Here is a 144,179-nt window from a genome sequence, read left to right as displayed (position 1 = left end):
TTTGATCCAAAACTTCATGTTTCGCCCCTTAAACTTGTACTAAACATGATCTGCAAAGATGGAAACACTAGGAACCACAAATAGGTTAATATCATCAAAACATATTAAACATGATTATGTAGCCACCAAGGCTAACAATCTCTCCATTTTTAATGATGTCTAATCTATTAAGAATTTACTTAATCTTTGCATTTGTTTTTGTACTTACCATAGCTTAAAATGCAAAGATTAGGTCACCTAGAACCACTAATGGGTTATTATCATGCAAACAAGATATATAAGCTCATGTACCCACCAAGGCTAACAGTGTTGTATACCCATCTTCTTGTAAAAGGTTCTTTGTGAACAAAGTTGTAAGGTTTTTTGTGAATCATTTGGTGAAAGTTCTTTGTGAACCGAAGTGCAAGGCTTTTTGGTGAACCTTGCGGCTCTTGGTGAGCGGTAGGGATTTGTTCCCGAGTTGTAAGGCTTCTCCGCCGGTGAAGGAGTTCCTTAGTGGATTGTGGAATCCTTGAGTTGGTCTCAAGGCATGGACGTAGGCTTGGTGCCGAATCACGTTAAAATACCGGTGTTAAGCTTTCTCTCCATTGTTTATATCTTGTGCATGATTTTATTTTATATATTGTGATATAATTGCTTGCATCTTGCCAAGATTATTATTTTGTAGAGAAAGTCGTAAATACGCGAAAAAGTCCATTTACCTCCCCCCCCCCCTATAGATTGTTCTCCTCCAATGGGCATGGAGGGGGAGAATTGTTGATAGAGTTTCAAAAGATTTGAAAATCAATTCCATGCCCACAAATCTTGTTTTTTCAAAGCAAATAAATTTCATCTTGATTTTCATGAAAGCTACTGATATGATGGAGATTTGGGATGCGAGAATTATTCCCCAATCTCCTCCGTTTCCCCTATAAAAGGAAGACATTCTCTTCCATTGTGACGATGTATGAAGACACAACAGCAAGTGTGTGAGTATGAGAATATCAGTGTGTAAGTACACTATGAGTGTGTATAAAATTGAGTGAGTTGAGTGTGTTGTAATCCTCCTCCTCCTCCACTATATTTTTCATCTTTATATATATAGTGAAGTTACTCCTCTCCTGTGGACGTAGGCTAAATTGGCCAACCCATGTAAATCTTGTGTGTTCTTTGTGTATTTGATGAAAATCACCAAAATATACTAAAATCTTGATGAAATCACTTGAAATCTTGAGATCTCGAATAGTCAGGCATGTTGGCTCAAATTTACCAATAGTCGAGCATCTTGAATAGTCACGCTTGGTCAATATTCTCTCTCTCTCTCTCTCTCTCAAGAGCAAAATAATTATTTGTTTGAAATGTTATGATGCTATTCAATTACTCGACGATAAATAGGTTATAAATGCTAAAAATAAATGACAAGCTTTGAGCTTTTTGAAATTTCTAAGTTTTGCTTTTTGTTTTTTGTTTTTGCCCCTCTTTTTTTTTTTTTTTTTGTAAAATTTTAGGAAAGTTCATTTTTTGGCTTTTAAAAATTTTAAGACTTCATATGAAGCAATCCATCAAATAAACTAATAACAAAACTTTAAAAAAAAAAAAAAGGTTCGCTTCTTATTATTGGTGATTTCAAAAGGCCCAGCTGACGTGATTTTCACCAAATCTTTTTATAGATCTTAAGTGGATGAATCTTCCAAAGTGTTACTTGTCCAAACATATACAATGATAACTATTCCCTCATAAACTAGTTGTTTAACCTATTTATATCTCAAGTTAATATGTCTAGATTTGTCATTATATACTTTACTAAATACTCTAAACATGGTTGCTTCACTATCATAGTGCCTACAAATGGTCAGGATTGGGTAACTTGATACGTAGTAATTTCTTAACCATTCTGCCTCATTGCTTGCAATAGCTAATGCTACAAATTTAGATTCCAAATGGATAATACACATTTTTCTTAGAAGCTCCTTAATTGCTCCTCCTTGTAGTGTAAACATCTAACCAAATTGGACTTGTTATCACCTATATTGTTTATCTAACTAGAGTCGATCTAACCTTCCATTTTTATAAGAAATTGATTACAAATAATCTTAGATTAATCATTCTTTTAAAGTAATCGAGGATCTTCCAATTCATGGCCTTTTCAATGATTAGAGCTGGGATTACTTGTACATCTAGAAAGTTTGTAAACTACTTGTATAAAGCTGTCAATTGCACTATAATAAAATTCAATTTAAGCAACTAATCTACCGAATCATTCAATAAATTTAAACGAAACATCATAAGATGCACCTGCCTCTTTAATTCCTAAATATCTATACTTAAGAAGCACTTTATGATTTAATGAGATTGACATATGTAAGGAATAAGCACCACTATGTTTCTTATTTTAATAACCAAGATAGTACCTACTTCATCTAAAACTTACATTTTAAATTATGAAAATAAAGACATCTCATATCATTCGCACCTTTCATATATTATCTAATAATCAACGTGCCATTCACATGAAGACATATAATAACACCATACTCTTCTGTAAATTTAGAGTTAATGCATCTATTAGCATTATTATGTCTAAATCCATGAGACAAAATCACGGTCAAAATTCTCATGCCTTTTTTTAGATTCTTGCAATAAGCCATGCAAAGATTCACTAATTTGCGAACCTCTTTTTTTTTTTTTTTTTCTATTTTCTAGTAGAATAAATCCTTCTAGTTGTTCATATGCACTTCCTCATCTGTGTCACTATTTTAGAATGCTATCTTGACATCCATTAGATGTAGATGTCAATTATAAATAGATGCTTAAGCCAATAGTACTCTAATGGATTGTTGAATCAGGTGTAATCCCAAGAGGGGGGTGAATTAGGTATTAAAAAAAAATTCTTTGACACTTATTTACCACTTAAACCCTTCTTATATATTTACCAATAAATTCTTATTACTCAATTACTTATGTGTAAGACTATCCAACCTATGCATGCAATATACACAATTTAAATGCAGTGCTAAAAATAAAGAGTAAAGGGAAGATAAAAGACAAACACAGTTTTACAAGATTTAGCCGACTTGACCTACGTCCTCACCTTGAGCAACCACTCAAGGATTTACTAAATCTCTGCTCCTTAAATTGGGACGGAGCTTCCCTTACAATCCGCTGCTTACAAGAGGCACAACTTCCTTCTACTCCGCTGCTTACAAGAGATACATCTCTTTCCTCACACACCGGTTCACACACCGAACCGTGTATACAATAGAATCTGAAAAATAACACTTAAAACAATGCTTCTAATAAAAACTTGTGAGTACAATTCAATTTCCTAACACATTAACATATGATTAAAACTTGAAGCTCATGAATGTATGAAAACGATACAATCGTTTTATGTATGATATGCTTCAACACACAAGTCCCTATTTAATCAAAACTCACAAGTAAAGATATATTTAAAATGTTTTGGAGTATACTAGGGTTTTTAGTTCACTTTGCAAAAATGCACAAATATGTTTGATGTAAACTTGTTAACAAAAACTTTGTCTTGAATATTAAATCAATCAAAATCACAAAGTTTTTCTTTCAAGTTTTCAATCACAAATTGAGTATATTGTTTTTCAGAAATTATCCCTCAATAGAATATATAGTTATAAGTACCAAGGATATTTAATCAAGCGTTAATATGTCTAAAATATAGATCCTTTATCCAACACACACTTGAATCAAAAACTTTCAATCAATCACACATCCTAAATCAAGTAAAGATCTTGTTTAGAATCACTATGTATATGTATAGGCACTTTCAAGATCAACCTTTTAATCAAAATTGGTTTTTCAATAATAAGCTCTATGAACAATATATAAGTATATTTATATACTCTTGAATCAAAAAACAATCAACCAAGCTAAACAAGCTTTCTCCAGTAATGATCTTTTCAAAAATCAATTTTTATACGAATATGCACATTCAAGATCAGAACTTTTCTAATGATAATCAAGAGCATGTAATGAGATGAGAAGTTCTTAAGAATAATAACTTGAAAGATCAAACCTTAATACTGGATTGAAGTACAGTTGAATGAATGAATGCTCTTTGATTTTCAGAATAGATTTGCCCAAAGACAATGAAAGTAGAATGAAGTGCAGACAATCAGCTCAAGTTTCTCTTGTTGTGTATCTTAGCCCTTGTTTTAGGGTTTAGATATTCAGTATATATAGTGTTTTACCCTTATGATTGATCTCAGTAGTTGGATCAATGAAATAGCTCGCGAGTTCTTTTAATAAAAAACAAGTTTTTAAGTTTCCCGCAAGTTTAGGCGCTTGAGGTCGAAAGCCCAGGCGACCGAAGTTCCTTAAGCCTTTGAAAAATTAAGTTGGAATACAGGGTCAGGCGGCTAAAGAGGGAAGTTCAGGCTCCTGAAGTGGGTTCAGGTGCCTGAGGTTCCAAGGTCAAACGACCGAAGAGCCACTGCCAACTTGCTGTGTTTCCCATTAATTATTCAGGCTACGAACTTAATCTTCAGGCTCCTGAAGAATTTCTTCAGGCGAACTGAGGTGAAGTTCAGGCTACCGAAGTCCCCTTTTTTCAATTTTTCTTCTCTAGTTTTAAATTCTATTTTGCTTCTTTTCTTGAGTCTTTTATAAAACAAAATTTCCATGATTTTAAAAAAATTTCTAAGTCCATGGAAGTTCCCTAATGATGTATATGAAATGAATGAATCCTAAAATCATTTTAAGTTATGTTGTGCCTCAAATTAAATCATATGACAATGTAAGTACATGAGTTTTAAATACCCATTCTCAAGATGTTCTTGAACTTTGCCGCTTGCATCTTCATTCTCGTACTCTTTGAGTTCCATGGATCTTGCCAAGATTTGTTAGCTTTACTTTGTGACTTGCATGACTCGTTATCCTTCTTTGCATGCTTAATATAGTTCATGTTCACAAACTCAATGCACAGATCAAATACCAAGTAATTTGTCATATCAAAACAGGATTGGACTCGTAGAGTCAACATGGATGTTATTATATCAATGGATGTATAGGTGTCAAAATAATATACCCTCCTTTTGCTTAAAACCTTAGGATTTAAATTTAGACTTAAAACTTTGAATGAATCCATCTATATTTTTATTTTCTCTTAAATACCACTTACATTCAATAGGCCTTGGTCTTGAAGGCAAGTATATTTGATAGTTCCAAGTTCATTTCATCATTTATAGTTTCCTTACAAAATATGCATTTCTAAGAGACATAGCTTCGCTAAATGTTTTAGGATGATCCTCTATATTCAATAAGATGGCCATTATATGGTAGGAGGAATCTGGTGAAAACTCAGTTGATAGGTGATTCTTTCATAAATTCCTATGCTTAGCTGCAATGAGAGGTAATTCTTTAATCAATTCTTATGCTTTTCTTTCATTTTTGTTTAAAGATTGATTAATGTTTTTTTCTTTTATTCATGTGGGTTATCTCTCCTTTCTTCAAATTTTGTTTGATAAGATCATCACCTTGAACATGATTTTTTTTTCATTAATATTTTTGAATTTCATCAATATTTTTGCCAAATCATGCTCATGCAAATTAAGTGAAATTCACATTACGTGAATTCTTTTATTGTTATTTTGTGTTTTTGTGGGATTGTAGTCAGGCTATGTAAGTGAAATTCCCACTTGTTTATATTTTCTTCATGTTTTATCTCACCGAATTAAATTTGTTGGTTTTGAACAAATATATTTAGATTACTACAAAAGATGGAGCATTCTGAAAAGATTACTACAAATATTTTGGTACTTTATGCCTAGTTTGAATAAAAAACATAACCATCTGTTTCTAATTTCAATACAGAGTTATGATAATTATATACTAAATTTTAGCAATAAACTATTGATAAGTAAATGCATTCTACTTGTATAACACAAATGTTATAAATCTCTATTCACATAGCCAGTCACAAGTCCGTTAGATGAGTAAGGTTACATTAGGTAGCTAACAGCCAACGTAAAATTGGTCAAATCTTTTTTTTATATAAATCCTTACAAAGTATTCACTGGGGTATGCCCTACAAGTGACACGTTGCACCTATATGCTAAAGTGTAGTGAAAAATGGACAAAGGTGGGCTAGGTTGGGTCATTCTAGATTGGAGAGGGTTAAGAAGTTAGTATAGGAAATTTGGGTCAGACTTGCAACTTGCAATACAGGGACACATGGGTAAAATCATAGAAATAGTTGACCCAATGATTAGAAGAAAATTTAACATAATCTATCGCTATATGACAAAATGATTGGGGAGAAAGTTAGAGAAATTGAAAAATTAATATTTCAACTTTGGTACAATTGAAAAGAAAAGCATAAAATGGGGTAAGAATCATTATAGACAAAGATCTAAAAGATAGTGTGGTAGATTCTAAAAGAGTAGAGTTTAGACTCATAAAAATCACGAGTCTTAAGACATGAGATAACAAATATCATTAATGTTTATGCTTCCCAACTAAGTATAGTAGAAAACCTTAAAAGATGATTTTGGAAAGATATGTATACTATCATACAGAGGATACTAGGGTCTGAGTAAATATTTATTGGAGCATATTTGAAAGGACACATTGGAAAAGAAAATAAAATTTATGAGAGGATATATGGAGGCCATGGATATGGAGATTAAAAATGGGTGAAAATGTAATCTTAGATTTCGCCATGTCGCATATGATCTTTTAAAATAAATACCTGCTTTAAAAAGGTAGATGAACCCTTTACAACCTTCAAGAGCAAACAAGATAAAAGTCAAATAGATTTTTTCTTAACTAGGATAGGAGATTGCTTATCTTGTAAGGATTGTAAAGTTATCCCAAATAAAATTTTGACTACACAACATAGAGTTTTAGTGTTAGATGTATATACTAGAAAATGGAAGATGTTGTCTTTTTGAATCCGATTCCTATTTTGATGCTAACAAAGTGTTTGTATCTCATGTGTGCATTTAGTGTGTGAACAGATCTATATCTTAACATACACATAAGGTAAAAAGAAAATGAAAACCAGCAGGAACTTAAAGCCCACATCAACTAGCGCATTCCATGGAGAAGGGAAGAGCAAAAGAAGAAGAAGACATTTATTTTTATTGTAAATGCATTTAGTATTTAAGTTTTGGTATGTAATAATGCATGTCATGCATGATGTGGATGATAAGCTCAAACAACCAAAGATTGACCGTAGGGAACCGATCAATGACCATAGACAGACCCTAGGGACCAACACACTTCGCAGAGAACCTTTTCCTAAAAGAATAAAATCATTCCAAAAGGTTTATAAATAAATTAGGGTCAAATTTGGGGCAAAAACAAACTTCGGTTGACCGACGTTGGATTTTTTCGGCAAAATATTAATTTTCTAATGCCCTCAGTCGACCAATAATTTTGTGCTTTAATCAATTCAGTCGACTGAAGCACTGTGCCCAAAGTCAAACTTTTGACTGGCTTGGTTGACCGACTGAGTTTGAACGAAGTTTCCTCAGTCGACCATCGCATGAATTTTTGACTTTCCAATGCTCTCGGTCGACCAACCACTATTGTGTTATAACCTAGTAGTCAACCAAACCACTGTTTGCCCACGGAGTCAAATCTTTGACCAAGCATCGGTCGACCGTTCTGTTTTGAATGTACCTTCGTCAGTCGACCAAATCATAAAGTGTTTGACTCCCTAACTACTTGGTTGACCAAACCTTGTAGTTCAAATTGGCCTTGGTCGACCGAACCTAAGCCATGGTCGACCGAACCTACGAAGGGTTCAGAATTGCCTTGAGACGGTCGACCAAATCCATAGTTCAAAATTGCCACAGTCGATCGAACTTCTTAATATGGTCAACTGAACCTTGTCTATGGTTGATCGAACCTTTTAGGTTAGCGAAATTTTTACCGCGGTTAAACAAGGTTATTTTTCATTAAACATTTTCAAAAATACCAAGTGAGTCCCCAACGATTATATTTTTGCCCAACTCTATACATACCCCCTCATTACTCATAATCAGGAACTTGATTAGCCCAAAAACTCTCTTAAAATATATCCTTAATTTTTCACTCTCTTATTATTCCTTTGATATATCTTACAAAAGAGCATTGGTTTAAACATTCTTTGGGCATTGGTTTTACAAATCAAATATCTTTCACTCTCATATAAAATTCATTTTCCATATCACAATTTGATAGTATTATTCAAGTTTCTCCCATATTATTCTTTGATAAACATTTTTTTTGGAGAAATATTTTCTTTGCTTGTGAATCTTGCACTTCCATTGCAAGATTCAAGGACTCCTTTGTGTTTATCTTCAAAAATATTTTTGAGCAATAAACCCTAAATTCTCTAGCACCTTATTTAGAAAAATATTTTTCGAGAAATCTCTTATTTGGGCATAAAATCTTTGAGCACTCATCATACACATTTTTATTCAAAGATTATTTTTGTGAAAATCACATTCTCACATTGAGCTTATTTGCATATCATACGTGAGTATATTTGTGCTTATTATTGTACACATATGCTTGTAGTAGAAGCATTTCCATGTACACAAAAATTATTGATTATCTGTTGTATTCCTGATAGGTTGTCAGAAGAGGGAGACTAGTCCTGTGAATAGTTCTGAATTGCTCAGACTCGATTAGGAGAGCACCAAACTGGTTCAATTTCGATTAGGAGAACTAGGTGCACCATCTTATTAAGGTGTTGTAAAGGTTGGGGTCAACCCTGTTAATTTGACCTGGGGTATTCCCTTACCCAATAAGGAGAGGGAGGTTGTAAATGGTGTCGCTCCACTCGCAAGTAAGCAACTAGTGGAATCCTTTTGCTTGTTAGCTTGAGGCGGGCACATAAGCAGTATTGGCCGAACCTCAATAACATTTCTTGTGCCTGCTTTTAATTTTCGCAATTTAAATTTCAACACTTGAATGTTTGTGTTTTATTATTGTGAATGATTGGGGTAACTAAGTCTGCTATACATGCTTTGATTATTTGCTCAGTTAAATTCTTGTTGAGTAATTAGTATTTTCTTAGAAAGACCCTAGGTTTTGTATTACTGAATGCTGGTTAAATTGAACCAAGGAGAAAATTTTTAAATACCCAATTCACCCCCCCCCCCACCTCTTGGGATTACACCAATTCCAACAGAAGAGAAAGAAAAATATGAATCAATGCAAGTGGTGGACTCTAAAGGGAGAAAAAATAGTAAAATTTAAAGATAAAATGATAAAGAAGAATATAAATCAATGCAAGTGGTGGACTCTAAAGGGGGAAAATATAATAAAATATAACGATAAAATGATAAAGAAGGATGATTGGACCATAGAGGATAAGATGGACAAAACACATAGAGGGCTAGGATATCTAGCTAATTAAAAAGATAGGAAAAAGATTTTAAGTGAACTTAGGGGAAGATTCTCATCCAATAAAGAAAGTTGTTAGTGGGATCAAGCTATCCAAAAAAACTACAAAGATGAAACGAGTTTGGTATTAAAGATGGAAAAAATTGTAGAAACATAGAAAATTTTGAAAATTATAGAGATGCAAGAAAAGATGCAAAAAAAAGAAAAGAAAAAAACATTAGTGAAGCTAAACAAAAAGTTCCTTTTTTTTTTCTTAAATGAAACCCCAATTTTATTGATAGCCCTCTCTTATGGCGGAGTAATACCATGGTTACAAGTAGGACATGTGAGATTTACAAATAAACTATAAAAACCATTCCAAACATCAACCAATAATAAAAAATTAGTACCATAATCGAACTAAAACAATCTAAACATGCCTATATGGAATCAAAACAAAAAAAAAAAAAAAAAAAACATAAACAAATTACTTAGCAAAATGATGTCAATTACCTGCAAACATAAACCAGAGGAAAACCAAATGATGTAATTTAAAGATGAAGGCTTGGAGTACTCAGCTTATCCGTACGAATGACAACTCTCATTTTACTCAGCAGCACATCACCTGCAAAATATCTCCTAGTGTTGCCTCCCTCGCCTTGACAAGCCAAGAAATCTATCACTTGATTACCTTCTCCAAATTGGTGCTTTATAGGGAAATGAAGATCTAGTAACTCCTCCTCTAATAATTCGTAAAAGTCCCATAAGTATCAGGAGGAACACCACTAGTAAGAGCCCATAACTCCGCTTCATTGTTAGTACCTAACTCATTTTTTTTTTGAGAAAGTGGCCTTAATATTACCATATGAGTCGCGGATGATACCACCACCAACACAAGAACCTGAATTTCCTCTACAAGAGCCATCAATATTTAGCTTCAACCAACCTAGTAGAGGCTTTTTACAGACTATTTTTCAAGGAGTTCTAAACTTTGGCGTTTTTGTTTTCACTGCAACTATTCCAATAAATTCTTAGCTAGACAAGGTAGAGAACCCTTCACACCTTCCGCAATTTTTGCGAGCCAAAACCTCACAGATAACCAAAATGCATTCCCTGACTCATACTTATCTTCCATGTGGGCTTTACAAGGTCTGAACCACAGTCTCTAAGAAATTATAGTAGGTACAAACTAATAATCATACCTTTTTGGGTTGATTTTTTGGCACATCTGAACCATCCACTAATTTTCACCCTCCATGGTTCAGTACCAAAATTTAGAATTCCCAAGACAGACACTGCTCTCTTCCATACCATACTTGTGATGGATCCCATACTCAGAATATGAATGAGAGATTCCTCTTTTTTATTCACACAGCAGTTGGAACATGAGACCATATCAAATCCCAATTTCCGCACTCTCTCATCTATAGGAAGACATTGGAACATGACTTTCCACATACACAGCGATACTTTCTTAGGAAGTAGTTTATGCCAAAGACGCATCATTGTAAATTACATAGCCATCACCTTAAGATGGAATCGTTAGTACTGGTGCAATGACGAGCCGCTATTTTAATTCCTAGAAGCTCTACTCGCATTTTTCATCCCATGCAAATTTGGTATTTTTCCTAGTCAGTCGCATCAGAGACCCTAATAGTCCTGAAAATCCCTCTACAAGCTAATGGTAATATCCCGCCAGTCCCAAGAAACTCCTAATCTCCTGAATATTCCTCAGCCTCTCCCAATTTACCACTGCCTCTATTTTGCTGGGATCCAATGAAATTCCACCCCCTGATATAACATGCCTCGGAAACGTAACTTTCTCTAACCAGAATTCACATTTTCTAAACTTGGCATACAATTTCTTTTCCCTGAATGTATGAAGTACTAGCCGTAAATGTGCCTTATGCTCCTCAAAACTCCTCAAGTAGACCATTGTATCATCAATTAAAATCACAACGAACTGGTCTAAATATTAATGAAACACTCGATTCATTAAATTCATAAATAGTGCTGGTGCATTAGTCAACCCTAACGGCATCACCAAAAACTCGTAGTGCCCATATCTGGTTCGAAATGCTGTCTTTGATATGTCCTCTGCCTTGACTTTCACCTGATGATAACCTGATTTAAGATCAATCTTGAAATAGACTCACGTACCCTGAAGCTGATCAAATAAACCATATATATATGGTAGAGGATATCTGTTCTTAATGGTTACCTTGTTTATTTCTCTGTAATCTATGCACATCCTCATAGACCCGTCTTTCTTCTTTACGAATAGCACTAGTGCTCCCAAAGACGATACGTTAGGTCTGATAAACCCTTTGTTCAATAGATCCTACAACTGGTCCTTTAGTTCTCCTAATTCAGCTGGAGTCATACGGTAAGGAGCCCAAGAAATCGACATTGTCCCTAGAGGTAAATCTATAGCAAGATCTACCTCACGAACGGCAGGCAACCCAGGTAGCTCTTATGGAAAAACATCTGGAAATTCCCTTACCACTGGTGTACTGTCAAGTTTCCATTCATTTTCTAGCATCTCCTTTACAAAGGCCATAAACCCCTAATATTTGTCCAAGAGCAGTTTGCTCGCCTGTATAGAAGACACTAACTGTGGTGAGGCACGCACACGTGAACCAAAAAATCTGTACTCTTACTCACCAGGGGGTCTAAAAATTATTTCCTTCTAATGGCAATCAATACTGGTGTGATTAACTGCTAGCCAATCCATACCCAGTATTACATCAAACCCTTGCATGTCTAATATCACAAGATCAGCTGGTAATACTTTCCCTTGAATAGCCACTGGAAAATTTCTAGGTACCTTCCTACATCTCACAATAGATCCATTTGGCATGGCTACACCCAACTCATCATTTAACAACCGTGGTTCAATCCCAGCTAACCTAGCATACCCTGATGAGACAAAAGAATGAGTGGCACCTGTGTCAAATAAAACAACAGACTGATACAAAAAAACAGTAAAGATACCTGTAACGACGTCTCCAACTGCCTTAACGTCTCCGACGAGTGCTGGAGTTTGAAATTGGAGATATGGTATTCTTAACGATTGCTCCGATGAAGGGAGTGATGAGGTTCAAAAAGAAAGACAAGTTGAGTCCTAGATACATTGGGTTGTTTGAAATCCTAGAAAGGATTGGTCTAGTGGCTTATCGAGTGACGTGACCCCCAGCATTGTCTAAAGTTCATAATGTTTTCCATGTATTAGTGCTAAGGAAGTATGTAGCAAATCCTGTGTAACGACCTGAAATTTCATGCCATTTTTTTCCCACATATATATATAAACTGTAAAATTTCACTGCTCTAATACTTTTTAATATAAATCTAACCATCATCACGGTCCTAATAGGAACCGTGGAATCTGAGACACAATAAACTACCTATGCAACGGAGAGAAAAATACGTATAATCACGTCAATATATACAATACCAGAGTGTCAGAATTCTTCCCAAAAATATGCATACATAACCATTCCCAAAATACCCTCATCTGAACCTAAGGACTACTAAAAAATGACTTCCCAAAATACTCACCCTACAGACAAAGTAGTACTATAGTCCCTTATATCTGTGAGTCTAATCTGCTCAACTAGTTAGATGACCTGAAAAATGTTAAATCACTGGGATGAGACAACGCTCAGTAAGACAAAATATGTTATTGCTAATGTGTGGCAGATGAGTTTACATAATTGCAAAATCTAATTTAGAAGTACTACAAATAACTGAGTTTGAGAAAAAACACGTATAAATAATGTATAGTATAGATCATACCAATGTTACTTAACATAAACTGTTTTTCTAAATTTTCTATTCATAATACTCCTAATACTCATAGGTTTTTGTAAATCTAAATATATATAATAATAACTGAGAAATTTCCCTAGATGGATAACTAAAAGTTATGATTTAACCCCCTCATAACTGGGTTGTGCAGCCTGTAGGCGGGACCTATCACTGGTTAGCCGACCAGGATAAGTCAATAGAACTCCGAGATTCAGATCGACCTCCTCAACCCTAATTGGTGGGAAGCCTATCCACAACATAAGCATGATCGACTGCTGAAAATCCATATACTATATAAGTTATGTGGTTGTACTCTGAATTGAAATAGCTACGGTACCATGCTCTATTGACTGAATATGATCCATTGGGGTCTGATACTATATATATATAACTGATAATTCTATATTACTGTTTTACCATGATTTTGAAATAGCCATAACACTACAAAACTGATTTGAATAATCTAAAAATCTGAATAACTAACTAAATATTTAATATCTGAGTAACGTCCCCCTTTCAGGCGTTGTCACCTTCCTTATGGACCTTGCGCCCGTGGCAACAACAGGTACCTATCAGAGCACTCACTGATATTGAGGCGTTACGTATCGCCGTCCCTCAATTCAGCAAGCCCTCGGGTGGAGAGTCTTACTTCGCCACAATCATTCATAAGCGAGAGTTCCAAAGGATTGGGAGTGACTACCCTTTTGCTCTGATACCACAATGTAATGCCCCGACCCCCTCTACGTGGGCCCAGAGTGCTACTAATCCATAATCCATTCATTTACTTAATAATCCATAAATCAATACGCTGTGGAAAATACAAATATAAACTTCACAAATATAATACCAAAGTTTACTATTCCTATCTATCAACCATAATAAATTAATCATCCACCTGTATTCAACATATATAAATATCCCCAAAAACATCCAGTATTCACAACACCAATATGTTTCACAACCATTCATAAATTCTAGAAGACTTAAAAATTAAAACATAAAATATCTACATTCCCAAAAACATCATTAAAATGTTTATACCATTTTTCTTATATTTCCCAAAAATGTTATAAAACCTCAAGCTCTCTAAACTCGCTTTCGAGGAAATCTTGAAAAAGATAAATTTATATTCGAGTGAGACACGTCTCAATAAGGGAGGAAATGAAATATTAAAATAGTGGGTGGCTAACATGAGTTTATATAACAACATAATATTTAACATCTGAAAATCGTTAACACAATTTCTAAAATCATTCTTTGATCCTAACCAAATACATGCATGATATTTTACCCACGAGATTACCTAAGGATAGGGGCGATTACCCGTCCATGCAAGTAGCACCCCTCTGCTCTGATACATCAGGCAACCCAAAGGTCACAGTTAAAGCATATCAGGGCACTCACCTTACTCAGTAAGCCCTCAAGTGTTATATTGATCTCATACTCACACAGTTTATACAAAAGTTTACCGGCAAAGGCTCCCAAGAATAGGAAAATCTACCCGCCCATACAAGTAGTTTCCCTCAGCCCTAATACATTATGCAGCCTACTGCTACACTTGATACAACCAAGGCACTCGCCTTTCTCAGCAAAGCCCTCGGGCGAAGAGTTCGCCTCTCCCAAATGTAACATGTTCTACTAACATAAATACTGCTAATACCATAATGCATTATTTTGTTTGCCATTATTCTGCATCCCTCAACTATTCATGTTTTCATATTTTACTCTTCATTTCATTTCACTTTACGTGGCTCTTCCTCATTTTCCCAAGTTCTCTTTAAATAAGCTGTTAAATTGACGATCGGGCACCACCACGTGGTTCTAGTCGCGATTATCATCATTTTGACATGGGGAAATTTTCAATCGGGGTTTTTAGGCCCTACTCTAAAGCGAAAGTGGGATTTGGGAAATTTGGTAATTTGGCTATATTTAAGGGTATAATTATTTATTTAGTATTTAAGGGCTCTGGGAAATATTTAAATAGTATTTTATTTAGGATTAATTTAATGAAATTAGGATTTTTTATTCAAGGTCCGGGTGAGCGCCGCAGGTATTTTTCGGGGTCCCTATTGGCGTAGTTCAAGAAACCAGGTAAGAGGAAAATATATATATTAAATCAGAATTTTTATGAATTTAAGGGAAAATGAATTGTGTTATATATACGTGTATATGTTTTGGTATGGGTTTAAAATGCCAATCATTTAAATTATGTTTTTTCGAGTTTAGGGTTGTTTATTAGATACGTATATGTGAAAATGAACTGATGAAAGTGGAAAATATTTTTAGGATAATTATGTAAGAAATGAAAGGTATTTTTGATATATAAACGTTAAATGTTGGTTGGCTCATTTTACAGTCAATATATGAATTTTACTACTAAATTGTGTGGCATGAGTAAATAGGAATGTTGTGTGAAAATATGTTAAATGTATGAGATGCATGATATACAGGGAATATATTGAGTATGAAAATGTTAAATGAAATATGCTGCATGTGAGTGTTAATGCAACCATGTAAACAGCTAAAAGATGTTGGGTATGAATGTGAACAATGAAAAATGCGAAAAAGCCACGTAAAGTGAAATGAAATGAAGAGAAAAAGATGAAAACATGAACAGTTGAGAGATGCAGAATAATGACAAACAAAATAATGTATTATGGTATTAGCAGTATTTATGCTAGTAGAACATGTTACATTTGGGCGAGGCGAACTCTTCGCCCGAGGGCTTGCTAAGAAAGGCGAGTACCCTGGTTGTATCAGGTGTAGTAGTAGGCTACATAACGTGTTAGGGTAGAGGGAAACTACTTGTATGAGTGGGTAGATTTCCCTATTCTTGGGAGCCTTTGCCGGTAAACTTTTGTATGAACTATGTGAGTAGGAGATCAATCTAACACTTGAGGGCTTACTGAATAAGGTGAGTGTCTTGATATGCTTTAACTATGACCTTCGGGTTGCCTAATGAATCAGAGCAGAGAGGTACTACTTGTATGGGCGGGTAATTACCCCTATCCTTAGGTAATCTCGTGGGTAAAATATCGTGCATGTGTTTGGTTAGGATCAGAGAATGATTTTAGAAATTGTGTTAACAATTTTCAGATGTTAAATATTATGTTGTTATATAAATTCATGTTAGTCACACACTATTTTAATATATCACTTCTTCCCTTACTGAGATGTGTCTCACTCGAATATGAATTTATATTTTTCAGGATTTCCTCGAAAGCGAGCTTAGAGAGCTTGAGGTTTTATAGCATTTTTGGGAGATATAAGAAAAATGGTATAAACATTTTAATGATGTTTTTGGGAATGTAGATAAGTTTTATATTTTAAGTCTTCTAGATTTTATGAATGGTTGTGAAACATATTGGTGTTGTGAATACTGGATTTTTTTAGGGATATTTATATATGTTGAATATAGGTGGATGATTAATTTATTATGGTTGGTAGATAGGAATAGTAAACTCTAGTATTATATTTGTGGAGTTTATATTTGTATTTTCCACAGCGTATTGATTTATGGATTATTAAGTAAATGAATGGATTATGGATTAGTAGCACTCTGGGCCCACGTAGAGGGGGTCGGGGCGTTACAATTTGTATATCTGAATATCTGAGTATCTGAGTGTTATGGTTCTGAAATCATGATATTCTGAAAATGCTAAAAATATAAGTTTTTGTACGTATACTGTAAATCATGATATCTTGGAAATACTATAAATCTTGGTTCTGAATATTCTATAAAAATTTCTATCTGTATGTATACTAAAAAATTATCGTTCTATAGAACATATATTTTCCCTGATATTTCCTGCTAATATACTGTAAAACATGATATATGTAAACTGTATAAATACTGTACTAATCTACTATGAGCTCATGCAACAAAATTTAACTAAATAGATTCACAGGCTTTAAAATATGTATTTTCTGTTGTACTAATATTTTATGATCTAAATAATAATCTGGTAAAATATATATATTTTTACTGATAACCGTACTAAAAATTCATAACATAACATATTTCCCTTACCTAATAATTTAGGCTCGCCTACTAACGTTCTAAATTAGACTTCTAGCATTTATAATTTCATAACCCTGAAAATATTATACATATATATCCTGTCAATCAACCAAATACCCAGAATATTCTTCATTTCTCTATCTTCTAAATTATAAACTATTCATTATTTACCTGGGCTTCTGAAAAGATAACCATTAGGGTCCTAAACTCATTCCTACAGGGTCTCCAAAACACCCTAACCTTGAGAATATAATACCCTAATTTTACTTCACAAAACTCTAGTATATTCTTATATAATATAAAATCTAGGCTCAAATAAACTTGGTAATACTAAAACAAATGCCGAAATAATCTACTTACCCTGATTTTGGGATGGTTCTCAAACTCCTCAAATCAACATTTCACTCCGATTATGTCGTAGAGAATCTCCCCAAGAACACCATGGTAGCTTCTAATCATCGAACCGGGGAGAGACAGAGCCGAAAACCTAGAGAGAAGGCAGAGGATGTGTTTTCTAGAGAGAGAGAGAGAGAAATGAGCCTGAAATTTCTAGAGAAAATATGATTTTGACCCTTATATAGAAAGCTAGTCCACGTGGAGTTAATGAAGGGATCTCATCGACGAACACTGTCTCCTCATCGACGAGTTTCAGACCCTAGAGCAGACCTCTCGGTAAGTTCTCATCGACAAGACGCACATCCCTGTCAACAAGCCCAATAGTCTGCTCGTTGACGAGCACTTCTACACTCGTCGACGAGGCCCTACTGAATCATCTTATAAAATTCCTTTCTCTCCTTTCTTTTATTATTTAATTATTATAATTCTTCAGGTCTCTACATCCTATGCACGTGATTAGTTATGAACCCTTAGAGTTAGGGGATGTTTTGACTTACAAGGAGGTATTAGTCTAGATTCTGGATCAGAAGGTAGGGAAGTTGCGTACAAAGGAAATACCGTTAGTGAGGGTACTGTGGCGTAATCATGCGGTCAAGAAGGCTTTGTGGGAACTAGAAATAGAAATAAGCCAGAAGTACCCATAGCTTTTCAGTGATGATCAGGTTTAGATAGACCGGTACGGTTGATTAGGTAAGAGTTAGTTATATGCATGTCAGGTAAGGTAAGTATGTTTAGCTATCAGTTGTGTACGAGTTTATGTATGGATGGTCTCATGGAGTTTTATGTATGGTATTGTTAACTCCCAAGATATTATGTTGTGACCACAGTAGTCCTCCGCCATAAGTGGGGGTAGGTAATAAACTTGGGACGGGGCTGCTATGTGGGTGGCCACATGCTCTTCCTAAAGTCGGCCTAGCAAATTAGTAGTAATCTAGCGGATGTGATGGGAGTCAATCAGCAAATTACCCGAACAAAATAAAATAAAAGAAATATAATAATAAATATCTTGGAGGAGATATTTTAAGTTACTTAAGAGATAAGTTATGTATTTTTGTATATATAACTCTCAACTCTCTCTCTCTCCCTCTCTTCCTCTCTCTCTAAAATTTGAGATTTGATTTTCTCTCACTCTCTAGCCGCAAGAACTCTCCGCTAGTGCTCCTTGGTTCTCTCTCCCTTCTCCCAACTCATAGGATCTTGTTGTTCGACTGGTTCAAAAAGTTAGGGTTTTGGGTTTTCATCCATTTCGAGGAGTTTTTTAGGAAATGGTTAAGGAGATTTGTTTACATCAGTTATTTTAGAAAACTAAATTAGTAGAACTATAGCTTATGTTTTTATGTACGTTATGACTATTCATTTGGAAAATTCTACCAGGTAAAATGGTGGTTTTCACAATTTTATAATTTTGGTAAAAACTACGGTTTTGGCGTATGATCTCCAAACTTCTCAAAACTCCTTTATTTACATTAATCTTAAAGTAGGAGATGCTTGAAACCCTTGTTTGTAGTTTAAATGATATTTTACGAACCATTTTACTATGTGTTGACTCTACAGGTCGTACCCAATTTTGATTATGACAAATAGTCGGGAATTTAATGTTTGCCAAGTCGATGTGTAGATTTATCTTGACAATATCATATGATGGCACTTGAAGACCCGAAGGAAAATGAAGACCCATAATGTTTTTTTAATTGTTGTAATCTATATTTCATTCTCCCGGGTCTGTAATAATGATCATCTAAGGTCTGTAATAATCTGCATATCATGCATATAGGACTATAAGCTCAAGACCTTAGAAAGAGCAAAGTATGCTCAGTCAACCGAAGAGCGATGCTCAGCCGACCATCCAAAAGCTACAACCGACCGAGTATCGAATGTTTGGAAATTGCCTTTACTCAATCGATCGAACCTCTTGGATATTTTAAAATTTCTAGCACTAAACATGTTTATTTTTTATTAAACAATATTTAAAATACCCAATAGGTCCCAAACAGTCATATTTTTTAGAGTGCCTATAAATACCCCCTCATAAGCAAATTTTTAATGTATGTTTAGATAGAAAATCCTCTAAAAATATTTTTGAGCATGTTTCCTTTTACACTTCCCTACGCTTTTTATTTGAAAATTTTCTTTTGGAGGGCACTCATTTTGGGCATTTATTTTCATATCAACAATTCATTTACTCTCATTCAGTCCCTTCATGTCAAAATCATCCTTGAGAGTAAGATTATAATTTCTCCCACATATTTTGTTTTGTTAAATATCTTTGGGAGAAAACTTTACATATTGCTTGTGAATCTTGCACATCTATTGCAAGATTTCGAAAGCTCACACAGTCATCATTTGCAAAAATATTCTTGAGCATAAACTCTAGCTTTCTTAAACAAAATTTTTGAATATCATTCTTGAAGAAAGCACTTGAGATTTTAAGATCTTTGAAAGTTTTTATGGTGTACTTATTTTTATCAAAGATCATACATACATTTGTGCAAATTTTGTTTGTTAAGAAAAATCCTAGGTTCTCCTATTATTCTTTGACAAATATTTTTGGTAGAAAAATTTTATTAGGGTTATATCTTTGAAGTGCTTATCATAAATATCTTACTCAAAGATTGCAAAATTATTTTTAGAAAAATATACAAACTCTACTGAACTTTTATTTCATATCATCCGAGAGTGCATTGTGCTTCATTGTTGTACACATCTGCTTAGTTTAGAAGCAATTTATTTGTACACAAAAATTTGATATCTTTTTATCCTCGGTGTGTGATCATTCGAAGAGGAGGCACCATCTCGTAAAGTGTGCATATTTTGGTTTAACCTGGAAATTGAGCTGAGGTGTCTCCACCTCGTAAGGAGAATTGGTTGTGGCTCAGCCCCGTAATTGAGCTGGTGAGTTTTCACCCCGTAAGGAGAGTGTAAACGGTGTCGCTCTGCCCATTAAGTGAGCACTTAGTGGAATTCTCTTGTTGGTGAGCTTGAAGTGGTGACATAGACTAGTTTAGCCAAACCTCGATAAAAATATTTTGTCTTTCTCTTCTCTTATCTCTTTAAATTTCCGCACTTGAATGCTTTATTTAATTTATTGTGCATGATTTAAGTATTCGTATAATCTTAAAATCTGTGGATTTTGTATTTGCTTAGACAGACTCTAGGTTGCGTAATACAAGCTGCGGTTTCAAATTAAACATACATTACCTAGGAAAAATTTTTAAATACCCAATTCACCCCCCACTTAAAAATACACCATTCCTCACAATTGGTATTAGAGCCTCATTACAAAAAGCTTAAAAGCATTTGTTAAAGATCGCGATGGCTCACATTGATGTATCTCCATTTGGTAAGGGACAATCATTTACCAGACCTCCATTGTTTTGTGGTGTTGATTACACCACCTGGAAAATTATAATGAGTGTTTTCATAAAATCAATGGATTGGAGGGTCTGGTTATCACATCCCACACCCGGTAATGGGACCCATGGGTGAATTAGTAATCCAACATGTCCCTGTATCATACAAAATACTAATGATACACTATAATGAATGAGGGTCCGACCCCATGGGGTTCCCGTACACCCTATACGCACTCACATATATGACAAACAGGAAGCGAAAATTGTTCTTTCTATACATACATTGTACCATACTAGAGTCTATACAACAGGAGTCTAAGCTCCATAATACAAAACATAACCAAGGTGTCAGCCAAAACCCAAAATGACAACCCGATAAAGTCCTAGTACTTACACAAGTACTTCCCGCAGTACACCAACCACAACACTCTCAACACAAAGATGTTAGTTCTGATTACTCGAAGAACCTAAAAGGCACGTATGTACGATAAAGGTGAGACACCTCTCAGGAAGGAAAATCCAGGTCATATCGGTGTGTGGCATATGAGTGTTATCATAACATAAAACATACACTGTTCAATATAGTTCTTGTATTTTCACAAACAAAACAATACGATCTGGTGTCGTCACACCCTTCGACCTAAGTCAGACTGTCTGGTGGTATTTCACACCCTTCAGCAAAAATCGGCTATTTGGTGGTATTTCACACCCTTCGGCAAAAGTCGGTGCCCCTGGTAACCTGGCATAGCATAAGCCCACAGCGTTGAATCGGTGCAAATCTAGTGTTTTCACACCCTTCAGTAAAAACTGGTTGATCTAGTGCTACTGCGCACTCTTCGACAAAAACCAGATATCAAAACCTAGAACAATTCGGAACCCCGTTCCTATTTCATTTCATCAAAACACAACTCATGCATGTTCATATAACAAATCAATCCACACTCATTGGGTAATCTCAACGATCATGATTTTCAAAATATGTTTTAAAATAAGTCAAGGCACGACCATCTCCATAACACAATATATATCACAATATATTCACGACTTTCCAACGAAACTAGAGATGCAACCCAATGCCCCTTTTTTCCCCAAAACTGTAACATGAAAAATCCACAATTTTGCCCGTTAGATTTCCCCAAATGAGTAACCAAAACACACGTGGGACCGTGAACCATAGTTCTACCGAGTCCTACTTTGAAAATAACCGACATAAACAGAATCCCCTTACCTTTCCCCAAAAAATCCAAACCCGAACTCTACGGCTCCTAAACAGCGAACCGAGTTCCTAAAACCTACAAATCGCCGTACTAAGCATACTCATAATTCCATTCGCTACAAAACTACCGAAACGGAAATGAAAATCTTGTTAGCTCTTGTAGACTTGGTTAGGCATAGTTATGTGTACATACCAAAGTATAGGAGGTAGGAAATGGGTAGAGTAGGTCGATGGTTGTTTTGTTGCTAGACAAGGACTCGTTGGCGGTGTTCTGTGTTTTTCCTAGAATGACGATTTCAGTAAAATCACGACAAACCATTGATGATTTTTGTGTCAGTGTGATAGGACAGACCTAGACCCGTGAGATGGTAGTTAACATGATTAGTTGTAAATAATTGTGTTAACTGTACGTGACGTATGAGTGCTAATAGATTCCTATTGTATTTTTAGAATGGAGCCCAAGGATAACAACTTGGAAAGTGGCTCCGAGGAGATTGCGAGTGATGAGTCTCCTTCTGTGCCTTGAGGGTTGACGAGGCAGGTTATGCGGGAGATCAGGCAGAATGTTAGGAGACACGAACGCTCTCCTACTCCTGCAGGGTGTACCATCGAGAGGTTCACACGTATGCACCCTCCAACATTTGTAGAAGGATCTGATCCGATGATATCAAAGGACTACATCGAGAAGACCGAGAGAATTCTAGAGGTCCTACACTGCACAGATAAGCAGAGAGTCCTCTACGCTACCTTCTAGCTGTCTGGGGAGGCGGGGCGTTGGTGGACTACAGTGAGTCTGCTGGAGAAGTAGAGAGTCGGTTCTACAGCGATGTCATGGAACTGTTTCAAGGAAGTGTTCTTTGAGAGATACTTCCAGGTCGCCATACGTGATGCAAAGGCAGATGAGTTCTCTGCTCTATCACAAGGAGATATTACGATGTAGGGGTATGCTGCTCTGTATATAGAGCCATCCCGTCTCGCGCCGTGCTTGATCTCGAGCGAGTATGAGAAGACTCGGAGGTTTGAGAAGGGCTTGAGGAAGGACATCCGCAGATTAGTGGGTATGCTTCAGATCCGTGAGTTTTCGATTTTAGTGGATAAGACCACTGTGATTGAGACTGACATCCGGGAGGATGAGGTGGATTAGGAACTGAAGAAGAGGCCAATACCTTCTGATTTTCAGTCTGGATCTCACCAGGGATTGTGGAAGAAGAGGAACAAGAGCTTGGGTTACCATCAGAATACTGAGAGCCAGAGTTCTCAAGTGAATCAGTCGAGTGATTATTTTATCAGATGTCACAAATGGCATGATGGTGAATGTCAGCTGTTTGGGGGTAACTGCTACAATTGTGGCCAGTCAGGTCACATGGCTCGAGATTGTCACGCACCAAAGAGGGGTATGCCCACTTCGAGTCAGATTGAGGAAGTAATCAAGTATCTCGGGGAACTTATCAGATGAACACAGCTCTGGCAAGCGTATACTCGCTTACTTCAACGAATGCTGAGCATGCGGGGAATGTGCTGACAGGTACTATGATGTTGCTTTTAAATAGAGTTATGGTTTTATTTGATTCAGGTGCGACCCATTCCTTTATATCTGTTAATTTTGTAAAACTGTGTGGGGTTGAGATTCAAGTTATGAATGAAGAATTGTCTGCAGCTACGCCATCTGGGAGTGTGTCGTTTTGTAGAAGGATATTAGAAGATTGCCCAGTGGTAATTCAGGGAAGACTGCTACCGGAGAATCTTGTGGTATACGACATGTCTGGGTTTGATGTCATACTGGGGATGGATTGTTTATCCTTCAGTTATGCTTTGATTGACTATCGTGGAAAGGTGGTAGTGTTCAGACCTCCTGGGGAGCAAGAGTACGAGTTTGTAGGATCGTGTGTGCGTTCGATGCCATAGGTTCTATCGGCATTACAAGCGAGAAGGTTACTCTTGGACGGATGTCAAGGGTACCTAGCTTGCGTGAAGGAATCGTCACAGGATGAGTTGAAGCTTGAGGATATTCGAGTGGTTAACAAGTTCCCGGATGTGTTTCCAGAAGACTTACTCGGTTTACCTCCTGATTGTGAGGTGGAGTTTGCGATAGAATTATTGCCTGGTAAGGCACCGATCTCTAAAGCTCCATACTAGATGGCTCCAGTAGAATTTTAGGAGTTGAAGGAGTAGTTGTAGGAGTTACTGGACAAGGGCTTTATCTGACCGAGTATTTCACCCTAGGGAGCTCCAGTTTTGTTTGTAAAGAAGAAGGACGGGTTGATACGTATGTGCATTGATTACCATGAGATCAACAAGGTGCACATTTCTTTTTGGGAGCATTCCCATAAGAACTCCACGGTTAAGCATACTAGGCTTGAAGTAATCTTGGGATGGGTGACCTTCTGAGAAGTTTTCTCAGGAAGTGTGTGAGTGAGGAAAAAACACACTGAAAAGGACACGTGTTGGTCTGTGGGGTTAGTCATTAGTCCGATAAGGCCCGCCCCCTATTGTCTGGTCCAGGTAGAGGAGGAAAGATGCAGTGCTCCCTAGCAAACTCAGGTTGAGGCGTTGCACTGACAGGTTATTGTATGTATGTAAATAAAAATGATACAAATTTAATACATGCAAATTCATATGCCATGGAACTATGCTTTAAATTTTGATATTTCTCATGAAATTATGGCATGTAAATGCTCGAGTGAAATCTAGGAAGAGCTTGAAAAGAAGTATGGAGAGACCTAGTAGAAAGAGACCGCCACCGTGGAAGCTCTAAGCTCAAATGATCGGGTAGTGGCAAATCATGGGCAAGTAGCTTTAGCAGATGAAGAGGTATATGATCCTCACTCTATATCTATTGATGATTCCTGTGTTGATTATTGTGTGATGAATGCCTCTTTTTAAAATTCTACTAAATCTTGTGATAATACTGTTAATGATACACATACAATGATTCTAGTGGTAAATATTACAATAAATTTGATAGTGAATCATGTAGTATATCTGATAGTAAAATTATGTCATCTTATAAGAATCCTCGAAAGAAATTTATTAATGCTCATAAGATTACATTTATGATGTCTAAGTAAAAAATCTTTTTGAAAAACGAAAGTAAAAGGTTGGTTGTACAGTTAGAAAATCTAAAAGATTATTATGCCACACTAGAAAAGAGAAAGTTTAAGAAGATTTTGGAAATTATTTGCTTGGAGGCAAATATAGACAACTATTCTAGAACAACACTCAAAAATGAGAAGAACAATCATGATAAACCCATTAGGATTTAAAAGAAATAAATCTCTCAAAAGGGTTCATTTTCAAAATGCTATTGTTATAAAAATTTTTATACCTCATCAAGCAAAAATAGAACAAATAAGCATGATACTTCACAAATTTACAAAACATGCTTATTATGTAAAAAGAAATGACACATTCCGTTTACTTGTCTATTTAAAAGTGCTAGAGGATTAGATAAAGAAATGACATGGGTTGTGATGAAGGCAAACCCCATAGGACCAAAGAAAGAATGGGATCCAGTAGGAAGTACATAATCATTTAATTCTTCCTTAGATCTTAGGATTAGGTATAGGGGGTAGTGATGACTGTAGGCTTAGGAAGTGGTTGTCACCTAAAATGTTAAAACTTAGTATATGCATTCACTATACACTATCTTTTATACTAAGAACATCAGAGAATCAAGCCAATATGCAAATTCAAGTAATTTTTTCATCCTAAACTTAATACATAAATATCATAATAATTGGTTAAAATATGAAAACATTGGCTGATGTAAGCATGATAAATCCACTTCCAAATGGACAAACATCTTTGCTTAGTAAATAACTCTTAATGCTTAACTCACGCTTAAATATAAATATCTAAAGTTAAGCACCTTTTGTCCATTGCACAGAATCGAGTTTTGGGGATTTGTCCCATTCTATACATCATTTTACGCTAAACTCATTTTTGAATATAAAAGCCTTGATCAAAAGTTAGTCATCACTCAGGCTTAAGCACTAATGATCATAAAGTTCCTATTATATAAATGCTTATTTAAAATTCATCCTTCATAACCAAATTAGGGGATGCCCTTTAAGGGATTTAGCTGTTTCAATTGAAAAAATCAAAATATTCCCTCTATGCACAAAATATAAAAATCCTCTAAGGTTGGTTCACTCTCTCCTCCATAGGAAATCTTTACCAATCCACGATCATATCTGGTAAATATTTGTTTGTTCATTGGTTTGTTTCCTTACTCTAAAATGCGATAATACTTATAGGGTACCCTCCAATAATGGAATGTTAGTAATTACCAAAGAGCATTGCTCAAAATATTCATATACTCTTAACTGCTCTTTGCCTAAAAACTTTAAGGACAGATTCACCAGCACGAAGATATATTGAATATTGTCCTACTCCATAATACTCTTTTGAACTTAAAATTAATTGTTAAGAGTATTTATCCAAACTCACTTCATAAGCTCTCAAACTTTAAATCAAATCCATTAAAGCTTTTGAATGTGTTTACTGGCTAAGTTATTTGCTTTAGGTTTCGATTTAGAAGAGAACATAAAGTTTAAAGAAACATATGCACGAGAAGTTAAATTGAAAGCCATTTAAACATGTGCCTCTCGTGCACTGAAAATCATAAAGAGGCTGAAATGGGCTTATGACCTAGAAAGAAATGTTGTTTATGACTTTTTGGTCCTCTAAGCCAAAGCATTAAAAGTCAAGTCTGAATCATTGAAAACCTTAAGAGCACTTGGCTAAGAACTTGAAAAATAAATAAAGACATAAAGCGATAATAATGAATAACTAAGGGGGAGCATTTCTCTTTCATGTCTATATAAATTAAATGCTCTCATAAGCATATCATGTGCTCATATGCCTTTATGGAAAACAACACTGTACAGAACTCATAACTATCCACAGTTATTTATTGTGCTATCCTTAATGGATGGTTTTATATAAACTGATATTCTTAATTTAGAACGCCAACTGCATAGCTGATGTAGTATATTCTATATTGCATCCTGGTAGTGGATATAGGTTCTCGCATGCTTGAACTAAATGGTATCTGCATGATGCAGATTGTTATTAATTGCTTGCTTGAATCTATCAGGTATAGGTTTTATGGGAAAATGTCCATTTTACAGATGACATGCTACCAAAATTTTGTTAAATTTTTTCCAAAATAAAATTATGTACAAAGATGATTATAATAAAATGAATGTTAAAATATTTTTGAAAGGATGAGTAAAAATAAATTGAATATTAAAATATATCCTTACATAATCATCGGATATTTAGGGGAGTTGAGCCTCATTCTTAGATAAAGAGCATAAAGGACTCACATGCATCACTCTTGCTTTTTGAATAGTGAGGCTCTTCTAAGAACTCTGAACATCATATTCAACTCTTAAAACTTTATGATTATATATGGATTGTTCTTGGTTATGAGCACAAAATCATGTCTTAATATTTATATTTCTGATGCATCTATAGCCTATAGGGGAGACTATACTAATTAGGTGGTATATATAGTTAATAAAATATTCCGTATTGTAACGCCCCAACCTGGGTCTGTCAGGGAGCACTGCGTCTCTCCTTCTCCACCAAGACCAAATAATAGGGGGGCGGGCCTTGTCAGACTAATGACTAACCACACATACCAACACATGTCATTTTCAGTGTGTTTTTTCCTCACTCACACACTTCTTGAGAAAACTTCCCAAAAGGTCACCCATCCCAAGATTATTTCAGGTCAAGCACGCTTAATCGTGAAGTTCTTATAGGAAGGCTCTCGAAAAGAAAGGTTCGCCTTGTTGATATGAGTAGTAACATTTAATCCTTTTTAAGCCTTTCTTCCATGGGGTATCACATTCTCCCCCACTTATAAAACACAACGTTCTCGTTGCGAACCCACATTTTCAAACCCAAACGATGTGAATCTCATCACACTTCCAACTGGGTAATTGCTCTGATATCAAATTGTAACGCCCAACCTGAGTCTGCGAGGGAGCACTGTGTCTCTCCTCCTCCACCTGGACCAAACAATAGGGGGGCGGGCCTTATCGTACTGATGACTGGTCCCACACACCAACATGTGTCCTTTTCAGTGTGTTTTGCCCTCACTCACACACTTCCTAAGAAAACTTCCTAGAAGGTCACCCATTCCAAGATTATTCCAGGTTAAGCACGCTTAACCGTGGAGTTTTTATAAGAAGGCTCTCGAAAAGAAAGGTGCGTCTTGTTGATTTGGGTAGTAACATCTAATCATTTTTAAACCTTTCTTTCATGTGGTATCACAAGTATAGTTGGTTTTAAGGAATTCAAAATGATTGCTTATGCTGATTAACATGCTTAGTGACATTAATCTTTGATAAGTATAAGCAGATCATTTCATCTAAATTGGTATTCCAATTTAAAGGGGGAGATGTTATAAAATCCCATTTCTTATGCTAGCCCTACTTTCAACTTAGATCTATATTTTACTGTGGCTCTTACATTTAGAGTAATGAATATTTATCCACAGTAAATCTCTAACTCATAGCATCTAGGCTCCTATTAAAATTCATAGGGGTAGCTCTTGAAATGTAAATTTCTATCTCGTTGTGCTCACCTATCTTTAGGCGTAGATGTGCATTGAGTTGTATTGTGGCATGTGCTTAAATGTGATGAACTTCTTGAAAATCTTGAATTAAAATACAATACTTTGCCATATATATATTGCCATATGATCCTGCATTTGAATTGTTTGATCATTAGGATCCATATAGTCGTTCTTTCTAGTTATTTTATGGAATGCTCTTACATGCTAAATCAGAAAAATGTTTGCTTGTTTGAGCATTTTGTTAAAGTTTCTTTTTCAACAAACATTGTCCCCAATATTTATTGTAAATCATAAGGGGATATATATATATATATTGATTTATTTTATTTTTGGCAAGAAATGATTATAAATTAAAATTCTTTATTTCTTGCGTTAGTGTTTGATACACTTTTTATTGCATAACTGGTTCCGTGATTACATATGAAAATGCATGCGAACTAGTTAGATTAAAATCATACTCAAACCTATTCCTTGTTATCATATGTCGTGTGCTTTGAACTAAAATCTTTCACCGATCTTATGAAATATTTAAAATGCAATGGTTTGTGTATATTTTTGGTTTAACTATGCTTATCATGTCATTTTAATCTTTTAATGACTAGTTATACGGTTTGTGTGCTTAATTGTTATAATTTTCAAATAGTTATAAAATGTCTTTATATGCCCGAATTTTATATAAAAAAGGGGGAGTATTTTTTTTTTAAGAAAATTTTTATACATATGTTTTATGCCCAATTGTTGAGTTAAAAAGGGGGAAATTCTCTTAAGCTAATTTTTTTTTGCTCAAAATGTTTTATCCTAAGCTTAGCCCTTTTGTTGATGCCAAAAGAGGGAGAGACTTATGAGCAAAATGTTAAATGTTTTATATGAAGGGCAAATATCTTAGCTTAATTATGCTTTAATGCTAAATCTAAATACATGATTATATTAAATGTCTTATTTCTTGAATATGCTTGAGCTTCACTGGTTATTTTCTAAGTTATGCATTTTGTAGGGGAGAGACTTTTCAGACTGCACCCATTTTGCTCTCATGTGTTTGTCATCATAAAAAAGAGGAAGATTGTTAACTTTTTGAGTCTGATCCCTATTCTGATGCTGACAAAACACAAGTATCTTATGTATGTATTCAGTTGGTGAATAGGTTTATATTTCAACACACACATAAGGCAAGGAAGTGGAAGCCAGAAAGGACTTAAAGTGCACATTCCTTGGCTTATTCCATGAAGCCTGAAGAGCAAAAGGATGAAAACAGATTTTATTCATTTTTAATGCATTTAGGTTTTTGATCTATAATAGTACATTTCATGCATGATGTGTATGAAAGCTCATGATGACCGTAGACTGACTGTAGAAAATCAAATAATAACCATAGAAAGCCCTTAAGGACCAAAATTTTTCATAAAATCCTTTCATATAAATTGCCAAAACTTTTACATAAGGATAAATCATTTTTGGGTCAAATTTTGGGCTTAACCTTAAATTTCCAAGGCGCTCGGTCGACCAACCTCTTAACGCCTTACATGGCTCAGTTGACCAACCATTATTTGGTTAGAAAAAGTCAACATTTTACAAAGTTTAGTCAACCAACCAGTTTTTTCAATTGAGTTCCCTTAATCAACCGAACCTCATAAAATGTGAGTTTCACTTTAAGGCTAACCGACCGGCACATTGGCCAGTAAACCAAATTTCTTTGTTTGGCCTTATATTAAGCTCAATCGACCAATGAACGAGGAGCAAAGTATGCTCAGTCGAGTGTCCAAAAGCGACAATCGACCGACTATCGAACATTTGGAAATCGCCTTTGCTCAGTAGACCGAACTTATCGGGTATTTTAAAATTTGCAGCACTAAACCCGTTTATTTTTTATTAAACAATATTAAAAATACCAAATAGGTCCTAAATAGTCATATTTTTTAGAGTGCCTATGAATACCCCCTCATAACCAAATTTTTAATGTATGATTAGATAGGAAATCTTCTGAAAATATTTTTTAGCCTTTTTTATTTTACACTCTCTTACGTTTATTATTTGAAAAATTTCTGTAGCTTTGGTGCAATCCCAAGAGGGGAGAGAATTGGAGATTTAAAAATTTATCCCTAAGTCAATCGATCTAGCAGTAGTATTACGCAACTTAGGGTTTGTCTATGTAATCATAAATAAAACATACACGTACGATAAATAAATTTGCGAAAATGTAAATTGCACGCGCGAAATGTTATCGAGATTTGGTCAAAGTGCCTACGTCCCCGCCTTGGCTCACTAGCGCAAGGATTCCACTATAAGGCTCACTTCACGGGTGGAGCGACACCGATTACAACCAGATCAATTAACGGGGCTGTCCTCAACCTATAACCGCACCTTACCAAGATAGTGCACCTAACTTTCCTAACCGGGTCTAAGCCAATCCGAGACTATTCAACAAGGCTAGTCTCCATCTTTAGGCCCACGCCTAGAATACAATAGATGTAAAATTTTGCGTACATGGAAATATGCTTCTACACAAGTAGATATGTGCTACAATACGCACAGTATAATCAATGCACATCATTCATGTAAGAACAATAAGTTCAATGGTGTATATGTGCAAACAACACTCAGTACAATGTATAATCTCAAATATGCACAAGAGTGTTCAAACAAGCTATTCTTTGAAACAAGATATACTAAATCTTAATATCAGATTAGGGTTTCAGAGATGCTAGCAATAATATTTAAACAAACTCAAAAATATTTTCTCAATGTAGCAAACACAAGAGTTGTTTGAAATCAAGCTTGTAAAAATATTTTGCACACAAAAATATTGCTTAAGGAATCTTGCAATATCAATGCAAAGATCCAAAAACCAATGAGTTTTCCCACACAAGATTTATTTATTTAAATGAGTGGGAAATACTCTAGCCTAACTCTCAAGATAAAAATCAATCAACACAAATTTCAAATGAGAGTTAAAGGCTATTTAAAATGGAGCACAAATAATTTAAACACTCTCTCTAGTCTTGAATAATTAAGGAATATGAAGTAGGGGAGTATTTGGGAGTAGTATGAGCAAAATAGGATTAGAAAAATTTAAAGAGTTTTTGCTTAATAATTTTTGCTAATCCTTTACAAATCCAAGCAAATGAGCCACTGTATATAGAGAAGGGCTAAATTTTAACCGTTGGGGACATAAGGGTAATTATTAAAATTGTTTTAAAACTGTTTAAGAAAATTAAACCCATTTAACCCCTCTTAACCTCAGTGAAAAATTGTACAACCCGAGAGTTTTGGGTGCCTGACTTGAAGTTTGGTCGCTCAAACAGACACAACAGAAAAAGTCATTTTTGAACTTTCGGGTGCCTGAAAAAATGGTTCGATTTGCTGAACCGAAGGCAATTTCAAAAGACCGCGGTTTGGTCGGCAGGTCCTGAGTTCAGTCTGCCAAATTCATGTGTTTGGTAGCCCGAGGCAAATTTGAACGTGAAGTTCGGGCTGCCGAGTTGGTGGAAAAAGTCATAATCAAGGTTTAGTCGCCCATGGACGCTACAATCATTTAAGTTCGGTCGCCCGAAGCCTAAGTCAACTTTCTGACTAGTTAAGGGTTCGGTCGCTTGAGGTGTTTTGAACACCAGGGGTTTGGTCGCCCAAATCCTCACAATTTTGGCCCTTTATGTCATATTTCAATTCAATTATTTCCCCTGATAATATATGTGATAATGAGGACAAACTTAAGTGAAAATGCAAGAACCTAGGGTCTTTTCTAAGGTTTTAGGATTTTAACTTAGCCTAAAAAACCTGGCGTTGGTTGACCTTCGGTTGACCGAAGTCTTGTCTGAGGTCTTTCGATTTCCAAATTATGTGTAGGGACCTAGGGTCGTTCTAAGGCCTTTGAGCTTGTAGTTCCTACATGTATGATATGCAGATTATTACAAACTTTTCCTATTTAACTATTATAGACCCGAAATGAACCATAATATAGATTACAATAAAAAAGAAATCTTTTGGGTCTTTAGACTTTGAGTCTTCATATGTCATCAAGTGATTTGCTTATATGGACCTGCACACAAACTTGATAGACATTAAATAGCTGAGTATTTGTCATAATCAAAACAAGGTATGACCCATACAGTCAACAATTTCTTTTGGAGAGCATTCATTTTGGGCATTTATTTTCATATCAACAATTCATTTACTCTCATTCACTCTTTTCTTTTCAAAATCATCCTTGAGAGTAAGATTATAATTTATCCCACAAATTTTGTTTTGATAAATATCCTTGGGAGAAAATTTTACATATAGATTGTGAATCTTGAGCATCTATTACAAGATTTCGAAAGCTCACACATTCATCATTTGAAAAAATATTCTTTAACATAAACTCTAACTTTCTTAAACAAATTTTTTGAATTTCATTCTTCAAGAAAGCACTTGAGATTTTAAGATCTTTGAAAAATTTTGTTTGTTAAGAAAAACCCTAGGTTCTCCTATTATTCTTTGAAAAATATTTTTAGGAGAAAAATTTTATTAGGGTTATATCTTTGAAGTGCTTATTATAAATATCTTACTCAAATATTGCAAAATTATTTTGGTAAAAATATACAGACTCTACTGAGCTTTTATCTCATATCATCCGAGAGTGCATTGTGCTTCATTGTTGTACACATCTGCTTAGTTTAGAAGCAATTTATTGGTACACAAAAAATTGATATCCTTGTATTCCTGGCGTGTGATCGTTGGAACGGGAGGCACCATCTTGTAAGGTGTGGGATTTGCACCATCCCGCAAAGTGTTCATAGTTTGGCTCAGCCTGGTAATTGAGTTGATTTGTCTCCGCCTCGTAAGGAGAATTGGTTGTGGCTCAACCCCGCAATTGAGTTGGGGAGTCCCTACTCGGTAAGGAGAGTGCAAACGGCATTGCTCCGCTCATTAAGTGAGCACTTAGTAGAATCCTCTTACTGGTGAGCTTGAGGCAAGGACGTAGGCTAATTTGGCCGAACCTTGATAAAAATACAATGTCTTTCTCTTCTCTTATCTCTTTAAATTTCCGCACTTGAATGCTTTATTTAATTTTTCATGCATGATTTAAATATTCCTATAATCTTAATGTCTATGAAATTGGTATTTGCGTAGACAAACCCTAGGTTACGTAATACTGGCTACGGTTTCAAATTGAACACACATTACTGGGAAAGAATTTTTAAATACCCAATTCACCCCCCTCTTGGGAATACACCATTCCTCACACACCACCAATGCGTTACACTCTCTTTACACCTCAAGTTGTACTATATTGCCTATCTCAATTTCCTAAGAATTATTGCCAAACCCACTCGCATACAATGCCTCATCAATGAGGACCAGGTGAGGACTAACCTCCTCTACAACCTGTTTTCCTTTATATACGACTAACATTACCTTCTTTCCAATCTCCTTATTATCAAACATGATAATAGGATCCATCTTTGCATTTTCACTTGCACCTTCATTTAAATTATTATCCTTCCTTCCCACCTCTTTCCAAGCTTTGACCTCCCCTTTCTTCCCTTCAATCTGCAATCCGTTTCTATTAACTAGTTTTTCCTTGACACACTCACTCAACCTACAAACAACCTCCATATGACCCTGATGGGAAAACTTTTTTGCAATAAAAACCCTGCTTCTTATACGCCACTTCCTTCCAAACATGGTGCTTTTTACCTACCACCAATGGGAAGCCACGAACTGGCTCCTCCTGCAAATCCACTTCCACACACATTCTCGCCCCTGTAGTGCGAGTTCTATATAGTGTGATGACCCAAAAATATATATATTTGATTAAAGTACAATAATAATAAAATAATAAAAATAGTCATTAAGTTAATATCAATACAGAAGTGTTTTACTGTAGGATCCTTGATTCCATGTTTGATGCCTAAGAAAGACTTTGTCTTAGCGAGTGCTCAGAGACCATTACGGCTCAGTCGCTCCGTGGAGGTCGGCCTGGTCAAAATGGAATTTCATAGGATAAACAGGATAGACACTATTTGTACACGTAAATAAGTATATATACATAAAATAGTGTTTTGACAGACATAATTTGTCGAAATACATAATAAGATAATAATAATATAGGTATCATATGTGAGGCCCACAAGACTATGTGGGGTCCACATGAGTCCCGGAGCCATAAGACACTGTTTATATACGTAAATAAATACATAAAATAATGTTTTAACTGATATAATTTGTAGAAATATATGATAAAATAATAATAATATAGGTATCCTATGCGGGGCCCATAAGACTGTGTGGGGCCCACATGAGTCCCGAAGCCATATGGAGGTTTTCACAAGTCTCAAAGTTATATAGGATGGATAAAATCGTATAAGAGTTATTCGAGTTACGTAGGATCCATTCGGGTCTCGAAGTTGTGTGGGGCCCACATGAGTTTTTAAAATTTAAATTTAATTTTTGTTCAAAAATAAATAATAAATAAATAAATACTAAAAGTAGTTTAAAATTAATAACAATGATAATAATAATGATAATAATGATTAGAAAAAAAAATAATAAAATAATAGAATAATTAATTAAGTTATTGATTAATTAATTAGGTAAGTAATTAATTAAAAAAAAATTATTTAATGGGAATGGTGGCAAGCACTCCCACATGGCTTCCATCCCTATCCCATACTCAACCCATACCTTGCCCATCCCTTGCCCATTCTTTAATTTTTAAAAATTATAATTTCACCCATCTCCCCACACTTTTATAAATTCCATTTCTTCCCCAAAATTTTCCTATAAATAGGGAGCTCTCAACCTTCATTTTTCACAACAATTTTCTAAGGAAGAGAAGGATTAGTGAGTGAAAAAATTTGTGGTGGAGTGAGAATTTTGAGTAAGTTCTCACTCACCCACTCTTTCCGATCTTATATCTTAAAGATAGTTATTGTGTTCGTAGCACACGGTAAAAGAAGAAGGTAAGTAAATTTTGATTATGTTAGTTTCTTTTTATTTTAAATTCATACCAGAGCTTATTTTGTACGTAAATTTTAATTATGTTAATTAGTTCCACAAAATTTCCACGAGTTTATTTTTACGCATATTTAATTATACCAGTTCTATCTTTAATATACTTGCATCTATTTTTTGGTTAATAAATGTTCCAATCCCTTCGGGTAAATTTTCAACATTTCTTTCTATTCAAAAATAAAATTATATATATTTTTAACACAAAAATTGTGTGGCATGAGTTTATTTCTACGTTACATTTTTTATGTAAATATGAGTAAAGATGAGATTTTCACGATATTATTTTAAATTGCATAAATTATAATAAGATGATTTTCAAACTCCTTATGGCAACGAAAGTTCAAAGTTACAGATGCTCAGTACCGCAGCTTAAAGTTTATACGGATCAGAGTGCACCCACACTGTTTACATAGTGGTTATTTATGTTAGTGGATTTCTCCTGAGTGCACACCTGGTTCCGGACCAGGACTTAATAAGGAAAATCTCACTTAAAGTTTACGTACATTGATTTAGTTTGGTCGGCCAGCCAGCTAAGTCCAGTCTTCGGACCGCACAACCCAGTCATGGGGGTAAACATGACTTACGACAAACAGGCCTAAGGGTGGTTTTTACAATATATGTTTATACATATTTAATTACGTGTACAAAGTTACTGATGATTTGAAGGAAAAGTGTAAGTTTACATGAAAATGATCATTTTGGTGCTTAAATGACGATCTAAGGAAAACGTACAAGGAAAAGTATATGTATGTTTATCATCAAATATTTTTACAGTTTTAAAGTTAAAAGTTTAATTTAACAGTTATAGTATATGATTATAAAAATTTACTGTTAAAATTGATGAAAAAGTTTTATGCAAGAATTTTTAAATTTATGTTTATTCTAAAAGCAGTTTTGAAGTTATAGTATTAAATATTGTTTTACGAAATTCTTTAAAAGCTCATTTTGGCCACACACTAATAATAATCTTATTTACTTACTGAGCGTCGTCTCACCCCAATCATATTTTATTTTAGATAACTCTGAAGGACATGTCGGAAATCAGGCTTAGCAAGCATGCGGGTGGGGATTAGAAAAATAAAGATTAATTAGAAACATTAGTATGATTTCAGATATTTACGTTTGTGTAATTTTCTTCTTTTGAAATAAGTGATTGTAACATGAATAATTAGCGCTCTGGTTTAATAAAAATTGAGTTTATTTTGCTTCCGCTGTAAATCAGTAGTAAAAAGTTAATATCCAGGCCCCTCGGGGTCGGGGTGTTACATATAGTGTGACATTATCTGTTCCAAGAAACTTTTCAAACCTTGTAACAAGAATTTGAAGACAATTCAACTGGTACAAGAGCAACGACAATCCCGGTAGGAAGATCCATTGAGAAACAATGGGTGATTCTTTTTTGATATCAAAATCAATCATTCAGTTAAACAAGCAAGATTGACAACTAGCCACAACCCATGCGTGCAAATAATCTTTCTCATTAGCCAGATGCAGCAACACATGTGAAATTTAAGATGTACTCCCAGATACAAATTATTTTGAATATAACACTTATTATGAATACTTATTAAAATTCATCACTTCTTCTGAAAAACACTTCTATATAAGTGGTTCAAAACGGTCCCAATTCTATGATTGGAGAGCCCTGATATTCAAATTTATATTGAATTTGAATAAAATATATTAAGACTTATTTGGTGTTCTTGCTATTTTTTTTTCTATTTATGTTTCTGCATAGTGAAGAAATAAATTATAAAAACATATTTTTTTTATGTTGTTAGTTTTCTATTTTTTATTGTTAGTTTTTAACTATTTGTGAAAAAATAAAAATATATTTTATGATTTTCAATTATTTTGACAACCTATTGCCAGAATTTTTAATATACAAAGTTTTTTTTTGCATTAAATTATTTATTTTATATATATTTTAATTAAAATAAAAATAAAATGATCACATGAATTTAAATATAGCTAAAAATAAAAAATATATAAAGTTTAAAAAATAATTAAAAAATCAGTTATAAGATATTTTTATTATTTTTCAACTTTTATGTTCAATAAAATTTTTATTGTAAAGTAAAGTTTGAAAGTATAACAATTAAGTAAAATAAATTTAATAATTTATATTTCTACTAGCAAAGGGCTTGCATGATGCATGTGTTCCATGGCTTTTGAGAGATAATTATAATAAAATAGTTGATTAAAAATAAAAAATAAAAATATTTTAAAATATTATTTTAGAAAAATTATGGGTGATTAAGGTTATTTTTTGGAATGTGTATGGATAGTTATAGGATAATTTCAAAATACACATGAATAGTTAAAACATTATATGAATTTTTTTTTTTTGAAATTTTTAAAGGTAATTGTAAGGACATTTTAGAAATGTTAAAAATCAAACCAAGAGGAAAGAATCTCCTTTCTAATAACAGAGATTATAGTATTTTTAATATATATTATTCAAAATTTTATTATTTTGAAATTTTTTTATAGTATTATTTAAATTAAGGATAAAAAAAAAATTTTTAATTTGTTGATAACTTGTTGACTCTAATTTTAATATTTAAAATAGTTTTAAAATTAAACTATATATTTTATATTAATTTTTTAATTTATATTAATTTATAAATGCTAATTTGGGTTTTTATTTTAATTTTAATTTTTATTTGAAATATCTAAAAAATCATTTTTTACATTAAATTTTTCATTTTACACACTTTTTAAAATAAAATGATCATATGAATTTAGATATAACTAAAAATTAAAGTATACATAAATTAAAAAATAATAATAATAAAATTAATGGTAAAATATTTTTATTATTTTTAATTTTCATGGTCAATAAAATTTTTATTGTAAAGTAAAATTTAGAAAATATAACAATTAAATAAAATAATTATAATAATTTATATTTTTACTAGCCAAGGGCACACACATTGCATGACTTTCGATTGATAATTATAATAAATTAATTTTTAAAAATAATAAATAAATAAACCTATTATTTTAGAAAGTTATGGATATGTAATGGTATTTTTTGGAATATGTAGGGATATAGGAATATTTTTAAAATATATATGGATAATTATAGCGACCTTTTTTAAATTTTTTGTGAGTTGTTATAAGGATTTTTTAGAAATGTTAAAAATTAAAAAAAGAGGGACAGCGAACAAAATTTTTTTTTATGTAAAAGAAAAAGAAAACTTTCCTTTTATCCTATATTTACGTTCCCCCCTTGCTAGCTGATATATTCTCAGTTTTTTTCTGTTTTTGTTTTTGTTTTTTTTTTTAAATTTATAAATATCAATTAAACCTTTGGTTTTTTATTTTTATTTTAAGTTTTTAATTTTTTAGTGGCAATTTTGTAATTTCATAAAAATTATACTCCCTTCCCTCGCCCTCTGCGCGCGGCTCCCCTCCCTCTCCCTCTCTCTGCGCAAGCGCTCTTCCCGAACCCTCTCCACTTCTTCCTCCCTCCCTCTCCTGCCGTACCCACCGCCACCTTCTCCTCCTACTCTCCCTCGCCTGCTTTTCCTCACTCAAAGTTTTCTACTTGCGTCCTCATCTTCCTCACCTTCCGTGCAGATCTGAAAAGCTCCTCCTTTTTCGCCAGCTTCCTCCTCCTCCACCCTCCGGCCGATTCCTCCGCTCCCATCCACCTCCGGAGGAGGCCGTAGGGTTTTGGAGAGCTCCGTTTGTTTTTAGTTCGTTTCTCTTGCGACTTGCAGTGTTTCCTCCAGAGGTCGCCATGCCTACCGTTAGCGTTGGAAGGGATCGTCTTTTCGAAGCACTGGGAAGAGAATACAGTAAGCCATCTCCATCCCATTCCCTCTCTCATTTTTTTTGGTTTTTTAATTCATTTCCAGTACAAAATTTCTGGCATCCTGTGCTCTTTGTATTTCAGCACAAGAGGAGTTCGAAGATCTGTGCTTTCAGTTCGGAATTGAGCTGGATGATGTGGTAAGCAGTTCACGTTCTACACCTTGTTTAACCGAATCATTATACAATGTTTGGTTGCCTAGAAAACATAGGAAAATAAAGGATAAAACAAAAAAGTACCATTATACGTTTTATCTTTAGCTTGGTGGAGAAATGGAAATTCCAACAGAAAACATGGGGGAACTTTGCGTATTATTTTTGTTTTCTTGTTTTGTTGCAATACAATGAAGCAAGACAACATTTTTGTCCGTGTTGCATTTTTTTGTTGTTATTTTTCAGCTGTTGTCAGTAGCTGAAAATCAAATTTTATAATTTTTAGTTGTTGGGGCAGCAACCTGTTGCAAGTACTTGAATATCCCAACTTTATTTCTCAAAATTGTATGATTATTGATTTACTAGCCTAACTTTTGAATCTAGTTGGTGAATTGAAATGAGCAAGAATTGACCATGAATCTTATAATTCTCAATTTGAATCTTATGATTCATGATTCAAACTGCGAGATTCCTGATTTGGTAGGCGTGCACATCCAAATTGGATCCAATAGTTCCAATTGGTTTTCAATCAAACCCAGCTATTTAAAGATCCAAAAATTGACCCTTTTCTTTAGTGCAAAAAGCCTTAAAATATTTTCAAAGGGCTTCTAGAATTGATAAAAATAAATCCATATACTTTGATCTCCTGAAAATTTTTTTCAGAACTTTCCCGAAACATTTTATAAAGAGTTCGACAATTCCATAAGGTGTTCATTTGTTTGACTATTCTCAATAATAGTTTGTTTTAAAGCTAGAAGTCCTTGGATATGGAGAGAGATTAGCATTATGACATTTCAAAGTTGAGCCAAATTTACTTTTCGACTTTCTGAAGTAGCATACTATTTGTTCATACATAAATGTGTATGCATAACAGGACACTTGATTTCAATATTTCATCAATATATTTCATTTTTATTGTATTTTGTTTTAGGCATATACATGTACTGTAAAACAGAATTTTAGAATTTGTGCTGAATCTATGGTGTGGTTCTCTATTGAGTCACAAAGTTAAGATTTTGGCTCACAACTTGAATCTGATATGATAAGTATAGATCATAATATTTTTTTTAATAATTAAATCATTGTATACATGTTTTTTAATTAGAAAATTAAAAATAAAAGTTCTAGATGAATTCAAACAAAAATTAAAATTAAAAATCATCCAAAAATATTTTACCACTTTTCAACCCTGATATGACTTTTCTTGATAGTCTAAAAAGAGAGTTTAAAAATATAATTATTAGGAAAAATATTTAAAATTAATTTGTATATATTATTTTTTTATACAGTGAACAAAAGAGGACAAATTTTTATATTATTTTTACATTTCATATTATGGCATCTTTTAATTTGTATTTTTTATTTCATTATTTTAATCATATATTAATTGTATTCAATCCAAGGACAAAAAATGCGCTTGTATTTAATTAGAATTTTAATTTGGTTCATTTTTGGGGATATTAAGCAAACAGGGTGCTAGCTTCTAGTTTTTGGTTTTTGTTTTCATAATTTTTGATAGCAATACCAAATGACCCCCATAAAGTTCCATTTTTCATCTCATTCTGCTTCGATTTCTCAACAATCATTAAACAATTTTATTGGTGCTATTATCATATTTCATTAAACTTAAAAAATAAATTTCGGATATCTTATAAATATTAATTCATGTTTGACTCAGACAACAGAAAAAGCAATTATGAGAAAAGAAAAGCACTTGGAAGAAGAAGCAAGTGAAGATGAAGAAATCATTTACAGAATCGAAGTCCCTGCAAATAGGTAAGTCTTGATTAGTGCGTCTATCTAGGTTTCCCTCTTTCTTTTGTTTGTTTGTTTGTTTGCTTTTTGGGGGTTTGTTCTGTTTTATACAGAATTGAATTTTCTTTACAAGGTTAATTTACTGTTTTGGCATAAACATGTTTGTAATAATTATTAGGGTTAATTCTAGCTTCTCAAGGTTTTAAAAATATGCATTGTACTCCCTTGAGGTTTGATATCCTTTGCAATCATATGGTTGATATTAGAGTGGCTTAATAAAAAAAAAAGAAAAAAGGGCAGCCCGGTGCACAAAGCTCCCGTGTATGCAGGGTCCGGGAAAGGGGCGGACCACTCGGCTTAATATAATACTAAATTCCAAAAATGTCAACTCTGCCTCTAGAAAGTAATGCCACTAGCTATTAAGAAATAGACTTGAGCATTGGACAGGCTGGGTGGACAAGGTTACTAGATCTGACCATGTTTGGGCTAAATTTGCCCATTTATATTTTAAAGAAGTATGTAAGATATTTTAAAATGTAGAAATATGTAAAAATACACGCATAATACTCTAATAGAAGATATATAATTTATATGCTTAATTATTCTACTCAGTTAGGGCTAGGGGCTAGGGCAGCATAGAATCCTATACCTTGCCTCGGCCTTACCATTTTCATGCAGTTTGATTCATGTATTGTAAGAAACAAATCCTTTCCGCAATTGAATATAATATATATATATATATATATGTATATATATATATATATTTTAAAGTACGTGTTTTAATTTATATGGAGCAGGAATGAAAATAGAGAAGTATTTTATGTATCCAACAGGAATATTCTAAAACATCAATGTGTCGTGGTTTATGGTCATTTCAAGAGAAAACAAATATATTTGCCCGTGCATGTGTATACTATATACATGCCTATATTTGGAGTTAAACCCTTGAGGAAGTGTAAATGTAATATTAGAAACCTTTGAGGTTTACCCAAATTATAAAGAAGCAAGAGAAGTGATGTACCTCTATAGTACAAAATATAGGGGAAATATATTCAATTTATAGTGACTGTTGCAAAAGAAGAGAATTTAGTCTTATTTGCACTTTGCAAATGTGTGTTAGGATTTCACCTTTGTTTTTTTGGCTGTGCATTAGGATTTCACCATTAAAAAATGTTTGTAAGGCTTTTACCAATAAGAAAATTTTTGTGAAGCTTTTACCAATATATCAAAAAAATGTTGTCACACTTTTGTTATGTAAATACGGCAATACTAGGCATAATTTTTTACCTAGAAAAAAACTGAAAATTATGTATTCAATTTAAATGCAGATATGATTTGCTTTGCCTTGAGGGTCTTGCTCAAGCTCTCCGAATTTTTACTGGGGTTCAAAAGATACCTGTGTATATGGTGACCAAGGTTAGCAAGGAATCAATGATCAAAATGCACATAAAACCAGAGGTATTAATAGTTGAAATAACAAATCTATCATTGGCTCTTTTTAGTTCAATTTCAGGGTTATGAAAAATTCTAATTTCCCCTTGCAGACGTCTTTGATTCGCCCATTTATAGTTTGTGCTGTTTTAAGAGGTATAACATTTGATGGAGCAAGCTATAACAGTTTTATCGATCTTCAAGATAGGCTTCATCAAAACATTTGCCGGTAAGACATGAGTTTCTTCTGAAGTTTGCACTTTACTATGCTTTTATTTTTTAAATGGGTTTATTCACATGATATAAAATAGAAGCAGAAAGAGTTGAAAATTGTGGGAGCTGTTTGTTTGCTTTCTTTTAGTAGCCTTTTAGTAAGACGAGTCTCTTAATTTTGCACCCATTAAGTGAACTGGACTTATTAGATAAACTTCTTCAGTTTCTTACCACCCGTGATTTGCTCAAACACAAATTTGGAACTGAGTATTTAGAGGCTATATGGAACAGAGCTGCCCTTGATGGGCTTGATTTGCTCCTTGTGGCACTAACTGCAGCACACAAGCTTAACTAGTTAGCTGAAAGCAAACCATGGACTCATTGCATGAACAATTTCATGACCAATAGATACAAATTATGCGGGAGTAGTTAGCAACCAAGAAAGTAAACATGAGTCTAGCTGTAAACGGTAAAGCAACACAATTCGTTTCATTACACCTCAACAATGTGTGTTTAGTGAGGGAGGCATCAGAAAAGTATGCTAAATGCGTTTACAATTGCTAGTGAATTATACAAGATTGATGGACACTCACCCTCCCCTAAAGAGCTTTCTACGCAATTCCTACTCTAGCATGAGGAAGCATAAATATAAGCGAGGAGTCATACCCTCCTTTTTCAAAAAGGCATTACCCTACTTAAGGAATAAAACCTACACTCGTATTGACATGATGGCTATCCACCCAATGTGCATAACACAAGTGGGCATGGGCAAGTATACAACCTTGAACAAGCTTTGCTTGTGACTAGTAGGTATGTGCTAGACCTATGCAGAATTGGTTTTTTTTTGTTTTCCTTAATAATCTTGGGTTTCTATTTCCATTTTCCTTTATTGTGAGCTCTTATTTATGTTTTCTCAATAATTGGTTTATTTGGACTTGCTCTATTTGTGAAATATTTTTATGCCTTGTTTGTATTAGACTACCTATAATGCCTTTTAACACTATCTCTATGTTATGAATTTTTTTGGTGGTTGTTTGTTATGTGAAATCAATAACATTTATAAGTGTTTTAAAAATTTCCATATTCTAAATTTTCAAGATTTTTTGTATTTATGTATTTGTTCTCTTTCTTTATTCCTTGTTCCTCATCTTCCCTCTTTCTTGCTCTACTACATCAAACTGGTATTAGTGCTACTTCTTGATTTCGCTATTTGTTTGGTTCTGGTTTAGATTATAGCATTGTCCTTACTACTCCATTTCAAAACCCAGGGTCGAATTTTCTTTCACTATGAGAGTTTGATGGAGAACAGCACAACAGAGTACTTTAGGGACTCATATTCTAGCCATTGATTTATGAAAAAATTAGAGTGCCTTAAAGAAGAGTTGAAATTTGGAATATTGAAGTTTCTGAGGATTTTGGTGTGAAGAAAGACAACATTTTAGATGAGATTAATTTGTTGGATAGAAAAGAAGAAGAGTGTTTTAGAATGTGATAAGGTGAAGAGGTTAAAGTTGATTGATGTGATTATAGAATTGGAATTGAAGGGAGGAGAGGAGTTGGATGCAAAATACAAAGTTTAACTGGGTTAGGGAAGGTGGTTGTAATTCTAAATTTTTTCATAGTTTGGCTACTAGTAGGAAGAGGAGGAATATGATTGTAGAATTTGAACTAAAGGGAGGAGAGGTTACTGCTAATTCTTCTTCGATTACTAGGGAGATACATATTTTTTTTGCTAATTCGTTTACTGAAGAGGAGGATTGTAGGCCTATGTGTGGAGGACTAGAGGGCCTTTTAAGGAAAGTGAGGTTAATGCAGCTGTGTTTAAGATGGAGAGGGATAAGGCTCCTAGTCCAGGTGGGTTTAGTATGGCTTTCTTCCAAGATTATTGGGATATTGTTGGAGGGGATTTAATGAAGCTCTTTAATGAGTTATTATTTAATGTGATTTTGGGTAAAAACATTAATTCTACTGGTGGGGGTAGATGATAAGAAGATAATGAGGGATTTCTTGTTGTCGAGGGTAGGGCGTATTGGGGATCATTTGGTAAGGTGGGGAGTGGTGGGTAGGTCTAAATAGGAGTGTGGTTTGGTTATTGGAAACTTGGTGTCTAAAAACACAGTTCTTTTGGCTAAATGACTTTGGCGGTTTCTGCTAGAGAATTCCTCCCTGTGGCATTTGGTTGTTAAAAGCAAGTATGAATTAGACAAGAATGGGTGGGATACTAATTTGAGATTTAGATGTTTTTCGAAGAGTCCTTGGAAAGCTATCTCTCACGGTTATCCCCTCTTCATTCCCCGTATTAAATTCTTGGTGGGAAGAGGTGGTAATATCTGTTTGCAGAAAGATCCTTAGTTGGGGAATGTAATTTTGTCCACCTCTTTTCCACACATTTTTTGCCTGAGCTCAGGGTAGGATGGGTCCATTTCTTCTTTTGTTGTTGATCCAGGTGGTCCTTTACCTTCTTGGGATTTCCACTTTTGTAGATCGTTAAATGATAGGGAGATGGTAGAGCTATCCTCTCTGCTAGTCTTGTTGAATAACTATCATTTTTCTTTGGGGGTTTATTTGGGCAAATTTTTTTGTGATTTTTTGAATAGGTCTAATTTATCTTTTTCTCCCTATAGTCCTATTTGGAAGGTCAAATTTCCCTTAAAATTAAGGCTTTTATTTGGTTGGTTGTTGCTTGATAGAATGAATACCAATAACTTGCTGCAGGTTAGGAGACTTTTGAAGGCTATATCTCCAGACATATGTGTTCCCTGCTTTAATTGTTCAGATCATCATCGCATTTGTTTATTCATTGTGACTATGCTTGGAGTGTTTGGAATAAATTATTTAGTATTTTATGCGAATGTTGGGTGAGTTCTAAGATAGTGGAGGATTTTTAGGCAGTGACTTTTGCTGGATTTGGCAAGAAAAAGGAAGGCCAGCGCTTTGGAAATGTGCTTTTTTTTGCAGTCTTTTAAGGGTTGTGGATGGAGTGTAATGCACACATTTTTCTAGGGAAGAAGTCGTCCCAGTTGCTGGTTTGGGAAAAGATACATTATTTGGCTTCTCTTTGGCGTGTGGGACAAGGGAATTTTAAAGGGGTGAGCTTTTCTGATATTCAGTGCGATTGGCATTATGTGTTGGAGTGTTACTTCATGCTGGTTTTTCTCTCTTTTGTTTTTAGTCTATAGGGTGTTTCGTTGTGTTTTTTTATCTAGATTTCCTAGACTTTGTTAAGGCGGTGTCTTATTCTCCTAGCTGTATTGTCTTATTCTATTAATGAATTCCTCTTTTATTATAAAAAAAGACATTAATTCTACTTTCTTCACTTTGGTTCATGAGAAGAGTAGGTTTGTTAAAGTTGCTGTTTTTTGGCCTGCAGTTTAATGTGTAGCATATGTAAGATCATTGCTAAAGGTTTTAGCTAAGAGGTTGAGCTTTGTGTTTGGGGATACTCTTTTGGAGGCTCAAAGTGCTTTTGTGGGAATAGGCAGATCTTAGATGCTATTTTAATAGCAAATGGGGTTGTTGAGGATGTTTGTAGGAGTAATAAAAAGGTGGCTTTTAAGGTAGATTTTGAAAATGCTTATGATTGAGTTAGTTGGAACTTTCTTAATAATTTTTTTTTAAGAAAGGGATTTGGTAAAAAATGGCTATCTTGGATGAGGGTGTGTTTATCTAATGCTTATTTCCTTGTCATTATTAATGGAGAGTCTAAATCTTGGTTCAGGGCGTCGAAGGGGGGGGGGGGGGTTAGGCAAGAAGATCCTCTCTCTCCTTTTCTGTTTGTTCTTGAGGTAAATGTTTTGAATAAGTTAGTTTTCAGAGGTGTAGATAGAGGTTTCATGAGAGGGATTGGGGTGGGAAGTGAGCAGGTTGTGATTTCTCATCTTCAATTTTCCGATGATACTATTTTTGTTTAAGAAGATCATAGGGGGTCTCTTGTTAATGTGCTTTCTATTTTGCAATTGTTTGAGAGGGTCTCTAGTTTGAAAATAAATTTAGGAAAGAGTGGGTTAGCTTGTATTAATTTGGATATTTCTTGATCTTTGGAATTGTACTTTTTGGTTGGGTGTGGTATTCATGATTGGTCTCTGAGGTATCCAGGTGTGCCTCTCGGTGGTAATCCTAGATTTCTTGGGTTTTGGGATCCTGTGGTGGAGAAGGTGCCTAAGAGGTTGAATGGGTGGAAGGGTGCTTTATTTTCTCTAGGTGGAAGTTTTACACTTATTCAGGCATGCCTTGATAATATTTCTCTTTATTTCTTGTCTATCTATAGAATACCTATGAGGGTAGCCAGTAGTATTGAGAAGATCATGATATACTTTCTTTTGTCTGGGGTGGGGGAGAATAAAGATTATTTGGGTATTTTCTATAGGTCTAAAAAGGAGGGGGGGTTGTTGGTTAGTGTCAAAGAACATTGCTTCAATGGGTATGGTTTTGGCGATTTCCCTTGGAGGAGTCTTCCCTTTGGCACAAAGTTATTAAGTGTTAATTTGGTTTGCAGGATAATGGGTGGGATGCTAATGTGGGTTTGAGTTATTCATGTGATAGTCCTCGGAAGGGTGTTTGACAGTTATATATTTTTATTCTTTATACAAATTTTATTGTGGGAAATGGGTATCGTGTTTGGTTTTGGGAAGACATTTGGGCGGGGGTTTCTTAGCTTTGTTCATCTTTTCCCCGTTTGTTTAGACTGTCCTCTTCGCAAAGTGAACCAATATCTTCATTCTTTATTTCTAATGGGGTTGGTTTTTATTGGGATTTCCATATTTGTAAGGGCTTTTAATGATAGGGAGGTTTGGGAGCTTTCCTCCTTATTTTGTTGGAAAGTAGGCCTCTTTTACCAAAGGAGAGATTATTATTCTTGGATTCTTGATTCTTATGGGGAGTCTTCTTGTAAATCTTTTTTCGAGCATTTAACCAATAAAATCTGATCTTTCCCATTTCATAGATCCATTTGGAAGGCTAAGTCTTCTCTAAGATTAAGGCTTTTATTTGGTTCATTGTTCTTAATGGAGTGTAAGAGGCCTTTTAAGGCTTAATCATCGGATGCTTGTTCTCTTTGTTTTAAAAATTCAGAATCTGCTTCTCACCTTTTCCTGCATTGCTCCTTTTATTGGTGGGTCTGGAGGAACCTTTTTGGTTCATTTGGAGAGAATTGGGCTTTTTTGGTTAACTGTCCATTTTTCAGGTTTTAGAAGAGTTAATGATGCTTCGGCCTTGTGGAGGTGTGCATTTGCAGTTTTGTGGGGGATTTGGTTGGAACAGAATGTTCATTTTTTTGTGGGGAAGAAGATGTCTTTGATTGTGCTTTGGGATAGGATTTAGTATTTGGCCTCCTTGTGGGTTTTTGCAGCTGGATCTTTCAAATGGTTTTCGTTTTTTAATTCAAAATGTGATTGGTCGGCTGTGCTGAATTGATTTATCCTGTATCTTTTAAGGAGGATTATTTATGCTTCTTGCATACTTCTTCTTCTTCTTCTTCTTCTTCTTCTTCTTAGTACAATTTCTTTTTCTCGATAAAAAAATATTCTAGCCATTAATTTGGAAATGAAAGTGATTATTTTAATTCCTGAAAACCCTGTATATTTTAATACTTTTTGTTATTTTATATTTCAATTATTTATGGATTTATTGGTTATGGTGTTATTTTATAAGTTTTGGTCATTTAACTTTTAATGTTTCTTATTTGACTATAAATATTTTCAAATTAAAAAGGAAATACTATCAAAAGAAGAAAGCAATTGCAAGAATTAGAGGACAAGTGATCCCTTTCAAAATACACAACAACAACAACAACGACAACAACAACAACAACAAAAAATCAAGCCTTAAGTCTCACTGGGTGGGGTTGGCTACATGAGTCCTTTTCTACCAATTTTCGTATCTTATTCCAAGTTATTTTAGGTCTATCTCTGCCCCTTTTATTGCTCCATATGGAAACTAGCTAACTCCTCCTCACTACTGTACTATTTGGCCTACGTTGAAGATGTCCAGACCATTTGAGCAGCCCCTTCCTTATGTTATTGTCGACAAGAGCTATGCCTAACTTATTGCGAATATGTTCAGTTCTTAATTTATCTTTTAACATTATACTACTCACCTTAGCATCCTTATTTCGACAACTTTTTCTTTTCAAATATGTTGTTTCTTAAGTTGCCTAGCATTTTGATCCGTATAGCATTACTAGTCTTACAGCCGTCCTATAGAACTATCCTTTTAATTTTCAGGGTATTTACGATCTCACAACACGTCCGAAGAACTTTGTTTTACCCATTTTGATAACTCTATGTATAACATCTTCAATTTCTCCTTTAGCTTGCATGATAGATCTAATGTATCGAAATCTACTAGCGCGATTAATTTCTTGATCATCAAGCTTAATATTCCTTCTACTGCTATGACTAGAATTATATTTCATATATTTTGTCTTATTTCTATATATCATATATTTCAATATTCCTCCTACTATGACTGGAATTTATATTTCATATATTTTTTCTTATTTCTATGTATCATATAACCTCTAGTTTTTAAGATTTTCTCCATTTTATTACTTAGATTCTACTCCATCCTTAGTTCCATCAATCAAGACAATATCATCGGCAAACAACATACATCGATAAACCTCATTTTGGATACTCCTAGTAAGTCCATTTATCGCTCGTGCAAAAAGATAAGGGCTCAAAGTAGATTCTTGATGTACACCTGTTTTGATTAAAAATTCTCCAACTCTCCATATGTGGTCATAACGCTAGTCATTACTCCATCATACATATCCTTAATGACATCAGTATAACTACCATATGTGTTTTTTTTTTTTTTTGTTTTTTGTTTTTTCTAAAATCCACCATAGAACTTCCCCTAGGTGTCCTATCATATGCTTTTCTAAGCTTATAAAAACCATGTGCTAGTCCTTATTCTTTTTCCTAAACTTTTCCATTGATTTTCTTGAAAGATATATAGCTTTTGTAGTAGATCTCCTTGGCATAAAACCAAATTGATTTTTTGAGAACCTTGTTTCTAATCTTAATCTTTGTTCAATTACCCTTTCCCACATTTTCATTGTATGACTCATAAGTTTAATTCCACGATAGTTATCATAATTTTAAATATCTCCTTCATTTCTGTATATAAGAATTGAAGTGTTTTTTCTCCATTTGTTTGCATTTTCTTAGTTTTTATAATTTGCTAAATAAATTAGTTGACCACATAATTTTGTTATCATCGAGGCATTTCCAAACTTTAGTTGGGATGCCATCTAGTCCTATAGCTTTTCTATTTTTTTATATTTTTTTAATGCATACTATACTTTATTAATGTTAATTTTGCACATAAATCTCACATTTTTAGCCTTTACTCATTTTTCAATTCTAAGTTTAAGCCTTCTACTTTGGTTTCATTAAATAGTTTACTAAAGTAATTTCACCATCTTTCTTTTATGCTTCTTCCTTAACCAAGGCAATATCATCCTCAGTTATTATACATTTTACATCACCTAAGTCCTTGCTCTTTCTTTCTCCAGCACTAGCTAGATAAATAACACACAAAAAACAAACTAAAAACCAAAGCCCTCCAGGCTCGCTGCACATTGACCAGTCAAATCCCAAGAAATGAGCCAAAAGTTGTGCAGCACAAAGAAGCCAAAAGCTAAAGGACCCTACTCCACACCAATGTAGGTGAATCCATTCCTCTAAAGATTCTAGAATAATATTCCAAGCAAATACACTGCACAGCAACAAATGTAGCCTAACTTTAAGTAATTTTCCTTCTTGTTGACCCCAACAACCCTTGAATCTCGGAAGGAAAAGGCTCTTCAAAGAAGAAGGGAACGCCAATTCTTCCCCAAAATACAAGCTTGCTTCAATTGGCCCATGAAAAGGTACAACAACAACAAACCAAGCCTTAAATCCCATTAGGTGGGGCCAGCTACATGAATCCTTTTTTGCTTGTTTATAGTTGGCAATTTCCTCTGATAATTCCAGGACTATTAAATCCTTATTATCTTATTCAAAGTTATTTTAAGTCTACTCTTGTCCCTTCTACTGCCCCTGATAGTAACTAGCTCACTCCTCATCCATGCACTATTTGGCCTACATTGCAGATGAGCCGCCCATCCTTCATCTTATTTTCTACAGGAGTTATGCCCAACTTACTGGGAAAATGTTCCTTTAATGTTACATCACTCATTCACCTTAGCATTCTCATTTAGGCTACTTTTACTTTTTGGATATGTTGTTTCACATTTTGCTCTATATAGCATAGCTGGTTTTATAGCCATCCTATAAAACTTACCTTATAATTTTAAGAGCTACAATCATATAGCATGCCCAGAGCACTTCTCCATTTTACCCAACCTACTTAACTCTCTGAGTCGTTATCTTTTTGCACTATTGAGGATGACCTTATTAGGAGTATCCATGAAATTCACAATTTGAGTAAACTAGCATTCATATAACAGCTTTGGTTCCAAAGAGTGCAAGCATCTAGATTTAAAGCTTTAGAAGGTTGTCTATAGTGAAGCAAATCATTAATATTAATCCTATAATGAGCAGCATGAATCTGTGATATTAATCCTATAATGAAAAGCACAGAATTCCCTTGAACCATCCAAAACGTAGAATTCTATGATCACCAATTCACCATGAGCAGGACTAAAAGAATCAAGCGCCCGAATAGCTGGGCAAGATTAGCCGCCTCCCTCTCATTCAAATTCCTTTAGAATTAAATTACAAGAAACAATATCCTACTCATAAGCAAGAAAAGTACATATAGGAGCATTATGGCAATTTAAAGGATGATAAAGACATAAGCAATGCCAAAAGGATCCCTCCCTATTGAGAAATCTCTTAAAAATGAACTCCTCATTACAAATGTGAAATATAACCAAGGGAAAAAGAGATGAAAAAGATGGGAGATAAACTTTCAAGGACTTACTAGGGGGCACTAATGCTGATTTTGGCATATCACCCCCTTTTGTTGGATCATTTCTTTGTTGTCAATGACCTTATGTTATGGGGTTTCAGGGAAAATGTTGTAGCCATTTGTCCTCAAAAGCAATGTCATTGAAAATTAGGGTCCCAGTCCTAAGTCACCCTCACACTTTGATTTACAAACCCTATCCCAACTAACCAAATGATCCCTTTTACCCTTACCTACCCCCAACAACAAAATATCTTCTGTCAACTTCTCTAACATTTGAGCAACACTCAGCTGACCGTAAAGAAGGATAGGAAATAAAGGGTAATAGAAGACAAGGACACTTGGATCAGTATAATATGCCCTCCTAATGAGAAAAAAGTTCCCCTCAGGGTTAGCACCTAAAAGTTACACCCCAAATAAGAAAAGGGATAGCTATGGAAAACCCCTGCCAGGTCTGCAAATGTGTATAAAATCCACTGTTCTAAATTTATATCCACTTAACTACTCTTGAAAAGATAAATTTAACCCTGACACTTACTCAAAGACATGTAGGCATTTAGTATATCAGCTTAAATTGTCAGAAAGGAAAAAAAAAAAAAAACAGTGCCATTAGCAACGTAAAATGGCGAGACAGCTAGCATACCTTGCTCATGATTTCAAGTAGTGTTCTTTCACACAATTTTATTCTTTGTATGCCCCATTAAGTGAATGGTTTCCGCAATTTTTGTTTTTTTCAATAGTTTTATTTAAAGCTGATTTAATTTGTATTGTGCTGTTACATATTGTTGATTGCTTACCTTGGGCTGCTCACTTGTTTCTGTTAGCTATTGCTATTGTGTCTGTTAACTTGTTTTCTCTTGGTATATTTCCAAAGATTTGATGTAATCCTTAGTTGAATTGCTTACATTTACTTCTTGTTATAGGCGAAGAACTCTAGTTGCTATTGGGACTCATGACTTGGATACATTACAAGGCCCTTTCACTTATGAGGTAAGGTTTTCATCTTTATATTTTTGTGGAAATGATATTTGAAACATGCGATGTGATCTTTGCACATTATTCTTAGATATAATCTATGAAAATAATGCTTATTTTCTTTGTATTGTGGACATATGGCATTTGATCAAGAGTGAAATGTGGAGAGTATTCTATTTAATGGAACATGATATCGAATATTTTCTTGGTGAAAAAAAGTTGTAGCTTGCTTGTGTTAATAGAAGGCATACTTGTGTTGTTATTTGTGCTTTGTAAGTAGAAACTTCTTACCACAATATTAATTTTAAATGGTTGGACACGACCATCATCTGTCTAAAATGGCTCTTTTGCATTCCCATCCCTTTTAGGGAGACACTATCATTAACAGGTTTGTTGTTTTGGTGAATTGGGTAGAACATTTCCCTTAGGTTGTGCAAAAGCTTCTTAGAGTGATTTCAAGCCATCATCCTATTCTTCTTGATGTTGGAGTAAAATAGTGCCTCAACCCACTTGAGGTTTGAGAATATTTGGCTCACGATAGAAAGCTCTGGGAAGTAATGATTGATGGAATAGTATTTGAGTGGAGATTCATGTAAAGCTGTGTGGTGAAATAGATTGAAATAAGAAGTTAATAGATGGCATCTGTTTTGTGGAAGTGCTCTTAGTAGGACAATTCCCACATCTTTCTTCATTCTGAAGTTGCTAGATGCTGCGGTGTAATCTTTTGGGGTAGCAAGCAAACTGGAGAAAGTTATGAGGAATTTTCTTTGGTTAGGGATAAGGGAGAAAAGGGATTATTTTAGTGGCAGATCTTGAGCTTGCAATCAGTGGGGACCGAGGCTCATGCATAATGCTTATTTATTTAATTTTTTAGTAAGGTTTAAGTTTCTATCAACCTCTAGTCCTCAAGGCCCTAAGTACATCACAACTAGACATAGCAAGCTTTGGCAAAGTAGTTCTTTTGCCATCCTTTGAACAAAGATACGAAATAGCCTCAACGATGAAGCTTTTCTACTCTTCTTAGTTGAATGTCACAAGATCAACAAGAGGAGACTGTCAAAAATGGGGGAACAAACGGGAGTTGAGTAAAAAACTATGGTGGAGTTGGAGTTCGCTTGGGAGGCCACTCAAATGTCAAGGTGGACCGCAAAACCCTATGCCAAATCACCTTTACCCCTCAACCATTCGGATATGGGAGTTTTCTAGGGAAACCTTTTAGGATGTGCTTTATTTTGTTCCTGGATTTTGCTCCCCTGAGTTGATCGTTGTGGATGACTTCAATGCGGTGAGGTTTCCTTGGGAAAAGAAAAAAAAAAAAGGGGGGGGGGGGAGGAGGCAGGGGGACTCCAACAATGCAGAAATTTGATTTATTTAGCAGGGAGGGTGGCTTGAGGGATATTCCTTTGAGTAATGTGAAATTTTCATGGTTGGTGGGCGAGGCTTGGGTTGTCGTCAACAAACTTGATAGGTTCCTATTCTCTAGTGAGCAGGAGGATGAGTTTCCTAATCTTTCTCAAGCCACTCTTCCTATAGCCACCTTTGACCACTTTCCTATTCTGTTGGAATCTAGGAAGGTGTCTTGGGGTCCTACACCTTTTAGGTTTGAAAATATGTGTCTGGAACATGAAACTTTTTAGTCTTTGGTGAGGGAGTCTTGGAGTGAGGACGTGGATAAGGGTTGGGAAGGTTTTAGATTAATGAAGAAATTGAAGAGGGTGAAATAAAAATTGAAAGAGTGGAATAGGGAGGTGTTCAGAGACATTAGACTAAAAAAACCTGTATTTTAGGTGAGTTGGCTGAATTAGATAGTAGGAAAGAAGGACTATTCTCATATGAGGAGGAGCTGAAAAGAATATCATTAAAGAATGAATTGGAAGAGGTGATTTTTAAGGAAATGGGAAGCTGGAGGCAGAAGATGAAGTTTAAATGGGTTAGAGAAGGTGATTGTATTTCTAGACTTTTTCATAGGATAGTAAGTGGGAAAATGAGGAAAATTTTGATTAGGGAGCTGGAGTTCGATAGGGGGGATTTTATCTTGAATAATGGTAGGGTAGTCTCGGGGTTCACATATTTTTTTACTATAATTTGCTTTTTGAGGAAGACAAATATGAACTGATGGTGGAAGGTTTAGAGTGGGATCATTTGCCTGATGATAAGATAGCTTGGCTAGAGAGACCCTTTGAGGAAGAGGAAGAGGAAGTGAGATCTACCATCTTTCTAATGGAGAGGGCGAAAGCTCTAGGGCGGGATGGTTTTAATTTGTTTATTTTTTTTATTTTTTTCAACAATGTTGGGTGGTGGTTAAGGATGCTTTGATGAAGGTTTTAACGAATTTTGTTGGAATGGTATTTTATGTAAGAGTGTTAATTCTGCCTTCATAACCTCGGTGCCTAAGAAAAGCAGGTCTATCAAGATCTCTGATTATATAGACCTATTAGTCTAGTATCTAGCGTTTATAAAATAATCACAAAAGTACTAGCTAGAAAGATGAGTGTAGTACTTGAACAAACTATTTCAAGGCCTAAAGTGCTTTCACTTGGGGGAAGGGGGGGGGGGGTTGTGACAGATCGTGGATGCGATTTTGATTGTGAATGAAGTCTTTAAGGATACAAGGAGAAGGAAGGAAGGAGGGGCTTATTTTTAAGTGGGATTTTGAGAAAGCCTATGAAAGGGTGAGTTGGAACTTCTTGGATAAGATTTTTATGAAGAAGGGTTTTGGAGAGAGATTGCAAAGTTGGATGAAAGGTTGTATGCCTAATGTGTTTTATTCGGTGTTAGTGAACAGGGCCTAAATCTTGGTTTAGGGCTACGAGGGGGATTAGATAAGGGGATGCTATTTTCCCAATTTTTTTTGTTCATTTTAGTGGTGGACACGTTGAGTAGGATGGTTGATGGATTTGTGGTTAGAGGTTTAGTGAAAGGCTTGTGAGTGGGAGGAGGGGGGGGGGGGGGGACGTAATCGTTTTGCATCTTCAGTTTGCTGACGATACTATCTTCTTCTTAGAGGATCATAGGTCTTTTCTGAATATTGTGGGGCTTTTCCATATATTCGAAACGGTTTCGAGGCTTAAGATCAATTTGGGGAAGAGCAGTATCGCGCAATTAATATGCCGGCAGAGCATATTAGGGAGTTGTCCTTGGAGGTAGGGTGCATTGCTCTGGATCAGCGTTATCTTATTTAGGAGTTCCTTTTGGGGGTAATCCCAGATTCGCTAGTTTTTTGGGACCCGGTTGTCAAAATAATGTCTAAGCAAATAGATGGTTGGTAAGGGTGCTCTCATTCAAGCTTGTTTTTCTAGTATCTTACTGTATTTTCTTTTTTTATTTTCAAAATTCTTGCAGTGGGTGGCTAGTAGGATTGAGAGAATCATGAGAGATTTCCTTTGGTCAGGGGTGGGTGTTAGGGATCATTTGGTGAGACGGGAGGTGGTTTGTAGGTCTAAATGGGAGGGTGGCTTGGGTTTTGGTAGTTTTGTGTGTGGAAACACCACTCTTTTGGCCAAATGGCTCTGGCACTTCCCTTTAGAGGTTTCTTCCCTATGGCATAAAGTTATAAAAAGCAATTTTGGATTTGATGGGAATGGGTGGGATACTAATTACGGTCTTAGATGTTCTTGGGAAAGTCCGTGGAAAGCAATCTTTTAGATTTATTCCCTCTTTATTCCCCTTACTAAATTTCTATTGGGTAGGGGTTGCAATATTTGCTTTTGGAAAGACCTTTGGTTAGGGAATGTCATTTTGTCCACCTCTTTTCCTCGCCTATTTCGTTTGAGCTCAAGACAAGATGGATCTATTTCTTCTTTTATTGTGGAGCAAGGTGGTCTTTTGCCCTCTTGGGATTTTCACTTTAGGAGACCCTTGAATGATAGGGAGATGGAGGAGTTACCCTCCTTGTTAGTCTTGTTGAATGATTGTCAAGTCTCTTTGGAAGCTGATAGCTGCTCTTGGCCTTTGGTTCCCTTGGGGTTTTATTCCTATAGATATTTTTGTGAGTTCTTGACTAGCCCTGGGTTTTTTTTTTTTTGCTCTATCTCTAAATCTATTAAGAAGGCCAAAGTCCTCCCTAAAATCAAAGCTTTTCTTTGGCTGGTTGTGCTTAATAGGATCAACACCAATAACACAAATTAGAAGATCATTAGGGGCTCTCCTTCCAAATGTATGTGTGCTTTGTTTTAATTGCTTTGAAACAGCTCCACATCTTTTCTTGCATTGTGACTTTGCGTAGAGGATTTTGCACAGAGTATTTAGGAATCATGCGGAACCACTTATGCATGAGTATTTTTTTTGAGAAAGTGCTGAATTTAGTAGGTGTTGAACTAAAAAAGTGTTGAAAGTTGTAAGTGGTGTTTGGTTGTATTTAAAATAAGTGGTATTTGGATACTTACTTTTATTATAGGATGCTATATGATTATTTTTTAATATATTTTAAATTAAAAAAATTCATATTTTCTAATTAACAATTTCATTAATAATTATTTTAATTAAAATTTAAATATTTTCTATTAATAAAATAATATAAAACTATTATTTTTAATTAACAGTACTCTTGTTATTAATGTATATTTATAACATATGACTACCATATTAATTTATGTTAAAAATAATATTATTAATTAAATTAAAATTTTTAATTTATTTAATGTTAAGTTAAATTAATAGATGCGTTTTCTTTGTGGGATTATTTTTAATATATTTTAAATAAAAATATTAATATTTTAAATAAAAATATTAATATTTTATAATTAAAAATTTAATTAATTATTATATTAATTTTTCCAATTAAAATTAAAAAAAATTATTAATTATGTACTATTATTTTTAAATTAACAATAATCTTGAATATTATTTTTAAATTAACAATAATCTTGTTCTTAGTATATATTTATAACATATGATTATCATATTAATTTATGTTAAAATACTATTGTTAATTAAATTATTATTTTTAATTTTTAATTATTAATTTAAATTAATAAATGATTCTTATTCATTCTAGAATTGAATTATATCTCATCAATAGTTAATATGTTATAATACACAATAAAATAATACCTGATTATCTTCTAATATATATATATATATATATATATTTTAAATTACAAAATAGCCACTGAATTTCTTATATTTATGAAACTGACCCCACTTATGAAAGTGCCACTTATAAGTGGCCAAAAGACTCTTTCATTGCTTCTCAAAATTTATTTAGAAAGTTCTAAAAAAATAGTTTTGGAAAAGCACTTTTTGCAATAAGTACTTGTTACAGTACAAGCCAAACACCATTGTAAAAGTACTTATTTTAAGTGATAAGTGCTATAAGAACTTTTTAAAAGTGCTCTGAAACAGAGGCTTAATTACTTTGGCGAATGTTGGGCTTGTCCACGGACAATGGAGGAGTTTTTGACGATTCATTTTGTTGGCTTTGGCTGCAAAAGGAAGGTAAAGAGTTATGGAATTGTGCCCTATTTGCTATATTTGGTTGTTTGTTTGGGAGAGATTCACTATTTGGCTTCTCTTTGGTGTGTGGATAATGGGAACTTTGGGGGCACGTGCCTTTCGGTTATTCAGCGTGATTGGCTTTCCTTGTTGAATTGATAGTGCATGTTGATTATTTTGGGTTGTTTCTAGTGTCTTTTTTTGGTCTTCCCTTTTTACTATTTTTGGGGTAACCCAGAGTTTTGAAAGGAGATATCTTATTCTCCCGTTTGTACATTCCTATTCTATCCATGAATTTCTTTTGTTATAAAAAAAAAGTTTCTACAATTATTGTTCTTCTAAAAAAAGGATTTTACAATTATTCATTCATAATCACAAAGTAATATATTTTTATCACTTTGAAAGAAATGTCACGTGTTCAATATGGCAAGAATAGTAATTTAGGATTCACCTCAAATTAGGGCTTGTAATACAATAAAAGTTTTACAAAATTTTTTGGGAAATATTGAGAAGAACCCAAGAATTTAGTTCCAAATAAGGAGTAGAACAAATATGAAATCAAAATGGCAAGAATAACAATTTAGGGTTCACCTTAATTTAGGGATCATAACAAAATAACTCAAATTGAAGCAGTGCGAATAATCTTGTTTATTCGGACTTAGACCCCATGCTGAGTGGGTGAAATCCCAAAAAAGCTTGCTGGTCTAAGCCTATTACATAATTGTAATATATGGATATGGGGATTTTTTTTTCAATGCAAAAACCTACTAAGGATAAGTACTTAATTAAATCCATGTTCTAAATTTTCAAAACATGAATTTTAAAAATTCAACACTTAAATAATTCAATTAACCAAAATAATTATGGGATGCATACAACAATAAAAAAACTGAGGTAGGTGTCGTCTGCAGCGATGTCTGTGCCGCCATTGACACCTACCTCAGCTCCACCTCCACGGCTCCACCCCTCCCAGGTCAAGGTGGAGCTACGGTGATCCATCCCCACCAGAAAAACAAGCCATCTTACTCATGATATATTGTGAAAGCCATTTGCAAAAGGGTGTATACAATTCCAATTACAATTGCTGTCACCGCATACCTGCATGCATCCAGAAATTCTCACACACACTAAAATGTAGCTGATTAATTACCAGAAAATTCATTAATAAAACAAGAATGTATATGCATAGACTGATGACTGAGGTAGCTGCGTTGGTGGTGAGGAACTGAGGATAATCCTCGATATTAAAAGGAAAAATGAATGTCAGGATCCTCAGGACAAGCAGGATCTAGCTTAATTAACTTGCCTACCTCAGCTCTGATTCGGTGGGGATGAACAAGAACATCAAGTTGTCTTATTGCGGGTTTGAGGCGTTCAAGGTGTTGGCCAGCAACTACTGTTAACAGCCCTTGAAACAGACTGCACTATAAGCCAAAGTGAGGCCAAATATCATATCCTGTTCCAAAGAAGCCCCTTTGATAATCTTTTCTCAGAAAAACTCCTGATAGCACAGCATATGTAGCACACTTCCACAGCCTCTTAAAACATCTCTACCCTTCCCAAAACCAGTATAAGCCTCCACAATTTTGGTAAACCTCATCTTTGTCAAGAATTCCAACAAAATTTATTCCAAAAGCCTCAAGCAAATAAATAGTTAAAGAGACAAAAGGAGACACACTCAGAGCTATTCCCACACATAAACACCAACAACAACAAAATGTTTTCCTCAAGCCCCAAGCAAATAAATATTGAAGAGACAAAGGAGACACATCCTCAGAACTATTTCCATGCATAATACATATATCAGCAGACAATGATGTAGAAGGCCAACTACTCTGCAGCAGATTGTTGGTGTTGACTCTTTTAAGCCACCAGCCAAATGCATGCCTTTATGTTAAAAGGTGCTGTAGTCTCTCATACACCCCAATCGAGAGGAAGTACCACATCAGCCTGAATCAGGTAAGAAAAATAAGGATTTACAAAAATAATCCTTGATGAATCCGAAGACCAGAACTTACCATCATTCCTACTGGAAGAGAAATGTATAACAATTATCATGATATTGTTATTAAAAAATAAATAATAATCATGGTGTTAATAATTATTGCATGGTCCAATTTTTGAGAGTCTAAAACTTCTTTTCATAATTAAAAATATTTTTAAATAATGTTCCATAATTAAATTAACTGGATGCTAACTATATGGGAAATAACATTACCTCTAGGCCCTAGGATGTCTAATTAGATGGCTTCATTTAAAGTCACATTTTCAATCATGTAAAACACTAATTCATGGCATAGAAAAATTATCATAACAAATACGTTAAATTATAGATTGTGTAATATGGTTCATATGATTAAATTGATTATGTATTTGCAGTTTATATAAATACTTTTTTTTAATTTATTAAAATATTTAGATTACTTTTTGTGGTTGGTGTTTAAATATTTAGATTATAAGTAAAAGAATAAATAATATTCCTGTGCATTGCATGGGATTGTACTAATATTTTGACTGGTATAGAAATGAAGACTTCTGGCTTAGTCCAATGTGGATGGGAGCAGTCAGCAGTGAATTGTAAAAGAGAGTTCGCACGGGAGATTTGGATTCTTAGTGAGACATTTAGAATGCAAGATGCTCGAACACTCCTCTCCTTCTCTTAGGAATGTTGCTGATTTCCCGCCATTAGAATATGAAGATCCACAGAACATATGAAGCAGTCTTGGATGATTCGAATCCAGTTCAAAATTCCTTTGAAGCCTGTCACAGAAACAGATGCTGCTCTTAATTGCTATCTGAAACTGCTCTTGCCCAGGATAAGATGCTAAAAACCCCACCCAAGAGAGGGAAAAAAACACTGAAAAAGAGGGATTGAAGCACAAACTAATACATTAGTATATTTCTTGTTTCCATGGACTGTTCAGTGATATTTCTGCAAATTTTAAGATGTAACCCTGCATATCAGCTTTTTTCTGTGTCCTGTAAAATGGGTTGTTGGATTTGCTTTGCGGATGCCCAATTTTAGAAGTGAACAATGATGTATAACTGCATTATACTTATATGTATATTTTTTAACCCTTCTTTTCAATTCACTTTTACAGGCATTGCCACCTTCAGAGATCAATTTCGTGCCCCTGAAACAGGTAAATGGAAACTAGTTTGGTCCAACATTCAATAGAAAAATATTCATAATTAAAGAGAACTGGAACTATGATCATGTGAGTGATGTGTTGTCAATAATGACTTATTGAAGGGGAAATGCCTACAGGAGCCCACAATCAACAGCTTGGAAGGCTTTTTTTTTTTTTTAAACTTCTGCTGCTAGCTATTTTTGTTTCCCTTTGCCCTTTCATTTGCAATATTGTGCTTCTGAATTAGGCATGTAATTTTTTAGTATATTTAGCTCTTCTTTGTCAGTAGAACACCTTTAACAGTATAAAACTGTATGCCACTTGGTAGCAGTTCAACTGTCTACTTTGCCATGCAAAAATTTCTGTTTCAGCCTCAGTTTTCATAGTTTTTTTTTTTGTTGTTGTGAAATTTCAATAAATTATTTAAATTCCATTTTCATTCTACTGCCCTCATCCTTAATTTTTTTTAATATCTGAATTTTTATTTTCAAACCTGAAGTACGGGTTGAAATTGACTCCTATTTAATATGGTGGTTAAATTCAGGCAAAAAGCTTCAGAGCGGATGAACTGATGGAGTTTTACAAAGTGAGTCCATCTATGACAACTTAACTGGTGTATGTGTTTCAGACTTTCAGTGCAGGTGTTTAATAATGGCTTTTCCATCATTTGCCATTTTGATTTGGTGGTTCCCCTGTGCATGATTCTACTTTTGTTTTCCAGAGCTTATTATCTTATAGTATATTTTATTCTTCTTTAACACTTCAATGCATTATGTTGATCTAGATTTTACCTTTAATATTTTGGCAGTCGGATTTCAAACTGAAGAAGTTCTTGCACATAATTGAGAACTCTCCTGTGTTTCCTGTTTTATTTGACCAAAATAGGTATGGAAGTTTCTCTTTCTTTTCTTTTCATGCTGCTTATTTTTAAGATCATTGTTGGTGGATCCCAATACTAATCCTGTATTGCAATCAGGGGCTGCTCCTGGTGTCTCTAGTAACAATCAATGTTTTGACAGTCAGAGCAGACAGTGAACTGGCTGCCCAACCAATTCCCAGGTTGACTGGTCTGATTGGTCCAGGCCTATTGGGTGACATCAGCCTGACAGCATAATTGCATTTTTATTTTGAAAAGTTCAAAAAATATGGAAAAAATTAGATAAATCAATAAATTACTAAGAAGTTGGGAAAAGTAGATGGATTATTCTAGCCTACTACATGACTGATGCTCGCAAGTTGCGTGCAAATCAAATTACTAAACACATCTTAAAAGTTAAAACAAATAAGACATGATCTGACATTTTCAAATTTAAATAACCTATCAAAGATAGTGTTGCAAAGTAAAAAAGGGGACTTCCAAATCCAAATTAACACGCACCATCACACCATCCATTGTCATTACAAACACATCCCAAATGTGACATGCATACATCATAATTAACAACCCTAGGTTCCAAACTAAAGTAAAACATAACAATTAAGACTCATGGATTCAGCCAATCTTCATCGTCATCATTGCTACTGTTTCTCTCTCCACTACTAAAAGATGCCAAACTAACCTCTTTCTCAAGCATTGCGAAATCATCTTCATTATCTACGCAAGAAAATGACTGTAAATTGAGAATACTAATATTATATGCACACACAAGAAAATAAACATATTGCCATAAATATAATTACTAAGGAACTAGTTTTTATCAAACTAATCTTTACTTCTTTAGGTGTGAGAGCATGATCTCCAATTTTTGGTTGTTCTTCCTCAAGCATACTTCTAACTCATTATAATCAAGTTCCCCCTTCCAATTCTTCCCTTACCACCCAGAACTTTGTTTTGTCAATATATTCATAATGAATGGGATATTAATGTCACAATTCAAATTTAAGCCTAAAAATACTTTTAACTAATTAAGTATGAATTAATGTCATTAGCAAGAATAAAGAAAGCATTCAATCAAATAGATAATGATAGGAATCTAATAAGTAGCAATTTTTTTTTAATATAGATATATTTTTTTGGATAAGAAATAAAATTAGTTTGCAATTGGAAGTTATAATTAACATGTACAAAGTCGTTGCCCTTGAATTATGCTCACTTTCCAAATAAACAGTTTTACAAGAATTTCTGATGGTCAACATTTGCAAATTTGGGACATGGTTTTAAATAGTAGCGGGTATCGCAGCATAACTGTAATGGGTATTAACTGGATTCAGGAGTAGCGGATGCTACATAATGGGAAGCAAGGGTAACAGTCGTGAAATTTTTTTCAAGCACACACAATCTTGTGTATATTGTTTATTTGCATGTTTCAAGCTCTGAACCCTTCTTAAAAAGAGTTATAATGCATTTTTATCCTCTAGCTCAACTCGCTAATGTTGTTTAGTAAGGGAACATTTGTTTTAAATTGCTATTGACAGAAAATATATAAAAATTTTCGCTATAAGATGTCCATTCCCAAATTTTGGTCTGTCTTCATTTTAATTCTGGAAAAGCTTTCCCACCTACTCAGTCCAAATAAGTTGCACTCCTTTTCTGTGTAGGGTAGTAAACAACACAGCAATGCAGAAAAATCCTCAGCCGACTATATCTAGCTAATCCTGCAGAACTCCTGATCTTTGAAATAATTCTCGATACTTTCCCAGTTTAATGCAGCTTCAACTTTTATTGGTTGGACTCACTAATGTTCGTGCAATGTTTTGGTCCAGAAATTAACCTTTGTAATGCCGCTTTCACATTTCAATCTCTAAGCAGTAAGCACATAATATGTGGTCCTGAAATATTTGCAATACAATCCTTAAGTACTCTGCATGCTCTATAACATATCCTCAATAAAAAAAATTACGAACTGATCCAAAAAAAGTTTTGAGCATTCTGTTCGGTCAGTCCATAAAGGCTACAGGGCATTGATTGGCCCTAATGGCATAGCCAAATACTTGTTAGGTCCACAATGGTTACTAAAACTAGTCTTTGGAATATCTGACTCCCGGATGCACAACTAATGATATCCAGATCAGCGATCAATCTTAGATATGTGTTCTGATTACATGTGGGATCAAATAATTCATGAATCCTATACAAAGGATATATATTCTTTATACTTGGTTCAGTTTCTTGAAATCCACAGGTAACTTTGGAGGACCTACTTACTTTTTAGCAAATAGTGCAGGTGCTCCTTATGGTGAAGTACTTGTCCTCATGAAACCCAAATCTAGCAGCTCTTCTAAATCTGCTGGAGCCATACAATATAGAGTAATAAATATCAGTGCTGTACCTGGAAGGAGATCAATCACAAAAATCTTTTTTTTTTTTTTTTTGAGGTGGTGATAGTCGAGGTAGTTCATCTGGGAAAGCACCAGGAAAATCATTAATATTTGGGATTTCAGCATTCTCTGTGGACCTTCCACTACTATACAAAGCTGATTAATAACTTAATAAGTAACATGACTTCCATTTCTACAGCAAGAGCTCAATACTGTGATGCAGCGGAGCTCATGGAATTACAACCAAGAGAGAATGTGGGAGAGAGTAGAGAAGAGGGAAGAAGGAAGAAGGAAAAGAAGGAGTTAAAATGGGGGAAATCAGTCACTTTCAATTCAAATTCATCAAAAACGAACTTTTACATGACCTGCATGTCCTATTTGTAAGAAAGCCTAAAATACAAGAAATTACACATGTACCCCTAAGATACATGAAATTACAAAGGAATCCCTAAAAATACACAAATATTACAAATGAACCCCCAACTAAACATGAGCCTAGTTAATTACTCCGGGACTTATTGGCTGAAAAGTCTACTAATTCCTCAATCCAATTTTTCCGTAATCAGCCTCAATGATGGTCCATCCATCCATTGTCCTGCATCAATCTCCCCCCAGTTGCAAAAAAATTTGGCCTCCAATTTTGAAATGTTGGAGGATCAATTCCTTAGAGAACTCACAAAATGCAGCAAAGTCTGATTCTTATTGCTGGCAGTGACAAATTGACTCTCCAAAGTGCTGATGGAAAACCTGTAGTCCAATCTCTATCTTTTTGTAGAAAAATGTTGTGCTTCCTTGCAAAATATCAAGTCCAAAATCAAAATGTCACACTGCACATCAAAATATGAGGACAAAAGCCCAAAATATTATGGTTGGAACCAATTTATTGTGAGCCTAGAAGTTGCAGGGGTTTCTGGGAGTTCTCCACATTCATGTTGCCGGTGCATGGGTGCATGTGCTGCCAGCGATGTCCTCCAGTGATGAAATTTTGGGCTGTGGTAGATTGAGGGGTGGTCAGTCCAGTGGTGGTGGCACTGTGAAGAAATAATTGCAGGAAGTTTAGGGATTTTGAAGGGGCTATGGCTGGGTAATGTTTCTCCAGTGCGTGAGACCACATGGCTTGTCGGAAGGTGATGAAATTTTGGGTAAGGGCCTCTTGGAGGCATAGTTGTCAAATCAAGATTTGGATTATGAATCGAAATTCCAATTTTGGTAATCGAGACTAAAGGATCAAATTGAGCCGAATTGTAAGATTCGGTTCCATTTCCAAAATCAATTCTAAATGACATGCATATATTGATATACAAACAAGAAGCAAAATGGTAAAGTTCATTTAGATTTTGATAATAAAAAAATCATATTTCATGTGTATGCTTTCCCTAAGCAAATGAAAACTAAGAGAAAGAGTCCAGAAATATTAGTAAAAATTTGAACTTTATGCTATTTAAGTGAAGGGATCAAGAGAAAATAATAAAAAATTGAATTTTTGGTGTTTATGAACAACTAAAAATAATAATATTTCATGTGTATTTTTTCATAGACTGAATAAAAAAAAAAATGATAATAATTGAACAAACTACCACAAAACAACTATTGATTCTTAACACAATGAAACATGAGTACCACCTCAGCCAATGACTGTTCTTTCCCTTCTTCTTAATAGCATAATAATACACTCCTAGGGTGAAGAATGGTTTTGTGAAGGCAACATAAGATGTGAAGTTCTATTTCTTCTCTTTTTTAGCACAAAACAGACTTAGACAAGGAGTGGAAGGTAATCGTGTAAAAACAGAAGCAAGAAAAAAAGAAGAAATCTTATTTTTGGGTTTTTAACTGGTTGGGTTTGTCAGGATATGATAGGTCTAGAATTGTGTGAATTGATTGATTTAGATCGATTCGTTAGATTCACAAGGTGAATTGATAGATTCGGCAATGATTCAGTAGTTTTTAGTCGCTAGTAAGGTCCGAATCGATTTCTTGTGGAGTTGATACAAATCGTATCAATTGAATCAAGAATCGTAAGATTCTAACAATTATGCTTGGAGGTTTCTTTTTTATTTGGTTATGGTGGTGTTGTGAAAGGGTGACTGAAAATGGAATTTGAAAATGAAGGGCACGACTGTAATTTACAAGTTTTTCTTTTTTGACTGAAATTCCAGGGCAGAATGGATGAGTGAAGGGGCTGAAATCTGGGGTTGGTATTTAAATTTGTGGATGGTTTCAAGATGGGAGATTGATAGAGAGAGAATGATGGATAGAGAAAATTGAAAATGTGAGAGCAAGAGAAGGAATTGCAGAATATTAGAGAGAGAGAGAGAGAGAGAGAGAGAGAGATTGTTATTTAAATTTGTGGATGGTTTCAAGATGGGAGATTGATAGAGAGAGAATGATGGATAGAGAAAATTGAAGATGTGAGAGCAAGAGAAGGAATTGTAGAATTCCACAGTTGCGGAATACTAGAGAGAGAGAGAGACAGAGAGTTATGGGAGAAAATTAGAAAGAATAAGAGCAGAAGAGTAAGACAGAGATTGCAGGACAGAAATTAGAACAGGGATAGAACAATAGATCAAAAGATTAGATTCAGTGAGAACGTAGAAGCAGAACAGGGGAGAGAAGAAAGGGGGAGGAAGAACAGAAAAACAGAAAAAGAACAGATAGGGAAGATCAGAAGATCAGAAATAGAGAGAGACAGAGACTGAAGAAGAGAGGAAAAATAGGGTAGGGGTATTGAAAATGAAAGAATGATGTGATCATGGTTGGGCTCTGGTACCAAATGATGCAGAACAGCAACATGAAATTACAGCCAAGAGAGAATGTGAGAGAGATAGGGGAGATGGGAAGGAGGAGGAGACACAATGGGGAAATCACACTTCATTTTTAATTCAAATTCATCAAAACTAACTCTTACATGGCTTTCACATCCTACTTATAAGAAAGCCTAAAATGCAAGAATTACTCATATACAAAATACATGAAATTACAGAATAACCCCTAAAACAGAATATTACAAATGAACTTCCAAATAAACAGAAGCCTAATTAATTACTCCTAAATCTACTGGGCTGAAATCCAATAATTCCTAAACCAATTCTCCTTAATCAGCCTCCGATGAGAGTTCATCCATTACCCTGCTTCTTGTCCTACATCATACTGATTCTGCGGGCAACATGCAATAGGCATCTTGAAAACACAATACTGTATTGTATGGCATATGAAGAAATACCTTCCATTGACCACCTTCTACTACCCTGTAGATAAAAAGCTGAACATCGTTTTCTCATTTCACATACCTGGACAAATATCCCAAGATAACTTAACTTGTAGCATCTTGGAGGTACCTTGAAATCACAATACATTACTCAACCTCTGAAGTAGCATTCTCATCTTAACACAATCAACAATTGTCTGATGCTGTTCACAATCACAGTGCACTATTCAATATCCATGGGGAAGTTAAATTGCAAAAGGGAATTATTTAATTTCTAAGATTGGAGAGCTTGTAACCAGAGGGGGCAATTTGATCAGTGTATTTCAGCTGGTGAACTATTATTCAAGATCATGTAGACTAACTACAGTTAGAGAAGAAGGGTGTTCGCATCACATGCTGGTTACCAGTATCCTGATATCTCTAGATGTGTGCGTGCATTTGCTCTTTGTTACTAATAACCTGATGTATATCTAGACCTGATAGCTATGCACATATATCTCTCTCTGTTTGTGTGAAGAGATTTTCCATGTCCTTGTGCAAGTATTTGAGGAGTTTATGTGCTGGTTTTTGTGGAAACTTCGCACTTGTGTCAATGTCAAATTTGCAATGCCACTATATTTTCATACCGAATGTTTGTTTCTGCAGAACTGTTTTATCTTTGCCTCCTATTATTAATGGGGCACATTCAGCAATCACTCTAAATACAAAGAATGTGTTCATTGAATGCACAGCCACTGATTTGACAAAGGCCAAGATTGTTTTGAATACAATGGTAAGAAATTGATAAGCTTTGATTGCATCTGCTTGTGTTTGTGGTTTTCCCTGACAGTTGGATAATTCTGAATTCATTCTCCTGTCTTCTTTTAGGTGACTACATTTTCAGTTTACTGCAAAAATAAATTTGAAATTGAACCTGTTGAAGTGGTACGCCCTGATGGAACATCATGTGTTTATCCTGATCTGTCAGTGTACAATACGGAAGTTCCTATATCCTATATTACTGATTCAATCGGAATTTCTTTGGAGGCAAAAGAGGTATTATAATTTTTTCAGTCTTCTTTAACAAACTTACGCTTGATTGTTTTATGAACTTGAGTGTCAAAACCACCATCCAACCATTAGCATTACTGATAGATGACTTGACATGGTTGAAGGTGTGACTGGAGCCTGAGGCCTGTGGTTGGGTGGGATGAGCTTTTGGGTTTAGGTATTGGGTTTGAGACTTTCATTGTGTGAACAAAAAGATATATTTAAATCAGTGGCGTTCATCCTCTTGTTATCTTATGGACTTTATTTGTTGTGCGTCTTTTCAAAGTTGGTTGTTGAAATGTGAGTTTTCTTGTGGTTGCTTGGTTTCTTCTATGATGTTTGCTCCATTTAAATATTTTTGACTATTTAAGTACCTAAGCAGTGTAGTTGCTAATAATTACTTAACTATATGTAAATATTTTAAATAATATTTTCCACGTGTCTGATGTTGGTGAACAATGTTGAATTCTGACAAGTTAGTTAATACAGCCACATTTTTATGCATTGGTTTGATGCTGCACATTGAGATCTCTCATCATATGACTGGAGTAACTTAGGATAATTTATACAGGTCATTGTTGCCTTCTTGTTTAGAGACATGACTTTGGTTTTGTAACAGTCAGGCTAGATGTTTGGGATTCAGGACTGAGATCTAATGGGAAATATTGGAGTTTGTAAAGGGTTAGAAAACCACTTCGATCTGAAGCTTAAACTTTTAAGTGGTTTCTAAGCATAGTAATGGGTCATGGTTGCCAGTAGGTACCGGATTGAATTCCCAATGAGAGTATTTACCACTTTAAAACATCATTTCATGTCCAGGACCCATATGAGAGGGCATGGGCAGACTGAGGGCAATTGTTAAGATTTCATATCCATGTTAACCATGGATTGATAGATTAAGGATTTGGGTTTAATTGTGATTTAACAGTGAGGAACAAATATTTCTGTAAGTCTTAGGATGCGAAGGTAAATGAAAAAACATTCCAAGTGTGGAAGTATACTGTAAAATGGTTTTATGCACTGCCAGGATGTCATGTATGCATTCAGAACATGTAAAAAAGTGCGGAGTATGGGTTCACCTTTTACAGGATAATTATAGAGTTGAACCAGCATTCTTGTGGTCTACTGCACTAGGAATTGTGTTGCCCATGTATGTGGTTGACAATTGATGAGTGTTTTTCATCTGAGTATTGTATAGTCAGATGATGATCTGACTGACATGTTTTGCTTGTTTCAAAGGCAAAAATTTCTTGTTTGCCCCTGTTAAATGCATCCATGATGAAATTATTGTTGCCTCAAACACTAACACAAAGCTAACTTTGAAATTTATTTTTAAATTGTATAAGAATTTGAGTGTACAATACTAACTTCTATTCCTTTTGTTGTTGCTTTGTGCTTTGTGATTTAAAATAGTTTAATCACCTTTGAACTTGAATTGTCTAATTTTCTGTCTGCTCATTCTGAGATAATTTTGTTGGTTTGGAGGGTACGTATGAGATCCTATCCACTCTTTCCTCCCCCCCTCCTCCTCCTCCTCCAAGGTTGCTACTTTTAGAAACTGTAAGCAATTTGAGAGCAAGCTTTTATGGCTTTAAAGAGGATGGTGTAAACAATTCCTCCTTTTAAAACAGTATTTTTTTTTTTTTTATATTAGTTTTTGTTTTGGTCAATTGAGACATTTTAAACCTTTGATAACTATATTTACTGAAGGCTTAAACGTTCTAATTTTGCTTCTGTTTTTGGATAGAAAAATAGAACATTATTAATGGTGGAAAGAATTTACAAAGTGTGTGAGATCCTCTAAAGCAAACCAAGAAAAAAATTAAAAAGAACAAATACTAGAAAAAGAAGAAAAATCTGGCAAAAAAAAAACAATCCTCAATTGCACAGCAGAGTGAAGAAGACATTCTTATCCCAAATCAATTTTATAGATGACATGCAATTTCAAAAAAATATGAGCATCTCTCTCTAGCCAAAGTAGCTATAAAACAGACTGTTGTATTTGTATGTGTGGCTCTTATACTTAGGGCTCATAAACAGAAGATAAAAAGCATATGGGTTGAACTCTTGAAGAGTGCAGTAGGGACTTGTCGACGAGTGTCCTGTTCCCATTGACGAGTAGATACCGAGAGGCTGGAAATTGTAGAGTCTCTGAGATACCTAGAGCATGAAATCAGACTCGTCGATGAGTGGTCTTCTCTCTCTCGTCGACGAGTGCTCCTGGGCTGTGAGGAAGAATTTAAATTTTGAATTGGAATGTTGGGACGGTTGGGTATTTGGAGGGAAACCTCTGAGGGGTTGTCAAATAGGTCCTTCTGGGCATATTTTGGATATTGAGAGATCATTCTATGAAATGTATTGTAAATTTTCAATTTCATAGTGAAATAATGGCCGGATTGCTCTCGTGGGTGTAGGCATTACCCAACCACGTATATTCTCGTGCTGTTCTCTTTACTTGTTTTCATATTTACTGGTTGTGTATGAATTTGTGTTCTTGATGCTTCATCATTTGCTGCGAGTTTAATCATTCCGCTGTGCATCCTATACACAATTTCCACAACAAATTGGTATCAGAGCGTTATTATCATGGCGTCGGGTACTTCTTTTCCAAGATTTGATGTTTTAAAATTCGATGGAACTGGGAATTTCGGTTTGTGGCAGAGGTGAGCTAAGGATATACTTGTGCAACAAGGAATGGTGAAGGCTCTACATGGTGTTCAACCGGATAATATGGATGAGGCAACTTGGGGAGAATTGCAGGCAAAAACCGTTTCTACAATACGCTTGTGTTTGGTTGATGAAGTTTTCTATCATGTGATGGAGGAGGATTCTCCAGCGGCTGTATGGCGAAAGTTAGAAAGCCGATACATGTCCAAATCACTCTCTAATAAACTTTTTCTTAAGCAGCAACTTTATTGGCTTAAGATGGTTGAAGGATCAAGCTTAAATCAACATATTAATGCCTTTAATCAAAATCAATAGTGATTTGATGCATGTTGATGTTAAGTTTGATGAAGATGATAAGACTTTGATGTTACCAAACTCCTTGCTAGCGACTCACACTTATGAAAATTTAGTTACCACTCTTACATGGGGAAAAGAGTCTCTTAATCTAGAAGAGTTGACAAGTGTTTTACTGAATTTTCATCAAAGGCTGAAAATATGTGATGAAGGAGAAGGACTTGTGGTGAAAGGTAACAATGAGTGTGGCAAAGGAAAATCCAAATATGGATCGAATTAGAAATCCCGTACTCAATCCAAGAAGAAAAAGGATATCCGGTGTTATAAATGCGGTAAAAAGGTGCATGTTAAACCGGAGTGTCCGGATTGGAAGAAAGGAAATGCTAAAAAGCATGAGGGTACTTCAAAATCTGCGAGTGTGGTTCAAGAAGGAGATTCAATTTGCAGTGATGGTGATGTTCTTTCGATTTTGTTGTGGTCGGATCACCGTACGGATTCATGGATACTTGACTCGACATGTTCTTACCATATGACTCCAAACAAGGAGTGGTTTAGCCCGTACAGGTTACTAAATTCAGGTTCAGTTCTTATGGGTAATAATGTTTCTTGTAAGATCATTGGCATAGGAAACTTTAAGATAAAAATATTTGATGGTGCTGTGAGAACCTTAAGTATTGTGAGACGCATAGCGGAGTTAAGGAAGAGTTTGATTTCACTTGGCACCTTGGATTGTAATGGTTTCAATTACAAGTCCGAAGGTGGGGTTATGAAAGCATGGAAAGGTAATCTGATGGTGATGAAAGGGCAAAAGATAGATGGAAATATCTACACATTGCAGGGAACTAATGTTGTAGGTGGAGCTTAAGTCGTAGATGTTGAATATGATGAAATTGTCTTGTGGCATATGGGGATACATAGTATGAAGGAACTACACAAGAGGAAACTCTTGAAAGATATGAAATCATGTCAGCTAGATTTTGCAAGATTTGTGTTCTTGGAAAACAAAATAGGGCAAAATTCAAGTCAGTTGTTTACAAGACGAAAGATATTCTTGATTATGTGCATTCCGATGTTTGGGGTTTGGTTAGAGTAGCATCAAGGGGTGGACATGTGTATTATGTGAGTTTTGTTGACGATTATTCCTGAAAATTCTGCGTATACTTTATGCGGCATAAGTCTGATACGTTTGCCAGGTTCAAGATGTGGAAGACTAAAGTGGAAAACTAGACGGGGAGGAGAATCAAATATCTAAAGTCGGACAATGGGACCGAGTACGCTAATTCTTGGTTTATGGAGTTTTGTGAGCAACAGGGCATTAAGAGACATTTTACGGATCGCTTGACACCTTAGCAAAATGGTGTGGCTGAAAGGATGAACCGAACTTTGGTTGAAAGAGCTCGGTGTCTCAGGCTTAATACAGGGCTACCGAAGAACTTCTGGGCCGAGGCAGTTAGTATGAATTGTTTTTTGATGAACCGATCACCAAGGGCATCACTAGAGGGTAAAGTGGTAGAAGAGATATGGATGGGAAATGCAGTAGACTACTCCGAATTGAAGGTATTCAAGTGTCCAGCCTATGTTCATGTGTCTAGTGAAGAGAGGTCTAATCTTGACCCAAAGTCTGGACGTTGCATCTTTTTGGGATATCAAAAGAGCGTGAAGGGGTACAAGCTGTGGGATCCAGTGGCAAATAAGGTGGTGATCAGTAGAGATGTAGTCTTTGACGAGGCTATGGTGAAGCGTACTCGAGATTGTAATGATTAGAAATAGGAGCCAGAAAACTTGGGCACATATGAACATGTTGTGCAGGTGGAGTTGGAAGCTTAGGGCAACGACAATGATCATGGTCCTTTGGTTGCAGGGATTTCAAGTTTGGGAACCAGCAAGTCGACAATCTTTCTATGCGGAGATCTAGACACACTATCAGACCTCCGCCAAGGTATGGATTTGAAGAGTTAGTGTCTTTTTCTTTTCTCACCAGTTGCAACGATCCAACTACATTTCAAGAGGTTGTGCACGACTAGGAGAAAGGTAGGTGGATGGGTGTAATGATTGAGGAGATGAAATCACTACATAAGAATCAAACTTGGGATTTGGTGGAGCTTCCAAATGGGAAGAGACTGATAGGTTGCACATGGGTATATAGGAAGAAGGAAGCAATTTCAGAAAAGGAAAGAGAAAAAGTCAAGGCACGATTAGTAGCAAAAGGGTAGTTACAGAAGAAGGGAATAGTCTATGATGAGATCTTTTCACCTGTGGTCCGACACGCTTCTATCAAGATTGTGATGGGATTGGTAGCCCATTATGATATTCATTTGGAATAAATGGATGTGAAGACAGCGTTTCTTCACGGTGACTTGGAGGAACAGATTTATATGGTACAACTGGAGGGATTCAATGAATCAGGGAAAGAAAACTTAGTTTGCAAGTTGAAGAAGTATCTTTACAGGTTGAAACAATCTCCAAGGCAATGGTATAAAAGATTTGATTCCTATATGATAAGATTGGTTACAAAAGGTGTGAGTATGACTACTGTGTGCATGTGAAGAAGCTTGATGATGGTTCTCTTGTTTTCTTGTTATTGTATGTCAATGATATATTGATAGCCGCAAAAGTTTTAATTAAAGTAAATCAGTTATAGGAACTGTTGCATAAAGAGTTTGATATGAAAGATCTTGGTTCAGCCAAAAAGATACTTGAGATGGAGATTCGTCAGGACAAAACTGTAGGGAGGTTATGGTTATCTCAGGGTGGTTGTGTATAGAAGGTGTTAGAAAGGTTTAGCATGGTTGATGCAAAACCGGTGTCACACCTCTAGCGAGTCATTTTAAGTTGTCTACTGCAGATTGCTCAAGTACGGATGAGGATATCCGAGACATGTCAAAGGTCCCCTATGCAAGTGCCGTGGGGAGTTTAATGTATGTCATGGTGTGTACGAGGCCAGACTTGGTACATGCTATGAGTGTGGTGAGTAAGTTTCTCTCTAATCCAGGAAGACAACATTGGGAAGTCGTCAAATAGATATTCAAATACTTACGGGGTGCATCGGGTTATGACATCATGTTCAGCAAACAACAGGGTAGTCCTTCAGTTATGGGGTTCGTTGATGCTGATTATGCAGGAGATATAGATGACAGAAGGTCTCCAATGGGTTATGTTTTTACCTTTGTAGGAGGACCTATATGTTGGAGATCCATGGTTCAATCTTTGGTGGCATTATTCACAACTAAAGCTGAATATATGGCAGTTGCCGAAGCTACAAAGGAAGCCTTATGGCTAACCGGTTTGGTCAAAGAGTTGGGCTTACAGCGAGATGGGGTTGTGCTACGTTGTGACAATCAGAGTGCTATTTACTTAGCAAAGAATCAAGTGTACCATGCTAGAACCAATGATATTGATGTGAGGTTCTAGAGGGTTCGAGAGTTGATTACTTCAGGTGAGCTTGTATTGGAGAAGGTTCACACGTCTAAAAACGCAGCAGATATTTTGAAAAATCCGGTCACAAGTGAAAATTTCAAGCATTGCTTGAACTTTCTCCATGTCTCCAAGTGATAGAAAGGAGACAGACTCAACTGAGCGGTCCAAGTTTAAGGTAGAGCAGTCAGATATGTTTTTTGAGTTCTCCTAAGGGACGTATAATCGCCAAGGTGGAGATTGTTGTATTTGTATGTGTGGCTCTTACACTTTAAGCTCATAAATAGCAGATGAAAAGCATATGGGTTGAACTCTTGAAGAGTGTAGCAGTGACTCGTCAACAAGTGTCCTGTTCTTGTCGACGAGTATATATCGAGAGGCTGGAAATTGCGGAGTCACTGAGATACCTAGAGCATGAAATCAGACTCGTCGACGAGTGGTCTTCTCTCTCTCGTCGACGAGTGTCTTGTTCTCGGCGACGAGTGCTCCTAGGCTGTGAGGAAGAATTCAAATTTGAATTGGAACGTTGGGACGACTGGGTATTTGGAGGAAACCTCCGAGGGGTTGTCAAATAGGTCCTTCTGGGCATATTTTGGATATTGAGAGATCATTCTATGAAATGTATTGTAAATTTTCAATTTCATAGTGAAATAATGGCCGGATTGCTCTCGTGGGTGTAGGCATTGCCGAACCACGTATATTCTCGTGCTGTTCTCTTTACTTGTTTTCAGATTTACTGGTTGTGTATGAATTTGTGTTCTTGGTGCTTCATCATTTGCTGCGAGTTTAATCATTCCGCTGTGCATCCTATACACAATTTCCACAACAAATTGGTATCAGAGCGTTATTATCATGGCGTCGGGTACTTCTTTTCCAAGATTTGATGTTTTAAAATTCGATGGAACTGGGAATTTCGGTTTGTGGCAGAGGTGAGCTAAGGATATACTTGTGCAACAAGGAATGGTGAAGGCTCTATATGGTGTTCAACAGGATAATATGAATGAGGCAACTTGGGGAGAATTGCAGGCAAAAACCGTTTCTACAATACGCTTGTGTTTGGTTGATGAAGTTTTCTATCATGTGATGGCGGAGGATTCTCCAGCGGCTGTATGGCGAAAGTTAGAAAGCCGATACATGTCCAAATCACTCTCTAATAAACTTTTTCTTAAGTAGCGACTTTATTGGCTTAAGATGGTTGAATGATCAAACTTAGAAAAGAGTCTCTTAATCCATAAAAGGTGACAAGTGTCTTACTGAATTTTTATTAAAGGCTGAAAATATGTGATGAAGGAGAAGGACTTGTGGTGAAAGGTAACAATAAGCGTGGCAAAGGAAAATCCAAATATGGATCGAATCAGAAATCCCGTACTCAATCCAAGAAGAAAAAGGATATCCGGTGTTATAAATGTGGTAAAAAGGTGCATGTTAAACCGGAGTGTCCGGATTGGAAGAAAGGAAATGCTGAAAAGCATGAGGGTACTTCAAAATCTGTGAGTGTGGTTCAAGAAGGAGATTCAGTTTGCAGTGATGGTGATGTTCTTTCGATTTTGTCGTGGTCGGACCACCGTACGGACACATGGATACTTGACTCGGCATGTTCTTACCATATGACTCCAAACAAGGAGTGGTTCAGCACCTACAGGTTGGTAAACTCAGGTTGAACATTCAAAGCTTCCAAACAATATGGGTACATTTTTGGCTCATGCGATAAAATAGGGGATTTATCTTTTGTTCATTCACCCCCATTGGAAGGTCTGGAGGGTGTTTCTATCTTTGATAATGATGGGTTGGTGAATCAGTTTCAGTGTAGGAATGGAACAGTCACCAATTTAGGAGATTTCAGAGGAGGTGATAGAAGCTCAAATTCTTGTGGATAAAATGGATTTAAAGCTGAGTGTTATTGGGGGAAATGTAGTGCATTTGGATGGTGCCAAAAGTCAAAAGATGAACGGTCAAAGGGAATTAGCAAATTTGAAGAGTTTAGTAAATTACAATGGAAAGGGTTTGAAAAGGGGGTTTCTTGGTTAATTTCTTTTAGTTCTATTTTGGGTTCTTGTGTTTTATTTTTTTATTCTTTTTTGTTTTTTATTTTCATTTGATGGATCCCTTGTCCCCGAATGTTGTGCCTTCTATTCTTTTTATTTAATATACATTCTTTTGTTATCAGAAAATAGAAAATCAAATAAAATCAAAGCTTCCACACTCCACAACTGAAGATACTGAAAAGGTGAATATTGATACGAACCCGACCTTAAGAAGCGAAAAAAGCTCTTCTACCTTCCTATCATTGAGATTAATGTGAAAATGGAAATCCCAAAATGCACCTTCACTGTCAGTAATCCAAAAGGGAAGAAATGGGTGCCTCAGAGGGCCGAATTAGAAGTTAGATGGAAGAGAGAAGTAAGAGCAACATAATGAAAATCTCCTGAAGATAAATATCCTCTTAAAAGTGAATCCTACAACCTTCTCACACTTTATACTTTATATTTAACACAGGGAAAGGAAAAAGGAGACAGATACAAAATGAATTTCCATGGGCTTTCATGCAAAACTCTAGATGCAATATTTTTTGATAAAAAAAATAGAAAGTTTTATTGAAGAGAATAGAAATTACAAAGAGAATAAGAAATCTTCCTTAGAAAAAAAAAAAAATCAAAACAGCTCTACCGCACAAAACTGGAATAATTAAGCATTTCAATTGTGCTGAAGCATCTTTACCCCTTACAAAACCTGTAAAATAGATAGCCAACAATTCCTTCACTAACTTCGGAAACACCCAATGCACCAATCTTGCTTGCACAATGGAAAGAGCTGCCAGTTTATCTCCCACATCAAATTAATTTAGCCAAATGCCTCACTACTAGCTAACTAGACATGAGCCCTTCCTCATGTAGATTCCTCCTTTTGCTCGTCTACCTACACAAGGTATTAGTGGCCATTTCAAGTCTCTCCAAAGAAGGCAAAAAAATTATTCCACACCCTCCAAGAAAGAGGAGCAATGAAGGAATAGATGAGAAGCAGATTCTGAATTTTGAGGACAAAGAGAACATGTATCTGTAGATAGAGCCTTGAAAGGCCTCCTATTTTGCAATAGATTGTTAGTGTTAACTTTGTTAAGAACAACCAAGCAAACAAAATCCCTCATCTTAGAGGGGGCTTTAGCCTTTCAAATGGATCCTTGTTGCGGGAAAGACAAGTTATTTTTGGTTAAGTGCTAAAATAAAGAACTGCAAGAATACTCCCCAAAAAGAATCAAGAATCTAGGAACAATAGTCTCCTTTTAGAAAGGAGTCTACAATCCAACAAGCTTAATAAGGAGGCATGATCCAAAACCTCCCTATCATTAAGAGCCCGTAGAAACCAGCTGCATTAGAAATAAAAAATGAAGAAGTGGATTCATTGAGCGAAAAGGACAATCTAAACAAACGAGGAAAAGATGAGTGAAGAAATGAACCCCTCCAAAATGTCTTCCAAAAACAAATACATTCCCACTTCCAACATTAAAATTTGTATAACGAATAAAAAGAGGATATAACTGTGAAAATACCCTTCCAAGGTTTTATGGCAAGAACAGCACTAAATTGGTATCCCACCCATTATCTTGCAAACCAAATTTAACTTTAATCACTTTGTTCCAAAAGGAAGACTCCACTAAGGGAAAAAGCCACAACCATCTACCAACTAAAGTAATGTTCGTAGATGCCATTTTACCAAGACCCAAACCCCCCCTCCTTTTATGACCTACACATAATGTCCCAAGTCCCAACTAACCAAATGATTTTTATTCTCCCCTGCCCCGGACCAAAGGGAATCTCTGTTAATCTTTTCAACAGTACAGGATGCCCTCATAGGTATTCTAAAGATAGACAAGAAATAAAGAGGAATACTAGCAAGGCAAGCCTGAATGAGTGTTATATGCCCACCTATGAAAAAATAAGGCAACCTTCCACCCATCTAACCTCCTAGACACCTTCTCCACCATAGAATTCCAAAACCCAATTGATCTTGGATTACACCCTAAAAGCATTCCTAAATAAATCAAAAGCCAATCAAGAATGCCACACCCAATAAAGAGGACAATTCCAATGATCTAGAATATCCAAATTAATGCAAGCTAACCTACTCTTCTGGTCTTCCCCAAATTAATTTTTAAATTGGAGACCCTCTCAAACAATTGCAAAATAATAAGCATATTTAAAGGAGACTCCCTATGATCTTCTGAAAAGAAAATAGCATCATCAACAAAATGTAGATGAGAAACCACAAGGCCATAACTTCCTGCCTCAATCCCTTTCATAACACCTCTATCTACAGCTTTACTATCCAATCTACTCAGAACATTTACCACAAGAACAAAGAAAATAAGAGAAATAGGATCACCTTGCCTAACCCTCTTTTGAAGCCCTGAAACAAGACTTATGCTCTCCATTTTAATAGCAGAGGAGGAAGCATTAGATAAACACAACCTCATCCAAGATCGCCATCTTTGACTAAACCCCTTTCTAAAAAAGATATTATCAAGAAAGTTTCAACTAACTCAATCATAAGCTTTTTTCAAAGTCTTAAAAACCACCCCTTTTAGCATGTGGTATCCATTATCCACAACAAAATCAGTATAAGGAATAAAAAGAGGATATATCTGTGAAATACCCTTCCAAGGGTGATTGTAATAGTGTGAGCGCTATTTTTCTTACCTTTGTACCAAAGTAGGAGAAATCTATGATGTATGGGATTTTAGGCCCATTAGTATGGTCACTAGCCTTTACAAGATTCTTTCTTAAGCTTTTCCAAGAGGCTTCGAGAGGTTTTAGTGGATATGGTGACTATGGCTTTAATTTCACTATAGAGATACACATTTTAGACGTTGCGTTGGTAGCTAATTTAGTGGTAGAGGATGTGAGGAAGCAGAGGAAGGGGTTAATCTATTAGCTGGACTTTGAGAAGGCTGATGACAGGGTGTATTGGGGTTTTTTGGATTATGTGATGAGGAGGAAGGGTTTTCAGTAGTGTGGAGAAAGTGGATTAGAGGCTGTCAGAGCGTAATCAATATCTCTGTCATCTTCAATGATCAGTCCAGAGAGTGGTTTAGGGCTTCTTAGGGAATTAAGCAAGGAAATTTGCTTTCTTTGTTTTTGTTTACCCTGGTGCCAGATGTCTTAAGCAGGATGCTCTTGCATGCACAGGACTTGGGGGTGATCAGGGGTTCATCCAATTGGCGAAGAGGAAGTAGAGGTATCTCATATCTAGTTTTCCAGTGATACTATCTTGTTCCTTGAGGATAATGTTTAAATTCTGGAAGGCAATTATTTTGTTGAAAATTTTCAGAAATATTTTGAGATTAAAGATCAACTTGTCCAAGAGTGGGGTGGCAGGCATTAACATGGGTGGCCAGGATTTGGAGGGGTTTAAGACTGAACAGGATTAACACTCATGATTTGTTAAAGATCAGAAGGCCCTATGAGGTCCTCAGCTGTCAGCCCTAATATATGTGTGATGTGCTACAATCTAATGAAATAAATGCTTACTTCTTCCATCATAGAATTTCTATTATTTGTCCTCTTTATTCAACAAATTTGATTGACTAGAATAATACTACAAAACAAAGGAATCTATTGGTAATAGATCAAATTAAAAAAACATTTTTATCATATATATGAACAATTTTCACATAGAATTGAAGGGAATAGATGGGATAATAGAGAACAAAGTTTGATTTGGATTACCGGTTCTGAAGGTTTATTACTGACGAGCCACAGCAATTGCTCCTATTAACTTCTTCCATCGTTGTAGAGTGGCAATGCATCACTGGAGTGCCTTCATTTCTCGCTTTGGTGAAGCTTGTGAGCCACCTCGGGTGGTGGGCAGTACGTGTGAGATTCCGAGGTTTTGGATCGAGTAGGAAGGTAGGGTAGGAAGGTAGAAGTTTTATGGCGCAATGCAGTTTCTGCTATTTTGTGGACTTTATGGTGGAGAGTAATGCAAGAGCTTTTAAGGATCCCATCACACTACCTCTCCATGTCTATTGTGGGACAGAGCAGTGTTTTTGGCCTTTTTCTGGATCTATTCCTTTGGTTTCTTTGGGAGTGTTCCACTGCCTGATCTGGTAAGGGTTTGGAAGTTAGCATTATTGTAATTTTCTGGTTGTTTTCTTTTGCACTTTGGAGGATTTCTTATCCTCTTCCTATTGTACTTTCATATGAGGAGTTTTTGTACATTATTTCCTCTTCTTGGAGTATATCTTCTTTTTCTATATATGTAAAAAGAAAAAAGAACCATCCCAAACTAGGAACTAAAGCAAGCTTGTAGATTGTTTGAGCAATTTGCAGGCGTTGGAAAAAATTAGAAAATTCATGTCTAAAGAGTCAGTAGAGACATGGTTGAAAAGTTTATTGGGAACAATCAATTTAACATAAGGCATGTTGCAGTTTCGTAATCCAGCAACTTTGTTTTCCTGGGATTGTTGACCTTCAGAAATTTCTATATTCTCATGTTTGTTCTCAGATTCACATGTTTCAGCTTGGGGTTCCAAATGGCTCACTCATCATCTCCTCAATTTCTTCTCATGTTGATAATGCTGGGAAGGGGCTTCAATATTTCATTGCTAGAGTTAGCATAATGTAGGGACCATTATCTCTAAATTCATAATAATTTTGGTTCTTTTACAAGAATTAAGATGCACCACTATAGTCCTTAATTCGTATTTGCTTCAACTTATTTTTCAAGTGTTCTGCTCTTGAGCCATAGTTAATTTCTTTTAACCTCTTCCTCCTGTCATGCTTGAAATTTTGTCTTTGATTTCTCCTAGTCCTTTATAGTGTGAACATATTCAAATTGGTCCTTGGCAACAGTTATTTTTTCCCTTGGAGTGATGGAGCTTATTTGTGGAGGATCAATTATGGGTCATATTCATTGGATACACTTACGAAAGTGGGATGGGATGAGTGGGTTGGGTGACTTGGTTTATTTTTATTAGTAAAGGAAAGATTGCAAGTCATGTTAGTTGGTTAGGTTGGGAATGAGCCATAACCTTGTTTGTTTCGTTCCTCTTTTGCACGCACTATTCTAAAGAGTGGCTTGTGTTCTGGTTGAGTGGGGGAGATGGTTGATGATAAAGGAAGATTTCTGGCTTCCACAATAGAAGGGGTAGCTTCTGCTCTTTGACAACAAACTGTCAGCAACTGCAGTATGTAGTTTCCGGATTCAACTTGTTGGTGATTGATTTGTATGCAGGACTTTATTGAAATTTTGGGAACTTGTTTTGAACATTAGAAGGGCCATGAGTGGGATTGGGTCTCAACTAATGTTCTTATGGATTACAGTGGCTTGAGGGTGCCATTGGAGTTTTGGCGGAGATTGCATAAATTTGAGGAATAAGCAGAGTCTGGGGTATGGTTGGATGTATTTTGGGGTTCAATTGAGGCTTGTGCCATGAATATTGATGGTCAATGGTTCAGCACCACTGGTGGCACAATAGTAAAAGGAATATGCTTTCTGGCGTTATGGGAGAAAGCTGGGTTTGTCATCCTTCAGTGGAAGATTTTTTAGACATATGCTTTGCAGGCTTTGGTAGAAGGAAGAATAGGGCAACTTTATGGGAATGTGTTTTTTTTTCGCAGTATTATGGGGTTTATGGATGGAACGTAGTACTTGGATATTTTCTGGGAAAAAAACTGAACCAGATGCTGATTTGGGAAAAAAATAATTAAGTACTTTGCCTCCCTGTGGTGTGTTGGTTATGGATTTTTATAGAGGCAAGCTTCCGAGAGTTTCAAAGAGATTGGAGGAACACACCGACTTATAATCTCTTTTTCTCTTGGGTATTTTTATTTGTTTTAGTTTTGGAGTGTCTCAGTTTATCTCGGGAGTATCTCATTCTCCCTCCTGTAAATTCTTTTTATAGTAATGATATCTTCTTTCATTAACCAAAAAAAAAAAAAAAAATGAAGGTGGCTCGTGGGGGGTTGATTTGGTGGTCCATAACTCAATATCAACGGATGGTGGGTATGACTAATTGGCAAATATAGTGGTGGCAGCACACTGCAGTCAGGGCTGACTAAACTAACCGACAATGGTGACACATGTTTGAACACAAAGGGTAAAATCTGATTCTCAAATCACAATTCCAATTCTTAAAATCTAATCAATTTCATATCAAATTTATTAGAAGGTCTAGCATAATTGAGAACCAAGAAATAACAGTAACGAAACCTAATAAAACTTGAACAGTGTCTCCCTAACAAATAAAACCCGACAATCTACTAATTCTGGACCAAATAAAGTGAGAAAATACCATCAAAATAGAAAAAAAAAAAAAAATGCATTTGTATCTTAAATTTGAGCCACTAATCCCAAATGCCATAATCTTCCTCATGTGCATCCTCTTTGCATTTGTCCATAAAAGTCTCACAATGAATTAGTGCTTTGATCAGCTGCTTTTCATCAGTTACATAGTGCGAGGCCACTACTGACATCGCATGGTGTCACGGGCCGGTTATTTCACACCTTTGTGAAATGACCGTGCGGCGCTAGCTAAACCCCTCTTGTTTAACTAGCCGGCCTATCGTTTACCACAATTCATCCACAAAACACTTTCATTATCATTCAAGCAAATATCAGCGGAAGCAATAAGCAACTTATGAAAACAGTGGCAAGTAAGCAGTAAACATTGAAGTAACGTAATTCATTAACAACACCTCCATTAACATTGTGTATCTAGCGAGGGAGGCAAGTAGGCTAAACACGTTGATAATATCTAGTGAGTTTTACAAGTTGATGAACACTTATCCTCCCCTAAAGAGCTTTCTGTGTCATTCTCACTCTAGCACTATTAATCATCAAAGTGACCGAGGAGTCCTACTGCCTTTTTTAGTATAGGGAGAAACTAGTACTAGAAAATAAACCTACACTAGTATTTGCATGATGGAAACTTATTCCAAATGCACGAGACAAGCAGTCACAGGCAAGCATAATGTCCTGAACAAGCTTGGCTTATGATGATGGGAATGCCTTTGTCATTATAATATTGTCCTAGTAGTAGCTACACTGTATTGTATTTTTGTCATTGTAATTGAAGTTAATAACTATTGTGTTGGGAATACTGTGTGATGTGTACTGCATTGCATTTATTGATCATCTCTATCAGTACTTGGTTTGATTTACTTCTATGATTCATGTTGTATTTGTAATCTAACATATAGGTAACTGTAATGTGTAGCTCAACACAGGCTATCATGTTATAATGCATAAATCATTTCATTGTATTTGTCCCGTGTCAGCACTTTCAATGGCATACAACAGGCTTAGTTAAATTTTTACTATGTAAATACATAATCTACCCTATGTTTCAGGTGATTAACTTGTTAAATAAAATGCAATTGCATGCCAAACTGTCTGAGTCAGGAGATAAGAAGGGCAATTTCGTTGTGTCTGTACCTCCAACCAGAAGTGACGTCCTTCATCCATGTGATGTTATGGAGGTAATGATAAATATTACATTTAATCATTTCAATGCCGCATCTTCATCTCACAATGCCTGTCAAGGCTACTTATGTTTTCCCATTGACAAGGCATGTTTGCTTTTGTTTGAAGGATGTTGCAATCGCTTATGGGTACAATAGCATTCCAAAGAGAAAGCCTGCATCTCTAAGGCCACTGCCTTTGAACCAACTCAGTGATCTTATCAGATTTGAGGTGGGGAAAAGAAAATGCTTTACCTTGCGCACACACTTATGCATTCATAATTGTTAAGGCTTGAGGCACATTTGAGTGTAATGGGTCCTTGGGGCCTAGGCACAAGTTGCAGGTGAATGCTTGATAAAGATGAGGCAAACATGCGCTGGAGTTGTGTATAAACAAATCATATTTTAGACTTTTGAATTTTGTTCAATTATAACTAATATTTATAAAAATAGCACATGCAACCTCAAATTATCTGATCTCTGGCATTGCACTGTCAGTTAAGTCAATGTACATTGATCAGTAGAGAATTCATGCTAATTACCTTGTCAATTTAGTTCTTAGTTACCTAAATTTTATTGAAATAAAGTTTGAATGCTTTGTTTGGCTTAGTTTCTTGACTTTGATGTGTTTGTTGAAATTTCAAACGAAATTAGGATTAGTTATGGGGTTCACCATGCCCTAAATTTGTCCAAATCTGGAACTGTGTATTTTATCAAATATTGACCAAGGCCTCATTCACTTCATTTTTTTTTTACTGAGAATGTTTCCCGGTATTTCAATTCCAATAAATTTAGGCTAAATTAATTTTGACAAGCTTTAATTTTGATAGGTATCTACCTAAACTTGCAAACTGTCAACTTTTTCAATTTTATTTTTGGAAAGGTGAGTTGACTTTTAATTCTTGAAGAATTCAAAATTTTAATTATTGGATTGGTTGATAGATATTTCCTTGATTACATGCAAAATCATTTGTAAATGAAAATGAAAGAACAAAATGACAGCTGCATAAGCCTCAAATGATTTTACATGCCAGTAAGTGGATGATTCTTCTGGAACTCGCATGCGTACATTGGTGATTCAGAACCAAAAATATGCACCAGGCGTGCCTTTTTTGGGCTTTGCACCGTGCACAACCATACGTGCCTATCCACCTAAGAGAGTACTCGAAGTGCAGGTTTCCACACCTGAGTCTTTCCCCAATATCAGACTTTGCACATGTGTGTGTTGTGCCGTCTGTTTCACACTTAGCAGGTTCTTGTTGTTATCATGTTTACATGCTGGTGCATTTTTTTGTTAGATGTTTCAAGGTGGTGCTGCATTCTAAAGAGCTTGTTTGCAAAAAGTTTCTAAGTTTTACTATCAGCCAGGCCTATAAAGGTGGCTATGTTTGATTCTTCATTATTTTTTAACAGAGTTTGGTGTAAATTTCAATTTGAAGTATTCATGCATTTGTTTACATGACCTCTTTTTCATAGTATATTTCTGGTTTGCTTTGTGTTGTTTCAGTTGCATTGAAAGTTGAATTCTGTAAATTGAAGGACAGTGCAGAATCTGTCCATAAAGCTTCCTTTTGTTTTGTGGGTGTGAATTAGGATTTCTAGTGAATTTACACTCACACTTAGCAGGTTCTTGTTGTCATCATGTTTACATGCTGGTGCATTTTTTTGTTAGATGTTTCAAAGTGGTGCTGCATTCTGAAGAGCTTGTTTGCAAAAAGTTTCTTTCTAAGGTTTGCTATCAGCCAGGCCTATAAAGGTGGCTATGTTTGATTCTTCATCCTTTTTTGACAGAGTTTGGTGTAAATTTCAATTTGAAGTATCATGCATTTGTTTACATGACCTCTTTTTCATAGCATATTTCTGGTTTGCTTTGTGTTGTTTCAGTTGCATTGAAAGTTGAATTCTGTTAATTGAAGGACAGTGGAGAATCTGTCCATAAAGCTCCCTTTTGTTTTGGGGGCATGGGATAGGATTTCTAGTGAATGAATACACTTATTGGGAGTCCTTTTCTATAGCATCTATTGCTTCCGTTTATGTTGGTGCTTATGATTCACATACAGTAAGATTTTCATTCCAAACTTTATTTGGCTACTGTTGTGAACTTTATAATAGCATTGTCTTTTTCATTGACTATACTTAAGCTTCAATTCTTTTTAGTGGCGGTGCACTGATTTGCTGTTTTTTTATTGCAAATATCCCTTTTAGTAAGTTCTTAATATATCTAACATCACCGTCCAACTCCCCTGACTTGTTCCTTTCTTAGCAGTACTACAGTTACTGTAGGGATTAGATCAATCAATCACTCTTTCTGGTTTTTTCACCAAAAATTGGTGGAAATTTCAGAAATCTTGCTGAAGGTGTTAGGAACAACCATGGGATTATTTTTCCCACAAAATGATTTTGATGACTTCCATGCAAGTACAAACTTATGTGGTTTTCCAACTCGTAGTGAAGTTGAATAACATATATATATATATATTTAAAAAGGGATGATGAAATGACTGAGATCTTGACAAGTAAAACCTTACATTTTACTTTTTCCAATATTAAATGCACACTTGTGCATGCAAAAAAAACATTAGCTGAGGAAAAGAATGAATGACTGATGAATCTCAAAATATAGTTGAGCAATGTCCCATCAATTCGAAAGATCTTCTAAAATTGTGCATTCGGAGTTTTCTGCCCAAATAGGTTGAGGTCTTTAAACCATAAGGCACACTTTTCCATTTTTTTTTTTTTTTTGAAAAGGAAAAGAAATTGAAATGGTTGGCCAGAGTATTGATGAAAGAATCTTGCAAAGGCAGTGTTGTTTTCAACTCCACTATTTGCTAGTTGGATTTCCGCCATCTTCCTTTCCTTTCTCTGTTCTCTGGGCAAAGGCTCATGTCAAACTTTTGAATTGCTGTGAGTTTAGCTCAGGGATTCAATTGCTTTACTTGCTTTCCCTGTGGTCATACAAGAACAGAGAGAATAAGGTTCCAGTTGTAATGAGGCAGCTAATGGGAACGTTAATTCATATTTCTAACTGAACTTTTAGCCTGAAAAACCATTTATTGGGGCTGAGCAATTCAAGCCGCCTCTTATATTGCATGTGCAGTTTCCAATTTTTTTGAGTTGATGGAGCATGTTACTTTGATGACTCTTGCTAAAGGGTTGCTTAATTAGAAGATCGTACTGTAGAAGACCCAAAATATGTTGCTCATTTTCCTTTTTTACATGGAAATAATGTTCTTGCTAAGAATATATCAGGGCAGGCTTCTCTTGATTGCTTTCATCAGAAAAATGTTACATAGGGAAGCTTCGTGTTTATGATGTTTGAGGCATCATTCTTGTGAATTTGTGTAGCCATTTTTTTCATATGCCTGTGAAAAATACATTAATTGTAATATACTTGCTTTATGTATGACACTGCATGTAGACGTGATAAAATGCTTGATGATTGCTTGTAAACAATTGCTTTTGGTCAATTTAAACACTATGCTTTGCTTTGAGGCTACAAGTGATTTTTTATTTCCATATTTGGTCAGTTTAATTATTTTTCTCTCTTTCAGATTGCTATGAATGGATTTACAGAGGTGTTGACCTGGATTTTGTGCTCTCACAAAGAAAATTTTTCCATGTTGAACCGTAAAGATGACAATTCAACAGCAGTCATAATTGGAAACCCTCGCTCCTCGGATTTTGAGGTTTGTTTAATCCTACTGTGATAAGGTGGTTTGTGTTCCATGATGCATTTGATTTTATAAAGCTTTATCTGGGTGTATGAAGTGTGGACATGATCTAACATGGGCATGCAGAGGCAGCATATCCTGAAAAAGGGTACAACAATGGGGACAATGGAATAGATAAGTGATATCATTTTATATTCAATTCTAGTTAGATTAAAATTAAAATTTTAATTTTCATCTAATTTCCTTTTGACCCTACCATCATAAATGTTTTAATGCGCTTGCCCAAAGGACATGAGCATCTCTTTTAGCCCATAGAAATTCTCCCTATTTGGGAATATGGAAATTCGAGTGGACATATTTGCAAAACGAAGGTTGGGGAGGGCTGGAAAAGATATTTTAACAAGTTATAGTTTTCTGGTTGCAGCAATTGAAATTTCTTTGGTGTTATAAAATGATGTAGAAATTAATAATAAAATAAATAAAGATGAGCAGAAAAATAAATGGAGAGGAGACAAAAATTTATGTGGTTCGGCTATGCCTACTCCACGGGTAGAAAGGGATAAAAAACTTCACTATCTCAGGAGGAATTACAAGATGATTTGGAGCTGTCCTTACAAAGTATCTCTCTCTCTTCTCTTTATCTCTCCTCCTCTCTAATCCTTGGTATATGCTCCTCACTTCAAGCATGCAATATGTATATGTAAACATGCTATATGTATGTATATTCAAATGAGAGGGAGGGGTTGCCCTTTTATAGGGCAATAAGGATGGGAAGGAATTTATGGTGGTGGAAAAACGAAGGGGTGACAGCCATCAACCCCTTATGGTTTTCATAACACTCCCCCTTGGATGTCACCCATATATTAACTCATTATGCTAAGATCTTTAAGATGTCTCATTCTGGATAAGATGAACCAATTTCTTGAATATTGTAGTTGGCAAATATTTGGTGAACAAATCTGTTAGATTATTTCTTGATCGGATCTTTTGAACATCTATATCACCATTCTTTTGGAATTCATGTCTATAGAAGAATTTTAGAGAGATATGCTTCGTTCTGTCACATTTTATGTATCCTCTTCTTAGTTGAGTTATACATGCGGCGTTGTCTTCACATAAAACTGTTGGAATATTATTGATTGATTGAAAACCACAATTTACTTGGATATGAGAAATCATTTATCTGAGCTACATGCATTCTCTACTAGCTTCATGGACAGCTAGTATTTCAGAATGATTGGAGGATGTTGCTGTAATTGTCTGCTTTACACTCAAATAGCATTGAATGTGTTTAATTTCATTCCAATGTTGTTGAGTAGGAGTAGAGTTATATCTTGCTAGTAGATTTACAACAAATGCAATGTCGGGTCTTGTACACTTTGCCAGATACATTAGAGAGCCGATAGCACTTAAATATGGTACTTCAGGATCAAGTAATTCCTCCCCCTCATCATTATGCTTAAATATGGTACTTCTGGACCAAGTAATTCCTCCCCTCATCATGAGGTTGAAATTGATCTTTCTTAACATAATCATACCATCATTGGGGATTCCAAAGGATGAATTTTATCCATATAAAATTGCCTTAATACCTTTTCGGTATATTTAGATTGATGAACAAAAATTCCGCCTTTTACACGTTCAATATGTAGGTCCAGACAATATTTTATTATCCAACAATCCATGTTGTCACTACGTCCATATGACGCATGCTTAGTCGTTCACTGCTAGCCCAATTAGAAATATAAAAGTGATTCCACCAATTACGAGAGAATATGTCTCCTCATAATCAATTCCGGGTTTATGCAAGAAACCTTGTGCCACAAACCTTGCTTTATATCGAGCAATTTCATTATTTTCATTTCATTTACGAACAGATACCCATTTGTATCCAATGGGTTGGACATCTTCTGCTGTCTGGACTACAGGTCCAAAAACTTTTCTTTTTGATAAAGAGTTTAATTATGATGTGATAGTCTCTTTCCATTTTGACCAATCACTTCTATATTGACATTCATTAACAGATTTAGGTTCAGGATCCTCATTACTTCTGGTAATGTTATTACTTCGGGTAATGTCATCATTACTTCTGGTATTGTTATTACTTCTGGTAATGTCATCATTATTTCTGGTAATGTTAGTAGCTACTGCAAATGTGTTGACAAAAACTTTATTTCTATCTCACATTTCTCCTGTGTAATGAATTGAGATCTCATTATTATTTTTAGGTACTTGTCCCTTTTCAAGGGATGTCTCTTTAGGAGTTTTCTTTTCAGGAGATTCCTCTTTAGGAGGTTTCATAATAGAAATTTCATTTTCAGGAGAAACAGGTTTGTGAATGTTGAATGGATTATCCACCTCTATAACCTCTTCTAGAGTGTTTACAAATTTCAATTTTCTCATTCTAGGAATTTTATCGTTTGCACCAACGGGCCTTCCACGTTTAACTTGCAACTTAGATTTATTAGTCAGATTTTGTCCTTCAGGGACATCAATACGTGCTGGAATATTTGCAGCAGGTATATGAGATTTTAATATGACCTTGGTATTTGCAAAAGAATTTGGTAATTGATTTGCAATCCCTTGCAAATACATAATATTTTGAACTTCAAGTTCACTATATGATTTGTGTGAGAATCTAAGTAAGATAATCTTATGGCATTCCAAGTGATTTCATGCTGTGCTTCAGGCATTGACTTTGCTCCCCCTAATGTAGGGAATACTACTTCATTAAATTGACAATTAATTTGCTTTAAGAGCAAGCAATATACATGAAATCATTTGATAAAAGAATCTTGTTCTTTTAATGGATGACCATGTTAATTTTTTAATGATTCTTCGCATCATTACATCTTGAGGATGTACAAGATAATCATGTCAAAGTGTAAATAACTTTGGGTCATTGCACTTTTGGTGCAAGACATTATATGATTCAGCTGCTTTGATCTTTGTATGATACAAATTAGAAAATAAAGCTGACATTTTTCTAAAATTTGTTTCTTCCCAGAAACAGTAGATGTAATATAAAGAAATTCTTTACTATCTTCATTTGTAGTTTCAATATCATATCCATTGATTATCTCGCTTTTGGGGGCCATCCCTCTTCTGGGGGATCGTAACCTCATGTCTCAATGCCAGTGATAATTTCAATCACGGCCACAGCTATGCTCACAACCACGAAACGTGTTCATATTCACTTCAAGGAATAGGGTCGAACTAGTTGGACGAGTTTGGTAATATTTTATCAAAAGCTCGTTATTATGCTAAGCAACAAAAAGACATGATATGAATTCAGAAATTTACTAAATTTCATAACCCTATATTGCTGTTGCAGGAGCATATTAGTGGGATGGAAAGTAGTAATAGTATTTTCAAGTGTCTTTGTCGTAATATTTTCACCACATAGTTTTAGTTTCGAGCTAATTTTATGTAGAGTTGAATTATATTTACTGATTGTTTTAAAATCTTGCAACTTCAGGTGCAACTATTCATATTGAGCTTTTGGTAAAATCTGATGGTCAAATATATCCTTTAAAAATTTTCCGTGGGATAAGTGAGTCTTTGACAGTGAGATATTCAGTCTTTAATTCTTTTTCTAATTAGAGAAATAACATTTATGAGAGAGAAGAATTATTAATTACATGGGGAGCTAAATATAAAATAAAGGAGGCAAATATGTTTAAGCCCATGCATGATTATATATATATATATATATATATATATATATATATATATATATATAAAATAATAATAATAATAATAATAATAATAATAATAATATATAATATTTTCTTAATAAGACGCCCACTTTATGCACCTTCCACGCATCATCATACATACATGCGTGAGGAAGATCATGACTTTTACGTGATCCTGCAGGGATGCGGTAATTCTATCTAAAATAATATTTCTCAATTTCATCACATTTAGATGGATTTCAATATCAATAATTCATGATATATAATTATTGTTTTTGATGTAAGTGAACAAATTTAATTTTACTTATGTTTGACATGTAAATAAATTAACAATACTAATAAGGCAATTTATAAAAATAGAATAAAAAAGCTGAAATAAAATTGCGACAATAATATAATATTATTTTCAACCTTCCGGGGTACTTAAATATGTTTCTTCAGGAACAATATTTTATTTTTCTCAATTTGTACTCTTCAAGAGTATGATTCCAATTTACAATATTAAATTAGTTAATAATTTACCACCTATTATGGAGGTTAACTATGCTACCTCATTTGGAGGAAAAACGTTTCACCTCTTCAGGAGGTCGAATTTAACATATCTTCAGGAGGTTAAAAATATACCCTCTTTTGGTGGTAAATATTTACTATCTCATCTAGAGATTAGATACATAACCTCTTCAGGAGGTCTGTCTCTTCGGTATATATATATATATACGGAAGATTTAAATATATTGTTTCTTCAGGAGGACTATCTCTTCTGAAGATTTTATATATATATATATGGAAAATTCAAATATATAGCTTCTTGAGGTGTATCTTATCATCTCGTCTAGAGATTAAATATATAACCTCTTTAGGAGGACTATTTTACCATCTATTCTGGAGATTGGTACTTTATATATATATATATATATATATATAGGCGGTACAAAAATAAAACCGGCCATTAAGGCGGTATTAATAGACAGAAATAAAACTGTCCATTAAGGCGGTATAAATATATAGAAATATGTCAGTCAGTTAAAGTCTCGTAAATTAAATAAGAATTAAAGAAATAACTCAGTTGGTTAGAGTCTTGTGCTGATAACGTATTATAAAATGATGCAGAAATTAATAATAAAATAAATAAAGATGAGCAGAAAAATACATGGAGACGAGATAGAAATTTATGTGGTTCGGCTATGCCTACTCCACGGGTGGAAAGGGATAAAAAACTTCACTGTCTCAGGAGGATTTATAAGATGATTTGGAGCCATCCTTGTACAAAGTATCTCTCTCTCTTCTCTTTATCTCTCCTCTTCTCTAATCCTTTGTATATGCTTCTCACTTCAAGCATGCAATATGTATATATAAACATGCTATATGTATATATATTCAAATGAGAGGAGGGGATGCCCTTTTATAGGGCAATAAGGATGGGAAGGAATTTATGATGTTGGGAAAACGAAGGTGTGACATCCATTAACCCCTTATGGTTTTCATAACATTTGGTTCATTATATTGCTTGTGCGATTAAAATAAAAATGAAGAGAGCCCTCTTTCTTGCTTTTCTTAAGCCACTTGGTCTGTTATTGTGGCTCTTATGCAAGGTCAAACCAACTAAATATTGCACTATGGCGGGCAGATAAATCATCATAATTATCCTAATCGTTCTTCTTCATCATCATCATCATCATTATCATCATCATCATCATCATCTTAGGGCAAGAATACAACACAAAGCATGAATGATTACTTCTTTTTCTCTTTTCACTTTCAGATCAATTAAAATTTTTTGGAGTTTCTGCTGCCTGCCTGTGCTTTGGAGATCTGGGCATTTTAATTCTTCCTGAGTTTGCTTTTATTTACTTAAATTCCTTCCGTTGTACCAAAAATTATGTTTTCTTGTGTTTCTTTCTGTCAGTTTCTTCTTCCTTTTGACCACTGCAGCCCCAACTACTATGCTTATCTGTCATCCCATCTTCAGTACTATAGTAACAAAATCAGAATTCCACGTGATGCCCAAGAATCATTTATACAGAATTTAAAGATAACTTTACGGTTGGTACAACATATTTAAGAGATAATAGCAATGAGATCTTAGATTAAAAATTTATTTTTGTTACATGAATCAATAAACCATAATATTACTATGAATATGAGTGTTAAGTAATTATTCGTATTCAATAATACAATTACACTCTGATTTTATAAATTTTGGAGGAAATATGATAAAAAAAAATCACTTTAGCTGACTAACAAATGCTAATACTAAGAATATCACATTATGAAATGGGATATTCTATATTTAAATTTTTATTATCTCGTGGTTGGCAAATTATCAAAAGGAGATGCTATTACATAAGCTCTAGGGAAGCAATGTCAAATGTTTCAGCTGTGTAATGTTTGAAAAAGGAGAACAGTAGGAAAGCGACAGAAAATAAATATAAAATACAGAAGAGAAAATTTAAGGGAAAAATTTAAAGGAAAAGGAAAAATTGAAGGAGGCCATTAGGGTTTTAAATTTCAATAGTGCAATTTGTACCAAATGTTATTGGATGGAGCCTTTATATGGACTTATCTTGCAAAAATAAAATAAGGAAGGAAACGATATCGAATCCAAAAAATTGAAAGATCAAATCCAGTAAACAAAAACCTAAATTACACCTTCACATGAACACAAAAATCCTACCTAGTGTAATCCCCATCATTTCTCTTGGGGTGAACTCGCTTTTGGTGAGGAAAGACGGAATTTCTGTTTCAATATTCTCAATCATGGTGATGCAGCTCATCCTTGGTTATCCACATGGAGTCAAAAGTAGGGTAATTAATTAGTCTTTGGTCATTGGTCCACTCCACAAGGTATTATCTTTGACTTGTCCTCGAAAATACTCTTTAACACTATCGATGGATGGCAGTGGAAAAGGCACAAGGTCATGAATCAAAGCTAATGGAGGACTAGCTCTATTAAGGAGATATATTTGCATGCGCAAAAGGAGGCTTGGCTATGTTTCAATGAGGTGGCAAGTCAATAGGACTAATGCTCATACCACCGTTTAGGCACAAAAGCATTGGAGCCTAGACAACAAGTAATGCAAAAAGGGACAAGATGCATTGCCATGCAAATTCTTAGAAGAATGCTTGTGGTAATACACATGTCACACAATTACCATCTTGTAGTCACCCTCATTAAATTCGGCATGCCTTAGTGTTTGGTACTTGCAGCAATCTTTTGCCTAATATCAGTATAAAAGTCACGAATGTACTTAGAAAAAAAATTTGACTAAAACTAACGGATAAGCATCAGTTTGTGGATAGGATTTGCAAATTGTCAAAAAACCATGGACAACCTCAAAGAGATCTTTCAAGTAGATTAATTCATAACAATATTTATATTCAAACTCCACAGTAGGCTGCAACAAATCCCAAATTATAGTCTCCATTATGCACCTAAGGCACCCAAACTATGAATGACCACCTCAATTGTTCTTCAGGCTTGAGGATGGAAAGCAAATGAGAACTTTAGTTGGGTTTCAAATAATTTCTACAAGGTCTTCCAAAATATCTAGTGAACTGTTCATCCTTACCAGAAACTATTAAGGTGGGACCCGTGGACTCTAATAGCCTCACAGAAGAAGTGCTTAGCTACACACGTAACATGGGAAGCATCACTAGTTTTATTTCATGGAATATAATCTACTTTTTTTGAATATCTATCAACAACCCCTAGTAGTCCTAGGCAACCCCAAACTCAAAGATACTTCTGAGGTGTGTATGGAAGTGGATCTAGGGTGTACAGGCTAAGGTTCTGCTTGTTAGCCTTGGCTAATTGGTGTGTGCAACATTGCAGGACAACCCAAACAATGCCTTTCTTTAATTGGATGAATATAACTTATCCTCTACCACCACTAGAAGAGTGATCTTATCCCTAGGCTCTTGCATACAGCGCCAAAAAATGATAAGTCATGAAAGGAGGTGCATGCAATGCAGAGTCCAATACCTTTGAACGAGCAATGGTGCCTGTAATAGTATATTGTGTAAATTAGAAGACCTAATCACAATGATAGGTCTACACTTCTATTTATAACATGTGCCAAGTAATTGACCATAATACCCTTACTAACCCTTGCACTTACTAACACAACAATAATTCACAACGATAATGGTTAATTCCTAAAGTGACGAGTTACACTCTTTCTTAAGTTGGAGCATAGATATCATATGCTCCTGTAGCTTGTTATAAATGGATTAAACATGAGCATCCTGCAAAGTTTTACTGAATAAATCAGCAAGTTGGAATTCAGACTTCACATCAGTGGTTGTAATGAGCTTTTGTCCAAATTTCTCTCAAACAAAGTGACAATCGACTTCAATGTGTCTCTTCCATTCATGGAAGACCAGTTTAAGGCAATAGCATCATGACGATCACACATCATTTTCATAGGCTAAGAATGTGGAAAACAAAGTTCCTCCAACATGTTCTTTAGCCTAACAAGTTCACATGTAGTGTGGGCCATGGGTTGACACTCTGGCTCAGCACTCGATTGGGACGCCATAGTTTGTTTCTTACTCTTCTAAGTTTTGAAGTTTCCACCAACAAAAATGTAGTGCCTAGTTGTGGAGGGATGCAGGTTGACACTTTGACTTGCTACCTGAACAGTTGTGTGGGGTTGCAAGAATTCCTAGATGCAAGGGGTGCGAAACACCCTATCCTATCAAAAGACGCACACAGTTGATCAATTACTCCAACCCAGGAGTCATTATTCTCTTCACCAAAGTACTAATGCAATGTTCATGGGTTCATAGGAAATATCAGGATGTAAAATTAAATCCTCAAAATGAGTTATGTACTCAGTGATACTGCGCTGTATAGTTTATGCCTGCAGATGTGGCTCGTGAGCATTGTGCATTACATGTGGGTATTTATGTATGTATGTACTTCTCTTCTTGTTTAACCCTCATCTCCTCCTACTTAACAATGGGTGGTTTACCATGAACTCCAAGGCACATTGAATAGTTTGTCAATACAGCTTAGCAGAGCCAATGAATTCCATCCTCGCAGGTCGAATTCAGGACTTGTCGGTCATGTTGTACCTCATTCAAAGTAATCCTTAAACTCTTATAACCTATCTAAGAATGCGGAAGGATCTGAACTCCCATCATAGGTAGGGGTTTTATCGGTTTATACAGTTCAGTTAATGGAAAAACTGACAACTGAAACGAATTATTTGGTTCTGAAATTTCATGAACAAAAATCAACCACAAACCGTTAGTTAAAAGAAAGACTAAATCTCTGGTTTTCTGGTTTGATTCGGTTAAATTCAGTTTTCAAATCCTTGGACTGTATTGATATCCTTGGGAGCTAGTCAAAATTTGAACCAGTGATCAAAGGGTGTGAGCCTTATCCAGGCCTCCCTTTCAAGGCCAGAATATGAGCTGGAATGTGAGAAGGGGGAAGGGGTGGAGTTAGTAATTATAACAAGGGAAATCTATTCCCTTCTCATGCACAGCTGATGTGGAATGAAAATCTTGGAGGTGGGACAGCACAGCTACACAAGTGTACAACCTTTCTGCTGCAGAGGGGCAATTTCGTTGTCCCATGTTGAAGATCTACAAACTAGGGGAGGTTCGCCATCTATATAAAATGCCACACCTGTATCCCAGCTTCCCCCCATTTAAAATTTGCTAAAACAAGTTAAGTACTAACTACTTAATTATTAATAACAATTACTAAAGTTAGGGACGTTATGAATTATAATAAAATGGCTAAATAATTATGAAAGTGAGTATACGACAGAACTTAACATTAATAAAATATAAAAGTATGACATATAGTTTACTAAATCAGTTTTTGTTTTGCGGTTCGGTTTTGGGCCAAAAACCGAAAATGAAGCCAGAATTTTTTATTTTTAAAAATCAAAACCAAAACCCAAAACTGAAAATCTGAACTGAAACACATGTTGGTGTAGTTTTGGTCCGGTTTTTGGTTTTTGGGTAATTTTTGTACACCCTTAATCATAGGAGACTAGATCAACTTTAAACTTCTTTGTAATATCATTGGTGTGCTCTTCCCTATGTTGACGATGAGCATAACCCACATGTTGTGGTCTAACAGTCCTACCAAGCCTATCAAGATCCCTGAGGAGAGACTTGCATCTATGGCATCATCATGGGCAATTTATCCTGTCAAACCACTTGTTGAGCATAAGCCACATGACTTGCATCAGTGGCGTCATCATTGGCAATTCATCACCTATTGACACTTGGCTACATCCTTGAGGAGGGAGTTTTAGGTGTTTTAACCCAGGGAAGAGCATTTTTAGTACTTGATAGGATATAAGTTCTGGAAATGTTACATGGGCTCCATGCCTTGTCTTGAGGATGTTGCCTGCTTTGAATGGTAATTTTTCATAGGGTATATTTATAGATTGGTTGTTCATTATGATATATTTTTTTTTTCAATACAATGGGATACCAGAAATAAAAAGGACAGGATTTGCACCTTAACTTCCTTTTGGCTTAGAATGAGATGTTTGTTAATATCAAAGTTTTTTCCATGATCAGTAGGATGAGATCTTCTTCAATCTCAAGAGGCAAAAGAGTTCTTATTTTGAGCAATATGAGATTCAAATAGCACGACAACTTATCAAAGATGAAAAAGAAATTGTAGTGGATGCGATTGCTAAATATGAAACTATTAGCGAATCTAAAATTTCTCATCATGGATTATATAAATGTGGAATTGAAGCCTTCATTGATTGCATGGATAGTATATCATACGATGCAGTCCTTGAGTTTAAACAAATGCAATCTAACAAAATGTTCGAGTTCTAGAACAAGCCCAAGGTGCAAGCGACAAAGTTTAATGTAAAAATTGGGTTAGTTCAATGTAAGAGCTTTTTGGATGATGAAATTGATGAACCAAAAATTTTGTTTTGGTTTGGAATTTTTTGTTATTTTAGAAATTTTAGTTAATTTAGGATCATTTTAAGATTTTTAAGTTCTTCCCTCCTTTTGTGGGCTGTTCTATATCCCTTCCTTTGTAATTTTAGTAACTTTAATGGAGGTTTCTTCTCCTACCCTACCCCCCCCCCCCCCCGGCGCCCTTTAGTTCTATACACTTAGATAGACAGATGCTTAATTTGAATGTAGGAGAGTAGTATTTTTATCTTTTGTAGACAGAGCACGCTGTTACGAGAATATGTAACAATAAATTGCAAATTTTGTGAAGCTCTTTGTTGATTAATTGGATAAAATGGAAGACCTAAACTCAATGATAGGTCTCTCCCTCTATTTATAATATATATAAGTACAATTGGAATGACCATAATACCGTTAATAACTCACACTTTTTACTAACAAAACTATAACACATAATAATAATAATAATAATAATAATAATAATAATAATAATAATAATAATGCTAAAATATTAAATAACCATTAATACTCCCCCTCAAGCTGGAGCATATATATATATATCATATGCTCCTAACTTGTTACAAATGAATTTCACATGAGCACCTCCCGAGGCTTTAGTGAACAAATTAGTAAATTGTAACTCAGACTTTACATGAGTTGTTGTAATGAGCTTTTGTACAAGTTTCTCTCGAATAAAGTGACAATCAACTTCAATGTGTTTTGTCTGCTCATGGAAGACAGGGTTGGAGGCAATATGAATAGCAACTCAATTATCATACATCAACTCTATAGACTGAGAATGTGGAATACCTAGTTCTTTCAACATGTTCTTCAGCCAAACATGTTCACATGTAGTGTGTGCCATAGCCTTGTACTCTGACTTAGCACTCGACCTAGAAACCACAATTACTTTTCCAAGACACTAAATTACCATCGACAAAGATACAATACCCAGTTGTGGATCTTCAATTGGATGGTGATCCGCCCAATCTGCATCTGTATATCCTTGAATATGAGTGTGACCCCGATCCTGATATAAGAGACCTCTTCCTAGTCCCTGGTGCACCTTTAAGATATCTCAAAATGTGAATTACTACATCCCAGTGACTTGTTCTTGGGGAATCAAGAAACTGACTCACAACACTTGTTGTGAAGGATATATTTGGTCGAGTGACTAAGATAATTCAACTTTCCAACAAGTCTCTGGTACCAACCTGGGTTAGGCAAAAAGCAGTCATATCTGACATTAACTTACTATTGGGATCCATGGGTGTATCAATAGGTTTGGATCCCAATAGCTATGTCTCATCTAAAAGATCAAGAACGTACTTCCTCTATGACAAGACAATACCCGTACGAGATCTCGATTCATTTATACCCAATAAGTGCTTCAATGGTCCCAAGTCTTTGGTCCGAAACTTACTTTGTAGAAAAAGCTTTAGGCCTTGCATGCCACAATCATCATCACTAGTGATCACAATGTCATCCACATATACTGTAGGAAAAATACTGCCAGATGGAGTATGACGATAAAATACAGAGTGATCTACTACACACCGATGAAGGCCAAACTCAATACTGCAGTACTAAAACAAACAAACCATGCTCTTGAATATTGTTTTAATCCGTGCAATGACCTTTTGAGCCGACATACTAAGCCTAACTCCCTCTGAGCAACAAACCTAGAGGGTTGCTCCATATATACCTCCTCATGAAGATCACCATGTAGGAAAGCATTCTCCACATCTAACTGATATAGAGGTCAATGAAAAGTGGTGGCTAAAGAAATAAACAAACGTACTGAGGCAAGTTTAGCAGTCGGGGAGAATGTGTCTGAATAATCCAAACCATACACCTGAGTATACCCCTTAGCAACAAGTATCATTATCACGTAGTGCACTCATCTCTTAACCATTGTCGTCCTCCACCCATTGGGTTAGAGCTTTAGAAATAGATCTTGGAAGAGCAACATAAGATAGATTACTAACAAAATAGTAATAAGCGGGTGACAAGAAATCATAACAAACAAAATTAGAGATCGGATGTTGGGTACAAGTGCGTTTACCTTTTCGAACAGCTATGGAGAATCAACATCACGAGAAATAAGATCATTCGACAAGGGAACTAGAGGCACACTAGTAGAAGCTGGAGGAGGCACTTCCCCTTTAAACAAAATTAGAGATCGAATGTCGGGTACAAGTGCATTTTACCTTTTCAAAGAGCTATTGGAGGATCAACATCATGAGAAATAAGATCATTCGACGAGAAACTAGAGGCACGGTAGTAATAGGGGTGAGCAAACGGTCGGTTCGGCCATATTCGGTTAATTAACCGAATTAACCGAAATTTTCGGTTAAAGAAAACTGTTAACCGAACCGACCGAACCGTTTGGCTGAACCGAATCGAACCGACCGAATTTATTTTTTGGGTAATTCGGTTAACCGAATTTAACCGAGAAGTGAGGGAAGGGGGGAAGCCGGGAAGGTGTATCCGAGAAGTGAGGGCAGGGGGGAAGCTTCCCGAGAAGTGAAGGAAGGGGACTCGGGGGTGGTTCTCACTTCTCAGTGAACTGGTATGTGCACGAGAGAAGAGAAATGAGAATGAGAGGGAGCTTGTCAGCTTGTGTGCTGGTGACGATGGACGACGATGGCGATGGCGGTGCAGAGCAGTGAGCTCGGATGAGTGGGAGAGAGGCAGTGACTCGGTGATGGCCTTCCGATTTCAGAGAGCAATGACTGTGTAGTCTGTGTTGCCGTGTTGGTGACGATTGCGGCGATGGCGAGTCGGCGACGGCGATGGACACATACGACGGCATCGCGGGAAGATGGAGTCTGGTGGACCGGTGGTGTCTGGTGTGGACTGCGAATGAGCGAGCTCAGGTGAGCGAGAGAGAGGCAGTGACTCATTGCCAGTGAGGGAGGGTCTTCTGCGTTCTGGCTGAGTGTGAGACTGAGCCTGAGAGTTTGAGAGAATACCAGAAAAATAATAACCAGATTTTAATTTACTAATTTATATTTAAATTTAATTAGTTATTAATTCGGTTAATCGGTTAACCGAATTAACATTCTCCATTAACCGAACCGAAACCCGATTCACCGAAATGTTGGAAAGCATAACCGAACCGACCGAACATAATTTTTTAACCGAACCGAACCGACCAATTTCGGTCGGTTAATTCGGTTAATTCGGTTTTCCCCGAATTATGCTCACCCCTAGGTAGTAGAAGCTAGAGAAGGCACTTCCCCTTTGAGTTGCCGTGTGTATACCTGCAAATGGGGATGATTCAAGCGATGAGAAGGACTCAAATTGGATGAAGATATAGGAGGATTGGGCATAGATAGGTTTGGATTTGGAAGACAAGACAGAGGAAGGGACTCATCAAGGTCAACAGAACTCAAGGAATCAGAGTAGTATGGTGTAGACTCAAAAAAGGTGACATCAGCAGAGACAAAAAATCGAGGTAAAGTAGAACTATAACATCAATATCACTTTTGAGTATTGGAGTAGCGTAGAAAAATACATTTGATAGTACTAGGATTCAACTTATCCATTCCTAGAGATAATTGATGGACAAAGGACACAACCAAATATACGAGGAGAAAGGGAAAAGAAAGGAGCCTTAGGAAAGAAAGCTGAATATGGAATTTTACCACCAGGCACAGAGGATTGCATTTTATTGATGAGGGGGCAAGTTGTGAGCACAACATCACTCCAAAAGACTTTGGGGACACTCATTTGATACAATAGGGGGTACAAGTGACTTCAAGAATATGTATGTTTTTTCGCTCTACAACTCCATTTTGTTGTGGAGTGTGGGCACATGAGGGCTGATGGATCATACCAGAGTTAGTCATATAAGTACTGAATTGGGTACTGAAGTACACTCAGCAATATCACTACGAAGTATTTTGACTGGCATGTCAAATTGAGTCTTTATTTTGGAATAGAAAGAACAAAAGATATCGAACAACTTGGAATGATCTTTCATTAAATATAACCAAGTCATCCTAGAGTAGTCATCAACAAGTGTAACAAAGTATCAAAACCCCAACTTTGATGTCACACGACTAGGACCCCAACTATCAAATTGGACAAGCATGAAAGGACTAATCACTTGTTTGTCGACCTAGGGAGCAAAGGGAACACAATGATGCTTGCCCAATTGACAGGACTCACACTCAAGATTAGACACAGAATTCAATGAAGGAACTAGCTATTTCAACTTGTCCAAGGACGGATGACCAAGACAACAATGGATTTGAAGTGGTGTAGCTGCAAGTGTGCAGGAAATGGGTGGAGAAGGTGGCTCAAACTAGTAAAGTCCATGAGCCTCACATCCTATGCCAATTGCCTTTCCCGTCTTCAGATCTTGAATAACCACAAAACCAAGAAGGAATGTGATAGAACAATTTAGTGACTTTGTAAGCTTACTAACTGACATAAGATTGAAAGGAGATTTAAGAATATATAAAGCAGAAGAAAGAGAGATAGAAGGAGTAGGATTTACTGTTTCTATCCCCTTAACGGCAATCTTGGACTCATCAGTAAGGGTAACTTGAGGGAGATTTTAGGATATTGGAGATCAGAAAAGAAGTTGGTTGCACTTGTTATATGATCAGTGGCAGCAGAATCGATAATCCAAGGACTAGTAGGAAGGATACTAGATGACATGCAAACTGTAGGATTACCTTTCTGGGTAAAAGAAGCAATGTGATAAGATGCTTGTTGAGACAATTGATATTGTAGAAACCAGGAATACTCCTCCTCTAAATAGTCACGATACGCGGTTCACTCAAACAAGTGACTAATGAAGGAATCATACTTTTGGGATTTGCAAATGCCAATCCCAACATTCACAAACTCAGAACAATGATCATAAGATTAATTGTTGGAACAAATGGAACAACCACAAACAAGGTGGCCCAACATGAACAAGCCACAAATAAATCAGTACAAGGCTGTCATAGCACCAAGAAACTCAAACGCAGCCCCAAGAAAGCAATACTCAGCACTAGAACAGTTGGAGAGGTGAGCCACTGAAAACTACCATGAACAAATCACCAAAAACCTCATATGCAGCCCCAAGAAAGCAACACTGCCACAGCCTCACACACACACTGCTTATGAGCACTGCCACTGCCCCAAGAAGGTCATCAATGACCATTACTAACACCGAACAACAACCAACGAATTACCATGAGTGCATTGTCACAACAAAGATTGGATCTTGGAGCAAAAAAACACTTGCCCAACAGCATGTTATTTTGGTGTATGGAAGGAATTAGAATAGTGAATCAAAAAGCACAGCAAATCCAATTGTGTCAGACCCAATAAATACATTAACAATTGATAAACAGCTTCACGAAGCATCAAATAACCATTCATTGGGTGCCACACTGCCACGGACGAGGTGAACAACTCACTGATGGATATATCACTGCCACAGCCTCACAACTGAACATATGAATGCTGCCATGGCTCCAAAAAACTCACAAAGAAGCCTTCACAAGCCTTGAACAAACATTAACGGAATGCCGCAAGTGCATAGTCGGAAAAGGTTGAATTTTTTAGCAAAAAACTGATCTAACAGCTTGATAATAGAGTCTAGAGAAGGAATCAGAGCATGGCAGAGGGGGAAAAAAAAAAGGTGGCCAGAAATTCACTCATGTGCTGGTGCATTGGGTCAGCCCTGCCAGAATTTGGCCGGCGCGTGGAGGCTCCTCCGGCGACGGGGTTTTGTGGGGTGAGTTGTTCCGTGCGCGCGCCCCCGCGGGGGTCGGGGGGGCGGGTTTGTTTTTGGGTGTATGGTTGGTTTTGTGAATTAATATGGGATGGAGGTGAATCTAGGAAGGACAGCTGCGGGAATGGTGTTTCCCGGTGATGGCTGAGGAGAGTAGGGTTTAGTTTGGATCATGCTCTGATACCATGTTAGATTACCACTTTACCTAAAAGCTTAAGGTGTTAGGTTGCGGGCCAACAATGTATATCAAGCTTTGACACTTCCCTGCATGTGCAGCCCGACAGCACGCGGAGGAGAGATACACACGAAAGATAACACCCATTACAGGAAATATGATAATAAATACAGGCAATGAGACTAGAACCCAGGATCTCCTGGTAACCAGCTCTGATACCATGTTGAGTAATTGGGTAAAGTGGAAGACCTAAACTCAGTGATAGGTCTCTCCCTCTATTTATTATTTAAGTACAATAAGAATGACCATAATACCCTTACTAACTTACACTTATTGCCAACAAAACTAACATATTATTATTATTATTATTATTATTATTATAACAACAACAACTAAAAGACTAAATAACCATTAACACTCTTCATTGGAGAAAGGGCAACAAGAAAATAATTTAGAATGGTTGATGTGACTTGTATTTCACTACTGATCTGGTTTTAAATATTTTGGTTGTTCTCATCATTATTGTGTGATTTTCTTGCAATCATATTCAGTGCAAGATTTAAATATATCAGCCCCTCTCCATAACTAGACTGGAAGCATGTGTTCAGACACATGTTTTTCCACCCTATCTCACAATTGAAGATTTGATACCATGAATAACTCTGCCTGTCACAGGTTGTCCGAACCAGTCTTATTCCGGGTATATTGAAGACTGTTGGGCACAACAAAGACCATCCCAAGCCCATCAAGGTATATTTCTGTTTTCTATTGCGGCAATTTTTGATTCTTGTGGTGCATCCTGCTGTTCTTACTCTTGAAGAATTGTTTTTATCTTCTACAAGTATTTGGGATTCTACAATGTAGCTAATTTTTCAGTGGTGTGTTATATCTGAAAAATGGGTCACTATCTCAAATTTTAAAACCAACATATTCTCTTTGTGGATTTATTTAACATTTTCATTTGATAAGAACAAATATTACATTCAGAAATATCACAGAAAATTTAATTATATTTATATGCACCATCATCTTCCCCTTTTTTTTTTTTTTTTTTTTCCTTTTTTTGCAATTGCATTGGACTCGAGCATGCTGTGTGGTTGAGCATACTTCTCAAAAGATGTATGGTTGAAGTTTCAAGTGCATAAATAGCATAAGGAAATGGTGGCAGTGGGGCATTAAGTAATGGATTGGAACTGCTTTTACATACAGATTTCATGTAACTTGAGTCATAGGTGTTGTAATCTTGCTGAAGGAGGGTGGTTTTCTTCATGGGTATTAGTGACTTGGAGGATGGGTTTTCACAGATAATCTGTTTTATAGCGCGTTATTAGTGACTCGCCTATTAAAATACTTGGTTCTTCTCCGTATAGAAGGTAAATTGGCTTTGCTGCTCTTGAGTTTTCTAGTAGTTCCTTCTGGAATACCCCATGAAGATCTCATTTTTGGGGTTTTTAGTGAGAAACAAAGAAGGAAAACAGTGTGTAATGCCGATTTTTCAGCAATCCTTGGGATGCATTTGGTTTCTTCTTTGATTGATCAATTTATTAAATTGCAAAGAGTTTGTTGCAAAAGGAGGAACATAAGTTTGTTGGAGATTTTTTGTGTGCGCATGCATTCGCATCCACTTGCTGATCACTTATATTCTTGACATGTATTTTTATATCTTATAGAATGACAGTTAATCAGTTCATGCACAGTAAACTGTGGCATTAGTGATTAGTTCATTATGCATGGGATATGTGTAAAACATTTTCTCATTTTTGTTTTATGACTGTAGATATTTGAAGTGGGTGATATATCAATATTAGATGAGACAAAAGATGTGGGTGCAACAAATCGTCGCCAACTTGCAGCACTTTATTGTGGTTCTCAGTCAGGGTTTGAGGTAAAATGTTTCTGCTACCAGGCTTTATCTATTGAAAATTTTAAGGTAATTTGTTAGAAGGATTAGATTAATGCAAGTTTAATTTTACGACACTTTTTAGGTTATTATTCAGTAGTTTGATTGACTAGACTATCTAATTTTATGATTAAAATAGTTGTAATTTTCAACTTGAACATCTTGTCCTAATTGAAGAGACGATTCTTATTGGAAGAACTTTTGCCATTGAAACTTTGTGGATTATATTTGCTGAACAAATGACAGACATTATTAGTATAATTGTGGTCAAAGAAGGAGAAAATATTAATGTTGATGGTATGCCTATTTGTTAATGAGGTTGATTTTGAGATATTGATGTATTTTATAGATACCAGATGGACATTTTTTTTTTGGAATTAATAATTGTTAAGGCTTTAAATATATTGCTGGTCCACAATCTAACTAGGTAAAGGTGGTAATCAAACATGGTACCGGAGTCATGGCTGTCAGGAGGTCCTGTATTCTAATCTTGTTGCCTGCATCTATTGATTGGTTGTTAAAAATTATCTTATTCCCTGTAATGGTTGATATTTATTGTTTATCTCTCCATGTGCAATCGGGCTGCACATGCAGGGCAGTGTTAAGGCTGGACATTGTTGGTCCACATGTAAAGTGACAATCAACAGTTATCAATACTCACTGCTCTTGTATAAGCCTATATGTTAATGAGGTTGATTTTATATTTTTAATGAAGTCCATGTGCTAATGACTCTGGCATGCATGCATGTAAATAATACAAATTCAAGGAAAATTAAAGGATTTAGATGTGGGGAGGGATACAAATTTACTACTAGTCTGGTTCTCTTGTTAGTTCTCAATTTTCTTTCTCCAGTTCGGCTCTTTTATGAACAATTATTCATTTGGTTGCATAAGAATGACACGGCTGCTCCTGGCCAGATACGAATACAAGAAGTTTCTACTGGGTTGCATTCTTTAATAGATATGAGCTGTGTAGCATGTGCACTTCTATAAAGTGTCCTGTCCACTTTTATGGTGACACGCCTTCAACGTAAGCCTGGCTTTCCCTAAGCATGTCCTAAATTTTAAAATGTGTTCTAAATTTGAAACCATTTTTCAGCACTTCTATATAGATCTCTATTCAAGTTAAGTCAGGTCACCAGAGTGGGATGCTTAAACTCAACTTGGAAATTTTAAGCTTGAAACTGTTTTAAACTCGGTTAATCTTGTGCTTGTTGAACTTGAGTTCAACTTGACTATTACTTCATCTAACTAGGGTTTAACTTGATTAAGCTCGATTGCTTATAAAACAATATCAAATCTATGCATGAAATATATAAATTTTATTTAATATTAAATACATGTGCAATACATAATATGCATCACTTATGCAATATAAAAATTTAATAAAATAATAAAATCTCAATTAGGCTTATGAGTGGTACTGTTCAAATAATTCAATTTTACTAGATTAGCTGGGGCTTGACTTGATCCTGAATAGAATGAAGCTGAGTCAAGTTCAAGTAGCTCCCGAGCTGGGTCAATTCATACCCCTGCTTCCATATACTCCTCTAATGTCTCTTACATAATAGTAAAAAAAATTATTGAACTTCTGATGTCTTTTCTCTTATTTTATTGATGAAAATTTGTGATTGTAAAGGGAAAAATAACAATAACAGTTCATTCAAAACTTATTATAGTCTGAGTTACAGTAGAATTGACATTGACAACTTCTATGCTGGATTTTTTGAAAATATTATGGATTTAAAAAACATGGCTTTTATATGTAATATATTTATGTAAATGTGTTCTCTGTCATATGCGTTATGCTTACATTTATATATGTGTGCGTAATTTCCCGTGTCCATATTTCATGTTCTGTGGGCTACCTAAGTTGATTTAGGCCATAGGTTGCTATTGGCCAGTCTTGCCGATGTCATATAGCACCTCTCCATTGGCTAGAGCTTTAGGAAGAAAACAGAGGCAAGCTTTAGAATTTGCTTAGAATGAGAAACTTTTTCAAAGATGACTTGCTGAAGCACATGGTTATTGAGTACATGTATGTTAATCCGGGTGAATGCAAGTCAGTTGTCAAATGACAAGTACATGCTGGTCATGGTTGTTGAAAAAATCGCGATCGAGATCATAGTATTGTATGATCATATGTCCCTACTTCGCTAAAACAATCTTGATCCTGGATAGAATCGCGAGTTTGTAAGATCGCAATAGAAAGTGAGATACTGTCTTGGTTAAGGAAGAAGACAAAAGAAAGGTGACAAAGTTAGTTTAGTAAGCTATTTAATGAAAACCGAGTAGAAGGCTTAAACTTGAGTTGACAAATGAGGAAAAAAGGCTAAAAATATGAGATTTATTCGTAAAATTAGAGTTAATGAAATTAGGTTTACATTGAAAAAGATGAAAAATGGAAAAGCTATGGTACTAGATAACATCCCAATTGAAGTTTGGAAATGCCTAGGTGATGATGGAATTATATGGTTAACTAATTTATTTAACACAATTAAAAAACTTAAAAATTCCTAACCAATGTAAGAAAAGCACTTTAATACTCATATACAAAAATAAAGGAGATATTCAAAATTATAATAACTATCATGGAATTAAGCTTATGAGTCATACAATGAAACTATGGGAAAGGGTAGTTGAACAAGGATAAATGTTAGAAATGAGGGTTTTAGAAAATCAATTTGGTTTTAGGCCTAGGAGATCTACTACAGAAGCTATGTATCTTTTAAGAATATTAATGGAAAAGTTTATTAGAAAGAAAAGGGACCTGCATATGGTTTTTATTGACTTAGAGAAAGCGTATCATAGGATACCGAGGAAAGTTCTGTGGTGGGTTTTAGAAAAAAGAGAAGGGGGGCACTTATTTAGTAGGTGTATAGATTTAAATAAGGATATGTATGATGGATTAATGACTAGCATTAGGACTACACATGGGGATGCTAGGAAATTTCCAATCACAATAGTTGTACATCAAGGATCTCTCTAAGCCCTTATCTTTTTGCTTTAGTGATGGATGAACTTACTAAGAGTATCCAAAATGAGTTTATATGGTGTTTTTTGTTTGTAGATTGTATTTTATTTGATTGATGAAACTAGGGGTGGAGTAGAATTTAAGTTAGAATATGGAGAGAAGCTTTAGAATCTAAAGGTCTTAGGATAAGTAGAAATTAGGCATAATATTGGAAATGTAAAATTTGTCATAATAGGAGGAATATTGGAGAAATGGTTAAACTTGATGATCAAGAAGTCAATAACACTAGTAGATTTTGATATCTTGGATTTGATATGCGAGCTGAAGGAAAAATTGAAGTAGAGTTGAAGCAGGTTGGGTAAAATGGAGAAGTGCTTCGAGCATGCTGTGTGATCAAAGAATATCACTAAAATTAAAAGGGGAGTTCTATAAGATGACTGTTAAGGCCAGCTATGCTATATGGATCAAAATGTTGGGCGACTAATAAACAACATATTCAAAAAGTAAAAGTTTTCGAGATGAGAATACTAAGATGGATGAATGGTGTAACATTAGAAGATAAATTAAGGAATGAACATATTCACGGTATGTTAGGCACAGCTCCTATAGAAGATAAGGGAGGGACAACTCAGATGGTTTGGGAACCTACAATGTGGGCCAAATAGTGTGCCGGTGAGGATTGAGTTAGTTAATGTGAGGGATAGTAGAAAGGGGTAAGGGTAGACATAAAATAATTTGGAATGAGATAGTAAGGATTTAATAGCCTTGAATTTGTCGGAGGAAATTACCCATGATCGTGTAAATTGGCAGAAAAGGATTATGTAGCTAACCCCACCTAATGGGACTTTAGGCTTGGTTTGTTGTTGTTGTTGTTATTGTTGTTGCAGTAGAATCTTAGTAGGATCGGTGGGATCAAAGAATCGTGGGGAGATTATGGCAGGATCGTGAGATCCACATTCTTTCATGTTTTTAAAATCTTTACCAAAATATTTTTCATATAGGCTTGGTTTCTGTCTTATATAAATTATACGTGAAATGAACTTCTTAGAAAGTGACTTGATTTTTTTTACATCAACAAAATTATGAGTCAAAAATTTAGTTTTTGGTTCATTAGTTTGTTTAGTGGTGTCAACTTTAAACACTAAGAATGAAAATAGATAAATAATACGTTGGTGCATTTAGCAATAATAATGATAATGATTGTGGTGATTTTAACCGTGGCCTTGATTAAGTCATTGATGATAGTCTTAGTGGCACTAATGAGACAAATTGTTGCTTGGATGCTGACATTTAAGATAAAGCTAGCTTGATAGTTTAGCTTTTGTTTGATGTTCATGTTATATGGTTGTTTGTTGTATGTTCTTGTTTTTTTAAGTAATTATTTCATTTTCATTATAAGCTGGTCTCTGATCAAGTTAGGAATCTATTCTCACCCATACACCTAGTTGAAGGAATGCCCTCAGCCCTCCTTCAAGACTGCTTTCTTTTCTCTTTAATAATGATAGTCTTTCTTGTTTGCTAGCGTTTTGAAAGATTCAATTTTTATTTGTTTTTCTGTGATGCACTTCAAGTTTCCATCATAAGATAACTGAGGAGCATGTCACTCACTGTCAAATCGAATGGGAAATGAGAAAAAGGGTGAAGAATGTGCTGAGATAGGAATATGACTAGGTCAGGATGATGCTTCAAACCTGACCATTTGAGAACCACAGAGGGACAAAGGAAAGGAGAAGGGACAAGTGGCTCTGATAGCACATAGAAGGCTTTTTTTTTATAATACTGCTGAACCAGTTGCCACTCACTGGTTCCATATCTCCTTTCCTTTCTCTCAGTCCCCCCAGAAAAGCGATATTTCTGCCCCCCCCCCCCTTCTTGCACTCCACGTGACATAGCTAGGCTCAGGTTTCACCAACTTTGCATCAGATTCACAGAAGTTTAAAGCAAATCAATGGTTGGTTGAACCTAAGGACAGTAACGAAAGGAACCTTCTAGCTAACTGGGTCAATTCAAATTATTTGAACACTTCATATTTTCCTTCTGTTTGTAATATGAGTGCCCTACTGTAGATACTAGTAAGTTTTCAGTCTTCAACACTTACTCGCCAATTTTGTAGGATTATATCATAGAAATTTATGGAAAAAAAAATATACAAATGCATTTTTTTTTATATTTATTGATGTATTTAGTAGAATCTTATGGTCCTCAATTCGATTGTACAATCAGATCCTTCAAACCATCCTAGCGATCCTTCATAGGAACGTCAATGAAGACGGATCTGCTTCATTTGCTGAAATTTTATGAATATATTGAAATTCCTCTGCCATCAACTTTGGATCCACAATATTTGGTCATTTGCAGTGTATGATCAATCTCAAACTGAATTGTGAGGAGTGGCCTTTTGCTTCTTACTCGCCCTTTGTAAACATGTTCTCCTTTGATAAGTGGACACCAGGCATTTTTAGTTTGAATGAGAAGATGCATTTGCATCTCTGTCATTTTGTGTGTTCGTAACTAAAGAAGTGGATGTAGGATGGGTAGAGAAATACAAAGAGGAAGAAGCAAGGGAGAGTTCCTACGACGAAGACAGATCAGCTTCATTTGCTGAAATTTTATAAATTTATATTGAAATTCATCTGCCATCAAATTTGGATCCGCAATTTTTGGTCATTTTCTGTGTATGATCAGTATCTCAAAACTGAATTGTGAGGAGTGGTCTTTTGCTTCCTACCCACTCTTTTTAAACATGTTCTCCTCTGACAAGCGGACACTAGGCATTTTTAGTTTGAATGAGAAGATGTATTTGCATCTGTGTCATTTTGTGTGTTCTTAACTAAACAAGGGGATGTAGGACGAGTATAGAAATACAGAGAGGAAGAAGCAAGGGAGAGTTCTTATGATGGAGACAGATTTGCTTCATTTGCTGAAATTTTTTGAATTTATATTGAAATTCATCTGCCATCAAATTTGGATTCACAATATTTGGTCATTTGCTGTGTATGATCAGTATTTCAAACTGAATTGTGAATAGTGGTCTTTTGCTTCCTACCCACTCTTTTTAAACATGTTCTCCTTTGGCAAGCAGACACCAGGCATTTTTAGTTTGAATGAGAAGATGTATTTGCATTTCTGTCATTTTGTGTGTTCTTAACTAAACAAGGGGATGTAGGACGAGTTGTTGGGGCCCGCCTCATTTAATAAAGCAAGATGGGCTTGCTGTTATTTGCTGCAGCCGGCCACTTAAATATTTAAAAGCAAAGGAGGCAAAGTTGCACATAGGGTCAAATATGGCAGCAGGATTGCTGCAGCCAGCTGGTGTAACTAAATAATAAATCAAAGGGGAAGACTTGCTGGATGCTTGTTAGAATTGGCTGCTGTTTGGTGCAGCATCTCCACCCACGGCTTTGAAAAAAGGAGGACAATTGATGTTGAGTTTTTGGAAGGAATTGGGCTGCAATAATCTCCTCCTCTCCTATAAAAGGAGCACTTCCACTCCGTTGTATAGATACAGAGAGTGAGAGTGAAGATACAATAATTGTGAGTGCACTGTGAGTGTGTATTAAGGTGAGTGAGTTGAGTGTGTTGTAATCCTCCTCCTCCTTCACTGTATACCCATATATATATATATATATATATAGTGAAGTTACTCCTCTCCCGTGGACGTAGGCTAAATTGGCCAAACCACGTAAATCTTGTGTGTTATTTGTGCGTGTGTATTATTTGATCTTGGGCGGGATTCATATCCCAACAATTAGTATCAAAGCTATTGGTGTACTGCCTTGTTGGCAGGTTTTATTTTTTGTGTATTAATACCGCCTTGATGGCAAGTTTTATTTCTGTGTATTAATACCGCCTTGATGGTAGATTTTATTGATGTGTATTGATACCGCCTTCATGGTTGGATCTGTTCTTAATTTTTGAGATTATACTGTAGCAACATTGTTCACTGCAGTTGCCCACATACAATATTAGAGCATATTAAATGGAGGAAAGTACAAGTCTTGGCAACAGTTCCATAATCAGACTTATAGAGACAAATTATTCCATCTGGAAGACAATGATGGAAGATTTGTTGTACTGTAAATATCTGTTTGATCCCATTAAATGCAAAGGGATCATACCAAGTGGAAAAATTGAGTCCAATTAGAAGAAGTTCAATAGAAAAGCTGTCAGTGTTATAAGACAGTGGGTTGAGACAAGGTTAATTTGTGATACAGCCAAAGAAACGGATGCCTACAAACTTTGGCAACATATGGGAGAGATGTATGAGCCAAAGAATGCCCAGAACAAAGCCTTCATGATAAGAAGGCTTGTGAATTTAAAATTATGTGATAGACAAAATGTTTCAGATCACTTGGATAAATTTAATGAAATTCTTGATAATCTAGCAAGCATGAAACTAACTATTGCAGATGAAATTCAAGCATTGATTTTGCTAAGTTCATTACCAGATAGTTGGGTAACACTGGTGGTAGCTCTCAGTAATTCAGCACCAAACGGAAAGGTAACCTTGAGTATGGTGAAGGATAGCATCACAAGAGAAGGCAAGAGAAGAGCTAAGCAAGGCTTGCCCACTCACTTTCAAGGACAAGCGATGGTTACTAAGAGGGGTAGAAGTAGATATTCCCAAAGAGACAAGAAGAACATAGGCAGGTCCAGAAGCAAGTCTAGAGGCAGATCAAAATCAAGAGGTAACTTCACCTGTTATTATTGTAATAAGCTTGAACATATAAAAATGGACCGTTGGAAATGGAAGGCAAAACAAATCAGCAAAGACAAGAAAGAGGAGGACAAAAGTAGCGCAATTGTGACTTCTGATGAAGGTGAAACTTACGTGGTGTGTGAGGAAGGATGTGTTAACCTCACTTGCTATGACACAACATGGACGATTGACTCTGCAGCATCATTACATGTGACAGCACGAAGAGACTTCCTCTTATCTTACAAATGTGGTGATTATGGCTTTGTTAAGATAGGAAATGAAGTCAAATGCAAAGTTGTTGGTCAAGGAGATGTGTTGATAGAAACAAATGTTGGTTGCAAGCTACTACTGAAGGATGTTCGGCATGTACCAAACATTCGCCTTAACTTGATCTCCACAGGTCAACTTGATGGCATGGGTTATGAAAGTTATTTTGGTAATGGAGTCTGGAAGCTCAAGAAAGGGAATTTGATGATGGCCAAAGGAAAGAAGGATGCTTATACTACACTCAAGATAAGCAACTCTGTGCAGGAGATATGAATGCTACAGATAATGAAGTCACCATTGAGTTATGGCACAACAGACTTGGCCACATGAGCGAGAAGGGATTCCAGATTCTTGCATGGAAAAAGCTCCTTCCAAATTTCTCAGGTTATTCTTTAAAGAATTGTACTCATTGTTTAGTTGTTAGACAACATAGAGTTGCATTTCAACAGAACCCCTCATTTAGGAGAAAGCATATTCTAGATCTGATTCATACTGATGTGTGTTTTATGAATGATAAAAGTATTAGTGGATCATTGTATTTTGTTACATTCATTGATGACCACTCTAGAAAAGTGTGGGTTTATCCTTTGAAAAGTAAAGACCAGGTGTTAGATATGTTCAAGAAGTTTCATGCCAATGTTGAAAGACAAAGTGGAAGAAAGCTTAAATGTGTTCGTTCAAACAACGGTGGTGAATACGTTGGGCCATTTTAAGAGTATTGCAGAGTCCAAGGTATTGGGCTTTGAGAAATCAGTTCCCAAGACTCCTCAACACAACGGCATTGCAGAAAGAATGAACAGAACCATCTGCAACAAGATTATTTGCATGCTCTCTCATTCAAGACTGCCAAAATCCTTCTGGGGTGATGCGTTAATAATAGCAATTAACCTCGTCAACATTTCTCCCTCAGTTACTTTAGGAGGTGACATTCCTAAAAGGATCTGGACTGGGAAAGATGTATCCTATAAATACTTAAAGGTGTTTGGTTGTAAAACTTTTGTCTATATTCCTCGGGATGAAAGGACCAAACTTGATGCAAAGACAAAAGAGTGCGTCTTCGTCAGTTATGGTATTGATGAGTTCGGCTGCAGATTATAGGATCCAAAGAACAGAAAAGTAATCCAGAGCAAAGATGTGTTCTTTGAAGATCAAACTATTGATGATTGTGAGAAGACTGATAATCCAAAGCATGTCCTGAAGAATCCAATCGAGTTGATTCCAGATTCACCACCACAGCCACAAGAACAGCATGACGATAACAGGGAAGTTGATGAGAATGATGAACCAATAGCTGAAGGTGCTCTAGAAGCAGAACCCCATATAAGAAGATCCACCAGGGAGCGTCAACCTTCTAGAAGATACTCACCAGCATGGTTTTAAATCGCGGTTGTGGGCAGCGTAACGTAACGGTAACGGGTGTAACGGGAAGCGGGAGTAGCAGATGTTACATAACGGGAAGCGGGTGTAACGGCTGTGAATTTTTTTGAAGCACTTACAACTTTGTGCATATTAGCGTACTTGTATGTTTTAAGCTTTTAGCCCTACTTAGAAAGAGTTTGTGTATTTTGGATCCTTTAGTTTGAGTAACTAAGTTATTTGGTAAGGGCAACAAGTTTACATTTGTTTTAAACCACCATTAATAGAAAAATTACGTGCGTGTGTGTATTTATACTTCTTATTGTTCTTATCTGTAATAAATTCTTATGTGCGCTAAATTAATTAATAGAACAAAATACATTATACACTTTATTAATCTATTAGACACATAAGACATACAAATAATACAAATATAAAATAGCTAGAAAAGAAAGATGATTGAAGTTGAAAAATATAGAACATAAATATCACATTACAATATCAAAATAAAATATTTTCCTAACAAGTATTTTCAAATTGTTAATTAATGCATCTATTGTGATTATTTAAAGAAATAGTAAATTTTGTATCGTTGTCATCCTCATTATAATCATTCCCCCCTCTCGCCACATGGTATATTGAGAATGATTTATGAAAGAGAGGGAAAACGTGAGAAGAAAAAGTAAAAAATAAAGTAAAATTTTTGGTGTAAGTCTTATAGCGGTTATGTAACGGCCATAGTGGCCTTTATGTAACGGTCGAGGTCCGTAACGGCCGCTACGGCCGTGATTTTTCTTCTCACTGATTTCGCGGTGTGTAACGGTATCGGTAACCCAAAAAATCGTTACGTAACGGCATTACGTAACGGTTGCCGCCTCTATTTAAAACCATGCTCACCAGATGAGTATGTGTTGCTAACTGATAGGGGAGAACCAGAATGTTATGAGGATGTTATGTCATATGAGCATAAGATTGAGTAGTTGAAGGTCATGCAAGAAGAGATGAAATCCTTGCATGAGAACCACACTTATGATTTGGTAGAACTACCAAAGGGAATGAAAGCACTCAACAACAAATGGGTGTTTAAATTGAAAAATGAAGGAAACTCACAACCAAGGTACAAGGCGCGATTAGTTGTGAAAGGCTTTGGTCAAAGAAAAGGCATTGACTTTGAAGAGATTTTATCGCAAGTGGTAAAGATGTCATCTATTTGAGTTGTTCTCGGATTGGCTGCCAACCTGAACTTGGAGATTGAGCAGCTTGATGTAAAAACTACATTTCTCCATGGTGATTTGAAAGAAGAAATCTATGTGAAACAACCTGAAGGATTCAAGGCCAAAGGAAAAGGACAGTTGGTGTGTAAACTGAGAAAGAGTTTGTATGGTCTTAGGCAGGCACCGAGACAGTGTTACAAGAAGTTGATTCCTTCATGATGGAGCATGGATATAACAGGTTCACAACCGACTACTGTGTTTTTATTAAGAAATTTTCTAGTAATGATTTCATTATTCTCATGCTTTACGTGGATGATATGCTGCTTGTTGGTCGTGATACTAAGAAGATGGAAAAATTGAAGAAATAACTAAGCAAATCCTTTGCAATGAAGGATTTGGGTCTAACAAAACAGATTCTTGGAATGAAGATCTTTCGAGATAGGAAAAATAGAAAGTTGTGGTTATCTCAAAAAAAGTATATTGAGAAGGTACTAGAAAGATTTAACATGAGCAAAGCAAATTAGTCAGTTGCCCACTTGCAAGATACTTCAAGCTTACTTCTAAGCAATATCCTACGAGTGAAAATGACAAAGAAGAAATGAAGAAAGTGCCTTACTCTTCAGCCATGGGTGGCTTGATGTACACCATGGTATGCAAGACCTGATATTGCTCATGCAGTTGGAGTAGTCAGTCGATTCCTTTCTAATACAGGCAAAGAACATTGGGAAGCTGTCAAGTGGATTCTTAGGTATCTAAGAGGTACTTCTCATTTATGTTTATGTTTTGGTCTTGGCAAACTTATGTTGGAAGGTTACACAAATGTAGATATGGCTGCTGATGTTGATTCTAGAAAGTCTACTTCGGGATACTTGATGACATTTTCAGGAGCAGCAATGTCATGGCAATCAAAGTTACAAAAATGTGTTGCATTGTCCACTGATGAGGCAAAGTACATTGCCATCACTGAAGCAAGCAAAGAACTTCTATGGATGAAGAAGTTCTTGGAGGAACTTGGCCTCAATCAAGAGAAGTATGTTCTCTATTGTGACAGTCAAAGCGCTATTCATCTCAGCAAGAATCCAAGTTTTCATTCAAAGTCGAAAGTATATTGATGTTTGGTACCAATGGATTCCTGAAGCGTTGGAGTCAAAGCAATTGAGTATAGAGAGGATTCACACTGATGACAATGCATCGGACATAATGACTAAGACAACATCCAAGTCAAAGCTTAAAGCTTGTAGAATCGCAACAGGTTTGGTGGAACTCTCCACATAAGTCGGGCAGGGGAGATTTGTTGGGGCCTTCCTCATTTAATAAATCAAGATGGGCTTGCTGTCATTTGCTGCAGCTGGCCACTTAAATAATTAAAAGCAAAGGAGGCAAAGCTGCACATAGGGTCAAATATGGCAGCAGGATTGCTGCAGCTGGCTGGTGTAATAAAATAATAAATCAAAGGGGAAGACTTGCTGGAGGCTAGTTAGAATTGGCTGCTGTTTGGTGCAGCATCTCCACCCACCGCTTTGAAAAAGGACAATTGTTGCTGATTTTTTGGAGGGAATTGGGCTGTGGTAATCTCTTCCTTCTCTCCTATAAAAGGAGCACTTCCCCTCCGTTGTGTAGATACAGAGAGTGAGAGTGAAGATGCAAGAATTATGAGTGCACTGTGAGTGTGTATTAAGGTGAGTGAGTTGAGTGTGTTGTAATCCTCCTCCTCCTTCACTGCATACCTATATATATATATATATATAGTGAAGGTACTCCTCTCCCATGGACATAGGCTAAATTGGCCGAACCACGTAAATCTTGTGTGTTATTTGTGTGTGTTATTTGATCTTGGGTGGGATTCATATCCCAACACAAGTAGAGAAATACAGAAAGGAAGAAACAAGGGATAGTTCCTACAACCAAGATGGATCTGCTTCATTTGCTGAAATTTTATGAATATAATGAAATTCATCTGCCTTCAATTTTGGATCCACAATATTTGGTCATTTGCTGTGTATGATCAATATCTCAAACCAAATTGTGAGGAGTGGTCTTTTGCTTTCTATGCACCCTTTTTAAACATGTTATCTTTTGGACAAGCAGACACTAGGCATTTTTAGTTTGAATGAGAGTATGTATTTGCATCTCTGTCATTATGTGTTCTTAACTAAACAAGGGGATGTAGGATGGGTATAGAAATGCGGAGAGAAAGAAGCAAGGGAGAGAAGGATGTTTCCACATTTGCAAAATATTGTGCTTTCTAATTTCATCCCTCGACCCTTTTTTGAACATAATCACCACTCCAGGTTCCTCAATTCTCACTAAGAGCACACCAATAAATGAGGTCTCTAAATTTAAGGTAATGATCAGTGATAATAGAAGAAAGTTGTCTAAGACTATGCTGTTAGACCACTAATTGCTTCCTATAAGAATGTGGGGCATATTTCTCTCAAATTTTATTTAATTTCAAACCAAGTGGTACAGGTTTTCCCACAATATTTTTTGTCTCTTTCTCAACTTTTTGGTGATATCACTTTGCTAAACCAAGAAGTTTTGATTTATCTAAGTAGTTACTCTAGTGGTCACACAATCCATACCAACTAAAATAACTCTCCCTGTCATCCCACCAATCTAAGAAAAAATCTGGACCTGAACAACCATCAAAATCAGGAGGACCCCAAGGTTTTATCAATTGTTGAGAATTCCAACTAGGCGGGAACTAGTTATTTGGAAAAAACCATAGAGCCAAATGTGGACTGTTGCAAATTCAAACAAGTACCAATCATGTTAGTGACATTAAATCAATTTCTTTGGAGTTCAAGTAGTGCAAGTTTATGCAACCTTACCAAAGGTCCTTAGATGATCATAGATACTCTACTAATAAACTTGAAAGATGCTGGTACATTGGGTTTGTCCTCCAAAAATATTTTATCAAACAATCAAAGTTGGATTTCTTCAAACCAGCATCAAATCTCACAAAGGCAAACTACTTATGACAGCAAAGCTCAAGGTGCAAAACTTTTGCAGCTGGGCCTCAATCTAAATGTTGGCAGGCCTTCAAAACACTTAAATTTGCATTGGCATTCCAAGATCTAGTAGTGTAGATGAAAATATCTTGAAGCCAAGCCAAGATATCACAAAAAATCTCAAAATATTGTGGCTAAATTAAGCTTCTTGCCATTCTGGAAAATGCAGTTGATTTCTGAAACTGTCAGAGCGCATGTGCCGCCGGCAAGGCTCCTCTGGTGATAATCTTCTGGATGATGGTAGATGTAGGGGTGGTCTATCGAGTGGTGGTGGTGGTGTGCATGGTTTTAAATAAAGGCCGTGACCGTTACGTAACTCCGTTGCGCAACGGTTTTTTGGGTTACTGATATCGTTACACATTGCGAAATCAGTGGGAAGAAATATCACGGCCATAGCAGCCGTTACGCACCGCGATTGTTACGTAAAGGCCACTACGGCCATTAGGTAACCACTACACAACTGTTACACCAAAAAAAAAAATTATTTTTTACCTTTTCTTCTCACTTTTTCTCTCTCTTTCATATATCATTCTCAATATACCAAGTGGCAAGAGGGGGAAAAGATTATGATGAGAATGACAATGATACAAAATTTACTATTTCTTTAAATACTCACAATAGATGCATTAATTAACAATTTCAAAATACTAACTTGTTAGGAAAATATATTTTTTTGATAATATTAGTAATGTGATATTTATGTTCTTTACTTTTCAACTTCAACCTTCTTTCTTTTCTGGCTATTTTATATTTATATTATTCATGTCTTGTGTGTCTAATAGATTAATGGAGTGTATAATGTATTTTGTTTTATTAATCAATTTAGCACACATAAGAATTTATTTCAGATAAGAACAATAAGAAGTATAAATACGCGCGCGCGCGCACACATAATTTTCTATCAATGGTGGTTTAAAGCAAACGTAAACTTGTTGCCCTTACCAAAAAACTTAATTACTCGAACTAAAGGATCCAAAATACACTAAAACTCTTTCTAAGAATGGCTAAAAGCTTAAAACATGCAAGTACACTAATATGCACAAGGTTGTGCGTGCTTCAAAAAAATTTACGGCCGTTACACCTACTTCTTGTTATGTAACATCCGCTACTCCTGCTTCCCGTTATTGTTACGTTACGCTACCGCGATTTAAAACCATGGTGGTGTCAAGAAAAAATGGTGAATGGGATTTTGTGGGTGGTTGGCTGGATTACTTTCAGGTGGCAGGAAGCCACCTGATGAAAGTGGAATTGCAGGGGATGGGGCTTCCCAATGGCGAGGGAGGTGTTGCGAAATGTTGGCTGGACAATGGTGTTCAAAAACTGAGGGCCACAAATGTAATTTTCTTGAAATTTGTGATTTCCTTGATTTTCTGTTGTGGACGGGCTCTGGTACCAAATTGTTGTAGGACAGGATATCAGAAATAGAGAGAGAAACAAGGGAGAAAGTGAGAGAAGAATTAACAGGGGAGAAGGAAAGAGAGAGACAGCAACAGATTAGAACAGCAATTAGAAGACAGCAGAGCTAGAGACAGAATAGAGAAGAACAGAAGAAGAGAGGAGGGAGAAGTAGAGGAGAAGAACTGTATGAGGGGGAAATATTCTGAATTCAAATCTGATAATTCACTGTTTCATACATTACAAACAAAGTACTTATACATCTGACATTACAACTAAAAAAGACATTTGAAAAATAACCACGAAGTACTTAAAATACAAAATCGAAAAGTACTTAAAATGCAAAATAACCCTAAATTAACTAAATTTATAAAATAACCAGAATTTTTCACAAACAATAACAACAAAACCAAGCCTTAAGTCCCACTAGGTGGGGTCGGCTATATAAATCTTGAAAACTATGGTTTAGTCCCAAGAGGGCGGGTGAATTGGGTTTAAAAAATTTCTTTTAATACTTTTCAAGAATTCTTGACCTCTTTTAATTCTTTTAATGATTTCTTGACTTCTTGTTGATTTATCCAATACACAACAAAAGCTTATTTATTTGTTTAGCAAAAGCTTATTTACTTGTTCAATCCACAAACCAACAACTAAAGTATTCAACACAACACAAGTAAATAAAACTTAAACAATCAACCAACCATTCAACAATCAAAGTGTTCAATCCACAAATACCCAATCAAGATAGCCTTTTGGCAATTTTCAGCTTTTCAAGAATTCAAGATATTTTCTTGTTTGTAGCCCTGTAAATATATGTAAGCTTTGTGGTAATGAAATTGATTCTTCAAAGCAAACCACAACTCAGATTCCCGATAACTCAGAATTTAAATAAACTCTTAGTTAATTTGTCTTTGGGTGTTAACCAATCAACGTACTCCCTTTGAGGTTTCTGCAAAGTATTGATCAACCAACGTACACCCTTTCAGTTTCTGCAATCCCAAATCAAAATTAAATTTAAGTTTACTTAATTTCCAAATTACGTAGTTTTTACGATTAAGAAATTAAATCATCCACGCAGTTTATATATGCTTGAAAATAAAGAGAGTAAGGGAAAGAGAGTGAGACCGGTTTTTTTATGAGGTTCGGCTTATCCCCAGCCTACGTCCTCGCCTTTGGCAAACCACCAAAGGATTCACTAAACCAGTTCCTTTTTAGGCGGAACAAAACCGTTACACACTCCTTCAATAGGCTAGAGTCTGCCTCTCCAAGTGATACCCCACACTCGGTCACTCCTTCAATAGGCTAGAGCTGCACCTCTCCAAGTGATAACCCACACTCAGACACTCCTTCAATAGGGCTAGAGCCACACCTCTCCGAGCGATACCCCATGCTTGGTCAACGATCCAACAACCTGGAATCGTCCAAGAAACAAGAAACAAGAGCTGCGTACAATAATGTTTTCACACAAAGCAGATTAGTACAATTTCAAAACTATGTACTTCAAAGTAATATAACATGAAATTGAAATTGAAGTTCAAGGGAATTTATCACTGATTAATTCTTTCAATGAATGAAAGATTCAGATTTGAAGCACAAGATCAGTGATTGAAAGTCAGCAACACTGGTAGAATTCATGCACAATATGGTAGCAAGAGAGCCTTTGAATGATGACAGCAATTGAGAGAGATTGAGAGTTGAATTGTATGTTTGGTGTTTAAAATCAATGGCCTTGGAGCCTATTAGTAAACTTGATAAAATAATTTACTTGATCCCCAAGTTTACTTGGAGTAGTGCCCAAGTTTTAATTAAGTTTGAGCCCCAAGCAATCTGATTTAAAAAATCTTTCCGTTATAAAAATTTAAAATTTCCCGCATGGTAGTAGCGTGTCACCTTTTGGTCAAGCACCTGTCACTAAATACACAGTTTAATTTCAAAGGCAGTAAGGTGGTAGTCGCCTGGCCCCAGTCAGGCTTCTCAATTTGCCTCGTAAAGCGCCTGTCAGGGTCTAGGCTATTGCCTGATGACCTTCTGTCTGTGCATTTTAAAAACATTTAAATTGTCAGCCTACTGAGGATTTCAGTCAAGCTGTTGTCAAGTACAAGAATACTGTTTTTTAAGATATTTTTGTAAGAACTCTCTTTGCTTCTCAATTCTTGGAATTTTAATTTGTTTACTTCAAAAATATGTTCCAAGATTAAGTTTTAGGTCTCTTACACCTAATGAGCTTCAAAGGATTTCATATTTGAGTATGCTTGAAGTACTTACAAAGCGTGTCCTAAAGACTCATTCAACTTTTCATTTCTTGAACTCCTTGAAATCTTCTTATATGAAGTTGTTGCTTTGAGTTCTCTTAGTCCTGAGCTTTATTGTTCTTCGAGCTTTCATTCTTGATTACTTGCATTGAAGTAAGCTTTTGAAAACATTCCATGAGATCATTTTCTTCAAGCTTTATTAAATCATCTTTGAATCCATGCTTTAGGCTTCATATGATCATCCTCCTTTGTTGTACATTGTGGTTGAACATCTTGGTTATGAACCTTCGAATTTCAGTTTAGCCTTTTACATTGTAGTTCACTTGCAAATTGTCTAGATTTTGATTTTTAATACTGTCAAATTGAGCCAGAGTTTATAATTTGAATTTTGATGAATTTTAGTGTAAAGTGTTTTCTGTGTTTTCTGGAGGAGCAGGGTTTACAATTTTGCACAGGCTCATGAACTCATTGCACAATTTTTGTAATTACTTCAACCTTCATTGGTTCCTTCCTGTGTTCATGACAAATTTCCTCCACATAGAAATATGACAATGCTACGAGTTATTTAAATGCACGAGACTCACTTTTGTTCTTTGTATAAGGGAAAAATGTTTTTAGTTCTTTCATGTCAGTTTTCTGATTTGGACATATATTGCAAGAATTAAGCTCCCACCACATGATCTGAAATTCTAAGTTTTTGTATCATCTTATTTTCAGCTGATTCATTGCCTAGTGGACAGAATAATGGAAGTTATTGGGACTCCTTTTGTTACATCTGGAGACAGTACAGGCTATTATATAAAACATTCAAATGTAAGCATCTTTTTTATTAAGCGGTTTCTTTGGGCTATCTTCCATTGCCCTCTTACCTACAATCCAAACATTCATTACAGGAGCCTGAGTTTCTCCTGGGTAGACAAGCCAACATCATTCACAAGGGGAAGCAGATAGGCACTTTTGGCATTGTTCATCCAGAGGTAAATTTACTATTACTAGCTAGTTTTATATTTGAGCTAAATGATGCAGCTTGATGAGCCAATGCTGCACTGCCAAATGTCCCACGAAGTACATGCATGAAGCATTAGTTGTGCCAAGCATTGCTAGTTGAGACATTTGGTGAGATATATAGGCAGGATGTTTAGGGCTATAGCTTAGTTGTGGAAAATACTTTGCCGGTTTTCTATATAATTACAAAACTGCCATCTTGTTTTTCAGTTTTCCGACTTTTATGTATAAAAGTTGAAAAACAATGAAAAGATGTTCTTCAAGTTCTTTATACAAATATTCGAAAGCTAGAAAATAAGGTGGCAGTTTGTAATTGTTTACAAACCTGGAAACAAAAAATAAAAGTGAAAACTGTTTTTGCCCCCCACCCCACCACCTTTTTTTTTTTTTTTTTTTGCAAATTGATTTTTTTAACATTTCATATTTCTTGCTTTATAACAGCCATGTTAGAAGATCAATGTGCTTCTATGATTTTGGATCCGATTTGTGCAAAAGATAGAAAACTGCATTACTTGTTGCATAGTTTCTATTTTCTTGTGTTATATTATGTCCTGTAATCAATTGGTTGCATGTCTTCTATTTTCTTGCATGATGTTACATTGTTACCCTCCAGTACTCTGTGTGTGTGTGTGTGTGTGTGTGTATTATTTTGCTTATATGTAGCCACTGTTGTATGTCTTTAACATTTTCATTAAACTGAAATGATTGGATAATTTATTATTTATTTATTTTGGATTTACCCTGGTCGATAACATGTATTGATTTATTTTGTCAACCTTGCTGTCATTTCTAGAACGTTTTATGGTCCATTTCTTATGCTGTTTTTGGACCAAGCTGGTATATCGTGCTTAATTATAGTAAATTTCATTATTATATAAAATAAGAAACTTTTTTTAATTTATACCCTAGCACAAAAAAATATAAAAATAAAATATCTGGTTAAATTAACATATTTGTCTTTCTTTGGTGTGGCACAGGTCTTGAACAATTTTGACATCCCTGATCCGTGTTCCTATTTGGAGCTCAACATTGAGAGCTTTTTGTAGTCCATGTAAGGGTCTGTCTTGTTCATTCTTGTTTAATTCTTCATTTTAACTGCCATCTTTTCCTAGATATTGTGATACCTGGTGTTTCAATGAACATGCCTTGGAGATGCAGACGCACAGGCACATGCTTTTTGGTTACAAGTGCCATGCATACAAAAGAAGGGAAAACCATAGTGTTGACATGTATGGGAACAGCAACTTAAGAGACGTAGCTGATTGTCGTGGCTGATCTTCAATTTGGGCTGTTTGCCTCGTGTCATTTAGCTTTTCTTCTGGTGACGGATGAACCAGGTTTCTAGCTTCTCAGCTATGGAGAAATATTGTTCACCTATTTAAGTAAATGCCGAGTTCTTTACAGGTTCATTGTTGAACTACATTTGAGGGGCAATGGGCATCATTTTCTGAGCCGCTGATTCCAGCCTTGTCTATTGAATTGGCGACTCATCTGTCTGATTGAATTGATTGGGTATAAGTTACATGATTGATCAGAAAAAAGATTTATCTTCCCTGTACGATTCAAATCTAGCTTCTATTTTGTGTGTTTTTTTTGGGCTGCTTCAAAACCCAGTTGGAGTACTCGAATAAGCACGTTGAATTGGATGAAAGTTTGTTATCATTTCTATTTTTTTTCCCGGTAATAAGGGACTCTTGCGACTGACGAGCCCAATTGGACCCTCCTGGTACGGAACCAAACCCCGCCTATGCTGACAGTGCCCTTCACTGGTGTAAGATGTAAATGTTCGTTACTCATGATTGAATTTTTATTTTCTTAAAAAAATAAAAAATTAAAATCACCATTACAATATGATTTCTCTAATCTCTTTCAAGGTTATCTAGCTTTCGTCCTTACCACCTGAGCTTGTGTCTAGGGACATTTGTTGTCATTTCTTTGTTCCCAACTTTAGGCATGCGTATTAAAGATTGGGTTAGCTGCTCTATGTTAAAGCGCATGGGCACCCCCAAGTAAACAGACAAATGAGCTGGCATGGTTTATACCCTCTGTAAAGATATTAGAGAAATTAATCATATTGTAATGGTGATTTTAATTTTTTATTCTTTTAAGAAAATAAAAATTCAATCATGAGTAATGAACATTTAAAAATAATCAAACTTCCAATTTTAAATTCAAGGTGCAGCGTGTGCTTAAAATAAGGAACAGAATAAGATAATGCCTGTAAAGATGCTTTTGTTCATATGGTACATTCTGAAATGGTTGATATCATGTGTTATTTGTAATAAAAAAGGTTGTAGATGAACTCTCTCTAGCATAATATTAATAAATAAATAAATATTTAAGTCAATCAGGCAGGTATACCCTATAATTAATTCGATCGGACTGCTCATCAAATCTGTAGAAAGCTTGGATGCAATGCATGTATTATGAATTGTGTAGGCATAGAGTGAATCTCTTAAACTTTTGTCGGGTTAAAGGGAGGATTAGTTGAGGATATAGACCCAATAATTACCACAAACTCTTTTAGTATGGTCTTATTGAGCTCTGATGAAAATTCTATTGTATTGCCCATTAGGGATTACTGCAGGGATTCCACAAGGAAATTTTCTAATGCACTGATTTATCCTTTCAGGTCAGCCGCGCAATCACTTGTTTGTTCTTAGCAAGAACCACCAGCTGTCGTATCGTTCGCAAAGCCCATAGAAATCTCACTGCCTCGTCATTGTGCTTACGATTTCAACCCGAGTTGGTGGTGGTGATTTCTTTTTCTATTGCATACCAAAAACCATCTCTATGATCCATAATAACATAAGCAAAAACAAACTGAGAACCGTCCATTGGCATTCTTACCCAGTGGTTTGCACAAAATTAAGATTTTGGGCTAAAAACATCCCGTATATATCTGGTGGCGGTGGCAGAGAAAGCTAGGGCAACAAATACACACATTTGAGTCTGTTTCTTATTGCACAATAAAGGCCCCAAGGATCGTGCCCTCACCTCAGGCCTCGGAATTTCCTCCCCTCATTTCTCTTCCTAATAACACTACTATACCAAAAATTAAGACTTAAATTGGATGAAGTAGCAACTACTAATATTCTTTTCGGTCAAGGAGGGAAGGGGCGGGAAGAAGATTGCAGCTCTTGATGCTGGCATTGCCAATCCTCTGCTTAAATTATTGACCCTTCCAAAGTCCAAAAGTAGCAAATGAGGAAGCAAATTTTGAAACAAAATTAAGCAGTCGACTCCTTTGCAATCTTCTCTGCCTTCGCAATTACTTCTTCAATTCCACCAACCATATAAAATGACTGCTCAGAAAGGTCATCATATTTCCCATCCAAGACTCCCTGCCAAAATAGAAGCCAAATATATGAACATCATACAAGAGAATAACAATAAAGAAAATATAACTCATGGAGCAAATAAAATTTCCCATCCATGATCAACAATAAGTCATTAAAAACAATACACAAAACAAAAGTTCGTGAAAGCACAGATTAGAACAGAGATATCACAGCCAAACAAAAATTAACTAGAAACAACTTTTCACAATGTCGGGATCCCATAAAGATCAAGCCAATGTACACTTGCAGACAAAATTTCCCAAGTGTAGAACAGGAATCCAGACATTGGATGAATTGATTTGACCCTCATTGGCAGTCGATTCAAAAGAATATGATCAAGAGTTTGTTTGGTCCCACGCCCAAGCGCTTAGTTTAACTTATTAGTAAGATTGTTTGTGTGGGGATTTATTTTAAATTTGTGAATCATGAGGGTTTTTATTTAATAAGGCACTGGTTTTTAATTTTCTTAATTTTATTTTTTCCTATAAAATATTGTGATATATTACTGTCAATCAGGTGCGGTTTCCTCCAAGTCTCCCTCTACCTCTCTAATTATCCTCTCCTCTCATTCTTTTTCTTCATGTCTCCTCTCTTTTCTCCTCTAACCGATACACACCAATTGATGCCATAGCACCTTCAATCCAAGCTCTCTTCTCCCACTTCAATACTCCTGCCATTTGTTATTTTCTCTCTTGTTTCAGTTCTTTATTTTCCTGGAGTTTCCTTCAAACCAACTGCCTCCCCTCTATTAAAAAAACTTAATAAAAACTTTCCCACACTCCATTCCCACAATCTTCCTCCCTCACCTTTTTATCTAATACTTGAGTCATCCTCTTTGCTTTTTTAGCTCCCACAGATCACTGCAAGGAATACCATATGCCATAAACAAACACACAGTTAGTTGACCTATACTTTCATTGATGATATCACTCCACTTGTAAGGTCAGAACCCCAACCGGATTATTGCTGAACTCCTGCAAGCAGCCCATGGGAAAAATGCCATCATGCACTCTTTGAAACTCCTGCTGCTGCCACTTTCAGATCCCATTCTTCCCAAAGTTACAACACCAACACCATCGAGACCCTCACCAACTACATCATTGAAGGTTTTCTCCAGATTGCCAGATAGAATAGCACACACCCAAATACACACGTGACGTGCATTTCCATCAACCTGTTTTGAGTTTCAAGTTCAATTTTTCATTGCTTTGATTCCCATTCAATGTTTACATATTACCTTTAGCAGTAATATTTTGCTTTCAGTGGTCTTATAAGAAACCAAGGAGTATCCTGGCATATTCAGACCCCCTTCCCTCTTCACTCCCTTTGTATCCATGTCATCCTTTCTTAATTCACATCTCTTGTGAAAAAAATGACAAGAACAATACAGTCACTTTTGAGATGGACAGCAAAAAGAATCAAATAGATGGTGACCAATGCAAAGTTGTCATTCAAAGAAAGAGGCATCTGCGACCATTGCTTTCTAGAAAAAATCCAACGGGCTGTTTGTCATCTCATTACAGTTGGATGGAGATGCAGCTCAGGTTACCTGCTCAGAAAAAGGAGGATAAGCAATGTAATCCACCCCTAGAACTCCATCAGTCCTTTAGTTTGAGAAGACTACCGGTGGTGGGGTGCAAGAAAAGTCAAAATTTCAAACAGTTGGGTACAGGTGTTCAGGCTGCACCAACTCTATGAATGCCTTAAACATTCATGGTCAACTTAAGATCCAGCCAGCAATTTCAAGTTTCAAGATTTTGGGCATCATTCTACACAATGTCCTACCAAATAATGTCAAATGTACAAGAAGGATGACGTTAATCAAACCCAAAGAACTGATAATTGGAAAGTCCCAAGTGACTTATATGAGATGGAAGTGTAGGAAAAAAGGATTGTTTAGTACTTTGACCTGTGTTCTCTTTGCATAAATTTGAAAGAAATGAAGATTGAAAGAGAACCAGTATCTTCCAAACATAATCAGTATCTTTCGAACTTAGATGTTTAGCCAGAGGAGGTTCCATACTGTGTCATCGACCCAGTAGCTGCACAATGTAGTGTCCGACTGAAGTTGAATCTAAAGGTACAGTATACCCGTAGAAGATGGATGATCATTGCCTTCATTCAAGATTTGGTTTGACAGAGAAGACAGTACACTTTGATCTTCCTATTAAGGTTTATCAGATTGTTTTAGGAGAGTAAAGCACGATACCATATATTATTATTCTCCATCGACAAGGTGGACAAGTTGATGCCTGATGCACCCCACCGAAGCTCACAACCACCTCTTGTCTCATGATGATTCCTCTTAGAGTGATGGTCTAAAGGTACGGTATACCCGTAGAAGATGGATGATCATTGCCTTCATTCAAGATTTGGTTTGACAGAGAAGACAGTGCACTTTGATCTTCTTCCTATTAAGGTTTATCAGATTGTTTTAGGAGAATAAAGCACAATACCATATATTATTATTCTCCATCGACAAGGTGGACAAGTTGATGCCTGATGCACCCCACCGAAGCTCACAACCACCTCTTGTCTCATGATGATTCCTCTTAGAGTGATGGTCTCCTAAGTCCTTTCCCTAACTCAATGGGGTCAAATTCTTCCCAAAAGGGGAGAACTGAAGTAGGACAAGATGCCGGAAATTGGATTAATCAGTTTGGCCGTGTCTGGAAGCTGATTTCAAAGAAGAGGATCAGGGGTTTGTTGGGTCTTACGCTCAATGGTGTGATTTATTAAATTAATGAGGACTATATCTATTTATTTTAAATTTATAAGACTTAGAAGCTTTTATTTGAATAGTAAATAGCAAGGTGTTGGCTTGCAATTTTCACATTTATAATTTTACCCATAACTTAGTTCAATGCATTACTATCAAGTTGGTAATCTGTAATTGAATTCCCCCCCACCCCAAACCTCTATCTTCCTTTCACTGTTTCATGTTCACCTCATTCTTCTTCCCATTTTCTCTCTTTTGCCTCTCTAATGATTCCACATCATCAACCACTTTAAGATCAACATGAAAACCATCTTTCAATGAGCCCTAGAGACTTTCTACTAAGTTCAATAAGTTTGAACCGGTCTCATTCTTTAGCATACATTGCAAGCATATTTCAACTGCAATAAAATACAAAATCACCCTGTTTCCAATGCAAAAGAAAATAAAAATCACCAATAACCCTACAACCAGACCAGTTAAATTTTATAAATATACAGCCAAGCTAGTAGAACAGAGTGAGATAGAGAGAACTCAAGGCACACGTGCACGAACATGCACATACACAAACTCAAATATATATATATAAAATAGTAAACATATGCATGTTCTATTGACTTGGAATTTAATGTTTCTTACCTTGAAATAAAATTTTCTTCAATTTGACTAATTTCATGCATTGAAATATTTGAAGAGAATATAGTTCATCAAGTACAAACGTTGTCTAATTACTCTGGTTTAGAATTTTGACTATTATGCCCCAATTCACATCCATATCATTGTGTATTATGGTTCATTACAGACTGTTATGCCCCAAAACTACCCATGGGTTGCTTAAAACTAGTTTTTCTATAGGTTCTCAGGAAAAAAAAAAAAAAAAAACACTCAAGCTTATAAAACAAATTTCAAAACTATATACCTCCTTTTTCTATCAAATAGTCAAGAATGAAGCTCAAAATTAAGATTAATTAATTAAACACCCTGTTATGTGGAATAGTAAAAGTTGTATTTTAAAACCTTTTTCTTCCATTGTTCAGGATTTATGTTTGTGATATAAATCTACAATTGAAAGCAAATAGTCTTTACTTCTTCATTATTAAAACTTGATATACATTGTTGGCCTACAACCTAATAACTTAAGCTTTTAGGTAAAGTGATAATCTAACATGGTATCAAAGATGGTTACCAGGAGGTCCTGGGTTCTAGTCTCAACGCCCACATTTATTCTGCAGTATTCAAAAATTTATTGTATGTTTATCTCTCCAAGTGCTGTCAGGCTTCACGTGCAGGGGAGTGTTAAAACTTGATATACATTGTTGGCCCACAACCTAATAGCTTAAACTTTTAGGTAAAGTGGTAATCTAACATTCATCCAGATTACTTATTATCACTTTGGTTAAATATTTATGTATTTATGTGATCATCCTCAAAATATGAAACAAGAGTATGTTTTGTTGTTTATGTTTCATTATTTTTATGATCTCTTAGTTTAGATTACATTAATACTCAATATTTAAAATAGTGAATCGAAACAGAAACATGGTTTTTTCCTTTTAACAAGTTCATTGATGCAACAAAGAATTCAAAAATGCACTATTCATTACATGTTGTGTAACATCTGAACCAACCACAATCATTACACACCAAAACCCTACCATAATGATGACTACAACCTCTTTTCCGAAGTTATGCTAGTTACACAAATCTTGTGTATGACCGAAATCTGACTAGGGCCTCCAATACAGTTTCTTGAAATTAATTTTCACAGCATTTGAACATCCAGTTATATTTTTGGGTAACTAATTTTATCGTGCCTTAATTTTGCAAATACGTCTTCAAATTTGAAATTGGGAGAATCAAACTACCTCAAATAATCTAAGTTAATTTCTTGAAAGAGAGAGTTAACATTTTATTCTTTAAATATTTTATTTTTCTCAAAGAGTTTCTATTTAATTCAAATGGGTTTATTTCCATAGGTCAACAATACACCAGCTCTTGATTCTTGCACCTCATGCAAGCGTATGGGTGGATGCCAGAGGCAAGTGCATCATTTTTTAAGGCACCTTATCTTGAGAGCTTAAAAAGTACCAGGCCTGCACCTCACCATGCCTTGGCATGTGCCCAGTGTGGCTTTTGACTAGACTAAGTATGTTCAGAGAGGTCACGAAATATGTGTGTATATATATATATATATAATGAATTCAAACATCATGGATTTGAATGCAGTCAACATCTTTCATTCCATAGTTTGAAAAAATCCAATATATTTTCCTCTATCATCTTCTCTGCTACATAAATAGTTCTTTTCAGGCCTAATCCACCTAACTCCACTGCACCATCATACCACCTTTCATAAACTAGGAATTAACCATCAATCCAAGATTATAACCACCATTGCTTGTGTTCTTGGCCAATATGTATGTGTGTTTAGTACCCCTTTTGTGGAGTGAGGAATGGGGAAGCTTCTTAAACGTGTAGTTTATTTCCTGTTCCTATGTTGTTGAGCGAATTCGCCAAATCAGAACCATATTCCTCTGAACTTCCAATCAGACAACCTAGGCTACTATTGAATTTCTCATTTTCACAAATGTTCACCAATCAGTACAATCATAATCTAATCCAAATTGGAGAAATCAAGTTCTCTTGTGCTTTTGTTGAAAACTAACACAGAGGCATTCAGCCATAAGGGTATGATAATTAGAGTAGTGCATTCAAATCTTTCTGCCTTCACATTCCTTTTCGGATTTATATTGATCATTTTATCAATTTGACCCAGACCATACTCATTTTCTCCATCAACACCAACAGCATCAATAGCAACCCACAATGATCACCCAGAACCAGTAAACCCTAACCCACCTAACCCTGAACATCAAACCAGCAACTTCTCAAAATTAAAATTTAAATCACTTACAAGATAAGATATTTTCACTTTCTCCTTGAAGAAACATAGCTAAACAAATAACTTCACGAAAATTACTTATTAAAGAAACTCAGCTAAGCAAATAATTCCTTGACAAAGCTATAGATTTCCTCAATGATATCCAGCAAATTAACTAAATCAGAACCATGCTACTATGAAATTCCAATACGCCAGCCTCAAGTCTAACACTATCTGCTCTTTCCTCAACTATTGAATGATCAATTACTCGTCATGTAGTCCATACAAGCAGATCAAAGCCGTCAACTTTGGGTTACAATGGTGAAAACGATTATGATTCCTCATTATTCATGTTAGACAACAAGCACAATAAAACTATACTGTGTGGGTTCATGCAGGTACCATCTTGGGGGGGCTTTAAACTTCAAACAAATTGCAATTGCAAACAAACACCAATCTAATAATGAGGTCATTAGATACGTCCACTGGGAAAACTGTTTCAATATACGTGCACATGTCCATGTGCGCACACTTTCTTTAGACAGTATCAAACTCATATGACACAGCATCTGTTACGTGTTAACAAATTATCACCAACCCACCAAACTATTCTCCAAGTCCAATGTTAAAAGATTAAAAAACACAAAATGACAGCCGCAGAGAATTCTAAGCTCTAACAGAAATTAAATATCCGTATGTGCAAAAAATATGCAATTGTAATCACCTGGAAACTGGCGATGCTTTCTTTTAATTCTACATACTTCCCTGGGGCTCCAGTAAACACTTCTGCAACATGGAAAGGCTGGCTCAAGAACCGTTGAATTTTACGAGCACGTGCAACAGTCAGCTTGTCATCTTCACTAAGCTCATCCATTCCCAAAATGGCAATAATATCCTGAAGATTCTTATAATTCTGGAGAACCTTCTGAACACCACGAGCAGTATTGTAGTGTTCTTCTCCCAAAATATGAGGGGAGAGCATGCGAGATGTAGAATCCAAGGGATCAACAGCCGGATAGATACCAAGCTCAGAAATCTGGTTATAAGAAACCAGAAACAAAGTTAGAAACCATAAGCCATGAATATGAAAGAAAAAGTGAAAACCAAAAGTACAGAAGAAATAATTTCCTTAATTCAGATATGAGCACAGCCAAACCTGTCGGGACAACACAGTTGTGGCATCCAGATGGGCAAAAGTGGTAGCAGGAGCAGGATCTGTCAAGTCATCTGCAGGCACATAGATAGCCTGAACAGATGTGATGGAACCTTTCTTGGTTGTCGTAATACGTTCTTGAAGACCTCCAAGATCTGTAGCCAAAGTAGGTTGGTAACCCACAGCAGATGGGATACGACCGAGCAAAGCAGACACCTCTGAGTTAGCCTGCAGCATGGAATGGAAGTTCAGCAAAGATAATAAGATCAGCACATAACCAAATACAAGCATGCATCACTTGAAGGTAACAAATAAATCAAATGCAAACATACTTGGGTGAAGCGGAAAATGTTATCAATAAAGAGAAGCACATCTTGCCCTTCAGCATCTCGGAAATGCTCAGCCACAGTCAGCCCCGTAAGCCCAACACGAGCACGAGCACCAGGAGGCTCATTCATTTGGCCATACACAAGGGCGCACTTGCTATCAGCCTAAAATACAGAGAACTTAAAAATAATTATGGACTGGAGGAAGGGTCAGTGTATAGAAGTAGATGAAATTAGATGAGAATCATTTACCAAGACAAAATAAAACAAATAAAAGCATAGATCTGCAGCTCACCAACCTGCTTATCACCTAGCTTAATGACACCACTTTCAATCATTTCCCTGTACAAGTCATTTCCCTCCCTAGTTCGCTCTCCTACGCCAGCAAAGACAGAAAAACCACCTGAACAGGGAAAAAAAATGAGTACTCAATAAAAATACTATAACTTAAAAAAAAAGGGGGTGGGGGGGGGGGGGGGGGGGGGGGGGAGGGGCATCTTATAACACAATTCAATGTAAATTTACCATGAGCTTTGGCAATATTGTTGATAAGTTCCATAATTAGCACAGTCTTTCCTACACCAGCACCACCAAAGAGTCCAATCTTTCCACCCCTTTGGTAAGGTGCGAGAAGATCAACAACCTGAAAACAGCATGAAGAATCAATCAACCATAAAAGCTGGAAAGGTTATGGTATGCAAGATATGAGTGTGGAACAATAGACTCCGATATAATTTAAAAGATTGGGGTTTGCTGAAAGGAAAACCAGCATGCCTTGATTCCAGTGACAAGGATCTGCTGCTCAGTTGCCTGCTCAACAAATGCAGGAGCTTCACGATGGATGGGCAGAAAGTGATCGGTTTCTGTAGCAATTTTGTTTCAAGGAAAGGAGAATCAGCAAGAATTTTGATGCTTAATATAAACATTATACAAATCATGAAGCAGTGGCTACATGCATTTAAGGGATTTCCAATTTCTTACTGATTTCACCCTTCTCGTCAATAGCCTCTCCAATAACATTCATGATGCGGCCAAGAGTAGCCCTACCAACAGGCACCTAAAATAAAATGGCAGCAATGGAAGAGTATTATCACCAGAAGTTAAGAGAGGAGATAATAAAGCCCATAATCTTTTTCAATCTGTATCATTGGAGAGAAGTGGATACAAGAGGGGAGGTTAAAAAAAAAAAAAAAAGGTCTCCATTTCTACCATTTAGTTCACATAAAATGGACAGGAGGAAAAATAAAAGAGAAGCGGATAGGAATAAAGGTGCAAACAAGTTACTTATTTCCTCCCCTAAATTGGGGAGAAATTGAGAGAAAAGAAGAGAAAGTAATCCAAAAGACTAAAACACATGTAAACAATTTTAAAAAGTGACCCTTTGGGAGTATACTTTTAAAAGACCAATGATTTTTGTTTGCTTTCTCATGTTTTTCCCCATTTTCTCTCGGTGGAGATTAACCAGTTTCTTTTCTCTTCTTTTCTTCCCTCCACTTCTCTCCAAACGGGGTTTGTTCTAGAAAACATCTAAAATTAGAACATAATATCCAAAATAAAATTTTCTAAATTTAACCGATAGATTTTGATACTAGAGAAACCCAAAACAGAACCTACGCAACCATACAATTAAGTTGTATTCAACCAAACAAGGAAGAAAATCGCTTGAACTTTGAAAGATAAATAATAAATAACGAAACGTCACCCTGCATAAGCAAAGGATTGTAAAGCAATACACATGTTTAGCATTTGCAAAAAGCTACTCTTCTCGCTTCTACAAGCAAAAAATGTTCTATTCCAGAAAAGTACATCTCAAATATAGAATTAAAAAAGACTTACAAAACATCAGAAACTGATTTCATGAAACGAAACGTGAATCATAAAAAGATAAATGAAATTACAAGATTTCTAACAATTTTGAGCTATCCCCAACATATATAGGCATGTGTCTGTATCGATCTACATTATGTCCAAACAGGCGAAAGTAAAACTCGCAGTGCTTACAGTGATTGGAGAGCCAGTATTGAGCACTCTTTGCCCACGAACAATCCCTTCTGTCCCGTCCATGGCGATCGTCCTCACCGTGCTCTCTCCCAAATGCTGCGCCACCTCAAGAACCAATCTGATTGAGTTATCCATAACCTCCAGCGCCGTCAGGATCGGTGGCAAGCCCTCTTCAAATCGAACGTCAACGACGGCTCCGATCACCTGGCAGACCTGCCCGATGGCGCCGGCACCCGTGAACTCGTCCGTGATCTTCCCACCGTAGCCACTCCCAACCATAGACGCTTGCGAGGCAGAGGTCGCTGGAGCGGCCGCGGCAGCGGAGGTGGCATAGTCGACTGCGCGAGCGAACAGAAAACCTGTAGGAGACGGGCAAGAGCGGGGGCATGGTGAAGGAGATCTAGCGGTTGCTAGAGATGATTTGGAAGCTGAGCGACGCATGGACGATCGCAGGAGGGAGGAAAGGACCTTCCGAGAAGCCATGGCTAGAGTTTCGAAGGTCCAATAGCTGAATGTAGCTACCCGAAGGAAGGAAGCGATTGCAGTCTCTCTGTTCTGTGTGTCCCAGTCTAGACCTCCATGGATTTGGTGAGAGCGACCTCGAGGTTAGAGCGGAGGAATGGCGGATGTCGACACCTTATAGGCTGGAATTTTTTGGGGACGTTGGGGATTCGGGTTGTTTGTTTGGGTAAAAGGGTTGGGATTAGGATGTATTGGAAACGGGTCGGGTTTTGACGTGGTTGGGGACGTGTTATTCGGATAGTCTGGTAAGATTTTGATTTGGTTTTGGAGACGAGAAGAACGGTCGCATAATTACTATTCCCACTCATTTTCCAATCTCGCCACTCATAACTTTTTTTAGCGGAAAAATATGGAATTAGGAAGATAATAAAGATATAGACTTATGACCTTAAAAAATTAAGAGTAAAATTTAGTAATACTTCCTAAATTTTTTTAACTTATATTTTTAAAAATTTTCCTAAAATTTAATTTTATCGATGTTTCATTGGTTATTCATTAGTCAAACATTATGTATGTAAAAAAAATTAATTTCAATAATAATAAAATGATATTTTTAAAATGGCATCTATTTAATAAATTATATTTTAAAAATTGGTAAACATAATATCTTTAAAGCTAAGTAAGTGACCCAAAGACATTGATACTCAAATTAATTGGTATGTTCAATCCGGTCGCTTTAGATTAACTAATTGACATGATCATAATAAAAAATATATTATTATTTTAATTTAAAAAAAATGAAAAAAATAAAAGTTACTAATAAATCATATAAAAAATCTAGTAATTATAATATTTCAAAATTTTTAGAGTACTAATTGGATAAAGAAAACTTAAATTTATATTAATTGGTTGACTATTCTTTGAGACAATTCACTCAACTTCTCCTAATTTTATTGTTATATTATTAAATATGGCACTCAATCAAACCTAAAAAAATAAGCTACAAATCGTCCAACCATCATATCCAAATCAATTTTATAAAAAAAATTATAATTTATCTATTAAATATATACTTAGTCATTTAATGTTCATGAAATGTGTATAACAAATATTTTGTAACAATATAATTATTTAAATATTTTTTTTCTAAATTATTTATATTATTTATTTATTTTTCATAATTTAATTTTTTAAAAAAATTATAATTTAATTATGTTATTTTACTTATGTCAATTGATTGATCAGACTTAGTCGTTCGGTGTTCAATTCACTTATAAATTAAACTTTTGAAATATGTTATAATTAATTGATCAATTTTTTCAACTTAATTTATTAAATTAATGTTATTTTCTTAATTTATTTTATCAAATTTGAGTGAAAAGGTAAATTTATTATTTTTTTAAGAATAAAATTTAATACTGTAACGCCCTAAACCCTCCAAGTGGGGCCCGAAGGTTATATGTTTCAATCACCTGTTTCTGATACCAAACACTACAATCATGTAGCGGAAATAAGATAAACAACCTCTAATTAAATACCAGAGTTTATCTATGTATGTCTCATAAACAACTACCATCATTTGTTTATATTACATACCAGTATTTCAAAAACATAACTATACATAATCTGTTTTTACAAACTCCCCAAAATTACCAAAACGCTACCTTGTCAGAGTTATAAGCTCGATCTCCTAATGGACCTGAAAATATGATCATCCACTAGGGTGAGATACATCTCAGTAAGGAAGAACAAATCATAGTAGTGTGTGGTAGAGAGTTTAAATAATACAGAACATATATTCATTTGTATTTCACTGTCAACAGCAGCTGCGAAAATGCATCATTAACAACAAAACCATCATCTGATATCATACTTGCATTTATAAATACTTTTAATGATAATAATATCCGAGAATAGAGAAGATTACTTGTCTATACAAGTAGCTTCTCTCTGCTCTAATACTAATATTAGGGCACTTACCTTACTCAGTAAGCCCTCGAGTTATGTATATAGGCAAAGTCTCCAAGAATAGGAAAGGTTAGCCGCTCATATAAGTAGCTTCTCTCTACTCTAGTACTAAACTGAAAATACCAGGGCACTCACCTTTCTCAGCAAGCTCTTGGCAGAAGGTTCTACCTTGCCATCAATAGACATATTATTAATTTAATATACCATTCATCCTATTAGTTCACATTCCACATAAACATTCCACACAAGAGAACCACGTCCACACAGGACTAACATCATCACAGAATACACGGTCCACACAGAACTAACATCACATAGAAACATGGTCTACACAGGACTAACATCTCACAGAAATATATATCGTGGCCCACACAGGCACCACTAACCACCATTATCAATCCCCATGACCTACCCATAGTATATCAGTAGAACAACCTCCTCAAGCTTACCAATGTCTACCCCAATATGTAATGACAATATACGAACTCCTCAGGTCTACCAACGTATATCGTGATTACATCTAAGCAATATAACGAATTCCTCAAGTTTGCCAACGTTATATTGTGATACACACGAATAACCACACTAAATGACCTATATTCACACATCACATTATTTGTCATGCAGCAATCTCAGGTAGCAGTATTCACAAACAATCAATATTTACCAATAACTGTACTCGCAGCTATCCAATGTTCACAAACCAACAGTATATTTCATCATTCTAAACTCACATTAGCCAATTAAATTGTAAAAGTTGCATTCCCGCCACACAATTTCTTTTCCATATATATAAATTATATCAAAGGTCAATATTTTCCCAATGCCCACCTGTTCAAATAAATCATACCTAAACATGTATATTTTGTATACCCAAATTAACCAGTTTAAAATTTAATAAAAACCTACTATAATTAATTCCCCTAACCTGTTTTCTTAAATTTTGCCCGCAGAGCCCCCGAAACGTTGCCTACGGCACTCACCCGAATCCTAATTTAGAAACTCGAGTTTATCAACCCAAACTTCAATAAAATGTCATTTTATCATTCCCTAGGCCCTGTATACTTCATATTAAGAATAAGACTTAAAAATACCCTACTTACCCTAATTTTGGGATGGTGCTTCAGAATCTCAAACTGAAAATCTGCTCCGCGTTGGTTGCAGATAATCTTCCCAGGAATCCCGTGGTGGTTCTTGATCGTCAAAAAGGGGCTTAATGGAGCGAGAATTGAAGATGGAAGGGTGGGGACTGTAGGGTTTCAGATAGGAAAAAGAGAGAATTGATTTTTCTTTGAAAACTACTCGCAGCACTTTCCTTAATATCCCCTCTGTGCAGAAAACCATCGTCGGTTTTCTCTTTAACCGACCCTATTTTACCATTTACCCAATTACCGACCCGCAATAATTCCAAAATGTCGCTGATTTTCTCTTTCCCCAACCAAAAATCCATTTTTCTAATTATTTTTATTATTTCATTTTTCCAAGTCTCTACATTAACGATTGACTAACAGTTAACTAACATATTGATCATTTTTTCAATAAAATTAAATCTCGGGGAGTTTTGTGATTGTTTGCAAAAACCTAAAGAATGGTGTGTCATTTTTTAAAAAGTGAGGGAGGTGTTGCTAGATTTTACCTTAAAATTAACTTTATGAATTACCCATGAGTACGTTGTGCATGTGTAGTTAAGACCATTTTATTCACGTTTATCAATGTGAAATTCTGTCTAAGATGCCAAACAAAGAGGGAATGGCGGTCCCCAAATGTGAAGATGTTTTGAAGAAAAGGGTAAAACAATTAAAACACAGAGTGTAGAGACCCAAAAAATTAAATTTATAAAAGTAATTAAAGAAAGAGAGAGGAAAAAAATAAGAAAAGGAAGGAAATTTAAAAGGGAGAATAACAGGGATTCGTCGATGAACCCAGGGTCTTCGTCGACGAATGTGTAACGACCTCAAATTCCTTAATATAAAATGTAACATAATAAATAAAATGGTCAACCCGAACCCGTCGGTAATGGGGGGACACCTGTCAATCACAGCGGAAACCTAAGCAGTAGCACACATAAAATCTAAATTATTCATCCATAAAACATAACACCAGAAGTATAATACTAGAGTTATCTACATTCCCAAAATACTGTATCTATTTACATTCTTTCAAAATATTTCAAAATACATCTAGGATCCCATAATCAAAACGATTTTGATCCTAGTATGTTGCTTACCCCTCCTAACAGGGTAGCTTAGTAAACTCAACAGTGGTCACGACCCACCGATCACTCAGGGTCTCCTGAAAAATATATTAAGTTTGAGGGTGAGACACTTCTTAGTAAGGGAAAATAAACTAAATATAATTGTGTGACAACATGAACATTTAATGCAATTATACATATACAGTACATTTCATACATCGGTAAACATTCATCATAACATACTAAATTCTTATATACTTTCATAACTATTAATAAATCATAACGTAAATAAAACATCTGTTCTAACTAATAATACTGAAAACATACTTAGGATGAATAGCTAGCTAATGTCATATATTACCCCCCATGACGAGTTGTGCAACCCCAAGGCGGGACCTGACAATGGCTGGCCGACCACTACTGAGTCAAATATGTCTGTAAGTACGATGGGCCCGCCACACCCTGGTCCGGATTGCCAGGTGGACGTCTACAACTCTACACTGAAAGCCACATCGACTATCCATCTCCCACCCCCTCGTGGGGTGGTTAGCACAAGTTTGAACATAGATATCTGATCTATATAGCTACGATACCGAGCTCCTGAAACTGAACTTAACTAACATCCACGTTCTGATAACATATAATACATGATATTATAGCGGCCTCGTGCCAAACATTTCATAAATACGGCATCGTGTCGAACATTTCATAATTACGGCCTCGTGCTGAACATTTCATAATTACAGCCTCATGCCAAACATTTTATAAATACAGCCTTGTGCCGAATATTTCATAATTACGGCCTCGTGTCGAATATTTCATATATGTCATTCTGAAAATAATCAATTTATCATGCATTTCAACATCATAAGGTACTGTATTCTTCCGTAGTTTCTCAAAACATATTCCATTCGTATCATTATCATATCATGATATTCTTCCATGTAAAATAATATTAATGCCACACAATTGTTGTATAAAACCATGCATTGCATTCTAAAAACCATAATTTCTGGCATCTCATACATATATATACATTTCAACATAATAGCAAATATTTTTCTCAAACGTACATTTCCTCCGTAATTTACAAATATAACATATGCTTTTCAGAAAATAACTTTTCTCATAACTAATGATAGTTTGCATAAAAATAACTGTTTTAGGTTATTCATTTACCTGACTACTGAGAAAAGCCCCTATGAACTCTGGTCTCATACCCGTAGGATTTCCTAATCAATACCCTGAAAATGAAAATTCCAAGTATTAAACTTCAGTATTTCTACGTGTATATCATTTCCTATAACTACCGTAAGATCAAATTTGGCTTAAAAAGCCTTACCTCAACTCAGGGATGATTTCCAACTTGCTTTGACCAACGATTTGCTCCGGAAAATTTGGAGATAACTTCCCCAGGAGCATCGTGGTGGCTTCAGATTGTCGATTCGATGTAAATCCGGCCCAAAATCGAAGAAAGATAGAGAGAGGACCGAAGGGGAGAGAGAGAGAGAGGAGAGAGTTAGCTTAGTTAAGAAGTTAAAATTCAGATTTTTTATATCTATGGAACAGGGGATTCGTCGACTTGTCACGTCATTCGTTGATGAGTCCTTTAATAATTTCATCGATGAAATTCAGTCCTCGTCGATGAAATTCAATCGGCTCAAAACCTCTCTCGGTATTTCCTCGTCAACAAATCCTGTCTTCGTCGACAAATTTTCTTATACCCTTGTCGACGAATCCTGTCTTCGTCGATGAGTCCTCTGATAATTTCTTTTCCCCTTTACTATTTAAATTCCATTTTTATTCGGGTTGTCACATTCTCCCCTCCTTATAAAATTTCATCCTCGAAATTTACTATTCACATAGTTTAGCATCCCTTAAGCAAAATGGTGTGTTTATTTTATTACTTACCCTCACTTGTGGCGGAGGAATACCGTGGTTACAACTCAAGTTCTGGGAGATTACATATACCAAAAGAAATTTCCCCAAAAACTAAAAGACCGCATACTAACTAAAGTATTACATGT

General features: G+C 35.7%; 2 protein-coding genes across 3 annotated transcripts; one reads left to right on the top strand and one right to left on the bottom strand.

Annotated features, from left to right (window-relative positions):
* The first annotated feature begins 39,027 nt into the window (after positions 1-39,027).
* Positions 39,028-126,668, top strand: LOC131146179 (phenylalanine--tRNA ligase beta subunit, cytoplasmic-like). 2 transcript variants are annotated; one of them, XM_058095566.1, is made up of 20 exons: positions 39,028-39,508; positions 39,607-39,662; positions 41,353-41,450; positions 42,758-42,887; positions 42,974-43,089; positions 52,910-52,976; positions 61,496-61,537; positions 62,070-62,111; positions 62,334-62,410; positions 68,634-68,760; positions 68,856-69,023; positions 84,740-84,868; positions 84,981-85,082; positions 88,402-88,536; positions 105,713-105,787; positions 106,815-106,922; positions 124,823-124,918; positions 124,999-125,082; positions 126,088-126,161; positions 126,269-126,668. In XM_058095566.1, exons 1-19 carry the CDS (start codon positions 39,451-39,453, stop codon positions 126,154-126,156), a joined length of 1,779 nt encoding a protein of 592 aa, XP_057951549.1. In that variant the 5' UTR covers positions 39,028-39,450; the 3' UTR covers positions 126,157-126,161; positions 126,269-126,668. The 2 variants fall into 2 exon arrangements, with proteins under 2 accessions (XP_057951549.1, XP_057951548.1); XM_058095565.1 differs by having other exon boundaries at positions 39,107-39,508; positions 126,088-126,668.
* A 1,299-nt stretch (positions 126,669-127,967) lies between these two features.
* LOC131146178 (ATP synthase subunit beta, mitochondrial) lies at positions 127,968-138,204 on the bottom strand. Its single transcript, XM_058095563.1, has 9 exons — positions 137,529-138,204; positions 136,509-136,584; positions 136,302-136,390; positions 136,053-136,170; positions 135,827-135,930; positions 135,534-135,692; positions 135,205-135,429; positions 134,773-135,084; positions 127,968-128,454 (listed from the first exon to the last, which is right to left on the bottom strand). Exons 1-9 carry the CDS (start codon positions 138,009-138,011, stop codon positions 128,341-128,343), a joined length of 1,680 nt encoding a protein of 559 aa, XP_057951546.1. The 5' UTR covers positions 138,012-138,204; the 3' UTR covers positions 127,968-128,340.
* Between the last annotated feature and the right edge of the window lie 5,975 nt (positions 138,205-144,179).

Source organism: Malania oleifera, chromosome 13 (assembly GCF_029873635.1).
Source record: "Malania oleifera isolate guangnan ecotype guangnan chromosome 13, ASM2987363v1, whole genome shotgun sequence".
In the NCBI taxonomy this organism is placed as follows: domain Eukaryota; kingdom Viridiplantae; phylum Streptophyta; class Magnoliopsida; order Santalales; family Ximeniaceae; genus Malania; species Malania oleifera.
Note: the sequence above shows the minus strand (reverse complement) of the source record. Positions and strands in the feature narration are given on the sequence as shown.

Coding starts and splice junctions, on each gene's coding strand:
- LOC131146178 (XM_058095563.1), bottom strand. CDS start 138,011: ATGGCTTCTCGGAAGGTCCTTTCCTCCCTCCTGCGATCGTCCATGCGT. Junction 135,693..135,826: donor TTAAGCTAGGTGATAAGCAG/GTTGGTGAGCTG, acceptor TCTGTATTTTAG/GCTGATAGCAAGTGCGCCCT. Junction 128,455..134,772: donor AAAGCATCGCCAGTTTCCAG/GTGATTACAATT, acceptor CTATTTTGGCAG/GGAGTCTTGGATGGGAAATA.
- LOC131146179 (XM_058095566.1), top strand. CDS start 39,451: ATGCCTACCGTTAGCGTTGGAAGGGATCGTCTTTTCGAAGCACTGGGA. Junction 41,451..42,757: donor ATCGAAGTCCCTGCAAATAG/GTAAGTCTTGAT, acceptor ATTTAAATGCAG/ATATGATTTGCTTTGCCTTG. Junction 125,083..126,087: donor TTGGCATTGTTCATCCAGAG/GTAAATTTACTA, acceptor GGTGTGGCACAG/GTCTTGAACAATTTTGACAT.